The 144,179-nt window shown below is 42.9% G+C and overlaps 4 protein-coding genes across 9 annotated transcripts; 1 reads left to right on the top strand and 3 right to left on the bottom strand.

Moving 5' to 3' along the window:
* Window positions 1-18,918: 18,918 nt before the first annotated feature.
* On the bottom strand, window positions 18,919-26,850 carry LOC310856658 (ADP-ribosylation factor-like protein 3). Of its 2 annotated transcripts, XM_083762129.1 has the most exons (6): window positions 26,753-26,850; window positions 25,693-25,833; window positions 21,636-21,752; window positions 21,485-21,535; window positions 20,989-21,174; window positions 18,919-19,300 (listed from the first exon to the last, which is right to left on the bottom strand). In XM_083762129.1, the coding sequence occupies exons 1-6, from the start codon at window positions 26,768-26,770 to the stop codon at window positions 19,247-19,249; spliced, it is 567 nt and encodes a 188-aa protein (XP_083618255.1). In that variant the 5' UTR covers window positions 26,771-26,850; the 3' UTR covers window positions 18,919-19,246. The 2 variants fall into 2 exon arrangements, with proteins under 2 accessions (XP_083618255.1, XP_083618256.1); XM_083762130.1 differs by lacking the exon at window positions 21,485-21,535.
* A 2,841-nt stretch (window positions 26,851-29,691) lies between these two features.
* Window positions 29,692-56,663, bottom strand: csf1rb (colony stimulating factor 1 receptor, b). Of its 4 annotated transcripts, XM_083777748.1 has the most exons (23): window positions 56,436-56,663; window positions 48,840-49,124; window positions 46,203-46,526; window positions 45,349-45,485; window positions 44,777-44,942; window positions 43,677-43,789; window positions 43,399-43,562; window positions 42,327-42,442; window positions 41,838-41,946; window positions 40,305-40,486; window positions 39,714-39,832; window positions 39,062-39,188; window positions 38,720-38,824; window positions 38,287-38,397; window positions 37,701-37,863; window positions 36,793-36,857; window positions 36,416-36,513; window positions 35,921-36,043; window positions 33,710-33,821; window positions 33,510-33,609; window positions 32,818-32,944; window positions 31,731-31,860; window positions 29,692-30,733 (listed from the first exon to the last, which is right to left on the bottom strand). In XM_083777748.1, exons 1-23 carry the CDS (start codon window positions 56,488-56,490, stop codon window positions 30,666-30,668), a joined length of 3,099 nt encoding a protein of 1,032 aa, XP_083633874.1. In that variant the 5' UTR covers window positions 56,491-56,663; the 3' UTR covers window positions 29,692-30,665. The 4 variants fall into 4 exon arrangements, with proteins under 4 accessions (XP_083633874.1, XP_083633872.1, XP_083633873.1 ...); XM_083777746.1 differs by having other exon boundaries at window positions 43,399-43,789; XM_083777747.1 differs by having other exon boundaries at window positions 36,416-36,510; window positions 43,399-43,789.
* Window positions 56,664-59,296: 2,633 nt separating this feature from the next.
* Window positions 59,297-91,781, bottom strand: LOC310870547 (platelet-derived growth factor receptor beta-like). 2 transcript variants are annotated; one of them, XM_083781790.1, is made up of 28 exons: window positions 91,552-91,781; window positions 91,028-91,146; window positions 84,031-84,100; window positions 79,426-79,520; window positions 79,080-79,275; window positions 78,468-78,728; window positions 77,105-77,235; window positions 76,778-76,862; window positions 76,277-76,351; window positions 75,265-75,448; window positions 74,419-74,534; window positions 73,816-73,936; window positions 73,064-73,166; window positions 72,440-72,548; window positions 71,657-71,751; window positions 71,101-71,233; window positions 70,844-70,948; window positions 70,345-70,455; window positions 70,105-70,234; window positions 69,274-69,407; window positions 69,055-69,173; window positions 68,655-68,777; window positions 68,253-68,364; window positions 67,697-67,796; window positions 67,005-67,110; window positions 66,074-66,239; window positions 64,956-65,106; window positions 59,297-63,209 (listed from the first exon to the last, which is right to left on the bottom strand). In XM_083781790.1, the coding sequence occupies exons 3-28, from the start codon at window positions 84,089-84,091 to the stop codon at window positions 63,059-63,061; spliced, it is 3,273 nt and encodes a 1,090-aa protein (XP_083637916.1). In that variant the 5' UTR covers window positions 84,092-84,100; window positions 91,028-91,146; window positions 91,552-91,781; the 3' UTR covers window positions 59,297-63,058. The 2 variants fall into 2 exon arrangements, with proteins under 2 accessions (XP_083637916.1, XP_083637917.1); XM_083781791.1 differs by lacking the exon at window positions 91,552-91,781 and adding an exon at window positions 91,329-91,500.
* Window positions 91,782-98,185: 6,404 nt separating this feature from the next.
* Window positions 98,186-120,389, top strand: LOC310854880 (arf-GAP with Rho-GAP domain, ANK repeat and PH domain-containing protein 1; the record flags this gene model as incomplete). The annotated part of the gene is made up of 26 exons (XM_083759625.1): window positions 98,186-98,199; window positions 98,435-98,493; window positions 101,373-102,014; window positions 102,547-102,669; window positions 103,114-103,360; window positions 103,730-103,849; window positions 104,636-104,740; window positions 105,147-105,207; window positions 105,720-105,840; window positions 106,853-107,010; window positions 107,793-107,899; window positions 111,062-111,261; window positions 111,862-111,947; window positions 112,416-112,598; window positions 113,021-113,089; window positions 113,522-113,624; window positions 113,796-113,846; window positions 114,078-114,210; window positions 114,986-115,085; window positions 115,402-115,603; window positions 116,401-116,446; window positions 116,574-116,785; window positions 117,589-117,798; window positions 118,042-118,147; window positions 118,589-118,736; window positions 119,404-120,389. 26 exons carry the CDS (start codon window positions 98,186-98,188, stop codon window positions 119,455-119,457), a joined length of 3,660 nt encoding a protein of 1,219 aa, XP_083615751.1. The 3' UTR covers window positions 119,458-120,389.
* Between the last annotated feature and the right edge of the window lie 23,790 nt (window positions 120,390-144,179).

The following is a 144,179-nucleotide window of genomic DNA, read 5'->3' as shown; positions in this document are numbered from 1 at the left end:
TTTTTAGCTTTTCTTGTACTTTATTTGTTTTGTAAAGCAGTTTGCGTTGCATTCCTTGTCATGGAAGGTGCTCTATAAATAGTGTATTATTGTTACAATGGACTATATTCCATGTTTACTGTAGTTCCAGTCAGACAGGGCCTTCCAGTTCAGTGTCGATCAATTGTAGATTGGCTATTTTCACTACTTCTTAATTAAATATATATATTTATTTTTTATGGAATTTCTTAGAATTTGTAAAATTGTGATTGTAATTTAAAAAAAAATCTTTTGAATCTATTTATATAATATATAATATTAATATTTTTTAAATGTAGGACATTTTTTATTATTACTCGAGTCGTGACCCACAAATGGGTCCTGAGTCCCGACCCACCCTTTACTTGCATAATGAACTAAAGAAATGCAATTGAGAATAGTGAAAACTTCTAATATGCCATTATATTTATGGACACAAGGTTTGGAAAATCTTTGAAACCGTTTACCTATATGCCCCATGCCGAAAGTGGACAATTGATCATACTTACACAAACGATGCTAGCTACAAGTCCTGCACCACCTAGGCCAATAGTCATGTAAAGAATCAAGTTGTCGTCCATGCCGGCATTCAGCAAGATCGGGGAGGTGTAAAAATACAGCTGTTGAGTGTGCAAAACGAGAGTCAATATACATGTCATTATAGTGAAAAAACAATCGCCAAGTGGTCCCGAGTGCACATCCAGGACCATAGTGTGAATCTGCCCTTAAAGTAGTTAGGAGTTTTTTTTTTTTACCGCATTCATTCCACTCAAGGTCCGACAGCAGTTGAGGACAATGACGGTGATGATCTGCCAGCGGACGGCTTGGCTCCTCATGAGCGTCACCACCGACACCTTCTGGATGTTGACTTGGAGTCGTCTCTCCATCTGCAGCTCCTCCACTTCCTGGGACACGTCTTCCTTCCCGAGGTACCTCCTGAGAGCTGTAGTAGCAGATCGTAGAATATCAACCCAATCTCAGTGAAATAACATGGGATTGGCAATGGGCTATATGCACACACGCCATTTTGGAAAATAACTTGTTACCGCTGATACTAATGAAGGCTCTGTTATATTCTGGTCAAACAGAGTCAGGGTGCTGCTGTTGTGCATGCATTGGCTCACTGGCTCACGCTGCTACATCAGTCGGTCTGGAAGTGTCCTTGAGTGGGTTCCTGTATGGGTGTGTACACTGTCAGAGTTGTGGGGGTCCTTGAAATTAAAAAAAAGTTTGATAACCACTGCACACTAAATGGAACAGAGCCTTAATTAGTATCATTGGTTAACACCTGTGAGGAAGTAGGGAAGCGGCTCAGAAGTAGGAAGAGTTATTCTGTGTGCATTTAGCCCATTCCATATAGCATATACACTACTAGAAATTGGGGAAAAAAACACAAATCTGTACATATTACAGTCTATGGGGAAAATGTTTGTGTAATATGTACAGATTTCCAAAGGATTGGACTCTGCTGACTTCAAATGAGGAAGTCGTAGGGCGTTGGAAGGAACACTTTGAGGAACTCCTTAACCCAATAACATCAGACCCACCCTCCCTGACAGGAGCAGAGCCTGAGGATGATGGGGGATCGTCGTCAATCTCCTGGAAGGAAGTCACTGAGGTAGTTAAGCAACTCCACAGTGGCAAAGATCCGGGGGTTGATGAGATTCGTCCAGAAATGCTTAAGGCTCTGGGTGGTGAGGGACTTTCTTGGTTGATATGCCTTTTCAACATTGCGTGGAAGTCTGGGGCAGTGCCGAGGGAGTGGCAGACAGGGGTGGTGGTCCCACTGTTTAAAAAGGGGGATCAGAGGGGGTGTGCCAATTACAGAGGTATCACATTTGTAACGGCGAGCTTTTTTTTTTTTTTTTCCCCGATTATGGTTCGTTAAATATATACAGTATATGTACTTCTTATTTCCATATATATATATTTACGTTAGCCATTAGTTCGCTTAGCTTGTATATCAAGACTGTCAGCAGGGTTGTTTGCGCTGTGCCATTGCGGCCAGTATTGCTGCTATGATACTGTCTGTTTTCTCAAGTACAGATGAAGAGTGTCCCTTCTCGCTCGCCATCCCTCGCGAGAATCGGTTTCTTGATCCCTCCTCATTGGCCAGACCGGTCATGTGACGACTCGTTGGCCATGAGTCATCACCTATAAAAGTCTCATTAATCCTGTTCTTTGAGATGACACCGCTAACCTAAACTCTAGCTGTCTTGTTTTCATTCTGTTGGTTTAAACTTTGCTTATCCTTTTGTTTTATGTTAGTTCCCTTCAGGAAGGAACGGCAGGTTAAGTTGTAGTTTTCCATGCTATTGTTAGATTTATTATAAATTATTGCCAATACTTTAAAGTCGATTAACTTCCATCATGTAATTGAGCCATTTGAACAAACCTCTGTAAACATTTTGACTGAGAAGTACAAGTAAAGACTTTTTCAACTTTGATTGAGGTTTCCTGTCTCGTTTATATGTTCCGTTTACCCATCGACTCCTAGACATTTTGGGTCATAACAACATTACTCAGCCTCCCTGGGAAAGTGTACGCCAAGGTACTGGAAAGGAGGGTCCGGACGATAGTCGAAACTCAGATTCAGGAGGAGTGTGGATTCCGTCCTGGCCGTGGAACAACTGACCAGATCTATACTCTTGCAGGGATCCTGGAGAAGGCCTGGGAGTATGCATATCCGGTCTATTTTGGAGAAGGCATATGACCGGGTCCCCCGGGAGAATGAGGATCAGCGTCTCCAAATCTGAGGCCATGGTTCTCAGCAGGAAACCGGTGGATTGTGCAGTCCAGGTAGGGAATGAGGCATTACCCCAGGTGAAGGAGTTTAAGTATTTCGGGGTCTTGTTCATGAGTGAGGGGAGGACGGAGAAGGAGATCAGCCGGAGAATCAGGAGTGGCAGGGGCGGTATTGCAGGCGCTGTACCGCACTGTTGTGATGAAAAGAGAGTTGAGCCAAAAAGCAAAGCTCTTCGTCTACCGAGCAATCTTTGTTTCTACTCTCACCTATGGTCATGAAGTGTGGGTCATGACCGAAAGAATAAGGTTGCGAATACAAGCGGCTGAAATGAGTTTTCTCCGACGGGTGGCTGGCATCTCCCTTAGAGATAGGGTGAGAAGTTCAGTCACACAGGAGAGACTCGGAGTAGATTCTCCTTCGTCTGGAAAGGAGCCAGCTTATGTGGTTCGGGCATCTGGTTAGGATGCCTCTCGGGCGTCTCCCTAGGAAGGTCATCGATGCACGTCCCACTGGGAGGAGACCCCGGGGCAGACCAAGGTGCAGATGGAGGGATTACATCGACTCACTGGCCTTGGAACGTCTCGGGATCGCCCAGGAGGAAGTCACTAATGTTGCTCTGGAGAGGGAAGTCTGGAGCTCTCTGGTGGAGCTGTTGCCCCCGCGACCCGACTACGGATAAGCGGTCTGATGGATGTACGGATTTGGGGTTTTTCTAGTAGTGTATGTACGGATTCGGAAATGCGGATCCAATGCAAAACTTGTAAAATAAATTACATGTCAGTTGGACAAAAAGGAGTGTTTGTTATTTGAAACATGAGGTTATTTTTTTGGTCTTTTGTGGATTGTCAAGATACTGCATGCGTTGGCAACTCAAAGATACAATGTTTTTAAATCTGAAACCTCCCAAGGCACTCTACAAAAGGTTCAAAGGGTTCATTGTCAACAATGTTCTCAAGACAGACATTGGTGGCACAGTGAAAAGGTCATATCAGACACACACACACTGTACACACACACCTCAACGAGCTAACCAAATGAAAACTTGAAAAACATAATACCCCCACCACCACCCCATCCCACCCCCAAGCCCCAAAAGCCACCTAACACTGGAAGGTGGAGCCTTGGACCATATTTGGATTACCTTGCTCAGCACCAGCAACATCATTCTTATCAATCAGCAGGTAACGAGGGCTCTCAGGAACAAAGGGCAGCACACACAGCTGCAGAAGAGCAGGAATGGCCATAAACCCGAAGAGGAAGCTCCATCTGTGCTTCTACAATCAAATCTGTCGAAGAAAACAAATAAAAACAATGAGAAACATAGGTCTCAACTACAGCAAGTGGGCGTGAAAGCACAGCAGAGAGAACATTGACCAGCTGTGCTTACACAGCAGCTGGTGAAAAGGAAAGGAATTAGAAAACTAATCAAGCACAATTCCATTACACTTACAATTCATGTATTACCTCTGGTTAGTAGTTGGCAGGGCATCGGGATGTTGCCGTTTGTGTATTTCATCATGGAATGCAAATAACATGAATCAATAAACACATTATTTACATCTTTTTACTCAAATATATGATAAAGAAATAAGCTAAAAAGAATGTGAATGTGTGTTTTTTCTATGGTGAGATAGGTATGGATAGTGGATACAATTAATTAAACTAATGAACAAGCGTATCAACTTCTCTGCTTGAACAGAATGATATAATTGCATTTGTAAATGGTCCTACCTGAAGTGCTATAAGCAATAATATGTCAACAATTTTAATGACCTTTCTTTTTTTTCCCCTTTTTTGGTAGGCTATTCAGACAGCCAGCAAAGGGTAGAACGCTCCCAAAAATATTTAGTCTCTGTGACACATCTAGGGGCCGCAATCTGCATTCAAAGATTTTCCTAGAAGCTTTGTCATTGGTCGATTTGCCTGTCTGCTTCCCGATTGGTTAGTCATTGCGACCTTTTTTTCGACCAATGACAAAGCTTCTAGGAACATCTTTGAATGCAGTTTGCGGCCCCTAGATGTGTCACAGACCCATTGCCGGCTGTCTGACTACAAAAAACATATTGACATTATTTATAGCAGCTTTAAGCCACATTTCTTTTAAACTGACGTAAAATATTTGTAGAGCACTTTTTTAAACAATGTTACAAAGTGCTTGACCAATAAAAACAGTAAAACAGCAGATGTACCGTACTGACCTCTCCGAGCAGCTCTTTGAGGCCCAGTACTTGTGCCGTTATGAGCCCAACGCCGTAGAGTATGCCATTAATCTGTCCCACAGCCCCGCGGAGCTGCCTGGGAGAAATCTCAGTCAGCAGCATCACAATGGGGATTCGTCCCAGGCCTGCAGCAGGGCAGTGTTGATTTGGACAGGTTTTAGTTTTAGTCATATATAGTCTTTTGAATTGTTTTCATTTAGTTTTAGTCACATTTTAGTCACCTGGTATGTTTTAGTGTTAGTCAAGATTTTAGTCGACTTAACTCTCCAGTTGATTTAGGCGACTAAAATGTATTTTGGCGGGCCCTTGATGCCATCCTAACTGTGAGCTTGTATCGGCTATTTTCAGCATGCAAAATGACTTGTCTTTTACTTATAAAGGATCTCTTGTCCACTAATCCCTCCCGAACATTTTAGTCTAGTATTTACATGTATTTGTTATTTAGTCTTTATTGTTTTAGTCATCATAGCGTAGTTTTAATTTAGTTTGTCAGTGAAACGAAAAATCTTCGTCATAGTATTAGTCGACAAAATCAACACTAGCAGCAGGGACAGAATTTGGTAAGAATTTTAGAGGAAGGCCCCTTGAGATGCGTCATCTCATTTTAAAGGGGGTCCTATGCACAGGTAAAACATTACATACAGTGTACCCAATACACAGTGACAGTACACGATACATTGTCTGTCAGATACAGTCACAGTAGCTTGCTCAATGCTCATCCTCTCCCACCCAGGGACAGGTTTAGAACATAGTTCATTTTTACAGCAAAGTTTGATTTCCTTGTAGTGTAGTTACGGTAGTCTTTTCAATGTCATATTTAGTAATCTGAAAAGGTTTAGTTTTAGTCGACTACATGTATACCGGTATTTGATTTTGTTGACAGAAAAGGATTTTGGCAGGCCTTGAACATAGCCGATCTACAAGCTCGAGCTTGCAGATCGGCTATTTTCAGAGCGCAACCAAAGATAAAAGGACTAGTTTTTTAGTTCTACTGGATCTCTTCTCCACTAGGGCTAGGCCCTCCATAAAAGTTTTGTCTAGTTTTTATTTGTTGCAGAAATAGTTGATACATTTGATACATTTTAGTCATCATAGCTAAGATTTATGTAGTTTGTCAGTGAAAAAGGGTAGTCAACAAACATTTTTCATCATAGTTTTAGTTGACGATATCAACACTGCTACTACATACTTATCAATAGTTAATATTTCATGATTTATTATTTCTTTTCACTCACCAGAATGTATCCCACATAAGAAACGGCCAATGATCATCATTTCATAAGAGCTTGCACTCACAGCTGCAGCCATGAACAGAGCACCTCCTAGTGTGAAACCATTATTCAGCAACAACGTGCCCTTACTAAAGAGATAACAAAACAAAGACAAAGTTTAGATGAGTTTGCTATGTTGAAAAGTTATTCAAAACCAAAGAGACATTGTGAATAGAATATGACATTGTTCCTCTTCGATGTCTCCCCTTTGACTTCATTCAAACTCTAGACGGGCCTGCCCCAAAGTTATTACTTGCGTGAGCAGAACGTGAGTACCGTTTTCTGCTGCGTATGTCGGTGGTCCCCTCGGCCAATCAGGGATTGTGAATTTTTGGTGGGCTTTCGAGCCAAGGCTCTTCATCTGGTCAAAGTTTGACCAGATGAAGAGCCTTGGCTCAAAACCTAAAGTATAACTTTTGGAACAGATGAGGGTTCTTTTCTCTTTCTTTTTCTAAATTAAATTGATTAGCCCTTACCCGTTGTGAGATATTGCAACAACCCCCCCCCCCCCCCCCCCCCCCCCTTGTGGCCGTGGGGGGTACTGCGCCATGGGTGCGTTTTCACATTTTTAATTCACTAATAAATTCATTATTAATCATTGTGTGAAATCGAAAAAAGGGCTTCGTTGCGCCCTCCATAGTATTATGGTCAATGCCTGTGTGAAAAGGGGGAGTGATTGGTGCAGGCAGTGAGGAGCTACGGCAGTCACAGTGACACACAGACATTCAGACAGTCATAATTATAGTATGATGATGATTTGACATAACTTAAAGTCCATGGATTTGTCCATTTGCCAAAGAAGCTTGCAATTTACATTGGGAAAGAGAATATACATAGGCAAGACATCCTCGCACGTTGGGTGGTCTAGAATAGACCAGGGGTGTCAAACTGGTGGCAGAAGGGGCCAAATTCAGCCCACAGAATGACTACAGAGACTCACTGACAAGACTTGACACCTGTTACCAGACACAATCCGGAGGTCATCATGGTGGACTCAGAAAGGGGATACACAGAAATATTATATATCATACTATAAACGAGCGAATGTCTGTCTGTCTGTCTGTCTGTCTGTCAGAAACAAACACTTATCTCCTCATTGCCTGCACCAATCGCTCCCACTTTTCACACAGGCATTGACTATAATAATATGGAGGTCTTAACGAAGCCATTTTTCCAATAAGATTAATAATGAATTTATTAGTGAATAAAAACCCGTTTATTTGTCCGTGGTCTATCTCCGACCGAGCCACACTATTAGCACACATCTCTCCATGCCAAAATAAATCTGCACGCTCCCACAATCCAGCTAGGCTACTTTTTACCGACGCAACTGTCGTATTTACTGTACAGATATTGTTTTTACATCACCCATTTATATGAAATTATAATCCAACCCAGGGCGCAGTACCCCCCGCGGCCACCAGGGGGGTACTGAACAACTCATCTCCCCATAAATGCAATTACTACACTACTAACATGACAATGACTGTTTGAGACTTTCAGTTCTATGTATGACTATGATGTACTGTTTTTCCATTTCCAGTGAACAAGTCTATATTAAAGCAATTCTTCCTCAAAATACATATATCAATAATATGATATATTACATCACATTACCCACACTGTACATTTGGGAATACCTGTGCGACAGCCCATACTTTCTGTGCTGCATGTCAAACTGGGGTCTTTCATACTTTTCAAATGGGGGTCTGTGGGCTAATAAGTGTACATTTTACAGTCCTTGCCATGAAAACATTTCCCTACCATGCATTTATACAAATATTTTCATGTTATAGTGCTGTTTCTATTCACACAAAAAAGACACAAATATATTATACAAGTTAAAATGAAGAGCAATTAAATATATTTATGGGGGGCAATAGTCCATACAACGGGTAAGGACTATGTATATTAATACAATAAACAAGCAAAAGGGCATTGCCTGACCATGGATCACACCAAAGGACCTGCAACATGACTGAGGAACACGTTCCACTTCAAATCATATTTATCCAACTGATTATTCATCTTAAAGGATAACCTCTCCAAAGCAGCCACAATACCAAGCTATCAATGGTATACTTATGATTGTACTGCAGCATTTTCTTGCAAAAGAAACTACAGTAGCCTACTAATTAGCCTACTTTTGTGCCCAACCTAACTTCCCAAGACCATCTGTAAACAATTCCCCGTTCCCCCCTATCAGTAATGTGATCTATTACAACACATTACCCACACTGAACATCATTTGCTGTTCATATATTCACAACGGGTAAGGACTAGTAATATATAACACCTCAAGTCTCTAAAGCTTTTTGTATGGAGCTGACCTGTTCATATGTTGATCTGACCTCATCAAACCCTGTAAGCTCAAGAAATGCTCCTTATATGGCCAGTACAGAATTCATTCAATGTTTATCTGCCCCCCCTGCCCCCCCTCATGCCAAAGCGCCAGCACTCGCCCAGCAGTCTTCCGTCAACGAGGCGGATGCGTCCGCGAGGAGTCCGTGACGCATCCCAGAGGTGAGGCTTCTCCCCTCGGCCAATCAGGGATTGTGAATTTGTGATGGGCCCATAGGCGTCTTACTGGTATTGTAAGGGCCAAATGAGTACAATAATTTGTCAAGTGAATTTGTGACCATGGGGTGGTGCTGTTATAAGTGTCGGGTTCACTGACATCTGTAGGGAGAAGGTATGTCACTGTTCAAACACTGTGGAGCGAAATGTTTGGCCTATATGTAAAGTACATAAGGGCCTATGTACTTATGTTTTGCTTTCACTGACATCTGCAGGGAGAAGGTATAGATAGATAGATAGATACTTTATTTGTCCTTTCGGAAATTTGTTTTGTGCACAGCAGTCATCAGGATATACATAAAACATGCAAACAAACAGATCACACAGTACATAGACAATAAAGAAACAGTGCCAACAGAAGGCCACCAGTCATAGTTCCAAGAGGCATCACATCACACTTTATGCACGGAACTGAGATGGGGCCTGTTTGTTCATAAGCCCTATACTTATGGGAACAAACGATCTTGAGGCCCTAGCCTGCAGGGAAGGTACCATATACCGTCGCCCTGATGGTAAAAGATGGTATTGGCTGTATAACGGGTGTGTGTTGTCCCTAGTAATAGCTTTCCCCTTCCTGAGTACCCGGGTCTCATACATTGAGGTCATACTCTCAAATCGTACCCCAGCTATTTTACTGGACACGCTGATGATTTTATGGAGTTTGTTCTTATTAACCAATGATAATGAGCCATACCATGAAACAAAACAAAATGTCAATGCACTCTCCACAAAGGATCGATGAAAAAGTGCCATGATATTTTTTTCAACGTTATACTGTCTCAGTCTGCGCATAAAATGCAGCCTCTGCTGACCTTTCTTGTAGATGGAATGAGTGTTGGAATTCCATGTCAGCTTGGAATCAATCGTTGTACCCAAGTACTTATATTCGTCCACAATCACTACCCCATCCCCACCAATGACTATTTCCTGGTGTGCATGGGCACCAGTCCTAAGGTCCAATATGACCTCCTTAGTTTTTTTTATATTAAGCTGGAGGAAGTTACTCCTGCACCAACCGGCAAACTCGTCCACTGTTCTTCTATAGCTTATCTCATCATCCTCAATCAGGCCAACAATAGCTGTGTCGTCTGCGAAATTAACAATACAGGTGTTGTCTGACTCACTCCTACAGTCGCTTGTGTACAGCGTGAACAATACCGGTGAAATCACGCTCCCTTGCGGAGCCCCCGTGTTGGTCGTAATGGGGAGAGATATTGCTTTATTCACCTTGACCTGTTGTACCCGCTTAGTCAGGAATGACTCCACCCACCTGATGATATTGGTGTTAACACCCATATCAAAGAGTTTCCTCATCAAAATATGAGGTCTCATTGTGTTAAACGCAGAGGAGAAGTCTACAAAGAGTACCCGAGCATATCGTTTCTTTTGAGGTTTATCTAGATGGTAGTAGATTTTATTAAGCATAAGAAGAAGAGCATCATCAGTGCCCCTCCCCTTTCTATATGCAAATTGCAAGGGGTCCATTTCATGTTGCACATTATTAAGGAGGTTATTTAAGATAATGCGCTCCAAGCTCTTTATTAACAATGTTGTCAAGGCAACTGGCCGATAGTCGTTAAGGACTTTGGGATTAGACATTTTCTATTGAGGGTTCTACGCACCTCCTCCTCTGTAATAGTAATTGACTCACTACTGCTGAATTGTTCCCTTAACAGATTGCGTTCAGTGGAAAAATCAGAAGTATCAAATCTGCCATAAAAGGTATTTAGCTCATTGGCAAAAGACATATCATCACTAGTGTTGATGACCTCTTTCTTTTCCTTTATTCCTACCATTGTATACAACCCCTTCCAGGCTTGACGTACAATGGTATCCCTCATTTGCCTCTAAATTTTAAGTTTGTAGTTATGTTTACATTCACTAGTTATCCGTTTGATCTCTTTCTGAATTAATTTCACTTGAACTAGATCCCCTTGTTCAAAAGCAAGTTTTTTCCTATATAATGCTTCTTTCATTTCCTTATTCATCCATGGTTTATCATTTGGAAACACTTTGATCCGTTTGGATGGTATAACGCTATTTATACAAAACTGTATGTATTGCGAGTTAAGTTCATCAAGATCAGCACATGTGTCATTAAACATGTCCCATAAAGTGCAATCAAAACACCCCTTAAGACAGTCAAGTGACTCCTCACTCCACTTTAGAATGTCTTTCACTTCAGGTTTGCTTGTTTTGAGTCTCTGTTTGTAACGTGGGACCAGGTGGACCGCATTATGATCGGAGCTCCCGAGCTCCATTTTTCGGTGGCTACCGTACACGTCCTTTATATTTCACTGTCACTGTTCAAACACTGTGGAGCGAAATATCTGGCCTATATGTAAAGTACATAAGGGCCTATGTACTTGTGTTTTCCTACTTTCTTTTTTTCACAGTTTTGTTTATTCAAGATTTCAGGGTATACAGGTACATAGGTGAACACGGACATTGCTGTTCCTTGGAGTGGTTGCACCACTCAAAAACATGGTGGCATAACATGGGGATGGGATGCGACATTTCCTGGTGCACTGACATAAATGCACTGACATAAATGCATAAATACAGTAAGTGACTTGTTCAGAGTGAGGTAGAGGTAGGATAGCATGCAGTTAAGAGTATTTTACTTTACCTTCCCAAGACTTTGACCAGAGGCCCGACCGGTAGAGTCCCAAAAATGGAACCAATGCTTGCAATGGAGACCGTAATGGACCACAGTAAGGTGATACTGGTACAATCCAAGGGCTCGCCATACCGGGCCAACCATGTATGATTGTAGAACTCCTGCACATACTGAGGAGAAAAGAAAACAATGTATTACCTTCTTTATTAGAGGTCCAAACAGCGATGTTGCTGGAATGCTACTCATTGTATTTGTTACGACTGTTTCTTCTCAGCTAAACATATTCGTGCCTCAGAAAACGGCTACAGTTCCTAAGCTTGGAAGTGGCCAGATTGTGGCATTATAATGTTTTAATTGGCCAGTAAATGTTGAGCCATGTGTCAAGAAACCAAATTAACCCCCCCCCCCCCATATCGATTCTGTTGGATTTTCCTGGAGGCTTAAACATGCCATTGCTTTGACCATGTCTCGCAACCCCCTCCCCGCCCTCCCTCCCTCCCCACCCCAATACAAACTGACTGCAAAAATATCATAAATACTGAAACCAGATATAATCATTAATGAAAGTTTATGCATGTACTATGTGTACAATGTAAACTCAAAATGTCAATTTTCCAGCCATTCAGCCATCATTTGGGGACCGCCCAAAATAATGTGGTGACCCCCCGAAGGGTCGCGACCAACAGGTTGAGAACCCCTGATCTAGGATCAAAATTAAACTAAGAACCTAACGTCCATCAACTACACTATACCAGTGGTTCTTAAAGTGGGGTCCAGGGACCCCTAGGGGTACCTGAGGGAGTTCCAGGGGGTAACTAGCTCAATTAGAGATAGTTAGGAACCAAATGGACCCTTATGGGTCTAACTCAGAGAGTGTACAAATGGAACCAAATGTACCCCAACGGGTCCAAATTAACAGTGGTTTTACAATATGAATTGGGGGTCCCAGAGATAGAAATTCCATTAAATCGGGGGTCCGTAGCATAATGCGTGTGAAACTGGGGGTCCATTAAATTAATATGTTTCGGAATCACTGCTAGAGCTGTAAAAATCCTCCCTTATCGGGGTCACTGGCATAATGTTTTCAAATGGGGGGTCCGTGGCCTAATAAATGTTGATTTGGGGGTCCTTGACACGAAGAAGTTTGGGAACCACTGCATTATACATACAATGCAATGTCTATAGACAAAATGTAGGCTTTGCATACGTCTGGCACCTGCAAGGTCGTCGAGTGAGTCTATAGGGCTAAGGTGAGGTGGAGTACATAAGGACATACTGTATGTACTGTACATGTTTTGTACTTTTGACTGTTCCATCTGCATACAGTGCAATGAGTGCATACAGTATGTTCACCTTAATGGAACTATAACACTGTCAAACTTGACAAACAAAAAACTAGTTTAAATGCCTCAAGTATATAGCTATTTTGTTATTGCAATGTAAGATGGTAGCACCATCTGTGCTGATAAAATCCATTATTAAAATCCAAAACATGAGATAAATGGACCATGCCACATTTAATGCCTGCCTTAGTCAGGACTACCATAACAAGTATACTGTAGCTAACCACGACATCCCTGTGAGATTTGTCTCCCCGCTCCCTCCATTGGCTCCCACATTTAGGGCTAGGCCTATGTGATTCTAACCGGACAAGTTTGCAACACAGAAATGTGAAACGAGTGTGAAGCAAGCTTCTTCAATCTGGCGGAGTCAGGTTAATGTGATTCTGGTAATATTATTGATCACATGTTTTGCATGTCTGATGTCCGTGGCAAAACATTCAATACATGGAAATGTCCATCACAGGCTTGCATGGTGATGACCTCTGCATGCAACAAATGGTCATTATGGCCGGGTGATCGAACTGGGGACTAAAGCATTAGAGCCCATGAGGTACCATACAGCTATCGGTGCCTCGATGATGTGTAGACGTAGGGGTTTTCAACCGGTGGTCCGCGGAGGTATTGCAGGTGGTCCCTGGCCATGCATTAAAAATGCATTTAATAACTTAGGGGAGTTCTTACTGTATGGTGTGTGTGTGTGTGTGTGTGTGTGTGTGTGTGTGTGTGTGTGTGTGTGTGTGTGTGTGTGTGTGTGTGTGTGTGATGACAAGAGAGCTTACCATAATCACAGTAATCCTTAATCATATTTCATCATATTCCAACAAAATCACTGTATTTTATTAGATATTATATTGATATTATAGCTATTTTCTCCAGCTCCCTGTGGTGCATGAACCCCCCCACCACTATTGTGTGGGGTGGGTCTATGATGGACCCGCCACGCACAATAGTGGTGGTCCCCAGGTTGCTCTTAGTCAGGATGGTGGTCCCTGGGTCAAAATCAGTTGAAAACCCCTGATGTAGGTACGGACTAGGCCAACTGTACCCGAGTCCTGTCAAGCTAAATTAATTCTAATCTAAACAATAAGACTGTCTGGAAGCCTAGAAGACAACGAGTGTCGAGCATTGATATTAAAGAACTAAACATTGAATTCCCACTTCCCAGGGTATGGAGATCGAGAGCCGTGACACAATTCAGACAAACAAACTCAAGTCAATACTCCCAAGATGACAACTTGAACTGATTGGTTGCACTCACCGTAGCAGGAGAGTTGACCATAGTAATACTATAACCATGGGTAAATGATGAACCCAGAGAGCCGAACAAGGTTGCAATTACCAGGGTTGTTGTGATTGTCTGCCCCTGTGTACGCACACACACACACACACACACATTCCAGGAATATAAGCATATGGATTATTCTTTACGTATCTTGCAGAGAAGCATATTTCAAATGATCAACACACTTGTTGGAATTACTGCTGAGCTAGGACCCATGGGAGATTGGGAGTGCATACAAGTGTGACGTTGATTACATAAGTGGTTCTCCAGAAGTGGCCCAATAATGTGTGGAAGGAGTGCAATGTTGAGTCAAATGAGTTGTTCTCCATAGCATGTACACAGCATCTAGGTTGCTTGTGGCTAATGTACCTTATCTTTGGAGCTATCCGTCTTCTGGTTGGGGTCAGGGTCTATTGGATGGTCCATGTTGTTGTTGTTGCCGCCTTGTTGTTGGGTGTCCATATTGAGGTTGTTGTTGGATTCAGCTGGCATCTCCAGCTTCATTTTGTCACTTTGGTTTCTCTCATTATATGGAGGAGGCCAAAGGCATGTAGCTCCTAAAGAGATGTGGACAACACATGTCTGATGTCAACTATGTCATTTTTATCACATTTCCAACACTTAGAAGAGAGAGCTAAGTGGAGAGAGCTCTATACTTAAGAAAAATATATATAAATATTATGAATTGACCTTTTGCAAACCCAGCTGCCACCAAAATTCTGTTTCCAAACCGATGCTAGCAACATGCTGCTACTTGAAATTCCTTCATGCTTTAACAAAATGGGGAAACGGTGTGCAAGTGCATGTCTCATCTACAAGGCTGTGTTGGTGCTGCATTTAAACAAGTTTGTGGGGCTTTTATTCTTTGATTGAACCCTGTATGGCTGCTTTTGCATTCCTTGATGTGTCCCATTCTTTGTTCACATCAAAATGTATAAATATAAAAAGACTCAACATCCAAGGATGCATGGTTAGCACTCACCAACTTCAATTTCACCACTAATTTTGGCCAAAAATTGCTAGTTTCAGCCTAGTTGGTCTTCATCAGAGGAGCTAGTGTCATGTGGCTTATATAGGGTTTCATTGTGATTGAACCACCTGTGACTGGGAGGGCAGTCAATCAATGCTTTTAGGCCATCTTAAAGAGACAGTGTAGAGGTGACTCTAGGGCTTAGAGTATATATGAAGAGAGAAGGCACCCAGAGGAAACCCTGAGGCGAAATGGACATAGTGGCCGAATTTGTCATTGCAGCTCGAGCCAGCGCTGCTCCGCTGACTATCATTGCGCACGTTCATGTGATTGAGGCCATGACACGTGAACGAATGTTTCATACGTGAACGTGCACAAACGGCACAATGATAGTCAACGGCAGCACGTTCATGTGTTTGAGGCAAATCCATCCCAGAATGCACTCTGTTCCTACCAGGAAGGAGGAGTGAAATCGCCTCATGCGCTTTTGAGCAACTTAATGGATGGGATGGGAGGATAACTCGGGTGTCTTCTCTATTCATATATACTCTATGGTGTAGGGCTCCTAAAGTTCTGACAGATATAAAGGGGCCATTGTATAAATAGATACCACATGGCTATTTAAAGGTAATTATAGGGAAAATAGCAGATGTACAAGCTCACAACGCGAATGACACATATATTACTATAGGGATGCACCGATATGGACATTTTTGGCCAATACCGATACAAATGTTTAAAATAACAATTTAGCCAATAGCCGATACTGATACGGATATATGTTTACAGATAAATATCGGCTACTGCCATTGGTTAACCCAATGATTCAGGACAGGAACTCATTTTAGGGTCCTTGATATGTGTACAGTCTAGCAACATAACGTTTTTGTATTTTTATTTTATTTTATTATTATTATTATTTTTCTTCAGAAAACTTAAGTCAGGATTTAGAAGGTGTTTTTAGAATCGACCTCAGTCCTATGTCAATTTATTTATTAACCCATTTAGACCTGAGGCCGATTTTTTTTAAAGGCTTCTAAATCAGTTTTCTGAAAAACCTATGTTTCTATGTCAGTCGTTCTCAAACATTTTCAGGTCAAGGACCCCCAGAAATGTATGTAATTGGCCGCCGACCCCCATCTGAAAATATGTTGTTCCAGGGACCCCCAGAAGCAAAGACACTAGTTAAAAACACTATGAGCGTGTAGATCTGCTATTTGTGACTCGGGCAATCAATTAATACAGTTGCAACCACTATATTAATGGCAAGTATTTCATACAGCTTAAGTAAAAAAAAATCTGAACTATCCCTTTAAACACCAAAAGAGGTTAATATACCGATATCGTCTGATATGGCCGATACATCAGTGCATCCCAAAATACAATTAATAAACTCACCAATGCCATGAGTTCTTCTGCAGTCTCTGAACATACTGTAGATGTCCTCTGCGGCTTAAAGTGATGTCAATGGTTGAATTTGTCACAATTACAGTGAATAACAGCACTTCTATCTGCAGGGAGAATCATTCTCTGATTCATTCGAGGATATGGTTTAGCATACAGTGGAGGTTTGCCTCACTGGACGCCTCTCTGGATGGGAGTAGCTGGAAATAACTCACTGAACAAGATTGGTAGGTGAAAGATAATGTTGTATACACTGGCTTTAAGGCTTTATCAACAGTGAATATAACGAGTAAATGTAAATGTCAAATCTAGGGGGAATCCTGGCCCAGGCCGTAGCGTAACGGTCTGGGCACCGGACTGGTAATCCAGTCGCAGTGTGCCGCGGGTTCGACTCCCGGACCCGACACGGCCTTTACCGCATGTCATCCCCCCATCTCTCTCCCGTTTCCTGTCAGCCTACTGTCTGTCCCTTCAAAAATCAATAAAAGGCGTAAGCCGCAAAAAAAAATCTTAAAAAAAAAAAAAAAAAAAAAGATCTAGGGGGAATCCAGGACGGTGTCTGCAGCACCTGCCCTAGTCACATGACCAGCAGTAAGTATAATAGTCTATATTTCCTCCCAGTAGTGAGCCATTTGACTTTGAGCACAACCCTGTGGCTGCCCATTTTAAGAAAATGGGACACAGTATTTCTTCTTTATGATGCATGGGCAGACCCCTGTGGTGGCGACCACAATCCTCTTTTACTTCAACGAGAAGCTATTTACGGGCAGCATACTTAATTTGTAATTGAGGAATTCGATGTCAAGCCTTTCCTGGGTTATTTATTTCTTTCTTTTATTCTTTTAACTTTGTGTTGTGTTTGTGTAGCATTGTTTTGTCTTCATGCCATTGATTTTGTCCATACGTGTCCCTCTGATTTTGTATTACAGTGGCAGTACCTTAATATAATTATATATTTGTTATGGTCGCTTTGGCTTTGTTTTGATTTATATCTATATTTTTGCAATATTTAATTGTCTTTTGCAGTTAATGATAAAAATGTCTGCACCTCTGTACTACCCTACCCTCGACTTCCCTATTTTAAGTAATTTGTCTTAAAGATGGAGTGCCGTGATTGTTTTCCACCCTAACACATGATCACCATGTATTATTATTATATAAGGAAGAAGATTCTTTAAATAAAAAGTGTACAGTATTTGTTAAAATGTAATTTTTATGTGGACATGCCCACCAGTTCATTAAGTATTCCTGGTTTGCCTGGTGGGTGGTGATGGGTGGTGATCCACCTGAACTGAAGCCGCACCCACAGCTGTTGTTGTATGATAAAGGGTGAGGAGTTAGGGGAGGGGATATTGTGATGTGATGTGACGTCACTATATCACTGATTTTTCATTGGCACATTTGACTGTCAAGGTTTCAGCATCCAGAAAGAAACCCTAAAAACAAAAGGAAGACATCATTGCACATAACAACCACACCAAAGGGTCTAATGAAGTACTGTCACCTCATAAACACATGAGAAACTGGAAAAAATACAAAAATCACAGCACTGTCACCCACGCGCAGCCTTGCATGGGTGACAGTGTCAGTCTAATCTTCCTCATTGCAAAACAAAGCTTGTTCATTGTTAACTGGCCCATATGCTGTTGTATCACACGCCTACTTGGTTGTTTACTCCATACCTGACGAAGACCCCCAAGGGTTCTTTGCATTCCTTTATCAATATTTGCTCCCTAGTCCCGACCCACCAAAATTGATGCGCAACGTAAACAAGCCAATAGGCTTTTTTAATGTTCTTTGCATTCCTTTTTCAATATTTACTCCCGACCCACCAAAATGTATGCGCAACGTAAACAAGCCAATAGGCAATTGAACTTCACTGTATTTTAGCTCATTTAATGAGCTAAAATACATTTAAGAAAATGGAATGAGCAGATAATATCTAGACTGGGAGACATGGCTGCAGTTTGTTTATTCTCTATAGAAGAGAAAATGATAAAAACAAAAATAAGAGCTGCTTACTTCAGAGAAGCTTAGCCAGTGACAAAATACTGTATAATTCCATCACCTCAGTCGAAATATGACAATAGACCACACCTAAAACAGAGGCAAAGATCAAGGTATATAACATTGATTCAGATATGTAATTGAATTTATATCCATAACTAACACAACACATCAAACACACCAAATAACCAAAGTCTGCCCTGGGTACCAAGAAGAGTATTAATATTAAGGTGCCTGCCTTTCTGGCTTCTACAAACAGATGAAAATAGACACCTAGACAACAATGCTGTGGATTTGTACAGACTCTCCTCATCACAAATAATCCTTATGAACGAACAATATATTCCAAATCACAAACTTATAAAACCAGGACAAAGGACAAAATGTGATCGAGATACATAACTGAAAAAATAAGCTGTGGTAACAAGACCAATCAATCAATCAATCAATCAACAAACCAATCAATCAATCGTAGTTTTTATGCATATCACCAGTCTTGCTAATGCGTCGTCGTCCATGGTTTTTGTTTCAGAAACATTCACATTTCTCATAATGTGCAACCAGTCCTTTAGTTTTTAATTAGTATAGTGTATGTTGCCTTGTATGCTGCTCTGTCAAAGCACATTGTGGCCACAACTTGTTCTGTGTGTAAGTAAATAGGACTTGACTTGAACCTCCCCACTGGTGACTATCCTCATATACATTAGGATAAAACAATCAGACAGACACAGCAGAGTGGAGCAGCCATGCTGCTGCTGTCAAGCTGATGGAGGCAGATGGTCTTTGGTTTCACTTGTCCTCTTTGTCCTTCAAGACGTGGCTACAGATCCAGTTCATGCCGTCCTGAAAGGAAAAGGAGCACAGAGCACATGCTTTAACCACTTGAACCCTAGCATCCCTATTCTGGGGTGAAGATTCACTGAAAACAGCTGATTTAATGTGCTGTGAGCCTGTAGATCACCTATATTTGCCTTTGGTTTTCCAGCCAGTGGTGGGAAGTATAACTATCGGTAAGTAGCCTACATTTACTCACGTACTGTACTACAATTGTTAGGTATTTTTACTTTACTGGAATACTTACACATTTTAGTTCTACTCCAGTACATCTCAAACTTTCTCAAAGGCAAATATTGTACATTTTGCTCCACTGTAATTATTTGAAAACTTTAGTTACTATAGTTACTTTGTAGATTTTCATTATTATTATTAAAACAACTTCAGACCTATATACTTTGGCAATTTGCAAATAGCCGATCTACAATCTCACAACGCGTTGAATATCGGCCTATTTAAAAAATCACACCCGTGTGAAGTGAGGGGCGCTCTTATCATCGTACATACATCATACATCATCTCATTCCGGCCAATCAGAATTTGCGTCCTCACCTTTGTCTTCAATGTTTGTGTTTACACAAACCATCAAAGCTGGACATAGGAGGGGGCTAGGGCGGCGGGCCCCTCAAAAATGTGAGTAATTTTTCCATTACTGGTTGAGGGGGACCAAGTACAGGGCCGACCGAGGTCCCCGGTCACTCAGCTTTTGAAAACAAAATGCTATGCGGTCTCTGAGGCTAGTCAGCTACTAACCACTAGAGGGCTCTTAGGATGACAATGTTTATCAGTACAGTAGCAGGTTTGGTATGGTGATTCAAGTCACTTTATAGTGTTGGCCTAGTCCTGTTCTAAAGAAACTGTCATCCATTTTAAATTAATTGCATGTGGTGACATTGACTGCCCTATAATAATTAACCCACCTTTGGTAACAATAGTGGTACTGGTAGGGTTAGGTAGGGCAAACGACCCAAGGACTATCTAAAGAGGACGAGAAGCGAAGACCGTACGGTGGACGCCATGTTGCTCCATGGAAGGAAAGAAACAAAGTTGAGACCAGGAAGTTATACATACACAAATTTGGGCATGTACAACTTCCTTCGCTTCTCGTCCTCTTTAGATAGTCCTTGAAACGACCCAGGAAATGTGGCATAGTTGTGGGAGTGAATCTTGTATTTCCCTAACCAATAACAGTGCAGAGGGACATCGCTCCAAATGTGGTGAAGTCAGTGTTCTCCACTGTGTTGTGTGTTCTACCGGGGAGGGGAGGAGGAGGAGGAGGGCGGGGCCGAGGCGGGCACATAGGCCCTATAGGTTGGTGAACCAATAGGGAGCTGGCGTCCGCCCCTCTATGCCAAGAGAAGCTCAGGTACTTTCAGGCTGCAATAGTGGTGGAAGTACGCTGGGCTGGTCAGTGTCAGCAGGGTCAAGAGGTCTGGATTTGACATAACACCTGATTAAGGTCTGAACGCAGCGCTATTTATTGACTCCCTTCACTACAATCCCTTCACTATTTATACTCACAGGGCAGCCTAGTAGCTGGACACCTACCATCTAATTACTGTAACTGGCATCATACTGGCCTGGTGATCTCTGCTCCGCCTCCATCGCCCATAAGAGCACCTCTGTCGTTGTGTACTTCAATGTTTTGAAGTGGGAATGCTGGGACTTAAAATCTAGCTCTACCTCCTCCGCCATACCTGGACTCCCTCCGCAGTGGTAGCAGAGCAGGCCTGGATCTGCCATATGCGGTCCCGGTAGGTGTGGAGGTTGAGTCCCTCGGCGATGTCACTGGCTGGGGACGCCGTGGCCAGGTCCTGCTTGTTGGCGTAGATCAGAACCGGGACCCCCTTCAGTTGTTCATCCTCAATCAGCTCTGCAAGCTCCTGGCAAGGAGAAAGCATAGAATGGATGTGAGTGAGTGAGTGAGTGAGTGAGTGAGGCTGAAAGGTGCCTGAAAGAGAGAGAGAGAGAGAGAGAGAGAGACAGCCTGAGATCTCAGATGACATAAAAGTGGCGGGGTGTCAACTCGGACAACTGGTGACTAAACATCCAGCCAGACCGACAGACAAACAAACCAACAGAAATACAGAAAGACATAGACATATCGACAGACAGACAGACAGACAGACAGACAGACAGACAGACAGACAGACAGACAGACAGACAGACAGACAGACAGACAGACAGACTTACAACTCCAGTTTCTTCAAACCTCTTCTTATCAGCACTGTCAATTACATAAATCTGGAAAAGGCACACAGGGCACAATAGCTAAATGCACAAGCAGATGAGTTTGCATATATTTTAAGAGCAAATTAACATGTTTTGCAAACACTCCACCCACCAGCAGATCTGTTTTCTCCAAGTATTTGTTCCAAAAGGCTCTGATGTTCCTCTGCCCTCCAATGTCCCAGACGTTCAGCTTCATGCCATGACATGTGATGCTCTTTATGTTGAAACCCTAACAGGAACAGCACGCACAAAGTCAGAAATAATAACACATTCTGCATGGTTGTTTATAGGCTCTCTTTAGGGAATTTGATAGACTGCCTTTAGAATGAATCAGAATTAGTTATATTTATCACATCACAGGTAAGCTCCATCGTTTCGAGGTTAATTGTTTTGTAGTATTCCGTGAGAAGGGAGAGGATAGAGCGAGAACAGAGGGAAAGACCAATTAAACATACGGTACATATCAGTTAGTGTATGTGAAAGCAGTGTGGATAATATGTGGATGCCCAAAATAGATTAGCTGTTCACAGACGGACGGACGGACGGACGGACGGACGGACGGAGTGCAAAACATACTCTCTCCCCATGCCTTCGGCCTGGCGGAGACAATAAGCTCTTGTTGCAAAAGGGGTGAAGTGGCCCTTTAAGGTCCATATGGAGCACAGAACCAAAGAATTAGAAGCAAAACAGATTAGTTTGCTCTACAGAAACAAGTATTGTTCAATATGTAATAATGTCTGTCTTTGAGCATGGTAATGTGCTGTACATGCATGATTCACTGGCTATCTCGCCCATCATTGTCTCCACCAGGCCGAAGGCATGGGGGGAGAGTATGTTTTGCACTCCGTCCGTGTCCGTCCGTGTGTGTGTGTGTGTGTGTGTCCGTGTGTGTGTGTGTGTGTGTGTGTGTGTCCGTGAGCAGCTAATCTCGGCCACCGTTAACCCGGTTGATGCCAAATCTTCCACACACACTCCCTGGATGCCAACGATGAACCTCTGCCCCAAACTTTCCAGAACGGCCTGTTATAGCGCCACCAGGAGGCCGCTTTGTGCAAAACAAGTTTTTGCACAGTACACCTACAGATTTTGTCCAAACATCACGCAAATTGGTACACAGTCTCTCTAGAGCCATTCAACCAAACCGGTCTTTCAGATTTCTCAGACTCCATCCTGATTGGTTAAGATTGGCTTCCAAATTTCACAGGAGTGCTCAGTTTCAAACAAAATGCTGCAAATCATGAACACATCGCGTGATTTCCGTGAATTGTGCACCCACATTCCCACTAGGCCGAGGACGAAATGCCACATGAACAATTTCAACTCAGCCTCAAGGTGGCGCTATAACTGGCCGAAAAGTGTTTTTACCTCTAACTGCACGGATCTGTGGATAACCTGGTGGAGACCTGTGCCCAGAAGGGCACTTTTTCTAGTTGTATTCTATATTAAAAAGTGGGTTGGCCATCTCTCGCAGTTCGTAGAGAGCAATATTGTATTTTATTTATTTAAAAGGCACTTTGTGGTAAGCTTCCTTTGTACCTATCCTCGCTTTTAGATGCACAAGTCACTGCATGGACATTCAACTCGTTCAGTGACACATTAGATATTCCAATCCACGTATGAACAAGTAAACAAAATAAAGTTAATTAGTTAATTATACTCCACACAAATGGAACATACTTCAGGACTTTCTGAAACTGGTTCGATTGATCTCAATGATGCTTCTTGAGGCCACACTAGTGACTGTACCTGTTTCAAGTAATACTACTATTTATTGTCTCCACCAGGCCGAAGGCATGGGGAGAGAGTATGTTTTGCACTCCGTCCGTCCGTCCGTGTGTCCGTGTGTCCGTGTGTCCGTGTGTCCGTGTGTCCGTCCGTCCGTTAGAAGCTAATCTCGGCCACCGTTAACCCGGTCGATGCCACATTTTGCACACACACTCCCTGGATGCCAACGATGAACCTCTGCCCCAAGATTTCCAGAACGGCCTGTTATAGCGCCACCAGGAGGCCGCTTTGTGCAAAACAAGTTTTTGCACAGTACACCTACAGATTTTGTCCAAAAATCCCGCAAATCGTTACACAGTATCTCCATAGTCATGTGCTCAAGACGGATGTGTCTGATATTTCATATTCCATCCTAATTGGCTAACATTGGCTTTCAAATTTTGCAGGATTGGCCTGTTTTGAACAAAAAACCTCAAATCATGAACGCAGCGTGCAATTTCACGTGAAATCTTTCACGCACTTTCCTACTAGGCTGAGGAATATAGCCCACCCATTTCACATTGCCCTGTTATAGCGCCACCAACAGGTGGATTGTGCATGCGTGCCATCAACACGGCTCTGCACCATTTCCCATATTCCATCCTGATTGGCAAAGATTGGAACAAACAAACAAAAAACATGTTTATATTACTCCTAAATATTCCTATCCTCCTGGTGGAGACCTGTGCCCAGAAGGGCACTTTTTCTAGTTTTCCTTTGTGACATCGTACGGACATCGTAATGGATATTTCTTTCATCATTATATAATTGTGTTTTATATGCTGTGATGATCATGGCATCGTTGAAAAAGAGAACTTGTTCTCAATTGTCTTCTCTGAATAAATAAAGGAAAAATAAATAACAAACTATTTCTTTGGGCAGTGCCAGTACATACATATGTATGAGCAGCTGGTTAACATTTTTTGTAACACTCCCCTATAGAGGGCTTTGTTAATTGGGATTGGGCGTGTGCTTTATTTGTTTCCCTTTAATACCTGCTTTTATATTACGGTGCTTATAGTTTCTTGTTTTCATTTCTTATCTCGGTGTTATTAAATTATGTACGTTTCTTTCCTGTCTGTCTCTTCCGTTCCCCTTAATCCCCCATCCTCCACTCCATTTAAACCCCCCTCCCCATAGGGTTAATCTCTGATCCTGAGGATTATGGTAATAGCCCTGTTCCTATTCTAAGCAGTTTCTGCCTTTAACCACCTGTTGATGTCTTACTTAAGTGGGTCTAGGAGCCCCTAAAAGTCCACAATGTGGAATTGTGGATCCAAGATGGACGGCCAACATTGAACAGTTATAATTCTGGACTAAATCATTAATAATAACAACAGAAATCCTATCAAATATGGATCTGTGATCTAATATCTATCTTGGCAGGGTAGGTTAATGTGTTGAAGAGTAAAGGTCCTTTCAGACGGAGAGCGAGTGAAGCTGGCGTTGTCGCCTGGATCAACGGCAGGTTTGCTCCAGGTCTGCTAATGAGAGGCGTGGGAGACGTAGCGTGAAAAAAAAGCTCACCACAATCCAGGTCTAGTCGCCCGCGGGCATGTCCACGAAACAAGCGCGCACAGGACCGTGCCCGTGAAAATGTGCTTGCGTAATCGCCCCTCAACTTCTCTGCACGTCCAGAATAAACTCACGCCTCGCATTGAAAATGAATTACTAGGTCCGTCAATCGCTCCCGGTCTAAAAAGGCCTTAAGCCTGCATTCTTAACTACTTAATCCATTAAGACCTGAGGCAGATTCTACAAATGTCTTCTAAATCCTAATTGTTTTCGCTGCCGACCCCCATCTGAAGATGTTTTGTTCCAGGGACAAATATTTGCACAAATGTTCAGATCTACATAAGCTCGCAGTGTGGCACAAAGTGACGAGCTGTGAGCTTGTATATCTACTATTTTTTAATACCCAACCAATGTGCTATAATTAAACTCTCCATACTTGGCTCTACAGCTCGTCTCTTGTTTTCTTCTACACCAAATGTTTCATTGAAAATAGATGACCAAGTGTTGCGTTGCCCCATGTTATGAGCTTTAAGATCTGCTATTTTGTGTTCACCCAATTATAGGGATGCTAAGGCTCAAGAGGTTTAAATACTTGAATCGTACTAGACGTGGTGACATGGGGATACAATAACAGTTCATTATTGTGTCACTGTGGTGTGGCTTTTGACCCTCGTGACTTAAAGCCTGTGAATGAGGTCAGGTGGGACACCTTTGTAGTGTTGACAGTAACACCCGTGTAGATGTAGTGTGGCTGATTCTTACTCATGGTAAGTATGACAATATGGCATGGAAACACCATATTATGGCATATTACAGCAGCGATATGTGTGATGTTGAGGTTATAGCTGTGTAGCACCTGCATACAGTGCGTGGTCAGTTATTAAGGTTACCTGTGTGGGCGTAATGGTACTGACATCCTCGGAGGCCAGTTGCTTCAGCAGGGTGGTCTTTCCAGCGTTGTCCAATCCCAGCAGGACTATCCGTAGCTCTGCACCCTTCCCACCTAGCTTCTGGACCACTGAGAATAAACCCTGAAAATAAATCGTGAATCAACAACATGCTACTGTGGCCACTGCTTTTAGTACAACAGTAATTCTACTAATAATGATTCGTTTTCGCATTTTTTCCTTCATAGAAATCCCCAAACTTCCCTTTAACAGCAGGTTTGGTCAGTAATTATAGAATCTGCCGCAACACGTAGGAGGATATTTTTGTTTTAATTATTTTATGCATTAGCCAGACTGTTAAAGGTTTTTAAACTTGTAAAGAGTTACGTTACAAGTTACAGCAAAAAGTACTTTCTTTATGTAAAGTAACTTAATGTAAGGGCGTTAGTTCCAGTATCAGTACCAGTATCAGTACAGTATCAGTACCAGTACCAGTACCAGTACCAGTACCAGTACCAGTATCAGTATCAGTACAGTATCAGTACCAGTACCAGTACCAGTACCAGTACCAGTACCAGTATCAGTATCAGTACAGTACCAGTACCAGTACCAGTATCAGTATCAGTACAGTATCAGTACCAGTACCAGTACCAGTATCAGTACAGTACGAATACAGTACAGTACCAGTATACAGTACAGTACGAGTACAGTACAGCACCACTCAGTTCAGAAGGGTCTGATTTTTGTAAGTATATCATCTCTTTGACTGGTAAAAAAAAGTTTGTATAGTGAAAGAGTAGAATACAAGTCGAGTGGAACATTGTGGCCTGTATGCATATGATTGTATTTTGTCCCCTATTAATATTTATACAACAAATGTAAATAATGTACATTAAATAAATATAAATAAAACATAAAAGGTGCTCAAAGTCACCACAGTATGAACTAGTATGAATTCAGAGGCAACCACTGTACACAAAGTTAGAACAGAAGGTGAATAAGAGGCATTTCCTAACACCTTGTTTCACCAGATACTGTATATAGGCGAGGTACGGTAGTATACCTTTTTGACTTCGCCCATATTGAGTGTTGGCTGACGTTCAGGGAGCTGATGGGAAACGTGTGGACCAGGGGATCATTCTACGACTCCCAGGTTTCCTGTTAGACATAACACACAATGTCAGGTGTATACCTCATCCTTATTACATCAACATTGGCATAATGGACGAGCGGTCGGTCTGCGCCGATCGCCACCCCCATGACTCGGACATAACCATTATACTGTAAGGTGTTCCCAATGGAAGCTGCGCCCAAATATGGAGTGTGTTGTCTAACTTCAATGTATCGTCATGGTATCAGGCGAACAAAACAGTCAGCTGAGCTTCATATATGGGCACGAACGGGGGCATGCCCATATACCACGCTTATGGGCACATACTGATGACATCAGGGATCTCCATATATGGGCATATCGGTCGGATCGGCGGTGCGACGTACAGTAGGTGTGAGAGCCGAACACTAGATCCGTTACATTTCAGGAAATGAAAAAGAAACGTGGAAATTGGATCTAATGTAGTTATTATTTAGTCACAAGCTCTTGTTAATAATACTTTCACTTATACATAAAGAAAGACATATGGCAAAAATATCAGCTACCAGCTCACAACACTGCGAACGTGCTGTGATGTGACATGTTGTGGACTTTTGTGGCAATTTTCACAAACTTTATGCAACACTGGTGTATGATAAAGTTGTGCATTAATTTACAAAAAAAAACAAAATATAAACCTGGTCCAGGGCGTTAGTAAGTTCTCTCTAACGCCCTGCCATATATATATATTATATTATTTTCTGCCCAAAACGTATAGAGAAGGTGCAGGGGTCCTGAGAGGCTCCCCCCCCCCCCTGGAGAACCAAGGGTCTTGTGAACTTTTATCGCTGTATAATTGAAAGCGTCTTAACTGGCTGTATCACAGTGTGGTACGGCAACACGACTGCTCAGGATCGCCACAGGCTGCAGAGGACCATTAAAACAGCAGCTAAAATCACCGGCACAGCTTTACCTATAGTCTCCATAACATCTACACCACTCGCTGTACGGAAAAACCCCACAACATCATTAAAGACACCAGCCATCCCGCTATACCCTGTTCCAACTACTCCCTTCCAAAAAACGCTACCAGAGCATCAAATCTCCTACCACCCGTCTCAGTAACAGTTTCTTCTCCCAGGCAGGCAGGCTGCTGAACAGCTGACCTTGAACTGTATTGCACTTTGTCACTTTACTCTGCACTTTCTTTTGTTTTTCTGTGTTCTTTCTTTTGCACTATGGCTGTTTGTTTGTCTTTGTCCTGTTTACGCTGGTGTATATAAGACTGAGAGTGCTCGAAGCTAAATCATTTCATTGTATTTATACTCTGTATTTACATATGACAAATAAACCTGTGGTACAGAATGAGTAGTAACACTAGTTACAATATAAAAGACAGAGAGAAGTCTAAATAATGAGCTAACATCTGACCTGGCCCTCTGAGCCTGGGCTGGTCAGGTGTGCATAATGTACTGTATAAAGTACGGTAAGCCATCAGTTGACAGAAATCATCACCATCCTCAGTTTTATACTATCAGTGTAATGTTGTCCATTTCTCCAGATACCATAGGCTACAATAACTACTACAGTTTAGTAACACTTATTGGAGCAATGTAGAATTTAAGATGATGAATAGGTTATTTTTCCTGATTGGATGGAATTGGTACAGGGTTCAAAACCTATAAAGCATTAGAACTCACCTGGTTCTTGGGCGGGATCCCCAAAAATCCACAACAAGGCGGTTCTGAATGTAACGGGGGAAAAAACTTGAAGGAGCAGCTAGCAGAAGACGGGGAGGGAGGAGGGACAGATTAGAGGGCTAGAAATACCAGGCACAAGCAGACATGTAACACACACACACACACACATACATGCATATGTAGCTATACTGCCACATGTATAGGCAAATGCTCAGGCGTACGTGTGAGTTTATGCACACACACACACACACACACACACACACACACACACACACACAACAGGTGTTGGGTAGATTATCCACGTAATTATCTTATGCATTTCAGAGTGTGCGTGAGTGTGTGTGTGCGCGTGTGTGTGTGCAGAGAACCCCCTGCTGGAGAAGCTAAGGAATTCATGGAGTGTTTCCTTTTCCCTGTACTGTAGTGTTTGTACTTGTTGATGACATAATATTGTGTACATTTATGCCATGTTAGTGAATTGAATACATTGGACCACACTAGAAACAAGTGCCCAGGACCTTTTTTGTGTTATTCTTTTAGCCTTAAGGTCTTACTGTACCAAGTGCTGTTTACATTCATGGCTAATGAAGTATTCGATCAATATCCCTCTCCATCTAGTCAGGCTCTCCTTCAGTCTCTCTGGCAGGCAGAGAGCTGGAGGGAATCCAGGAATTATTGGTGAATAGAGAGGTACATGGATAGATGGAGAAGAGCTGGAGAGAGATAGAAATCACTGTTGAACCTTCAAATGCAACTTAAAGTTGATTATTTTTAGGACGGTGATGTCATTATGAAGGTACTTGTTAACTTGTGTTTCCCTCTATTGTACACTTTACGACAGTTCTATATAGTTTCCTTTACGGCAACGCACACGAGGATATATACGCATGCGCAGTGGGCGCAGGGATTCAGATGTGAATTGTGGAGGGAACAGTTTTGACATGTCCAGCCGGTGTATGGTGAATAAAGTGATCAACAGTACTCATTAAAGTACACCAATCCACCAAAGTGGTGGAGGGTCTGATGGACGGAAGGTTAGACATAAGGAATTGGGATGGTTCCGGTTAGGGTTATGGCTGGGAGGAGGTTACAGTTAGGCATAGGGGAGGGTTAAGGTTGTGGTTAGGGGTGAGGTAAGGGTTAGTCAAGTTTTTGACCTGCTTTCCTGTTATGTTTTTTAAATGCTATATAAATAAACCTGACTGACTTGACTTGGCTTTGGTCAAATGCAATTTAATCAAAACAAAGAACAACTGAACAAATATTAGTTTTTTCTGATACAAAAGAATACATGTACTACTGAATCAACAGTAATACGGAGACAACAAGGTTTAAAGCAAACCAGCAGTCCTCCCAATTTCCCAAAACACTTCCTAGAAGAAAGGCATCTGGGACGTGATCTCCTTCGGGTTTGAGAAAATGAATGGTCACGTCCCCCTCGCGACAATGATTTACTATTCTGTCCATATCGGGTCAGGCCTCGAACAGGGCTGAGTCGACTAAGCGAACTTCGCAACGTTCAACATGCATCATTGGGGTCTCTCGTGGCTCAAGTTCGCTTGAGACGCGCCCCTCTGTCGCAGTCTAAAACTGTACTTTATCCCCTACTACGAGTAGGAGGGGAGCGTGAACATTTACTCAAACCCGAAGGAGATTCCGCACTACCGCCTGTCTGGCACAGCACTTGGACATGTGTCAAAAACCTCAAGTTTATACAAAATAGCATAAAACATTTTGATAATACAAAATGAGGGTTTAAAAAAAATGATTTTGAAATAAAAAAATAGAATTTGAAATAAAAATAGATTTGACAATATAATTGTGCACTCGCTCGCACACACACACACACACGCACACACACACACACACATACATTCATTACAGTATGTGTAATTCCATGTGACATCATTTATTTTTAAATGAATGCTTCAATTGTCTGAAACTGACACTTATAGGGTCCTATTTTGGGGTAGGTTACCCTACCTACCGCCAACCCTTCTCTGGTCCGGAAAATACCAAAAGATCATCGCCACTCACTTGACTGTGCTTCACACCAGTTCGCCATTGTCTCAAAATAGGGCGCCTTCTCCCACGTATAAGCCAACTATTTAAAATCATTTAACATTAGCCAAACAACAGTTGAATATAAAAAAGGATCCGTTATAGTTTGATTCTGCCCTTGGCCATCAGCAGTGCTGGTAAACGTTGGTGACATTCTTAGTTGTCATCATTAGTGGCTCTTCCTCTCTGGCTTCTAGAGGAAAATAAAGAAAAGAAATAGGAGTCAGATGGCTACTACAGGTCATACTCTCAAGACATAAAAGAGGCACAGGAAAACATTGATAAAGCCATATAGACAGTAGACTAATAACTTTGATAACAGGGAACAATAGGGATATTTTAGCTGGCAGTTGAGTTGACCCTCTCCCTGATTGGCACGTGAGCAAGCCTTGCGTCAATAAAGCCACTTTTAGACGGAAACGGGCTCCAAAGAATTCGGCAAAGTAATGTGCATGCCAGGTGGCGGTGACGGACTGCAAAATAGACCAGGCACCATGCCAGGCACGCATGTATAAGCATAGATATATAAAAAAAGAAAGCCTCATTGGCCGTTGCAGTTCATTGGAGCAACGTGTCTCCATTTAAGGCAGGAAGTCAAGCAGAAGTGCTGAAGGCACGCTGTGTCGCTGCCCAAGTGACGTCACTCATGCGACTCCTCTACGTCTCTCACTGCCACTCAAGTGACTACAGGCCAATCACAGTGCGTCTTTTACGGGACTTATCCATTCATTCCAGGGGAGATTTATTGGCATGAGAAAACAAATGTTTACAATTTGCCTCTGATTCGCAAGGAATCTCAGGAATATATTGCCTTCAACAGAGACACGCGCCCCAGAGCCAGAAGAGGCGTCTACCTTTTTATGTCTATTTGTACAAGAATGATGTCACAAGTTTTGCGGATTCACCGTTTTGCCTGTTGACATGGAGATGGGAGGAGACAGCGTTTTCAAAGATTTACATTCTGGAAGCTGTTTTCACAATTCTCGTCTAAAGGGACCTCAGCAAATGATACTTTATTTTCAGTTTTCTATGGACACCGTGTCCGTGTAAACAGGGCCTACATCTTTGAGGAATGGATTATTAAAGACCCCACCCAAAATTGTGAAGGGATACAAGTTTTCTTTCCACATGTATATAGTAGTATGTACCTACAGTAAACAGTGCATCTAAGTGCCAAATGCCAAGTTCACCTTGCTGGACAACTTCCTTCGCTTCATCCTCCTTCTTCAGTTCCTCTCCTCCTGCTTCTCTGCACTCCTCATCCACCTCCCATCCCTCTCTGCTGGTGGACACACCTTCATGCATGTACCAGTAGTTTGGCTAAAATAAAGGGAGGAAAAGAGTGTCAGAACAATCTATCGATAGCTTACAGCACCTGGTTTTCCCTGACGGTTTCCCATCCAAGTACTAACCAGCTACTATTAACCAGATTACCCGAGGTGGGTTGGCAAAAGGGCCTTTCTGTGTGGAGAAAGGCCATGTTTCATGTTCTCCCTGTGTGCCCTAGGCCTAGGGTACAGTACATGCAGTAATCCTGGTCTATAAATTGCCTCCCCCTGGCCAGCCGGGGCGCCTGATGGAGGGGAAAGGAACTGGTTCGAATAACGTGTTCCTTCCACACGTTACGTCCAACCGGGGAAACTCCCCCCTGTCAGGTGAAAAGAAGCAGCTAGAACTCCTCATGCATGGAAGGAAGCATGAGGTCAGTCCTTTGCTCTCCCCAGGTTGACAGAGTGAGTGTAGCACCCAGGATAACACTAGACAATTGGCAATGGGTGGAAGAAAAGGGTTACAAAAATCATGGGATAAAAAATGTAAGAAAAAAAAAAAGAATGATTGATCGATCGATATATTAATGCATTAATGATGAATTAAAGAACATCCTATGCCTATCCAAAGTACTCACATTTTTTACTTAAGTAAAATGAATACCACAAGGGAAATACTTTTACAAGTAAAAGTCCGGAATTCTAAATTTACTTGGGTAAAAGTACAATGATGTTGGCATAAATTCAAAATATACTATAAAAGTACTATGTACGTTTTCAAAATGTATGGAAATAAGTATGCAGTGCTGAAGTGGTTAATGTATGTACAAGTACAATATTTGGATCTGAGATGTGTTGGAGTAGAAGTAAAAGTATTGACAATTGGAATGAATCCAGCAAAGCATAAAAAAATAAAACGTTACTTCACTGTTTTTGTCTGTCTGTCTGTCTGTCTGTCTGTCTGTCTGTCTGTCTTTCATCCACACTCTGTCCAGTGAAACGAGCTGACCTGGTCACTGTGACTTGCCGGGACATCATTGGTCATCAGCAGGAGCCTCGTTATGAGTTGTCCAATAGCGTTGAAGGTCGGCCGCTCGGTGGGCTCCAGACTCCAACAGTGAGTCATTATTTGATAGCTGTGGATGGCGGGAATGATGACATCAGAGGAAGGGACAGAGTGGGGTGGGGTGGAAACAGTGTTGATTTTGGCAGTAAATATTGATTTTAGTTTTAGTCATAGTCTCTTGAATAGCTTTCATTTAGTTTTAGTTACATTTTAGTAACCTGGAAAGTTTTATTGTTAGTCTGATTTTAGTCAAGTAAATCTACAGTTGATTTAGTCGACTAAAATGTATTTTGGGGGCATGGATGAATGCTGTTGTAATGGCTGATTTTACACGTGTATAATGACTTTTACTGGATCTCTTGTCCACTAGTACCATTTTAGTTTAGTTTTTATTTGTTGACGAAATTGTCAATATATTTAGTCTCAGTTTTAGTCATCATAGCTTAGTTTTCATTTAGTTTCAATGTAGTTTTCGTCAGTGGAAAAAGGCAGTCGACGAACACTTCGTCTTAGTTTTAGTTGACAAAAACAACACTGTGTGTAAAAGACATAATTATGTAGATTAGGGGAGATGCTTCTTGGAATTCCTGCATTCCAGTTCCAGAACCAGTTTGTTCTCTATTTGTATTACTTACAGCTCTGGGGGGGCAAAGTCTGGCCGAGACATGTGGCGGCCATCTTTAATCATCTTGTAAAAGTTGGCATCCACAGCGATATTTGGATAGGGGCTTTTACCTACAGTATAATGGACAGAGAGTAGTCAGAAAGGAAAGGTCAGCGAGTGCATAGTTCAAACTACAACATATATTTAAACTAAATGAAAGCTGTGTCCTACCCAGTGAAAAGATCTCCCACAGCAGAATACCATAGGACCAAACATCACTCTGCACTGTGTACACACACTCAAAGATACTTTCTGGAGCCATCCATTTCACTGGCAGACGAGCCTATATTTAAAACAAATACAAATGTTTAGACCAAAGTTTTCTGAAAAACTTTCAGATTTTAATTTAATAAAATAAGCACACAAATAACCTCATTAGGGGGTATGTGTGTGTATATATATATATATATATAAGACAGAGAGAGAGAGAGAGAGAGAGAGAGAGAGAGAGAGAGAGAGATTTATGTTAATGCTTGATTGGAACCAATGGTCATACAAGACCAATATATAGTTTACAATTTACAATTTACAATTTAGGCATTTAGCAGACGCTCTTAATCCAGAGCGACTTACATTTAAGCAAGAACAAAAGCATGGGAATACATCACATAAAAGCATCCATCATGAAACATGCGTAAGCTAAGAAGGTAACAGTGGAATATCTATATGATGAAACTATACATACACTATACATAATAAACTATACATATTCACTACTATGCTATACATATGTACTATGGCGTGCTATGACTATATACAATACAATTATAGTGCTGTCTACATAACATGCTGGCAAAACACCCAAGTCGTGTATAGATAGTCTAGTGAGTTGTGTATAGACCGATTCCGTAGCGGGTCTCATGGTCGCAGCCTACGTATTTCCTGTAGGCGGACTCGACGTAGCTGCGGGGGTAAAACCCTCACCAGGCGCACCTCTCCACTACAGTGAACGGCAGAGTGACTGATGTTAGTTTGCCTCAAACTTTACTCCTTTACCTGCTTTTTTACTAACACTAACATTACAAAGATGCCCAGAACATCGAGATGAACCTGTGTAGTTTATGGCTGCTCCAACAGTAGTGGCAACATAAAAATAAAATAAAAACGGAATGTCTAATATCCACCGCGGTGGCGGAGACCAGAGCCATTGAGCAATGGTTGAGACAAATCAGTGAAAGATACATAACGCCAGTCTTACCCAATACCAAATATTTCTGTTTTATTAACACAAGGCTGCTGTACTTTATACCTCATACTTTAAATGCTTAGTATGAGGTATAAAATACAGCAGCCTTGTGTTCATAAAACAGAAAGATTGGGTATTGGGTAAGACTGAAATTATGTATCTTGCAGGATTCTTCACTGCTTTGTCTCAACCATTACTCAATGGCTCTGGTCTCAGCCATCGCGGTGGATATTAGACATTCCGTTTTATTTTATTTGTTATGTTGCCACTACTGTTGGAGCAGCCATAAACTACACAGGTTCATCTCGATGTTCTGGGCATCTTTGTAATGTTAGTGTTAGTAAAAAAGCATGTAAAGGAGTAAAGTTTGCGGCAAACTAACATCAGTCACTCTGCCGTTCACTGTAGTGAAAGAGGTGCGCCTGGTGAGGGTTTTACCCCCGCAGCTACGTCGAGTCCGCCTACAGGAAATACGTAGGCTGCGACCATGAAACCGGTACGGAATCGGTCTATACATAGAGGTGTGTATAGATGGACAGTGGTGGAAAAATGACTCAAGATTTTTACTTAAGTAAAAGCATCAATGCTGCAACATAGAAACACTCAGTTATACAAGTAAAAGTGGCCAGTAATCCAATTTTACTTTCAAAAGAACAAAAGGATAGGCATCAATATATACTTCAAGTACCTAAAGTAAAAGTACTCATTATGCAGTATGTCCGGTTACACAAGTTATCATTATGTCTAAAATGTAAACAAAAAAAAGAGAGAATAAATAAATACATAATAATAATAAAATAGCTAGGGCTGAAGTGCTTTATGTTAATGTAGGTATCTAGTAACTAAAGTGTTCAAATAATTGTAGTGGAGTAACAGTAGTATGTCTCTGCATGTAGTGGAGTAGAAGTACTCTAAAAGTACAGTAAAAGTACCTGAAAACTGGACTTAAGTACAGTACTTTCCACCAGATGGATTTTCTTGTTTACACCCCAAGTTAAATTTATGGCCAGTACAGAATTCATTCCACGTTGATCTGACCCCCCATGCCAAAGCGCCAGCGCTCGCCCAGCAGTCTGCTGTCAAACGAGGCGGATGCATGCACGCGACCTCAGGCGTCTTACTGGTTTATACAAGGTCAAATATGCTGGTTGTCATGAACATGACAACAACATAGTGTCTCTTTAAGCTTAACTCACATTTCCTTTAACAATATAGTTGTCGTCATTCATGATGTCTCTTGCCAGTCCGAAGTCACATATTTTAGCCACGCGCTGATCTGTCAGCAAGACGTTCCTCGCTGCAACATCTCTGTGAATACACTGGGCACAGTGGGAGATAACTGTTTAGAGTGAGTGCTAGTGCTGCACAATTCAAGTTCTAAACTAGTCAGTCAGTCAGTTAAACAGTTTGTTTGTCTTTCTGTATACAGTACTGTCTCAATATAGTACATATATAAATATGTACTATATATAAATATGAATATACATACATGAACCTGTCAACAGCTTGGTGAAAACGCCAAAAACAAACTTTAAATCACCTGGAGGTCAGTATCAATATTAGAAGAACATGTGTGTGTGCATGGGTGTTTGCGTGTGTACAGTACAAGAAACCTATAGGCCTACCATACTGTACGTGTTTGTACTGTATGTGTGTCTGTGTGTTCCGTGCACTGCGTGCATTTCTCTTACGTTTCTGGAGGCCAGGAACTCCATTCCCTGGGCCACTTGGTAGGAGAACAGTATCAGGTCATCCATGTCCAGAGACCAGCAGTCTGACTGATTGTCTGCTGGAGAGCAACATGAAATAACAATCATCAACACTAACGTCTATTTGAATTGCACGTTTCATAATGCAACTGTGTTTAAATAATGCTCTTCACACAATAAATGATATGTGTATGAGAGAGAAATTCACAGTTTGGATGTGCCCACAAGCAAAGCATCTATAGTGGAGCTACTCTGGGGCTGTAGCGAGTACCAACAGTTGTCTAGATAGATAGTATATAGACTAATACTATAGGTGTGAATGTGTGTGTGAGTGCGTGCGAGCGTGCGTGCGTGCACACCTTGGGCTTGTGTCATTGGGAGCATCTCCTGAAATACCTCTGAACCGCAAGAGATACCACTGTCCCTGCAATACACACAGAACATGATTGAATCTCAAAGTAGAACTGTGAACAGGTCTTCCCAGAGTCTAATATGAAAAGTGGTTGGTGGTAAAAAATAATAATAATGATGACGGGGTGAGGACCAGCTGAGAAATCATTTATGATAGGTTGCTACCATAGGTTGCTACATGCTGACCATGTGTATACTCACCTAGTAATTAATTCAATATCTGACTTTGAGTCAGATATTGTCCTCTAGTTTCATATCCATGTGAAAGTTCTGGCAGAAAACATATGTTATGTAAAATATCGCCACTTTTACATGATGAAAAGCTAGACTGAAAATATAAAAACTTCCTTTGGGAACAGTCGATGTTTGGGAAGCACAAACATTATGGCGCACACAATTGACAGGTGTGTTGCGATTGGTGTTGGGTAATTGATCACACAACCTATTTTGTGTGCCCATATATTTGTGCTTCCTAAAGTTTTGATCTGTTCAGTCCTGCACTCATTCCGGGCCCCTTGCCGGAGAGAATGTCGTCCGTGTGCAGCTCGTGGAAAAGTGGAGATATTTGACTAAATACACATTTTATGCCAGAACTTTCAAATTAATATGAAACTAGTCTCCAAGTCTTAGGAATTAATTATTGGGTTGGGTGCACACTGCACAGGCAGTGCTATAAGTTCAAATGGCTGTGTATTTGGAATACATGAAATATATGTAAGATCATAGACATTCGAATCTAGGGCTATTCACTTGCAAACTTAGAATATTCACCTAATATTTAGGTGTCTATATATATTTATTTTTTTTGCATTGTGCCAGAGCTAACTGTGCCAGTCTACTATGAATGTGAACATACGTCCTGATTCGTGCCTGCGTGGCGGCCATGTTCTTGTACAACTCCCGCTCCTCCTCCAACACGAACACGCTGGAGATGGCGTCCAGGAACACCTTGGCACGTCCCCTCAGGAAGTTGAGGAGGTCACCGTGGCTACAGTACTCTGTTATCATCAGCATGGGACCTATCGGCATACATACAGGTAACCTGATGTTCAGTGGTGGGAAAACAACTCACATTTTTAAATAGTATCAATACTGCAATGTAGAAATAGTGAAAGTCCCGTGTGTAAAAGTGAAAAAGTATTGGCATCCAAATATACTTCGGATCAAAAGGTACTCATTATGCAGAATGAGTTTCATAAGTTATTCTTCTTTTCTCGCCGTCAGAGGAATGTGTCATATCCATATGAGTCAAACCGCCGTGATCATTTGTTTATTTCTGGAACACTGTTCTTATTTGACGTGATATTAATTATCAATTAACCAATTATCATGGCTTGAGTTTGAACTTGGCAAACGTAATTTTTCTTTTGGGACTTCAGCTAAACAGTTTGGGAACCACTGCTGTATACAATCGGTCCAAAGTCCCCAAAATGTCTTCCTACCTCCCAGGGTGCAGGCACCCAGCAGGTTGACAACGTAGTCATGGTAACCAAGATGGCTCAGAATCTTCAGTTCCGACATCAGGGCCTCCCGCTCTTCTGAATGGGCACTGGCTGCGCGCGCGCGCGCGCACACACACACACACACACACACACACACACACACACACACACACACACACACACACACACACACACACACACACACACACACACACACACACACACACACACACACACACACACACACACACACACACACACACACACACACACACACACACACACACCAGGGGGATAAGGAATCATAAATATAATCTGAGTCTAACAAGGAAGTTATATCCCATGCTGAGATGTACACAGAAATGCCCAAAAATACCAGCTAACTTCAAAGTAATAGGGATGGGTGGATGTGAATAAGAGGTGTGGGACTGACGTTTGAGCATCTTGACAGCCACGCGGACGGTGTTGTCTTCTTTTCCCAGACCGTAAGCGGTGGCCTCCACCACCTTACCGAACGCTCCCGCACCCAGCACAGCACCTGCGCGCACACGCACACACACATTATACTAAAACAGATGGTCTGACGTTTCACACAACAATTGGCCAAAATGTATTTGAAAACATATATTTTACATATAATCAAGGAGACATACTGAAAAAAGAAGTAAAGTACCACAAGAATAATCAATAGAAAATATGGTGAAAAATACATTTTGTGTCCATAAATTACATCTAAAATACTATACCAGAATATACGGTATATTTCCCAACCTACCCAAACGTAGCCTGTCTCGTGGGAACTCCCACTTCTGGTTGTAGGGCAGCTGGGTGGGGTCAATGAAGCTGTAGTTGTTACCCTGGCTACTCTCAATGATCTTCCAACGGACCTCATACCTGGGTTTCTGCAAGGAGAGAGAGAGAGAGAGATAGAGAGAGATAGATGTATATGTCTATGTAATCCTGTTATTTATTTATATTTCTTTTTTTTAAACAGTTTCACAGTAGCCAATTATTTTTTACTCCCAATTTAGTCATTATGCCGATTGATTCCTCCCCACAGACATTTCTGTGTCGTCACTGCTGTTGCATCGTACTGACTCAGCCCTGACCGGGGGTCCCCACCAGGAGGATGCAGGGTCTTCGTCTTACTCCTCCCGCCCAACACTCCCTAGTCCATGCTGACGGGTGCCACCCCAGCCCGTAGGAATACATGCAGTGATACACATCTCCCTCCAGGCCTGGATTCCGTCCCACAATTGTGTTATATAGGCCCGACAAAGCCAGTTCCAATGGTTTTATATTGTGGCAGTACTTTCAATTATTAGCCCAACCTCAACCGACTGAACCGAAGAGTGGGGTACAGTATACTAGCTGGCTTGTTGCAGATAAAAAGACATCAACCACAGACTAAAAGCAGACCAACATACCTTTGTGTACTTATAAACAGCAACCAACAGTAGAAGGAATAGAACAGCGGCCCAGCTGGACACTCCAATCACAGTTATGGAGACATTTCCATCAGCTTGTCTGGTGGCTGAAAGAAAATCTATATACCACCACAACATCAACAATATTACTGTTGATATACTGAAAGGACATCCGTCATCTACTGTATATACAACCACAACAACACTATTGATATTCTTTTACAAACATTTCAATAAAACTATAGCCCGACCAATGGCACATTTTTGGGGTATGATGCCAATCTTTATTTTTTTGAAAACTTTGATTTGATTTGATTAGAGTTTGTACTTGATAACATTTGACTTACAAACAAACAAATGAGTAAAAATAAGCACAAATCGTATTATCCATGAAATGTTATGTAACCAATTAGGCCCTTTCAAAAATAACAGATCTACAAGCTCACAACACCTTGCATCGCAAAACATAATAGCATAATTTCCGATTGCCGAAATCGTCAAAACAATTACAATTACAATTATTATATCGTCCGATATATCGTCTGGGGTCTAAATAAAATGTATACGTCTGTGCGTTTCTGTGATACATACGTATGTGATGGGTCCGACCAACAAAGACGTGACGTCGAGACGTATTCACATGGCTGAAGGCCACACACTCTACTGTGACGTCCTCGTTAGTCACCGGCAGAACAAGTTGGGTGTGTACCTCATCCTCTGTCTCATTGGTCAGATAAGTGGCTGGATGCTGATAGGTGGAGTTATCGCCACACCTGTTATTTGGAAAATAGGTGTTGGTGTTGAGTGATGAGTTAAGTATATAATGCACTTCACAACCGATACTACATAATATGTATATAGGCTACTGTAAAGAATACATACAGTATGTAAATAAATGTAATAGTGACTATATGGTGACCTTAGACTTAGAGACTTTATTTCTTGGTGATGGATGGGTCTGTGTTTTAATAATAAGTATTACATTGCTGCAGATAATATTACCGTTTTGTTAGTCTCTGTGTAATTCTCTTTTCTTTTTCTTTTTTTAAATTTTTATCCCACGATTTTGTAACCCAGTTTTCTTTTCACCCAGTGCCAATTATCTAATGTAATCCTGGGCGCTACACTTCCTCTGCCAACCTGGGGGGGCAGCGGACTGACCTCATGCCTCCCGTGTAATTCTCTTTTGAAGGGCACTGTATCCACAGAAAGTGTTTTTGAGCGGAGACGTGCTTTGGATATCATGTCCAGACAGCTTTTTTCCAAGTGCACATACTGTAGCGTATATTAGTGACTTTAAGCAACGACGGCTATGGCAGTCGGCTACGACAACCGGAAATGGATCAGTGCTCGATATATAAACCTGCTCTCCGTCGCAGCCCTTTCTACTACAGCAGAACCTACACTTCCACGTAGTGTCTACAACGTCATGTCATAACCATGTTTATTGAAATTATAGCTGTCATACATTTACACTGATTGCTCCATCACCTCTCTTATGCTGTGTAATGTGTTGGCATGGTCTGATCAATGAAGAAATAACACTAATATGTCATATTAACCATGTTTATTAAAACGGTTTTAGAATAACACAGATTGCTCCAGCACCTTCCTCTTTCTACTGATGATTATGTTCAGCGCATTTAAGAATTAAGAAATAGTTAGATGCGCGACGGGGTGTTTAAAAAAAAATGTTTGACACATGCTGCATAGACGCGTCGCTGACGGTTGTTTGCTTAACGAGTTTGACAGCTACGGCGATTGCGTCACAGCTGCCGTACTTCCGCCTAGCGGAGCCGCCCTGAAAGCTCATAGCGCGCCACCGAGTGGCGCACTACGGGCTTGTAGGTCTGCTATTTTTGAAAAATCGTGAAAATACAGAAAACAGAAAACTGGAGGATTTAGAAGATTCTTTTTTTTAATTTCGAGGTCAGGCCTAAATGGGTTAAAGTCCCTATTGATGCCTAGGCTGCAACGTTTGAACCTTTCTGTCGGTCGTGTCATCTGCAGACTTTTTATTACTACGTACGTACGTATGTATGTACTACATACCTACGTACGACATACTAAAAAATAAAATGAAATGAAATGAAATAAAATGGTGATTGGAGTCATTGGACATACGTTTTAGTGTCCCCAGGGCAGATGTACCAGAGGATTGTGGGTAAGGGATATCCAGAGCTGCGGCACGTCACACTGCCATTCCTATGAGTGACTTCGGCACTGGGAGGCTCTGGAATAATGACATTTATACCACAGTTAGTTCTGACGCCATGTTGTGATTGGTTGATAGTCATTCCAATGCGAATGTGATAAGAGGAATTCTAATGACAATGCGATTGGCTGAGAGGAATTCTAATGCCAATGTGATTGGCTAAGCGGTGATATTGAGGTGATAATGACCTGCTGGCCATGGGAGTATCCACACACGTTAGAGCTGTTATTTAATTTGGTGACGTGGTTATTTCATTCAGTGATGATGATGACCATGATATTGACTCTGCTGAGCTGATCTACAACTGTAATAACTGTAATATTATTAATTTACATTATTATTGTTATTATTATCTGTAATAATTATAATTATAATGTGTGGATGAAGATGTTTCCTACTGTAGACTCTCAGGTGGAGGGTGTATGAGTTGTTGTAGGATGGGGTGGAGTAATGGACGGTGTAGGTTCCTCTGTCTTCAGGTCGCACTCTCCTTAGCAGCAACCTCGCCTCATACCTACAGTACAACAATAATAATTATAATAATTATTACAGTACAACAACACACCAACAGTTTTAAATCTCCAATCCAATCCATAGAGAACAAAACATTTATATATGTATTTATTTTTTAACAATCTGTATATGGTAGACTAGTTCTGGGTAGAACATGAAACTTTCATGATGAAAGTGACAGCTTGCAGCTTTAAATAATGAATACAGCTCGCTAATATCTTGCCAGACCGCTATGCCAGAATCCGTGGCCGCCAGAGGAGAAAAAAATATCCCTTTTGTGTGCAGGAGGACGTGCTCGTTTTAAAACCAGGATCCTTTCGATGTTGTGTGACAGAGGAACCTACTTAAAGCTGCAATTCGTAAGATGTATAGGTCCTACCAGGGATTTGAACCCTGGCCATTACTGCTGACCCAAAAATGCTATGAATGACAATATAGGTGTCACATGGATGCATCAGAAATGTGTTCCTCTTTGTCTACGGGGACCTACCACGAGTTATACAGGCAAAGTCTCAGGGAGAAGGATGAGGCTGGCTACGTCAGGTACCCGGAAATAGAGGCAAGCAAACTGACAATATGGGAACCAACTACTCTGAGGAACCAACCCAGAGCAAAGCCAGGAAAGGCAAGATGCGCACCACCTACGAAGCTACAGGGTCTGTGCTCTGAAGACCCTGTGCATGTTGCGCAAGGACTGGTGGCGGCCCGCCTTAGGGTTGAGCAAGCCTTGAGTTATTACAGAACAGAGGACACTGGAGAGTGGAGATACAGGAGTCCTGAGTTGGTGTTGGCTAGACCGCTCTCTCGCATTGCATCGCCGACCTAAGACAGAATTCCTTTTTGAGCAGGGGAGTACTACACCACTTCTCTACCATAATGTATTCACCTACTGATACTACTACCAACTTCTTGCCACTACAACTAATATCGATAACTAATAATAACAGTGAATGTGACCTGTTGTTATGGCCGGAGTAGCTCTCCTTGTGTGTTGTGGTGTCGAGGTGTGACGGCGTCGTCCATCTCTGGTAGAGGAGTGGAGGATAGGTCTCCATCACCAACGTCAGGTTCACATCCTGCCCTTCCTTCACCTCCACTCTGCTAGCGCCTCCTCCATAGACCTCCATTAAACCACTGCTAACGTTAGCCTCCACTCTGCTAGCGCCTCCTCCATAGACCTCCATTAAACCACTGCTATCGTTAGCCTCCACTCTGCTAGCGCCTCCTCCATAGACCTCCATTAAACCACTGCTAACGTTAGCCTGCCAAGCCCCATTCTCGTCCATGGAGTGAGTGCTGATGTTAGCACTCCACACAGGCTGCAGGTAGAGCCTCAGGTAGGGTCCATCTGATGAAGGAGAAGAGGAGGAAAAGAAGAGAGAAAGGATATCAGTAAGACTTTTTTCCAATGGTGGAAGAAGTACTTTTTAAAGATGGAATGTCACAATTTTTGTATTTTTCTAGTTTTTCATGTGTCTATGAGGTGACAGTCGTTTTTATGTGCATTGGTGTATTAACTTTGTATTTAGGGTTTCTTCCTGGAGGCTGAACCCTTTAAACAGACTTATAGCATGTTACGTAGACAGCACTAGAATTGCATTATTATTATTAGGAATGTATCCTGATGAAAGCAGTTCAGACTCGGAGGCTTACTGTGTGCTTGTGTGTGCGTGCGCGTGAGTGTGTGTGTGCATGGTAGGTAACATGGGTGTTTCTGAGTTTGTAGTTCTACTTAGTTGCTGAAGACCTATACAACATGTTCAGAGTCGAGTTAAGGTTAATTTCTTGGACTACCGGAACTCATCTAAGAAGATCGAGTGCTGGTGTTGAGGGATTACTGTAGCCACCCACTCTTATGTGTTTACAATTAAGCAGCATTCAATGAATCAGTTAGCCCATAATGTTTTGGAAGCAACTACGTCTCTATCTTTCCTGTTGACATTTAGACTAGCAACTTGACAAACCAATGAGGGTACAAAGGAATTAACCACTTAAAGGGCTGATCTACAAGCTCACAACATGTCCCCCGATCAACCTCTGTTTCATATTTCTATGCCCTCCCCTCCTGTCTATCCCCATCTCCTCTCCGTCTCTCTCTCTCTCTCTCTCTCTCTCTCTCTCAGTGGGCGATCTTGAGGTGTTCAACTTAGCATGATGGACTATGGAAGGGGTTCTGTGTACGGTGGGGGAAGGTCTTTAGTACTAGTACTGTTTTGAGGTTAATGTCAGTTGTCAGGCACCATACTCTTTTTTTGCTGAAATGTTGCATTCTGTAGTAAGTTAACAAAGGTGTAAAATTAAAAGTCTCTCTCTCTCATTTCCCATCTGTCCTTACCCAGTACAGTCAGTGTAGTGGTGGCTGTGGCGGTCCCGGCCTCGTTAATGGCAGTACAGGTGTACACACCGCTGTGTCTGTGCTCAACAGCCGCCACAGAGACAATCTTGCTGATGTGCAGCACTGACTGCCCGGAGTAATTCTGACGCTTAGTCACGTTCAATGCCTGCACAGATAGGACAACAATCAGATATTCTGTAGCCTACATTTTGGAAGACATACTTAACTGTACGTAACGTACATAATAATATATATCTAGAAGATATATATTATGTACGTACTGTATCTACAACACAATTAGGATGCAGTAGTGGAAAAAGTAAAGTAAAGTAAAAGTAGCAATGCTGCAATGTACAAAATGTACTTAAAGTACCAAAAGTAAAAGTACAAATTATGCAGAATGTCGTTTTCAAGTTTTCCAATGTATAAAAATCCTTTGATCTGCTATATTCAAAATATTTTTCAAATGGCCGAAATGTATATTGCCGAAATGTATATTGCCATGAAGTGGTTAATCTATGCTTTGTAATGATCATAAAACAATAAATGTTTGTAATAAGGCGATCATTGACCTGCATGTGTGTGTGAGTCCATGTGACGTTGTAGAAGTGGCTGGGGTTGCTGGTGATGCAGGTGATGTCCATCTTCTCTCCTACAATACGGACCAGCTCCTCGTCAGAGACAGACACCGTGGGAGGGGACCGCAACCCTGGGGCAGAGATGTACTATACTTAGTGGGGGAAAAACTACTAAAAAGGTTCACTTATAAGTGAAAGTATCAATACTGCAATATAGAAATACTCTGTTGAAAGTAAAAGTCTGGGATTTACTTGAGTAAAAGTTCAAAAGTATCGGTATCAAAATGTCGGTATCAGCTCATTCTGCAGAATGTCCCTTGAAGTTTTCAAACGTATACAAATATTTTGAAAATATCTACTGTAGATCGGCTATTTCCAAATGGCCGAAATGTATATAGGGCTGAAGTGGTTATTTTTGTTTGTTTTGTTGCTCTAATCAGTAACCAGTAATAACTAAAGTTGTCAAATAAATAATTGTAGTGGAGTTAATGTATAATATTTGTCTCTGTGATGTAGTGGATTAGAAGTAAAATTATTGAAAACTGGAAACACCCCAGTAAAGTACAAATCCCTCAAAAGTGTACTTAAGTACAGTACTTGAGTTTGGGTTTAAGCCCAAACCACACCAAGGGTCAGGTTGGGACAAAACGTTTTTTAAGGTAAACCAATGCAACTCATTGAGTTGCAATGAGTTGCATTGGTGTGGTCAGGTCTACCTTAAAATAACATTTTGTCCCAAACTGACCCTTTGGTGTGGTTTGGGCTTTATGTTACTTTACACCACTGCAGACAGACTGATTGATTGATTGATTGATTGATTGATTGATTGATTGATTGAAAGTTCTTACATGGTATCACCAGAATGCTCACAGGATTGGAGGTGTATTCTTTTCCATTCCTGGTGGCAGTACAGACATAGTCGCCCCTGTAGCTGGGCTTCATGTCCCTGATCAGGGCACCTCTTTGGCAGTCAACGGTCACATTCATGCCACTTGGGAGACCACCGCGCCCTCTGGCTATGTCCCCCTCCATTCTGAAGCCCAATTCTGTGACATTCGGGTCGGTCAGCAGGCACTCAAACAGGAAGTCCTGTCCCTCCTTCATGATGGAAGGATTCCTGCGAGGAGTGACAAAGAGGTTGCCCCCCCCCTCTGCCAACCTGTTTTCAAGATCTGTAGGAAGGGAGAGGTGACAATGTCTGTTTTTATTTCACAAGGATATAAAATTTAATATGTTTTATGGGTTTATGGTTTGAGTAAATGGTCTCGCAACTGTCCCTACTTGCGGGACTCTGGGGGACGAGCATTTACTATTCTGTCAATATCGGGTTGCAACTTGAACGGGGTTGAGTCGGCTAAGCGAACTTTGCAATCTTCGACGAGATTTAGTGCAATCGGTGGTGCCTCTCGTGGCTCAAGTTTGCTTGAGACGGCACCCCTCTGTCGTGGCCTAAAGCCCAAACCACACCAAAAGGTCGCCATCCAACTCCTTGCAACCAAACGGTTGCATGGCGACCCATTGGTGTGGTTTGGGCCACTGAATTTAACCAGTTGAATCACTTGGGTCGACGTGCAACAGGACACATCACACCGCCGGGACGAACGTCAAACCGTCTCGTCCTTTGGTGTGGTTTGGGCTTAAATTAAACTTTTGTCCCCTACTACTACTACTGGAGGGGGGCTTGAGCATATACTCAAAACGTGAAGCAGATTCCACCACACGTGTCAAAGCCAGAAAGGAGTTTTTTGGTCCCGCATAACTGCCGTCTTCCGGGAATAATGATGATGTCACGCGCATACCCTCTATTGATGCAGCCAGCTGACAGTTAAGCATAAAGCTTAATGTGTGTGTGTGTGTGTGTGTGTGTGTGTGTGTGTGTGTGTGTGTGTGTGTGTGTGTGTGTGTGTATATATATACACACTCAGAGGACATCCAACACCTGCTGCACCCACTTAATGCTTTTCTTTGTTACACGTTCAAGTAATTCATTCATTCAATCTGCTGCAGCTGGCTGTACCCTACCTGTATGACATGTCTGTGAACAGCGAAAAGGCTCTACTCATATGATTGGTTTCAGTCTTTTCACACAGACTTCTACTGCTACTGTAGGCCTGTGCCCAGAAGGGAACTTTTTCTAGTTAATTTCTGCATCTCTTAGGGCCCATTTAACCATATAATGCATTTGGATGGCAAAAATGGCAGATCTGCAAGTTCAGTGTCTTGAATGAGATGTGCTGTGAGTTTGCATATCTGCTAGGACCGTTGCACAGTGAAGTATAAACAAGGCTTTAGGATTTATAAGTCGTTTTTAGAATCCTCCTCCTCCTCAGGAGCATATCCACGGATATGGATATCCCAAGCCGTGCATATCCACGGCTTCCCAAGCCGTGCATGCTATAGACTGTATGCTATAGACTGTATACACTATAGGCTAAGGAAGAAATGCCACTTGACAGTTTTCAAATCAGCCTCATGGTGGCGCTACAACAGGCCAAGTTGCGTCTCTCTCTCACACACACACACACACACACACACACACACACACACACACACACACACACACACACACACACACAAAATTACTCCTAAACAGGACATGAGGCATAGATGATAGATGGGCCTGCCTGGAACTCACCTATGCTTTAGCCTCGGTCCCACTCCCAGGCTTACTTATCTGCCTATGCTTTCAATGTGGCATAGGCTCCCGGCAGGATCCGCCGGGAGAAACTGTGCGCAGCTGCTGGACATGAGACTAATTAATTCATTGGAGCGACAGAGAGAGAGAGAGCGTACGCCTGTACTGTACTGCGTGTGTGCGTCAATTTAACAAAGGTGCAGACGATCAGAAATCAGCAGAGAGCTACTACCCAAATTGAAGTGGACTTTTCTTTCCTCCCTGGAAATAAAAACGTCTGGGTTTCCGATACAGGGACAGCCCAGCAGAAAAACGCAATGTTAGGCCTACGCCTACTGCATTTCAGTTCATCCATCTGTAAATGTGAAGTGGGACATAATATTTGGTTGCCACTGCCAGTTCCAGTTAGAAACATAGGCCAGCGCCAGCCTACTCACTGTATGGGTGCCATGATGGGTGGTAAGGTAACACGGAGGTTATTTTCATAGCACCTGTCGGAACTAAGATAAAAACAATGCGCTGGGTAGTCACCGGCCAAGTTGACCAATTTATTGTCCTCCAACCAAAATAATGCGAACGAAAATAAAAGCCTTGGTAGTTAATTGGTACCGAGGTTATACCCTACATACAACAAGAGGGCTGCTGTGTCTTGTTTTTACTCAAATACATGAAGTTACTATACTGCCCTCTAGTGGTCAGAAACTCTATTGCAGCTTTAACCTTTTTCTGTTCTTCTGAATGTCTGACTGGTCTTGGAAGGAGGTGTACATATAAGTTCATAAACTGAACATGTTTAAAAAGTCCATATACTAACCAACTGCTGTATACTGCCAACTTCATGGCATCTTACCCTTGACATAGATGTGAACCCATGAGTCCAGGTGTCTCAAGCTCTGGTTCAGGTACCCACAGCTGTACGTTCCGGTGTGTCTGGAATCCAACCTGCTGACAGTCAGCGAGTCCGTCGATTGGCGATTGTGGCGCAGTTTAAATGCATTGCTGTTCCAACCCACTGGGATCTCAGAGCCATTGCCATGACAGCCTAGGGTGAAGCTATCCCTGCCGGCAGTGAGAACAACCTCAGAGCCGCTTGGGAGAGAGATGGAGTTCAGAAGCATTGATGGAGGGCTCAGTTCTGGTGGGAGGGAGAGAAACAAGTTCTTATTATTATTTATTTTAACTATTTGTTTTAGGCTTTTCTGCCTTTATTGATAGTTTCAAGTGAAGATAGACAGGAAAGAGGGAGGGAGAGACGGGGAGAGACATGCAGCAAAGGTTGTCATGAACGGGACTCGAACATGCAACAGTCCAGAGCCTATCTGGCATGCATGCCTGCCCTGGACCACTAGGCCAGTGGGCGCCCCAATGTCTAGGCATTTAACTGATAGGCCTATTGATTGATTATTATAACAATCCTGTGAAATTATTTGAAACATTATTATTTTGTATTCTTTTTGGGGGGCTGGTGCTGAGAGAGGAGAGTCTCTTCTCATCCCTTCACCAGGATCTTCTAAACTGTTGACCCTTGACCATTTTAGTGACCAGCCTGCCTGCAATCACAACTCTCTGGGTAGAAGGACAAAGAAAAGGTGACAGCAACTGAAAATCATACATGTGCACGATCACTTTCAATGTGTTCCTACAAGGCAAGGGCTTGGATCAAGTAGTTTGTGTTGTGGTACAAATCAACACAAATTCCTGAGAATCTTTATAGGCTACAATTTGAAATTGAATCACTGACTTGTTGCTCAATCAGTTTACAGCCCTATGGTTTACAGGCATGAGTAGGCTACCACTCAAAAACACAAATGCCAAGTCACTGAAGATTTAATGTTATATTGTTTATGTCGAAAAGGATATTTTTAATAGGTTGTTCCATAGACATTTGGGAGGGCAAATATATCTAGATATATTATGTAGGCATAAAAAGGGCACTTTCTCCTGTGGAAGAAATATGGGGCAGGTGCTGATCGGGGCACATGGTTTTCTCCTACTTGCTGTGCATGTACAGTACGTGTACATGATCGCTCCATCCATGTTCCCACGCCACCTTAAGCCACTCACGCTACCTGCTTCCAGATCCTGTCTCTGTGGCTGAAAGTGAAACGTCCTCACAACCGTCCTGATTGGTCGGTTCAATAGAGCTCAAACTGTTTTCAAAACATGTTGCTGTGTGTTCGTTCAGTTTCATGCAGGGGATGGGAGGTAACCCAAAGTAACTAAAGTACATGCTGCATGTGACCACTGTGACAACGTTCTAGTGGCCTCGAGTGGCACAGGCCACCCCTGGAATGAGGTGCCCATTGACTTACCAGCCCATGGTGCCTCAAAATACACATGCACCACTATTTTGTGCATTTGGATATGTGCTCCAAGAACGCTACTACCAGTAAGATGCCTGAGGCCCTAATAAAGGGCGAGGTCGCGTGCACGCATCCGACAGCAAACTACTGTATGGGCGAGCGTTGGCGCTTTGGCATGGGGGGTCAGATCAACATATCCGCCTGGGTGACAGCAGACTGCTTCCATTCCATAGTTAACTGCGACCTTTGGTCTCAATAAGCAAATCCCAAGTCAGACACACAAAGTACTGTTCCCTCAGCACCACCTGATCCAATCCAAGTGCACTTGTGCCATGGTCTCTCGAGACTGAAGGCCGCTACTACTACTACCTGTTAATATTTTTCCACCGCAACATTTGTGTCAAAGTGTGATTTACCATACTTTTGTAGCAGATAAAGTCCTTATACTCTATCCCTTGGTTGCCTTTCAATAAAAACCATATTTGATAGACAAGTAATACCATACATGTTGCTGATGATAGAGAATGTTATATTATTGTAATCAGTTCTCATAAGCAATGGATTAATGATGAAACTGAACGGTGTCCAGAATCTGTTCCCACTGGAAGTAGAACAGTAAAGGTCCCTGCACAAAGAGCGCGTTTTTCGGATTTTTAGCTGTGTTTCTCCATCTGTTTTCCAAAAAACGTGTCCAGTGTGCAACCACCTTTAGAATTAGTTCATTTATAAGGACATTGCTTTAGATTATAACATTTCTACTCAGATTAGTCAGGTGCTGGATATAAAAGTATGCTGGGCTTTGCAGAATGAGAATAAGATATTCCACTAACAAATAAACGAACTAGAATACAAGATATATAGATAGATAGATAGATTAGATAGATAGATAGATAGATAGATAGATAGATAGATAGATAGATAGATAGATAGATAGATAGATAGATAGATAGATAGATAGATAGATCATGTGACTAGTGGAATGTGGCAGTTGGGAGTCATATCGAGATATCAAGACTCCGGGGTTTGGTAATCAGGACAGTTCTGTCTCTGTGGTATTTAGAGCTGTTAGGTTGGAGAAAAGGGAAATGAAAACTAGAGAGAGGGCCTCCATGGAAGTGTGTGTGTGTGTGTGTGTGTGTGTGTGTGTGTGTGTGTGTGTGTGTGTGTGTGTGTGTGTGTGTGTGTGTGTGTGTCTGTGTGTTCAGGGGGTTCAGACAAAAAAAAAACAGTGTTCTGGTCCAGGAAACACATTTTCTCTGGGAGGAGACCACACACGCACGCACGCACGCACGCACGCACATTCACGCAGAGGTCAAGTCAGTCATGACAGCTAGTGAGAATATACATTCTGTTGTAATTCTAAAGCTTTCACTTCATTACTTTCAGCCCAAATGGACTCAATGTGGTAAAGCCTCAGTGTCACAACCTATCTTCAACTATATCTTCTTATAATTGCTCCTCAATAATTCTTAATATACACTACGCACCGGCCACTTTATAACTTGCCCAACTGCACGTTAACGCAAATTTCAAATCCTCCATGGTAGCAACTCAATGCATTTAGACATGCAAACACAGAAAAAGGAGAGAAAGACTCAAGACAATCTGCTGTAGTTCAAACCGAGCTTCAGAAAGGGGAAGAAAGGTGATTTACTGGTAGCCTGGCAGGGCCTGCAGACTCACTGAAGCGTCAGTGAATCCTCGCTATGAGTCTGGCCCCGCCAGGCTAATTTACTGGTGTCTTTGAACGTGGCATGGTTGTTACTTGTTGGTGCCAAACTAGCTGGTCTGACTTCTGGGTAGCCCATTTCAGAAACTTCTGATCTACTGGGATTTTGACGCACACAACACGCAACATCTCTAGGTATTAGTGCATTACAGACTGTTGTGAAAAAGAAGACATTTCCTGTGAGCAGCATGGACCCAAGTGCAGAACCACACAGGCAGGCAAGCAGATGAAGTTCAATGATGATTTATTATCAAACTCACAATAGAGCGTCGCAGTCCCGCCCCCCTCGAGAGACCCGGAAAATAATTCCCCGTTCATTTTCCTCATAGACTTTTCAAAAAGTATTTATTTAAAGACGTTTACGCCGTGGACAAAGCCAACTCTTGTCGTGACAAATCATGACAATAAACACAATGTTTTGGGCCGAACAAATAATTAGAAAGAAGAAAAAACGGCAGGTTACAACACTTTCCTTGTTGTTTTTCTTCTTTGTAAGTATTTGTTTGGTCCAAAATATTTGTTTGTTTGTTGTCATGATGTCTATGGGAAAAATTCATTGGGAATTATTTCCTGGGCCTGGTGTCGTCATGAAAGGGGGTGGACTGCGACACTCTATACAAGCTGGCAATAAAGCAGGACATACAAGGGCAAGGACACACCATGAGAATAAAACTATAAAATACAATCTAGACAACTAGACACAGGTGAAACATAATTACAATCAACACGATTGGCTGAGACCGAACAGGACACAGGTGAAATACAATTGCAATGCAGACTGGTGAGACCATACAGGTAGCAACAATTAAAGCAGACAGGAAACACTAGGAGCATAACTACACAATCAAAGTTGAAAGTACACACTGCATGACACTGTGGGTGAAAATGCCTTGTTCATGCCAGAGTTCAGAGAAAATGGATAGACTTGTTCGAGCTGATAGAAAGCGAACAGTAACTCAAATGACCACTCCTTACAACCTGAGGTAATGACACATCAAACCTTGAGGCAGATAGGCTACAGCAGAACAAGACCCAGGCTCCCCAAAATTGGACAACAGAAGATTGGAACGTTGCATGATCGGATGAGTCTCGATTTCTGCTGCGACATGTCTACATGTCGATGAAGGAATGGAATGAATGGAATGAAGCCTTATATCAACGGTTCAAGCAACATTCAGGTCACCTTTCTTCTTGCAGTAGATCGTCTAGTGTGGAATGTGCATCCATAATTGCATTGATTTGCTGCAATGGAACTGGTTGATTAGAGATTGGCCGGTGTGTCGAAGTCGCCACCATTTCTGTTAAATGGTGCATTTATATAGCGCTTTTATCCCAAGCTCTTTACATAGATTGTGCATTACATATCCCATTCATACACACATTCATACACTGATGGCGGAGGAAACCATGCATGCAAGGCACCAACCTGCACATCGGGAGAGATAGTGGTTCAGAGTCTTGCTCAAGGACACTTCGACACTATAGGGCCTACTCCCAGACAGTCGCGTCACGAAGATGCGAGATGCAGCTAAGAGCAGGAGTCACTTCCTGGTTTTTAAACAGCTGGTGGATGGAAAATGCCGCTCACACACGGCTGCAACTTGCTTCCAATAGCACCGCCCACCGACATAATTGGTAGGCAGGTGGGTATTTTTTAATGCAACACCAATTGTATGAAGATAAGGTTGAGAATGGGTGAAGTGCTCCTTTAAGTTATGCACTTGTGACATACTTGTCACATGCACACACACACACACACACACACACACACACACACACACACACACACACACACACACACACACACACACACTCTTATATGTTGTGCATCACATGTGACCATGACACACACACACACACACGCATGTTATGGTTCTATACTGCACTCACATAAACATCTCTCCATACACAGATGCACTCGCCCACTATATGTTGGTCAGAGAGGCCTTTGTGGTGTGGCAGTAGCGGTTGTGGTGTGTGCGTGTGCATGTGCGTGTGCGTGTGTTTCTCCCACTTCCTCCTCTCAGTTGTACTTCCTCCTGCTTGCTTGGTGGTGACGGTGAAGAAGAAGAGGAGTGAAGAGTCACTGCGAAGTGAGCATGAAAGTGTATGTCTGTGAGTTTTATAAACATTGAAGTGAACCAACCCGACAGCGACAATATCATGATCATCCGTCTGTCTATTACCAATCGATCCATCCATCCATCCATCCATCCGCTGGCTAGCAGTGACATAAAAACTTGATCTGAACAGCACTGTCTCCCTGTCCAATCTCTATATTATCGATAGTAAATTATTATGTTTGCAGTTTGTCAACAACGCCACACAAAGCAATGTAGTGTTCAGTGGAAAAGCCCCACATTTTTTACTTAAGTAAAAGTACCAATACCTTAATGTAGAAATACTGTTACAAAAAGTCTGGTAAATGTATACATATTCACATTGAAATATAGTTAAAGTAAAAGTGGTCATTTTGCAAGTTTCCATAAAAATGGTTTGAAAATAGCAGATCGACAAGCATTGTGAGCTTGTAGATCGGCTATTTTCAAATAGCCTAAATATAGTGCTGAAGTGGTTAATGCATGGTGGTGTGGAACGCGTGTGTCGAATTTGAAGTCGGTGGGGTGAACGGCTTTCAAGTTACGTGATTTACAGTCGTACGTGCATTTATTGCGACCACAGGTCACATTTACTATGAAAATCTCATCTTACCCTGGATAACCATACATGGAGAAGTGATGATCCAGTGTGCACTGCACACTCCAGAGAACAAGGATGGACAAATTACTACTGCAATAGTATAAGTGATTTATTATAGCGTTGCAGTTTTTGCCGTGAGTTTCGTCAAGAAGATGTTTCATGCAACTGGCATTTAAAAGCAGAATAAATCTCCATAATATGCAGGGTTTACAATATAGAAATGTTTTTTAATGTGTCTTAAAGTAAGTAAAAATGTATCATCTTCATGAAATGATGATCCCCCCCCCCCCCCCCCCCCCTCTTCATGTTGTTTCAACAGTAGCTCCACACTGATATCGGAATGTGTCTTGGAACCAGTGATTACTTAAACTCTTCCCAGGGGCTCTATACTAGGCCCCCTCCTGTTTTCACTCACACTACTTTGCTAAAAATAGCCAATTTACAAGGACAAAATTGTGATAAATATCAGTAAGAAGTGAGAAGTGGTTGAGGAAAGGTGGACTTGGTTAGTTTGCAGCCACAGGATCACATGGTTATGGATTAGGTAGATGAAGATGTACACAGACACTATCAATGTAAGCAGTTAAATTATAGAATCACCCAAAGAATGTGTTTATTTGCTACACATGCAATTGTTTGTTCATATCTGTGTATAAGTATATTGTAAGCTTCTTTCTTTTATGTGGGGTACAGTGTGTAATTGGGACGGATTAAGACTGGGAGGCCTGTTCTATTGCTAAAGTCTTCCAAAAATATTTGAAACTCTCACATTATCTCAGTATCACTATATATTATTGATTATTAGTTTTTTTTTATTGAGTTGATCAGTTGACCCGTTATATAAATGAAATATTGAATAACCCCATGCTATTGCAAAATGCAGTTTTGCGCAAGGTTCAACTCTGTACAACATAAAACATTGTGTGGTCTTGGATGGCAATACATGATAACATATACCTTGGTGTATATATATGGCTTGATTCAGAACGCTCATTTAAATATCACATTGACCCCACAAAGTTAAGTTTGTTATGTATTGACCTACAAATTGCTTTACATGTGTCCATACGACTTACGAGACTAGCTTTGCAATGTAAATAATTCTTCAAATCATACTGTTACGGTATGTTGTCTATCAAAATGTTTCAATATAAAACCTTGTTCCACTTAACACATAATTGCTACGTTGTAAAGGGTACAGTTATACAATAATGCTAAAAGGATAACACAAAAAGCCCTGACGGCTTGTTTCCATTGTGGTCCTTTGTTTTTAATTCATCAAGAATTGTAATAGACTTAATTTGACTCTTTTCTCACCCATCACTTATTTTCAATATATGACACACTTCAATGTCCACCTCAAGACATAATGTACTGGCTTCAACATATAAATGTCATAATTTCAATTATCCTCCTTATTTACAACAATATCTAGTGCCTTTTATGATTAATTATCAAGTTAGACAGAGCTCAGCTCTATATTTGTCTGTCCCTTGTGTCAAACACAATTTGTAAACAAGTCTTTAAGCTTAAAGCCCCTTCAGACTGGAATAATTTACCTGTTGACATTAGCTGTTGCTGCTGTTCTGCTCTTGTAATTTAGTGGGAAATTGAAATGGAAACACAACCCTTGTCCCTTTGTTTCATGATTTTCTTTAGTTGTATTGTTAAATAAGAATACTATTATTATTATTATTATTAGAGGGATTCTTACCTTGGGCTGAGCAGCACAGAAGGATCAACAGGAGGAGAATATGTACAAACATCATCCTCTCTCCCTGTCTAAATATTCATAGGATTTCACTCTTCACTCTTTCTTCACCTCTATAGTCTTGTTTCTTTAAATAACCTGCACAAGTTTGACCAACCATAGAAGCTCACTCCTTCAAAAACATATCTTGCCTGTCTCTCTCTCTCTCTCACCTAGATGTCTGTCTATGTCACTCTCACTTTGTGTACTGTATATGTCTCATTCTCCTGGTTATCTCAGTCGAGGCCTGTCTGTCTGTATGTGTCTGTCTGTCTGTCTGTCTGTCTGCCTGTCTGTCTGTTTCTGTGCTACTTCCACTTCCCTCTCGGTTTCTTCTTTCTACTTCACTCTTCATAATTTACTCAGGAACATTTTCACTAAAACCCTTTCCTTCACGTGAACTTTTAAGTGGATTAGCGGTCAGTGCACGTACAGTACGCTTCAATACACACAAGCAGTGTTGCACACTCACTCACCCATGATGTCTGTACAAGAACGTTCAGCATCAACACCGCTTATGGAACTTACTATTATGATGCCGTTTTATCTGACTGGGTGGACGTACAATCGTACATACCTCTGGTCCAGTGCACCAAAACATCCACGCCGCCATATGCCAGCATTAGTTTATTTCTAAGTGTGCAACAGGTCAAACGCTCAAGGTTAAAGAGGGAGTGCCACAATTTTTGTAATTTTCCAGTTTTTCATGTGTTTATGAGGTGACAGTACTTCATGAGACACCTTGGAGTCGTTTTTATGTGCATTGGTGTATTAACTTTGTATTTAGGGTTTCTTCCTGGAGGCTGAACCCTTGACCCTTTAAATAGACTTATAGCATGTTACGTAGACAGCACTAGAATTGCATTATTACTGTATGTAGTCATAGCACTCGCTCCACACGTCCCAAACTCTTCTCCCTTCTGGCTCCAAAACTGTGGAATGCACTTCCCATTGCAGTCAGAACTGCAGCATCACTCCCAATCTTCCGCCGTAGCCTGAAAACCCACCTTTTCAGACTCCATCATGGCCCATAGCACTTACCCTAACCCCTTAGATAGCATTTCTGTTGGCTTAGATAGCATTTGACACAGACTTATAGCATGTTATGTAGACACTGTCTACAATTATAGTGCTGTCTACTAGACAGCACTATAATTGTATTGTATATAGTCATAGCACGCCATAGTACATATGTATAGCATAGTAGTGAATATGTATAGTTTATTATGTATAGTGTATGTATAGTTGCATCATATAGATATTCCACTGTTACCTTCTTAGCTTACGCATGTTTCATGATAAATGCTTTTATGTGATGTATTCCCATGCTTTTGTTCTTGCTTAAATGTAAGTCGCTCTGGATTAAGAGCGTCTGCTAAATGCCTAAATTGTAAATTGTAATTGTAGCACTTTATAGTATAGTATGTATAGTTTACATATATAGTTTCATGATATAGATACTCCACTGTTACGTTCTTAGCTTACGCATGTTTCATGATAAATACTTTGTGATGTATGCCATGCTTTTTGTAATTACTTTATGTTTTAACACTTGGTTAAACTGGACCGAGTGTTAGGCCAGTTAGACAACAGGTGGCCTGTGAGCCAAAGTTGGCCTACCAGTGATTACAACTGGCCTGCGAAAGGATATTTTAATTTGACAGTCCCACATACCACCAGAGGTCCAAAGCTAAATTGAAGTTTGGAGCTAAATAGACCCTTAAAAGGTCTGTATAACTCAGAATGTACAAATGGAACCAAATCGATCCTAAGGGTCGACTTGGTTCCATCTGTACACTCTACTATAATGTCAAAATAGATAATCTAACCTTAATAATGTTTTACCCATGCTGGGAGTGCATCACAAGTCACAATCATGCATGTGTTTCATAGCGTTTCTCTCCATATCTAAGACCTTGAGCTCCTACTCGATGAAAGAGCTTTTTTTATCTCTGTTCAAAAGGGAGTATGTCTGTGTCTCCAGGTGTTTTTTAGTTTTCTTAATTAAACATCCTCATTCAAAGATGTGGCCTTTACAAAATTATTTCCTATCTGCACCTGTGACGTGACATGACATATGATTACGCACGCACGCACGCACGCAAACACACACACACACACACACACACACACACACACACACACACACACACACACACACACACCATGATATGCCATATCACAATGGTACTTTGATGAATTGAACAATGTGGACCCTGTTGTAAACAAGTGTAATGCTTAATTGGGTCGTCCACTCACAGTTGACAGTCTTTGTATTGAGTTTGTGCTTAAAATGTACTGTAAATTCTACAAACTGTTAATAAATATTTCAATCAATCAATCAAAAAACAATATCCAAAATCACAGACAATAATATCATGGTATGGATATAATTTTGATACTAGGGATGTCCCGATCTTGTTTTCTTTTGTGCTCCCGGTCCAATTCCGATCATTTGAAAATGACTTGATCTGCCACGATTTCCGATCACGTGATCGGATCGGGACAACCCTAGTTCTGGTCCATCAAATAATGACGGAAATAAATTGGCCCAAGCCCAAATGTACTTGCTGACCCCTGTCTTAACCTATATTATCACAATGTATCAGTTACTCTATGTTTTGTAATATACATCATAAAGTAGTAGTAGTAGTGAACTGGGTAAAAATGGCAGTCAAAACAATCTCAAAGTTATACTTGAGTATAATACTAGTAAATCCACTTTCCACCTCTGACTGAATTCCAAAGCAGACTGTCAATGTAGTTGTTCTAATAGTTTGGATGAATAATGAAGGACAGAATAGAATTAAAAATACAAACTTAAATTAATTTAAAGAGTAAAAAAAATCTTTATTTCATGGACATACTAGTAACCTGTCCACATTCCCTTTAAAGTAACTGATATACAGAATATGCCAATATGCTCGCACCAACCAGCAGCCTGTACTACTGAGACGACTCACATAAACAACAGCCTTACATCTTTGCTCAGTTTGCAATGTTTCCTCTGTCATCTTACACAGTGCTTTATCATGATAAAAAAAACATTCATTTCAAATGTCAGTACTATACTGTATACTGTTATAGGGTTAAGGATACCCTAATTTACTTTTATATTATTTTATTTAAACATAATTAGCCACATCATTTGCCGTATTCATACAGACTGTCACTCCTAAATCCTAATCCAGAGGGAAGACTGGATCTGATTTAACTAAAAGTCTCAACAGAGACATTTCTTTGTTGTCCTTCGTATTGTCTTCTTATAAAGACATTACAAAAGGTACATGGTTAAAACATGGAATGAATTATTCATCCAGTACCTATATATCGCAGTCTTCTACAGAGGCAGTCACTGTACAAAATGTTACATTACTGCTCCTGTTTTCTGTTGTTGACACACATTAATGTAAACACCTCCAAGTTAAAGTCACCCAGCATTGTCACTATGATGTTTTAACCACTTACTTATTTACTTGACCGAAGTTTCCTCAGGGTTCTACTGTAGGTCTAGGTCCCCTCGTTTTTCTATTACTTGTTTTACTTATTTAGCTTCTGGATTTTTGTCTTACAGTATGTTCAGTCCCGGAATAGGGACACTATAGGTTTCAAATGTTTAACCACATGAACCCTAGGCTATAGCATCCCTATTCTGGGTATGTCATAACATGAAAACATTCGTCGAAAATAGCAAGTATTTTCGGCTAAGAGATTTGATGTAGACTGAGGGAAAAGTGGAGGGGACCAAGTATAGACCCCTGGGGGCGGCCAACAAAGTATATAGAGCAGTGGTAGGCAACAGGCGGCCTGTGGGCCAGAACTGGCCTGCCAGCGATAACTTTTAATTAATTAGGCCTTTTTCCAGTTTAATGCTTTGAAGTCTAAAGACACACATACAGGGTAGACACACAGTCATCCCACAATCCACATACAGAGAACAGAAAGTGCAGCACCATTTGCCACTCTGTGTGAATTAATTCAGTCACCGTGTCATATCAAGATATCAATGTAGCTTATAAACATCCAATCTTACTCCATACCAGAGATTTAAAGAAAATTAGATACCCCACCTGTATGCACACAGATGTGCTGGCCATCTTGATGAGTTAAATTACACAGATGATGGACAATACTACCCCATTGCAGCACTTAAGCTTTAAGCGACTGTTAATGTGGTAATAGATTGATTTGGTGATGTGGTCTGTTGACTGCAGTACTAATGCAGGACAGGACTGGGGTATTTTACTGTGTTATTATGAATACAGTACTAATGAAAAGACGACCACTCGACCAGTACTGTACATTGACTGCAAATGTAGAAAACAGCAGCTACTTTAAACAGTTTAAAGTAACATCATGTACCTTCAAACTGGAAGAGTATCCAGCTCTGTACCATCAACAAAAGTAAAAAACCACTGTCCACTGTGACTGAAAAACAAATGTGCATCAGCCACTTACCACTACCATTTTACTGGCCAAATATACAGTATGATCTTTATAATAGAAATCATGATCATGAATCATAGTTAATAAGACAAGCGGATTGTTAAACCTTCAACCTTCAAGGTGGAGGTATTCTAAAATAGGTATATTGTATACTGTATCTAACAGCAGAAATACTGAAGGAATATTCTCATAGAATTATGTTTGTACGCCATGTGTAGTTTGACTTGTCACTGTATACTACTCTGTTAATACTGTTTATGTCCCCTAACAGTTCAATAACCAATCTGATCACAGAACAATAAGGCTGATCTGATATGTCTGACTCTGTCACTATCACCTCCTTCAAAGCACACACACACACACACACACACACACACACACACACACACACACACACACACACACACACACACACACACACACACACACACACACACACACACACACACACACACACACACACACACACACACACACACACACACACACACACACACACACACACACACACACACAGCAATCCTCCCCAATAGCAATAGGGCAGTGGATTACAAGCTAATACTGACTGAGTTTGGCTTCCAGTTTTTAGTTCCAGTTATGGGCCTCGTGAAGGTTTGCCGTTCTGTTGAGCGTGTTCAAAACAACTGCATTGGTGAGGCTGTTGGTCTGACTGTGTACAGTATGTATAACTGTACTGTACTGTGTCTGCAAATTCATCCACCAGGGGATGCTGACAAACAAACACACTATCAGACAACTCAATTGAAAGGAGATGACTCAACTATACACACACCTACACTACAGGAGGTTACATTGTTTACCAAGATAAAAGCACAGATCCTAAACAGCAAGTAACTACTTGTGAACATTTTCAGGGCTAAATAATATTATGAGAGACTTGGTTGGAAAATGAGACATCTATACCATTTGTGGGAAGAGAAGTTACACCCATCACACAATTGATAACAGGAATTTAAAACCAGTTCTGAATTTACTGCCATGTTTGGCTGCCAAAAATGTGTAAGATGTTTAGTCACCCTCTGGTTTTCCCTAGTATGCCTAGATGATTATGTTTTTGGAAAGTGAGATCGTCATTTCAAATTTGATTAAAAGTGACATAGTTCTTGTGGCAACAAACCGCAGAGGCCACAAAGCTCTCTCTCTCTCTCTCTCTCTCTCTCTGGTACGCTGCAATGCCTTGGAGAAAAATAAAATGTAGATAGTACCCATATACAAAGATAGTACGAAATAATACTTTAACATTCATTCATGATGCGTAGAGCAGCTCATCATGAATGAGGCCACCAACCGTGAGTTAGTAGGAATAATACTGTGGGTAATAAAAACCCAATTAAAAACACTCATCAAGGTAAACGCACACAGTAGAATGTTGTGTTTGGCAGTGGAGGGAGGGAGGGCTGACTGGCAGGTCCCCAACAGATTGACCACTTTTTTCTAGTTTTCCACTGGTTAACCACTGGTAGAGGCAATTAACCACTGGTAGAGGCATTTTTTTAAAGGACACTGTAGCTCTGAGCAGGGATGAGGGGTCCATTTGGGACAAATCTCTGTGGACGCCTTTCCATCATTATGAACGACAAATAATTGTCGAGCGATGCCTCTACAGCTGTTAATGGATAGGCCTATATTATCACCAGAATTCGGTAAGTAAATGGCTACTCCGGAAATCTCCTTTAATGACCTATTTTATGGTTCATCGCTCTACATCAGATATCTTCGCTGACAGCCGATCGACAAGCTCACAGTCGCGACGTGTTGTGAGCTTGTGAATTTTCTGCGAAAGCTTTCCCCACAACACGGATGCTGGTTCAGTTAGGGCCTTTCCTCTTGATGGCTGCCAAGCTTGAACCAATCCTCATTGTTATGACATAACGCAACAACTCATATAATCTCATATGGTAGAGGGCACTTATGTGATAGGAATATATTACATATACATGTTTTTCTTTTACGCATTTAACTCCATTTTACGCAGACTATTACATTCCTATTATTACAGGTTGCCTTATTATTATTTATAAAAATGTGTTTGTCTAGGATGAATAGGGAATGTTCAGCCCCGTTTTGTTCACAGCTACTGTAGTCCGGTTTGACCTTTGACCCTGGAGTAAACAAAACCTTCACAAGAAACTCTCCTCTTCCTCTGTGGTGCAGGGGGGGCAAGCTGTTTGGGGTGGATTGTCAGCTTCCTGGATTGGCTGTGATGTCACTTCCTGTGATTCTGGTGCGTCATGGGTGTCATTCTCAGGGGGGACATCTGACAGCGGAGGGCTGAAGATAGAGATCAATATAAAGATAAAGATAAAGAAATTTGTATTGTCCGTTAAATTACATAACATGGAATCAGTGTTTCATCACACGTGTGTGAAACCATTCTGCCAACAACAAGTGTCAATGGCTTCTAAGGTTAACTTGGGTTAACTTGTTTTAGTTATTACTCTCTGCCCCATGTTGAGACTAACCGACCGTACTAGACGCCTGTGCCGTGAAATGCCAGGTTTAGTTTGTTTTAACCAATCTCGTCGCTTATACAAGGTCACGTCAGGGGGTTGGTGGTTGCGATTGGATGTCTCCCAAAATTACATGCAGGCTACGTCGCCAGTTGAAGACTAGGATGAAGATTCCTTGACTCTCAACGCCCCATAGTCCACAACGCTCCATTGAGGTTGTATGAGGTTGTACAATTACAGTTAAATTGAAGTGTACTCTACTAATGTGAATGTTGGTTTGCGGGAGGAGGGCAATTGTCTTCGGGAACGATTCGAGGCATCTGGCAAACACTCTACTATTTTTACCATCATCAACATAAACACAAACACGCACGCATGCACTGTTGAAAGTTGATTTATTGTTGTGTTTGTCAGTGGAGGGTCTGTTTTGGTCAGTGATTGCTGCCAAGCCTGACACAATCCTCCTTTTTATGAGATCATGTAGCGTCTCATAATAATCTCATGTGGAGGTGGACACATAATTATGTGATATTCATTAACCACTTGAACCCTAGCGTCCATATTCTGGGGAAAAACATTTTAATTTCATTATTAACTCATTTATCTTTTCGTTTCTAAGCAGACCAAAGTTATATGTGGCATACAGTCCTGTGTTTTCTCTCTAGAAAACAATGTTCACATGTCTGACACGCGTAACGGAAGAAATGTGTGAGTATTGCCCCACATGCGTGCAGGTTATTCAGTATTGCACCAGACCAGACACAGGGAGGTATTGCGCCACACTGCTAAGACAGACGAGCAGAGTTGGGTAAGATGAGTACGGTGATGTTTACTCACTTACTCTCCCTTCCTCATCCACAAAGGAAGTGCAGGGGGAGAGGAGGGTACTGACGTTAAAACAAGAAGAGATGGAGCAGATGGCTTCAGTAGAGAATGCTTAGCCAAGAAGGTTTAAGAATACCTATTTCCTCAAAAAGAACATGGATGGAGGACACACTGATCTAAACCTCCTTATACAGTAGTATGTTATGACCACTGTGTATTTATGCAGCACCACAGAGATATGAAATGCTTTCCCTTGGCAAAACAGATAAAATAATATAAATAACTGAGTTATAAAAGAAGCTCTGTCCAGTGTCCACATAAAAATGCAAAAATGGAACATTACATCGCAGCCTGCGAACACCTGACAGTATCGCAGCCCAGTGATCAGAATTGTACTCTATGCTCTTTAGATAACACAATAGAGGTACAGTATAAAGGCCGTATGCACGGTGAAAAAAAAAGCAAGCAGAACCTAAATCTCTGGAAAAACCAACTCTGAATGTGACGTGGCAGACAAAAACGCTGTTTACAAAACTAAAAAAAAATCACTCAGGAAGACGTTTTCAAAAAAGTCTGTTTCAGGGGGGAAAACATGTTTGCGTGTGGATGAAGTGCCCAAAGATATGTGTAGCCTAGAAAAGGCTATGTTTTTAAGAAATACTGGGAGACATTTTCAAGATTTCACAAATATTTTCTCCAGAAAATGCGTGTGTGCGTGTGTTGAGGGCGGGGTTGTTTGTACCTTGATAACTCTGGAGTGGCTGTGTCCTGCACCTGGCCACTGGTTTCTATGGTGATGTCAGTGATGGGGATGATGTACGTTGTGGAGGAGGGGCCTGCCTCCTCTGTCTCCGCCTCTGACTGGTGGACCCTAATCTGAGGAGTGTGGCTTCCTACAAAAAGGATTAGGTCAGATTAAAGAAAAACATAACATTTAGTTACAAAAGACATATTATATCACAATAAACAAACTGATGGCTCGTTTCGATACGTAGCTTGCAGAGTTAGTTCAGTCAGGTATACTCGAGAGGTTACAGGTTGTGCTTATGGCGCATAGGGAAGCGTCTTGCAACGGTACTACACATGACTCATACGCTGACACCATACGCTGACGTGGAAATCAGCTGACCAATTGCCAGGTTATTTAAGCTCACCTCAGTCTCTGTCATTTGTCCCTGGACTATTGGTATGCGCCTGTTTGCTCCCACCTGTTTGCTCCCACCGCCTCCGGCTTTGCTATTAATTCTGTTATTCTATATCTATCTCCCTGCTCTTAATGTTTAATGATGGTTGACTAATTGTGCCGAACAGGGAGAAAAATGTAGCAGAGCCAAACGCCAAAAGATATTTGACTGAATTAGATTTTCAGGCTGCCACGTGGCCTTCAAATCCAGTCCTATATTTCACCGAGTTATGGCCCTTTGAAATGTTAGATACTGCTGTAACACAGCTGCAGTGCCCCATATGTGTACAATTTAGTTTAGTTTTGTGTGTGACTATTGTCATGGCAGATCCCTGGCAGAACATCCCTGACGATTGGAGCAATGGTATGCCTGAGGCTGCCGGGGGCCTCTGACGTGGCCCTTGGTGTGACTATTTGCATGGCTGTTAGATTGGAGCAACACTGTGCCTGTGGCCCCAGGGAGCCCCTAACATGACCCCCTTGTGGCGGCACGTGGCCCCTGGTGTGACTATTGTCATTGCAGACGCCTGAACATTGTTTGTGTCAAGTTGTATTGGAGCAAGGTCCAAATTTGGTTCGTAGAACCTTATCTGAGACCAAGCGGTCATGGAAACAAATCCAGAATGGCATGGTTCGGTTATACTGTAGTTATTTTAGTCGGAAAGAGCCAGAATTACCATCATCATCTGCTGCCCGGTCCTCTCCCTCCACCTCCACCTCCAGCTCCGTTCCTGCCTCCACCTCGTCTGCGGTCCCAGCTGGCCGTGGAGCCGGGCTGGGTTTGGACCGGGACACGGCGGGATGCTCGCCGCTCAGAAAGTCCTCCGTCACCTGGAGGTACCGCTAGCAATACAAAGGAACAAGACTTACAGTCCATCCAACCTAGCCCCGTATGGAACCTCTCCCTCAGCTCTAGCTCCGAGATGAGGTCCCACCCTCTTACCCTTCTGCCGCGTTCCAGAACTGGCACATATGTTCCACTATACCCAATTCTTACCCTTTTCCGCACATCGTATCGAAAAAGTGAATGTCGGGGGAACTGCTCTAAGGTGTTTAGTTTTTTTAGCGGACAAGAACATTTAAGTGACGGGTTGAAAGGAGCGTTCCTCATCTCGGAGCTACAGTATAGAGGAGGGATAGGTTCCACGTAGTACTATGTCCAACCATAACCTCTGGAGATGTAACTTATAATATCTGTTCCTATAGTATATAGATAAAACTGAATTAATCTTTTAAAAGTTCTGCCAACCTTATCATCTTTTCTTGAGATATATTAATATACTAACTATTACATTTTTTCTTTATCTCGAAAATGTAATATTTTCAGCTACAAGCTATGCAGTTTTCATGCAGGTTAACGGTTGTTCCACTTAATTGAGTTGAAATTGAGTTTTCTCAAAAGCTTTTCAAATAATTTCATACTAAAACTCAAAGAACAAAGAAAGGTATTATTTGTTTATCTTTAAAGCTTTTGAGTTTGACTTAAAACAAATTAAGTGAAGACCTATTTCTTACACAGTATCCCATTTTCCAGTATGAAATTCTTAGTACCATAAAGCATCAGTTGCCATCTTTTAACCTTCTATTAGCTTCAGATTCTTGAGGTACCTTCTTGTATCCGTCGCTCAGCATGTTGCCAATGGAAACGCTCAGAGAAGAGAAGGGAGGCCTGAGGTCGTCCTTCTCCTCCCAACAGCGACTCATCACCTCATGTCTGTAACATCACAATGACGCGCCACTGTCAGCTAGCAATTCTACATGTAGAGCACATTACGCTCTACCTTGTCTCTCAACAGACTGTTGAAAAGAGGGTGCTGTTTTTCCTTTATTGTTTGCTGATGGCTTCTCAGATTGCACTCTACCTGGCACTCAAATTGCAATTTAAAATGTAGGCATTTAGAATCCAGAAGCATCCAGAGCTATTTGAAAGTGTTAAATCAGAGTAACTCTAGTCAACAAACGACAGGATAAATAGTCATAAGTAGAGTGCAAAGACGAGAACGTTGTAGTGCTTCAAAGAACCTAGTTTACCAGGTAAACAAACCTAGCATCTATCTAAACAACATGCATTCTAAAAAGAGAGTTCCTAGATTTCAAACATTACAGGCAAATGGCAAAAAGGTATTAAATAAAAAACAGGGCTTACATATGTAAACATATAATTTTTGAGTGTGCATTAATAGCTAAAACCAGTTTCTTGTGTTGACCTTTGTTGTTGCACAATGCCACCTTCTACACTCCCATTCCACTTTCTGTCATCCAAGCTGCCAGGCACGGATGAAAAAACAGTATTTATTTACATTTGTTGTGTGGCGTGGGTTGGCTTGGGCATCCGATAGCCTCTCTTCAGGGCTGCGTAGAACTGGTCATTCATGGGGATGTCAGGGTATGGACTACCACCTGGGACAAAAAGTACATTGAAACATTACTAGTAAGGAGAGGTTAAAGGGGAATTTCACTTTAAAATACTTCTGGGGTTAATTTAATCTTCTCTAGCTTTTTTTATGCACCCCAGGGTTTTAGCTGATTCACCATTTAGATATTTCAATTAATTTGATCAGACACGCCGCCTTCCCCATTTAACTTCAAACTCCATTTGAGTCTAATTGAAAACACATGTCCCTGGTTCCTTGTGACTGCTATTGTCCCTCTAATGAATAGGAATACCTTAATTTTTCAATTACATATTATATAATGTTAATATGTCCTGTACGTCCATGCATGAAATCCGTGAAGTCCATACATGAAATAACTACAAAAGAAGTAAGGTAATCCCATTCATTGTATCGACAGGATAGGCTATAAAACATAATAAAAAGTATAGAATATAAAACAGAATAGATGGAGATAGGGTACCCAGTGAGAAGATCTCCCACAGTAGAATGCCATATGACCATACATCACTCAAACTGGTGTAAACGTTCTGGAAAACACTCTCTGGAGCCATCCACTTCACTGGCAGGAATGTCTGTGGACACGCAGAAATAAAAACTCAACACGCATGCACACACACACACACACACACACACACACACACACACACACACACACACAAACACATGTTGCATGCACATGCATATTACACATCTGGATGAACATGCATGCGTGCGCTCGCGCAGTTGCGCACACACGTGGCACCCTTTTCACATTGGCCTATTATAGCGCCACCAGGAGGCCACAACCTGGTCTGGTCTGGTACCTCTGCCCCGAGGGGCACTTTTTCTAGTTTCAGATGATTGACTTATCAGAATAACTCACGTTGCCCTTAGCGATATAATTCTCATCATTCATGATGTCCCTGGCCAGGCCAAAGTCACATATCTTCACCAGCTTCCCCTCACAGACCAACACATTCCTGGCAGCCAGGTCCCGGTGTACACACTGATGGGGGAAAGACATTCAAAGCTTCTAGAATGATCTAGTAATATTTGTATTGTGTTATACATAGGTAGAGGCCTTGTATAAGCCCTTTGTGCTTTTACACTGTGCTAAATCAAATCAGGTTATTATTAGGATAAAGATAAAGATAAAGATAAAGATAAAGATAAAGATGAAGGAGAAGAGAAGAGAAGAGAAGAGAAGAGAAGAGAAGAGAAGAGAAGAGAAGAGAAGAGAAGAGAAGAGAAGAGAAGAGAAGAGAAGAGAAGAGATTTCTCACATTTTTTGAGGACAGGAAGTCCATTCCTTGAGCGACCTGGTAGGAGAAGCACAGGAGGTCATGGAGATTGAGGAGAGGAGAGTCACTGAGGGAGAGGGCTGATGTCTCCTGCTCCTGTCCTAAAGGAGACGAGGACAGCAGGAGAGAGGAGGTTGAGAGGAGACTTTATCTTACATCAGTATTGTTGTTGTTGTTGGTTTTGTTATTTAGCTATAGTACCTGGCTCTTGGTAGGGCGTCTCATAAACCGCAGGCTCGATGTCAGCATATTTGATGTTGTCTACCAGTTCCTGCATAGCGACATACTGGACAGACTCCTCCTTACTCATATCCATGTAGCCCCCGTCACTGTCACTGTCACACGCACGCACACACGCACGCACGTGCACGCGCACACGCACTCGCACACACACACACACACACACACACACACACACACACACACACACACACACACACACACACACACACACACACACTTTAATTGATTTATTTTGTACTCCTTTAATTACTTTATTTATAAAAGAATAGCCCAAATATTTTGCCACTGGCTCTTATGTCCTACTCAAACTAGCCTGAGCAAATGTGCAAAATGCGGCAGAGATTTGCGCACGTCCTGATTGGATCTCACCGATCTGTCAGTCACCCCTGGCCCCTCCTCTCCCCCCAGTGCAGCGCTACGTCACATCATTTGGAGCGACGCCCACCCGGAAGGGTTGATTCCCACTTTTAGACCAGAGCGGCCAATGTGTTCCTCCAGGCTTTCATTTTTTGCACCGAAGAAAATGAAAGCCTGGTACAGAGGCTATACTCAAACTAACTATGTGTCTTAGTGCATGGATCCAAACAAGTTTGCAAAATATCAACAGCATCCACCAACTCGTTCACAGCCATATTACTAATACCGGGAAAGTTATGGATTAAAAAAGCACCTTCTCCTCCAAATAGAGTATAATGGAGGAGATTAAGCACACGCACATACGGTTGGATACCGTATATGAATGTGCATATGTGCACATGTGCATACGTGTGTGAGTGCGTGCATGCTGACCTCTTGCCCGGCGCGGTGTTCTCTCGCTGCACGCCCTCTGCATCACTCTGTAAGTATGTGTGTTTATTACGGTGGAGGTAGTCCACCAGGTCACCATAACGACAGAACTCTGTTATCAGGTAGATTGGGCCTGAGAGAAAGAGAGAGAGAGAAATCCCATGATGACGTTTTTATTGGAAAATCCCAGTTGTCTTTTTTTCAATACAGACTTTTGGCACGCACGCACAGAGAACATCTCACCTCCCTTGGTACAGGCTCCCAGCAGGTTGACCACATTGAGGTGGGGTCCGAGGTGGCTCAGAATCTTTAACTCTGAGATTAAAGCCTGGCTCTCACTTCTCCTAGCAGTGGCTGTAACACACATGCGCACGCATAAAAAAGAAATAATAATAAAATAATAATAATAATTTAAAATAAATACAAAAAATAAATAAAAATCTATCAATTACACCCCATGAAGCCTTGAATTCATAGAGATTTATTTTTTATCACATTCCTACAAGCCAATGATCTAATGATCATCGGGTCATCGGTCAATAGGACACTCAGTATAGGAGCCTCCGGTGGATCATCAAATTATTGTTTTAGCAATCCGACAAAAACTGAATGAATTCCAGGTTTCATGGTAAGTATATGATCGAAAATAGGTCATTTGTTTGGGTGAACACAAACAAACAATTTAACACATGATTTTACTGTGTACGTAATACTACTTAAACACATACATACCCATACTTACATTTGAGCATCTTAACAGCCACCTTGGTGGTCGACTGTGAGTGCAGCATGCCGTACGCGGTGGCTTCAACCACCCTGCCGAACGCCCCGGACCCAAGAGTATGACCTGCAGCAACAAGTAACGTCACCATTCACTTCATATAATAGCCATTTATTGTTAAAATGAGAACAATAAGAAGACATGAGATGCAAGGTGTGCGTGCGTGCATGCTGTTGTCTGGAGGACCACTGGTAGGGCCTTCTGTTTGCGTCCTTTACCCAACACTAAGCTATCTCTCGGGACCTCCCACGCCGAGTGGTATGGCAGCTGGGTGGGGTCAACGTAGGTGTACTCATGTCCGTCAGAACTGACCGACTCTATCACCTTCCAGCGCACCTCATAACGAGGCTTCTGAAGCCAGGAAGATACAAGGAAAGAAAGGACATTGGAGAGGAGAGAGAGACAGGAAATATTTCAGTGTTGTGTCGTTTGAAACTATGACAACCTTTGACTTGTAGATTTACTATAACCCAACTACTACAACTATAGCTATAATAACCCACCTTTTATACTACTGTCGCTATGTAGCTGTGATGGTGAAATTAGGTTTACTGAAGCTAAAAAGCTTCAGAATCACTACTTAATTTCAGCGACATCTGCTGGTGAAATGGATATAGTGCAGTCTAATGAGGCAGACTGAAGACCAGTTACTGAATCAGGGATTCTTTGAGATGTGATGCACCAGCTGCATTACATATGATAATTTCTGTTTAACCTTAAAACTGACTGACTGACTGACTGACTGACTGTTATCACTGTTTATTTCTAACTGACCTTTCTCCAGAGGACGATGAGAATGATGAGGAAGATGACAGCGATGACGACCAGCGCCAAAACTGCTGCCAACACAGCAACCTGAGAGAAGAGAGCTAGTGACACAGAGAGAGAGAGAGAGAGAGAGAGAGAGAGAGAGAGAGACACACACACACACACACACACACACACACAGGGGGAGAGAGAAATTGAGGGATATAGAGATGGAGGGAGAGAGAGATGCATGGTGTGTTATCATCATCCTAACAGTCCAGAGTCAGTCTAATGACCAGTAAGGGTCTTCTTCTGGGCATAGACATATATAAAGGCTAGATGGCTCAAGGCGGAGTCTCCGATGTAGTTCACCGGCGGCCATCTTGCTGCAGTCCTACAGTACAGTATGGCAGCTCAAACTAAAATACTCATAACTCGCTCAAATTTTGACAGTTTGGTCTGGTTTGGTTTATTACAAACGTTATCAACGTGGCTATGATTCAGGATGCTAATCTGCTTAGTGCTTAATGTTATTTTTGATATGAACATCATATTAAAGCATATACGTATGCTGACGTCTTTGACGTTTCTAACAAACCAAACCGTTTGTTTGTTTGTTTTTGAGCAAGTTATGGTTATTTAAAAAGTACATGCCCCATAGACACAATGTTATGAGCTGGACTGGAGCAAGATGGCCTTGGCGAGCTGGACTGGAGCAAGATGGCCGCCACGTAGCGACGTCGCTCTCCATTGGCCAGCAGCGCGGCCGAGCCATCTAGCCTTTCTTATATCTATGCTTCTGGGTCTTACAGTTGGACACCAGACGTATGTCCCAGGCCCGCCGCCCTCTCTCGTTGCGAGCCTCACAGCGCACGGCGGTCACTGAGCCGATGGTCTGCAGGGTCAGCAGGCTGCGGACCTGTCAGCACACACACAGGGTCGTCACACCATACCATCATATCACATCACATCATATTATAGCACTGTATTGTATCGTAACGGTAGCTGATCCCACCGCATTACAACATCCCTGACTATGCCCTCAACAAAATACAGGTCTAGAGGTGACCGAGCTTTCTCAGTGGCCGGCCCCAAACTCTGGAACAGTCTGCCCTTGCGGATTAGGTCCGCTTTCTCCTTGGGAGCTTAAAACCCATTTCTCCATGGCTTTTGATTCTTGATTTTAATTTTAGTTTTTGCTCTATTGTACTGCAATTGTGTAGTTTGTTGTTCTCTTGCTTGCGTGGTTATACCATGCTATTTTTGTCTTGGTTTCTTTTTTTTTCTTTTTACCTGATCAGCACTTTGGTTGACCTTTGGTCTTTGTCAATGTGCTCTATAAATAAAGTTTGATTTGATTTGATCCCATATGGTGTCATATCATGTCGCATGGCATTGCATGGTGGTGTAATATGGTGTTGAGTCCACATTTACCTGGCTGACTCCTCTCTCTTCCACATCACTGACGTTTTGCTGCAGGCTGACTCCCTCCGAATCAGCTGACAGTCTCTGCCAAGCTACTGTCTTATTACCACACCTGGAGAGCACAGGAGAGGATCATTTAATGAATCTATGGCAATAATGTATACCATAAAGTGGAAATAAAGTACTAAATGCTATAATTAATTTGAACCCAAACATCTTGACTTTTATAACAGACAAGCGTACACCGTACACTACATTATTAAACAGATCATTTGATTGCAAAAATGTGATTAGACACATATCCTGTGGATACATTAATTGATTAATTAAATAATGAATGAATGAATTCAGCCCTACCTGTGTGCACTGTGACAGCTGTACCAGTGATGAATGAATGAATTCAGCCCTACCTGTGTGCACTGTGACAGCTGTACCAGTGATGAATGAATGAATGAATTCAGCCCTACCTGTGTGCACTGTGACAGCTGTACCAGTGATGAATGAATGAATGAATTCAGCCCTACCTGTGTGCACTGTGACAGATGTACCAGTGATGAATGAATGAATGAATGAAGCCCTACCTGTGTGCACTGTGACAGCTGTACCAGTGATGAATGAATGAATGAATTCAGCCCTACCTGTGTGCACTGTGGACAGATGTACCAGTGATGAATGAATGAATGAATGAATGAAGCCCTACCTGTGTGCACTGTGACAGCTGTACCAGTGATGAATGAATGAATGAATGAATTCAGCCCTACCTGTGTGCACTGTGACAGCTGTACCAGTGCACCGTGGGAGTGGGGACTCCTTCAGTGACACACAACACTGCCTGGCCCTGAGCCACGTGTTGGTCTGACAGGTCGGTGATCCTAGGGGGCGCTAAAACACACGCACACATTGCACACCCACACACCCACCCACACACACACACACACACAGGATTATGGGATGTACGGGGCGGGGTCATCTAAGCATGCATTAATTGCGGTAAAGTTTTTTAATCTAATTTCACAAATTAGCTAACTCAGTTAACTCAGTTGTTTTGACAGCCCTAATATTTAGCAGCTGTTGAAAGTAACTTATTTAAGTACTTTACTTGAGTATTTCAAATATCAAATACTTTTACTTCAATCCACTACATCTCGGATCCCAGTATTGTACTTTTACTCCACCACTTTAGTTACTAGTTACTTTGTAGATTTTTATTATTATTACAAAACATACAGTACATTCAGCCCTATATATATTTTGGCCATTTGAAAATAGACGATCTTCAAAAGAATTGTATACATCATTTGAAAACTTGAAATGTGACATTCTGAATAATGAGTACTTTTACTTTTGGTACTTTGAACTCTGACCTGTGACCTGGAGGTCGAACACCACTTCTCTGACCTCGTCGTCGTTGGCGACGGTCGCCGTGTACCTCCCCCTCTGCTCCATGCGCACGCGCACCAGCGTCAGAGTGCTCAGGTAACTGCAGGGGGAACAATCAGTACACCTGTTCAATCAATATGCCTCAATCAATCAATATGTTCAATCAATATGTATGTCTGATTAATCAACGTTATTCAACGTCAGTTCCGGGGACCACCATGGTTAAACTGTAACTCTGAGAGTGTACAAATATAATGAAATGGACACTTATTTATACCATCTCAGAGTTGATTCAATGAGCACTTCTTTTTAGGTATTAGAAATGTATAAATTGTCACTTCATCATGTAAATCAGGGATTTTCAACAGGTGGTGAAGGTATTGCATGTGGTCCCTGATGCATTTAGTATAATGTAGGATTTGTTCATTCTTTTTAATTTTTTCACTAGTTTTTCACCGTGAAGTGAATGGCCTGGTGACCTATGATGGCTGTGCATGTAGTCATTTACTGACAAGTTGGAGGTCAAGAACGTCAACAGAAAAGGGGAGTTAGAATCTCAAGAGGCGTAAGTGCACGGATTGTCTGGTTGAGTCATTATTATTAGGAAATTATCAATGGACCATGGTTGAGAAACAGTGGGACATACACATAACACATGGGATGCATAGCAAGTGTTACAAAAGCACTAATAACCACTAAAAACCCAACACAACAGTGTTGATTCTAAGCCAGGTTGATTCTAAGTCAGGGTGGTGGTCCCTCGTTCACAATCAGTTGAAAAGCCCTGATGTAAATCCGTCTGGGGGTCCCGACCACTGCGTTAAGCCCACCTCCTCTCAGCGACGGGCGTGGTGGAGGGCACCGCCGTGTCTCCGCTGATGGTGACGTTGTCTTTGGTCCAGACGACGCTGGGGGCAGGGTAGGCATCAATCTCCAGGCTCAGCTCCACTGTCTCATGGAGCAGAGCGGAGATGTTGGCAGAGTCCGCCGGCAACACGTCAATATACCCACGCTCTGCAGAGGGAGAGGAGAGGAGAGGGGAGGGGAGGAGAGGAGAGGGGAGGGGGAGGGGAGGGGAGGGGGAGGGGAGAGGGAGAGGAGAGGAGAGGAGAGGAGAGGAGAGGAGAGGAGAGGGGAGGGAGGGAGGGGAGGGGAGGGGAGGGGAGGGGAGGGGAGGGGAGGGGAGGGAGGGGGAGGGGAGGGGAGGGGAGGGGAGGGGAGAGGAGAGGAGAGGAGAGGAGAGGAGAGGAGAGGAGAGGAGAGGAGAGGAGAGGAGAGGAGAGGAGAGGAGAGGAGAGGAGAGGAGAGGAGAGGAGAGGAGAGGAGAGGAGAGGAGGAGAGGAGAGGAGAGGAGAGGAGAGGAGAGGAGAGGAGAGGAGAGGAGAGGAGAGGAGAGGAGGAGAGGAGAGGAGAGGAGAGGAGAGGAGAGGTTAAGCAGTCAGTTGGTGAAGTTAAGTAATTCTTTTGCAAATTGTTTTACTTTGATTCTCTTTGAATTCTCTTTTGATGGGTGCTATTAGCTATTAGTGTAGATTTTCATCTTACACAAATTCCCATTGACAATGAATGGAGAATTTATGTCATATGTGTCTGTCTGAGCAAATAGACATGTTACATCATGATGATGTATGATGATAAGAGCGTCCCTCACTTCACACAGGTGTGATTTTTGGATTTGGATATTTGTCTTATTATTTGTTCTGGTAAAAGTAAAACTGTTGATCATGAAAAAATAACTGTTGGTCATAAAAAGAAGACAGACAGAGAGACAGACAGACAGACAGACAGACAGACAGACAGACAGACAGACAGACAGACAGACAGACAGACAGACAGACTCACCCAGTACAGTTATAGTGACATTCTTCATCACAGTCTTCCCCTGCACCGTTTCTTGAACTGTACAAATATACACACCTATACAAAACACACAGACTCAGCATGAATACACACCAGAAAATACTCTTTTTAAACGCACGCACGCAGAGTGGATGCTAACTTGTATCACAGTCAGATGGATTAACCCCTTTAACCCTGGTGCCCCTGTCTTTAGGCATGAATTGAAAATAAATAATACATTTAAAAAAAAGAAATAGCCGATGTACAATCTCACTACACGTCACGATTTGTTGCGTTGTGAACTTGTAGATTGGCCAATTTCACTATTGGTCCAACGACAACGTATAGGGCTTGGGTTCATAGTTGTAATATTACAGTGAACCTTTCGAACGCTCCCTGATGACTGTCTCTTTCCATCTATAGATCTGTCCTTCCCTACATGGAGAGGATGCATTGAAATACCGGTAGGACTAAGGTTTTAATTCCAATGTCTTCAGAACTCACCAGAATCGTCTAGGGTTGCAGTGGAAATGTTGACGAAAGAACGGATCCGGTTGTTGGGCAGGAAATCCGTCAGCGGCTCATACTCCTGGATTAATGGGGATCGAAACAGTGACACAGACATCTATCTATACAACACCCAAAGAATGATTTGATGATGTTCTCGACCTCGGCTTTCAGTTCTTTTAAAACAGCATCAACCTTGTGAAATGTAATCTGTAATCAGACAGACAGACAGACAGACAGACAGACAGACAGACAGACAGACAGACAGACAGACAGACAGACAGACAGACAGACAGACAGACAGACAGACAGACAGACAGGTACCTGCCGCCGGGGGAAGTCCCAGGTAAAAAAGACCATCTCTGCATCTTTAACGGTACAGTTAACGGTCAGAACCTCGCCTTGTCGCAGCACACTGCTGGCCACAGTCAGCACTGCGTCCAATGTCTTAGGAACTAATGGAGACACAGATTTGGATAGGACAATGTCTTAGGATCTAATGGAGACACAGATTTGGATAGGACAATGTCTTAGGAACTAATGGAGACACAGATTTGGATAGGACAATGTCTTAGGAACTAATGGAGACACAGATTTGGATAGGACAATGTTTTAGGAACTAATGGAGACACAGATTTGGATAGGACAATGTTTTAGGAACTAATGGAGACACAGATTTGGATAGGTAAATGTCTTACTTAGGATCTAATGGAGACACAGATTTGGATAGGTAAATGTCTTACTTAGGATCTAATGGAGACACAGATTTGGATAGGACAATCTTATGTTATCTAATCTTCAGTAACTAAGTACATTTACTTAAGTACGGTACATAAGTACCATTTTGAGGTATTTGTACTTTACTTGAGTACTTCCAATTTCCAATACTTTTACTTCTACTCCACTAGCTCGGATGCAAATATTGTACTTTTTAAAGAGTTGTTTTTGGCTTTTGTGCCTTTATTGATAGTGAAGACAGACAGGAAAGAGGGAGTGAGAGACTGAGAGAGACAAGTAAATGTTGAATTCCGCACATCTCATCTCATGTAACACAATATCTCCTGTCATCTTAACTACTTAATACCCAGCATCCGTATTCAGGTAAAAACCTTTGGAGAAAATAGCAGATCTACAAGCTCTCAACACAATGTGACGTGTTGTGACATTGTAGATGTGACGTGTAGATCAGCTATTTTCAGCTAACATATTGAATGTAGCCTCGTACCAGGCTTTCATTTTTGTTGGTGCAAAAATTGAAAGCCTGGAGGAACGCATTGGCCGCTCTGGTCTAAAAGTGGGAGTCAACCCTTCCGGGTGGGCGTCACTCCAAATGATGTGACGTAGCGCTGCACTAGGGGGAGAGGAGGGGCCGGGGGTGACGGACAGATCGATGAGATCCAATCAGGGCGTGCGCAAATCTCAGCCGCCCCTCTAGACCAGAAACCTAACACGTTAGCTCAGGCTATATTGAATGTAGAGTGACAACAGACAAAACACTAAAGCCCAGAGGGACTCCGGTCAACCATGTGAGGTTTAAGTAGTTAACTCCTCTCCTGTCAACTCCTCTCCTCTCATCCCAACAGCTCCCCCCTGATGTCACCTCATCTCAACTCCATCTCATGTCATCTCAAGTTGAAACAGAGGTCATGGCTGTACACAGCATGTCCATCATCAACCTCCTGCTCACCTACAATGCTGAAGACGTAGTACACCTGTGACTCTCTCTCCAGACCCCCCGTGGAGGCCACGCAGACGTAGGAGGAGTCTTTGAGCGGGCCCGTGAAGCCCCGGCCGGGGTGGAAGGTGGTGCCGTTGACCGGCAGCCTGCCGGGGCGCTCGTACAGCGTCACGTTGAGCCGCGGGTCAGACACCACGCAGGGAATGGTGCCTTCCTCGGACTCCTTCGTCACCACCCCAGGACCCACCGACACAAACCACTCATCAGGACCTACAGAGAGAGAGAGAAATGCGGATAAGTTAGAAGGGTATGGTATAAGAAAAATAGAAAATTGAGGCAATGATTGAGACTTAAAAAAAAGAACGGGGGCATACAGTTTATTTTGTTGTTGATACAATGAACTTATTCTCTGTTCTGACTATCGTCATCTTCATTATCATCATATCATCTTAAGGCTTCAGGGTATGACCAGCTCTGGCCCATAGTAAAGGGGTTCTCCTTAACGCCATGTTACTTTTCAGCCATTGCCTGCATTGCCTCGTCTGTAGTAAAAACAAAATATACATTTTCATTGTAACTACCTATCTACAGTATCTGTATATCTTCACCACCGTTCCTTACCTTCTCCAGGTATGAAGACATCTAACTCCCTGGCCTGGTCGGAGGATGGCTCCTCACAGACGTAGCTTCCAGAGTGTCTCCAGGTGACGTTGTGAAGCTGCAGAACACTGCGGGTTCCCTGGTTGTCCAGCAGAACCCCATCCAGAGGCGGATCCTGGGGCAGCTTCCAGGACACCCTGGACCAGCCAGAACACAGCTAGAGGGAGGCAGGGAGACAGACAGAGTGACATCAACCAGCTGTCCCTATTTTGGACATTGTAGGAGAACATTTTCAACCAATCTCTCTATTCTCTGTCCATCTTACAGTGTGTTATCTTAGTCAGTGCTGTAGTTGATGTAAACCTACCACAGTGAAGGAAGCGTTGGGACTGAGGATGACCTCAGAGGTGCTGGGGTTCAGCTCCAGTGCAGCACCCCCATCTGGACACAACTGGAAAAGCACTAAAGATACCAAACAGAGAGACTTTATTTCAAGCTAGGCCTGTTGGTACGATGCCCCTTCCGATTATGCATGTTAAGCAATTAATTATAAGACTTCTGTCTGTCTGTCTGTCTGTGTCCCTTATATGCAAATATATGATAATATCCACTCATTCCAGCACTGCAAACACTACTGGCTGACTACACATTTTACATACCGTATATTACCAAATAGTAGCCCGGGCCGTTAATATGCAAAATCGATTCGGACCCCGGGCTGTTATAAGGAGCCGGGCCGTTATTTGCCATAGGCTGTTATTTATTTTTGCACCGGCCTGCACAAGGCCATTATTTGGTTTCAGTATATACATACAGTAACATACAGTAACATGTAGTGCTTGGGGGGATTGATAGCATACATATCCTAATTAATGCATAGGCCTGGAAATGGGGTAAAAATACATTTGGAAATGTTGTAGAATATGAATTGTTAAAAAAATTATTGTGGGAACTAAACTTGTGGGACTGTAGCAATCTCAATGCTATACCAATACTCATCATCCTCCTCCAATTTAGTGCATCAATATTGTACAAGACCGGCCCAGGCCGTAGCGTAACGGTCTGGGCACCGGACTGGTAATCCAGTCGCAGTGTGCCGCGGGTTCGACTCCCGGACCCGACACGGCCTTTACTGCATGTCATCCCCCCATCTCTCTCCCGTTTCCTGTCAGCCTACTGTCTGTCCCTTCAAAAATCAATAAAAGGCGTAAGCCGCAAAAAAACATCTTAAAAAAAAATATATATATATTGTACAAGACCTACAAGCTCACAACGCACCGAGGCTCGACGCATTGTGAGCTTGTAGATCAGCTATTTCTTTGCACACCGGCCATTTGCACCTGGCCATCATTTGGTTACATACAGTTCCATGCAGTCATCTTTTTTTAGTATGGTAAACAATAAACATTGCATGCAATGCATTTTGATTTAATTGTAAGAGGGAGCGTATCAACACACAGGTGTAACCACTGATTGAGCATGGGGAAGCAGCGGACAAACACATGATTTCATTATAAACTGTAGGCCTACGTACCGGTAGATTTTCACCCAATGAAAATTTACACTTTACACGGATTATAGGCCATTTGGAATTAGAACAATCGGTTGAAAATTGACCGAGAATAACACGATTTAAATATCAACTTTTTTGTTGCGTTGAGGACTTGTTGCGCCGAGGTGTTTTATAGTACTATACTTGTGAGGACCTGGCTGGCGCACGCTGCGCACCAAAAAGGGTTCATCTGCAAGCTCACAAAGCGCTGTCATGCAACACTTGGAGCTTGTAGATACTAGTGATACACGGATGACAATAAACATTACACAGAATATACACCACTTTGCATTAAAACAATTGGTTGTGCATAGGAGGCACTTGTGAAACTATAGCCTACATTTCGTTTATGGAGGACTGGTGTTGCGCTGTTATGAAATGATCGAGTGGCGTGCGGAGATTTGCAAACTCAACACGGTGAACACGCATATAATAATATAAATGAGGGCTGAGGCTGATTAAGTTTGCAAATAACGGCCCATGGGCCGTTATATAGAGGAGGGCGGTTATTTGATGGAGGCGGTTTTTACGCAAAATGGTGTCGGAACCTGGGCCGTTATTTGGTGCTGGGCGGTTATTTGAGCATGGGCTGTTATTTGGTAATATACGGTACTCACATTTTAGGCTTGTTTTGGTTTATTCGTGATACATTAATTATTTCCCTTATCATATCCAATGAGTCTGACTTTAAGCTCATGACATTTGATTTTCAATCATGTCTATCAACATAGTATGATGATGTCATGAAGCCAAAATGAAGCCAGGTCTAGACCATGGTTTATTACTTCCAAAATGGACATTTGTTATGTCAGACCAAAGCTTTTTCCAGATTTGTGATAGATAAGTGGCTGGCTAATGTTCAGACAGCTGAGAAACACATGTGTCTCCTCCATGCCGTGGACTCACAATATTAATTTTATGCTTGCTACAGGTCATAAATTGCTGATCCCTTAGAAGCCCATTATAGGCGCCCCAGGTCTTATGAGCAAAGGCCTCTTACTTGAGCCATGGCTCAAGCCTTAAAGGGGTATTGTATATCCTTCTCAGTCCGTTTCTATGTTTATTGTGAAAAACTTAAAAATGTAATGAACAGAACATTGGGGAAAAAAGCCTTAAACGGGTATGTTGCATTTCTAGAAAGTCCTTTCAGAAAGTCCTTGGACTGGAGGAAATATTAAGCTAAATCAGTGGTTCTCAAAGTGGGGTCTGGGGATCCCCATGGGGTCCTTTAACTTGGGAGGGTTCCAGAGGGTACCCAGAAAATGATATATAATTAAAATACGTATTCAATTTATGTGCATCATCGCTTCGGTAAAAAAGCCATCGTATTGCGACTTGTTTGTCTGGGAGTCCCTTACACAAAATCTTTTCAGCTGGAGGTTCAAATACATATTAATTTGGGGCTCCGCTCCCTCCACTGGCTCCCGGTCGCTGCCCGCACAGAATACAAAACTCTGATGTTGGCATTCAAAGCAACCAAAGGTATGGCTCCCCCATATCTTGCAAGTATGATTGAACCCTACAAACCCTCCCGTGCACTCAGATCAGCCAACACAGGGAAGCTTGAAGTACCCTCACTAAAAACGCCGGGACAACGCTCCACACGTCCCAAACTCTTCTCCCTTCTGGCTCCAAAACTGTGGAATGCACTTCCCATTGCAGTCAGAACTGCAGCATCACTCCCAATCTTCCGCCGTAGTCTGATGGAGTCTTTTCAGACTCCATCATGGCCCATAGCACTTACACTACCCCCTTAGATAGCATTTCTGTAGACTTAGATATATCATTTGATACAGACTTATAGCATGTTATGTAGACAGCACTATAATTGCAATGTATGTAGTCATAGCACGTCATAGTACATATGTATAGCATAGTATAGTATATATGTGTATAGTTTATATGTATAGTTTCATTATATAGATATTCCACTGTTACTTTCTTAGCTTACGCATGTTTCATGATAAATGCTTTTTATGTGATGTATTCCCATGCTTTTTTGTTCTTGCTTAATGTAAATCGCTCTGGATTAAGAGCGTCTGCTAAATGCCTAAATTGTAAATTGTAATTGTATGAAAAAGTCTAAATAAATCACAGAGACTGTTTGTTGTCATCCACTTCCCTGGAAACCAGACATTGCCCAGTAATTCTCCAAAAGAACGTGACCTCATTTAAGAGCAAGCAGTGCTGTGGTATTCAGTCAACAGGTTGCAATTTAGACATCTGCATTGGATAACAAAGGAAATTAATTCCAACTGCCAAATGTTGAACATAGCCTAAACTAACATGAAACCGTTTTACGAGCACAATGTGGCAGTAAAATGGACAGATTGCCAATAAAATAAGTTACAGACATGCTGTCGTTCATAGATTGTAAGTAAGGAGTGGCAATTACTCATTCATTTAATATTGTACTATAGGACTGCTGCTATGTGATAACAGATTTTACACACAGGGATAATAAACATAACGTCAAACAATCATTAAATAGCATTGTTATATATTTTTTTACCAGCTCAGTGGCCTTGTGGTTAGACTAGACTCTAGAGTGTCCATATTTTATTCTGGGGTATGTATTTGTTTTGTACATCATGGCTGGGGGATGTATTTGTTTTGTACATCATGGCTGGGGGATGTATTTGTTTTGTACATCATGGCTGGGGGATGTACTTTATGCCACATTGCCACCTCTGTTTTTTCCCCCAAGGGTATTATGTAAAAGTTTGAGAACAATTTCAACGGAAGATGGCTCATGTGCAGCTTTAAGCACACAACATAGAGACAAAATGATCCAAATTGTACAATCAACCATTATTTAAAAATACATTTTTAGAATTGTAAATGTTATTGTATTAGGCTCTCATCAATATGGCATCGAAACCATACATACAATATGTCACTGACAGGACATCACATATGTCATAGATGATAGTTGGACTACCTTGCATGGACAAAATAAAGCATTGTGCTGCTCTTGTTGTGGATCTATCAAAGTCCTTTGATAGATCCTATAAAAGTATAAAACTATAAACGTTTATGACTGGTTTATATATACACCCTCTGATTTCACGATGACCTCTCTGAAACTGTAACAGTAGCAGGTGAGGCTCTCTAACATGTACAGATAACAACATGTGATCCTTTAGATTCAATATTAGGCCTGGATTTAGTTTACAAAAGTTACATCCTGCTGAAATGCCTCTATATTCTGAATCTTCTCACGTGTAACTGCTATTGAAAAGACATTCATTTGTCTAATTTATCAGTGCAAAGAAAACTGATCCTAAAACATGCTATCTGCATATTATCTATTTGAATAATTCTGTGATTTCTTTTAATGTTCATGTTGAGGCCATCTTGTGGATTTCACTTGAATTTGTAGAAAAGTAAACAAACCCTTTATTGATTTGAATAGCTTACCCAAGAGTAAAACAAGAGCCAGAGACAGTATTCCTCTCTCCCCACAGCAGAACCCCATCATGAGTTTCACCTGCAGAACCAGAACACACGTAAGGTCATGACGTTAGAATGGTCCTATTTAAAAGTTATTCTTATGAATATAACATTTATTTGTCTCAATGAAACCACTATCATTGTCCATAATGAAAACGATGGATTGATAGACGGATGAGACAGACAGACAGACAGACAGACAGACAGACAGACAGACAGACAGACAGACAGACAGACAGACAGACAGACAGACAGACAGACAGACAGAGAGACAGACAGACTGACTATAGGTATTTCCTCACAAGATGTTTGTAGCTTCTGCCAAAATATGGAATCAATTAAAGATCAAAGAGGGCAGGACAAAAATGAAGATAAGGGAGGACAACAGATATGAGGAAAGGAAAGGAAAGGAAAGGAAAGGAAAGGAAAGGAAAGGAAAGGAAAGGAAAGGAAAGGAAAGGAAAGGAAAGGAAAGGAAAGGAAAGGAAAGGAAAGGAAAGGAAAGGAAAGGAAAGGAACCAAAGTTAAGTAGGGTCCAAAAGGAAAGGACCCTGCAAACCCTCCGCGTGCCAACGCAGGGAAGCTGGAAGTACATTCACTAGTAAAAACGCTGGGACAACGCTCCACACATCCCAAACACTTCTCCCTACTGGCTCCAAAACTATGGAATACACTTCCCATTGAAATCAGAACTGCAGACTCACTCCAAATCTTCCGCCGTAGTCTGAAAACCCACCTCTTCAGACTCAATCTTAGGCCATAGCACTTGCCCTAGACTCGACGACCTTACAGGCGCATGGAAAACTCAATTTATGTAAATTAGATAGCATTTTTGTAGCACTTTTCGATATATATAGATATTCCACTGTTAGTATAAGTTCTTAGCTTACGCATGATTCTTGAAGACTATTTTGATGTATTTGATGCATTACCATGTTTTGTTCTTGCTTACTGTAAATCGCTCAATTGTGAATTGAAAGGAACGGAATGGAACGGAAAGTATAGTTTGCTCTCAGAATGTCTTCTGCTACATTCTTTACCTTTAGGTATTTTTTTGTTGGACTGCAATGGTAGAGAAAGAGAGATGGCATGCAGCAAAGATATTAAGTTGGATTAAAATGAACAGAACAACATCCCAAGTAGTTTAGTCTTTAGCACAGCAAGATGTTTTGGAAAGAAAGATTGATCCAGCATTCAAAACAAAGAGGACATGAGACAAAAAACAGATGAAAGGAGGTTTAAGGACACAGAATAGAGAGGAGAGGAGGAGAGAGAGGAGAAGGGGAGGGAGGAGATGAGAAGTGTTTTTCCATTGGTAACTGCAGTAATTTTTAGGCCATAAACCCTGATGCCTCAACCAGACCAGCCAAGGAAATACATTCCATGTGAGGGAAGTGTGTGTGTGTGTGTGTGTGTGTGTGTGTGTGTGTGTGTGTGTGTGTGTGTGTGTGTGTGTGTGTGTGTGTGTGTGTGTGTGTGTGTGTGTGTGTGTGTGTGTGTGTGTGCGTGAGACTGTGTGACTATGTGAGACTGGGTGACTGTGTGTGTGTGTGTGTGTGTGTGTGTGTGTGTGTGTGTGTGTGTGTGTGTGTGTGTGTGTGCGTGCGTGTGTGTTAAAAGTGTGAATCTCAAAATGATGGGGAATGTTGGGATGGGAGGGACTTTCCAGCAGAAAAGGCCAATCGGCCAATCGCTATACGTCTGGAGGCAGAGTCAGTCAGTCAGTCAGTCACCCAGCAAAGCATACAAAAATAAATAAACAAACATCGGTTTCCAGAAAACTCACTCTCCCCACTATGAAAGAGAGTATTTTCACTATGAATGAAAGAAAGCATTAAAGAGGGAATTTAAATGCTATATTACTGCTGGAGTCTGTAAGTTTCCATTAAGTTCTTGTTTGTCTACAGTAGAACGTTACTTCACTCCCCCTGACCTTTCACTAATAGTATTAGTATCCATGTACAGCATTTGAAAGAGAGAGAGACAGAGAGAGAAAGAGATGGCGGGGGTGGGGGACGGGAGGGTTGAGAGATTATCACTCCACCGGGCAATCGCCAGGCAACAATGATTTGTTTCTTCCATACTGTACACAAAGAGAAAACAGCATTTGATCAACATTTGAATTGCTATACACCATAGATTAACATCATACTATCAAGTATCAACTAGTAACTGCCACAGTGGAGTAAATCAGTGATTCTCAACCTGTGGGCCGTGTGGATATTGTAAGTGGGCCACCAACTAATTTAACCTGACACTGCCAGATGGTGGCAGTAGTGAGTTCCTCCTCCTGCTCCCATCTGGACGATGTACTCCGATCAAATGCTATCGGAGCGATATGCGGCTGTATGCGGCCGCTTGAGGCGGGATCAACGCGAGACTGGTGACGTATTGAAGCTGTGCCCCACAGCGCAAATGTAAACACAACCTAACAGGACTACAACTCGAAATTATTATGGATGAACTTTTTTTTAGCCAAAGGACCACCAGTGGTCCTTCAGGGGGTTCCAGGTGGTCCCCAGCTAAATGATGGAGAGTAATTGGTAACCAAATGGACCCTTAAAGATCTTTAACTCTTGAGAGCGTAAAATGAAGAGAGTTACATTATTGTTGAAGATCTGCATTACTTATGTACAAGAAGTCTACACAATTAGAAGAGAAGGTAGAAGAATTGTTAGCATGGAATTGTGGACAGAATCTTATCAGAATCTTATTTAACAAAAATATTCTTTTAGTTTTGGTATGAGAGGCTAAATCTCATCAAATGGTGGTTCCGTTGGCCGAAATGCTGAAAGAATAATGGGCCTTGATATGAAAAGGGTTGAAAACCACTGGATTATAGTAGTAGTTCTTGGTGTGCAGGCCCTACCTCCTTCCATGATATATAGAGTAGGACACTGCTGGCAGACCGATATATTGGTCTTGCTCTAGTTGGTTTATACAGTACATGGATAAACTCCAGGGTCTTCTCAGCCAGGAGTTTTACCACATCCACAGCAACCATAGCCCGGCATTGCCAGACCGATCACGTGGGTTCACTCACACGTGGAGAGAAAGCGTGCCTGTGATCCCACATGATCGGTTTGGCAATGCCAGGCTACAGCAACCACGTTAGGCAGTCATATAAGGCATAAATATAAATGACAAAACCAGCCTTTATCTGCCCTGGATGGGGGGTGTGAGAGGGAGGATGACTGATTTAAGCAGTCACACCTGGCCTGAGTCAAACTAGAACTGGACTCAGAGCTGGGTGTGGCTGCGCACCTGTTGTGCATGGACTTGATCAAGTTGTGATGCTTTCAAATTGTTATGCCCTGGCTTAAGAGGAATAAAACAGCCTTCTTGAGAACAACTGCCTGTGTCATTACAGGGGGTAATAATAAGAGGGCAGGCAGCGAGGGTGATAAGCTTTTGTCAGCTGCCATATTTTTCCTGCAGGAAATATGACAGCTGGCCATTCAGCCCAAACTAACCGTATCAGCCCTACTGTAGGTAGGTATAATATGGCAGCTGACCAAATAACGCAAGCTGTTACATCACTGCTTAACGATCGATATCGATGTTGTCTAAAAAACTTTTATTTCTAAAATAGAAGATCTACAAGCTCAAAATGCATCACGATGCAATGCATGCAATAATACACATTATGCCCAAAATAGGGATGACAGATTGAAAGTGGGAAACTCCCGTCAAACAAACCATGGATAAAACTCCAAAGATTCCAAATATAGTTGCTGAGGAGACACTTCATGTGTTCATCATGGGCACAGAGGAACCACAACATATTGCTGAGGAGACACTTCATGTGTTCATCATGGGCACAGAGGAACCACAACATATTGCTGAGGAGACACTTTCATGTGTTCATCATGGGCACAGAGGAACCACAACATATTGAACACTTCATGTGTTCATCATGGGCACAGAGGAACCACAACATATTGCTGAGGAGACACTTCATGTGTTTATCATGGACACAGAGGAACCACAACATATTGCTGAGGAGACACTTTCATGTGTTCATCATGGACACAGAGGAACCACAACATATTGCTGAGGAGACACTTCATGTGTTCATCATGGGCACAGAGGAACCACAACATATTGCTGAGGAGACACTTCATGTGTTCATCATGGGCACAGAGGAACCACAACATATTGCTGAGGAGACACTTCATGTGTTTATCATGGACACAGAGGAACCACAACATATTGCTGAGGAGACACTTTCATGTGTTCATCATGGACACAGAGGAACCACAACATATTGCTGAGGAGACACTTCATGTGTTCATCATGGGCACAGAGGAACCACAACATATTGAACACTTCATGTGTTCATCATGGGCACAGAGGAACCACAACATATTGAACACTTCATGTGTTCATCATGGACACAGAGGAACCAAAACATATTGTTGCTGAGGAGACACTTCATGTGTTCAACATGGGCACAGAGGAACCACAACATATTTTATTCATGTGTTCATCATGGGCACAGAGGAACCACAACATATTGTATTCATGTGTTCATCATGGGCACAGAGGAACCACAACATATTCATGTGTTCATCATGGGCACAGAGGAACCACAACATATTGAACACTGCATGTGTTCATCATGGGCACAGAGGAACCACAACATATTGAACACTGCATGTGTTCATCATGGACACAGAGGAACCACAACATATTCATGTGTTCATCATGGACACAGAGGAACCACAACATATTGAACACTTCATGTGTTCATCATGGGCACAGAGGAACCACAACATATTGAACACTTCATGTGTTCATCATGGACACAGAGGAACCACAACATATTGAACACTTCATGTGTTCATCATGGACACAGAGGAACCACAACATATTGCGGGAAATGGTTTACAGCAGTGGTCCCGCAAACTTGTTCATGTCAAGGACCCCCAAATTGACACTAATTAGCCCGCGGACCCCCATTTGAAAATATATGCCAAGGAAAGGACCCCCATAAGAAAAGATTTATATGGCTCCGCTTTGACCTGAATTTAGGCTATGGGCTACCATTGAATGGCATTTCTATCTCTGGGACCCCCAATTTATATTGTAAAATTAATGTAAATTTAACTGTGAGAGTGTACGGGTCTATTTGGTTCCATTTGTACACTCTCTGAGTTACAGACCCATAAGGGTCCATTTGGTTACAAACTATCATTTAGCTGGGGACCCAATGGAACTCCCTCAAGGACCCCTAGGGGTCACCGGACCCCACTTTGGGAAGCACTGGCTGAGGAGACACTTCAGCCGTTCATCATGGGCACAAAGGAACCAAAACATATAGCGGAAAATGGTTTACCTAATGGCTGTATAATAGGGTTATAATAACGACGCCAGCCGCGCTTTCAGCCCACTCCCTCCCCACAACGTTGGGAAATCCAGGGCCATGCCCTGGATTGACAGCTATGTTAATCTATTTATTCCAATAAAAAAGTTGATCGAATGCCATTTTCTTATTGTCTTTGTTACGGCTATGGGTATTCGATTAAAATGAATTATCAGCCAACATTGCCTTCATTATATCCAGCCTCAACTATCTGGGTGATAAGCTATACAGTGTATATGACAATAAGCTTTTAGGCAGATGTACAGAAGGTGATTAAGGATTTTATGCATACCAGTAAGACGCCTGAGGGCGAGAAGCGACACTGGCGCTGGCACTTTAGAATGGGGGAGTCAGATCAACATATGGAATGAATTCTGTACTGGCCATATATGGAGCGTGTCTTGAGTGTACAGGGTTTGATGAGGTCAGATCAACATATGGAATGTCAGAACAGGTCAGCTCCATATATTGAGATCTAAGTGTGGCAGCGGGGGCAGTGCTTGAGTGTACAGGGTTTGATGAGGGCCCAGGTAGGGCCGGGCCTTAATTTTTGGGCCTGTTGAGAAGTTGAGAACTCTAGTTTTCGCCGGCTGCTGGGCGTGGCTGCACTAATAACTTTGGGGCAGGCCCGTCTGCTCCATATATGGAGATCTAAGGGTTTGAGGTCGGATGTAGAGTTGCTGGCCAATATTGATGACATCAGGGCACTCAGGTTCATATATGGGCTTAATATTGATGACCATCCCTGATGATCTCTCGTGATGTCACGAAGCATGACTATATATGGTCATGCCTGCGGTGACCAAACAACACATTGACGGGAAATGCACGATTCCATAGTAAATCTGTCAGAAAAACATTAGGATCCTGCAATAACTGCACATGTCGAGGTTATCCTGTTAGCACTCATATACTGTAGCATCTCAATTTACATTCATTTTGTGTAGAGTATGCTGCCAGCTAGCATTATATGGTTTATGGTTTGCAATAAAAGGAGAGAGAGGTGGGGAAAAAGTGTAATCTTCCCATCACTGCAATTACAATGTGTTTGCAATCAACTGAGAATGTGTTTTTAGCCCACAGGGTTCCCGGCAGCGCATGTACCATTCTTGCCTTGATTAAATGTCTAAATAAAGGAGAAATGACTCAAAAACACAAACATGCAAAAGTGCAAACTAGCCCAGTTCAGTGAGGCTTACAGAAAGGATAGTAAGCAGCTGTCACAGTCAGCGGTCTGGAATCTGGCAACACACTAAAGGGGCGGCAACAACCAAAGGTTAAAGACCTGATTCGTGTCAGGAAGGTCATTAGGTTGAATCTCACTCACTCTCTGTCTCTTTCTCTCCTGTGTCTGTGTCTCTGTCTCTCTTTCTCTCTCTGACACACGCGTGCACACACACACACAGAGTCACAGCTGAAAGAGCTCCATCTGTCAAGCCAGGCTCCAAGTTTAGCCACACACACACACACACACACACACACACACACACACACACACACACACACACACACACACACACACACACACACACACACACACACACACACACACACACACACACACACACACACAGTATCTGATCCACTTCCATGTCTTACCGGTCAGCTGTATCTTTTACTCCATTTCTATCTTCTTTTGAAGATTGTGTGCCGTCTCTCTGTCTTTAAATGTCCAGTTGATGTCGTTCATCAGAATAGCAGATGTCCGGTTGTTACATCTAACGTTTCAATTGGAGAAAGAACAAGTTAAAAAGAGTTGCTATTAAAGTGAGATGTCAAACTAAAATGTATTTGATGCAGCATAAAATGTTGTGTTAAAATGCAACTACAAAAGTGAAGTGAAAGTAGAGCAAATTAATGCATGCATGCATGCTCTGAACATGTGCTGCAAAAAGCTTACAATATGATGGTAGGAAATGTGCAGTCAGTCAATGTTTGTCTTGTGAAACTGGTGACGTTTAAGGTTCTGCAAAGCTAATGTCCATGCTGCGTGATGCACTATGAAGTCACTGCGAATGTGCGTTACTGACTGTAGCCTACAGTGTGTTATGTTTACACATTCTCTGCCCTGGGAATAAGCGCATAAGTAAGTCCATGCTTCTCTGAATACGGCCTCTACTGACCAAACAGTGCGTCCAGTGTCCTTCAAAAAGTGCAAGTAAACTTTTAGAGGAAGATGTACAGAGACAAATCTTGAATCTCTAATCTTGAATATGCCTGAAAAAGTCTTGAAAAAACATTATGTCCTTCTGTTTTGCTGCTCTCCTCTCTTCTCTTCTCTCCTCCAGAGACAGATAAATGAAAAGGGACAGCAAGAAAGAGGCTCAGGGAGAGAGCAAGAGAGAGAGAGAGAGAGAGAGAGAGAGAGAGAGAGAGAGAGAGAGAGAGAGAGAGAGAGGTGGTCTATAGCGTTATGGAAAGAAAAGATGTGGTCAGTCCCTTTGGCAGACAGAGAGCGGGAGAGAGAGATGGAGTCAGCAAGGGAGAGTGAGAGAGAGAGAGAGAGAGAGAGAGGGAGAGAGAGAGAGAGAGAGAGGAGAGAGAGAGAGAGAGAGAGAGAGAGAGAGTGAGGGAGAGAGTGAGAGAGAGAGAGAGAGAGAGAGAGGGAGAGAGAGAGAGAGAGAGAGGGAGAGAGTGAGAGAGAGAGAGAGAGAGAGAGAGGGAGAGAGAGAGAGAGAGAGAGAGAGAGAGAGAGAGTGAGGCCAACGTCTGTTTTCAATCTGTCTCTCTGTCGTTGGCCAGCCCCCCTCCTCTCACAGGATGTGAACGGTGTGCTTGAGAATTCAGTTCTAGTACACACACGCACGCACGCACACACGCACTCAGAGACAGACAGACAGAAAAAGAAACAGGGCTTTTTGTGGACTTTTTCCCCCCTCCCTCTCTTTTTTACTGTTGTGAGGAGGGAGGGGGAAGGAGAGGAGAGAGGAGTTAAAATAATAAAAATGAAGAAAGGCGGCTAAAACCAGCGACGGAGAGAGCCTTGAGAAAGGGGGCTAGGATAAGAGAGAGAGAGAGAGGGAGAGAGAGAGGGAGGGATGGAGGGAGGAGAGGAAAGCAGGGTCTCCTCATGTCTTTTTCATAAGCTCCTTCCCTTTGTGTGTGTGTGTGTGTGTGTGTGTGTGTGTGTGTGTGTGTGTGTGTGTGTGTGTGTGTGTGTGTGTGTGTGTGTGTGTGTGTGTGTGTGACTGTTTGTGCGTGTGTGTAAGGAGGCGGTTTCATTAGCATTCCAGTATTCGTCAGAATGCTGATTAAACAAAGAGGAGAGAGAGAGAGAGAGAGAGAGAGAGAGAGAGAGAGAGAGAGAGAGAGAGAGAGAGAGACTATAGCCATACTGGACAGTCTGAATAGCTGTAAATCAGTTGAATCAATAGATGACTAAACCTTCTGGCCACAACAGTGATACAAAGTGAGGCTTGGGGTCCTCCTGGCGTCCTGTGGGTGATCGTCGAATCCTATTCACACGTTCTCGTTCCCTAAGCCAAAATCAGGGACTGTCACTTTCTTGTATCACTATGTGGGCATGTTATTCCTATACCACAACATGGTATCCTTTATAGCGTGGGGAGAGCTAGTAAACACATACAAACATGTGCACCCCACACACACACACACACACACACATGTGCACGCACACGCGCACACACACACACACACACGCGCACGCACGCAAGCGCACACACATGCATGCACACACTCTTACATTCCTGGGGTGTATTCCAGAAATATGGCTGAAGATATCTCTAATTTAAAGTAAACTGTCTGACGTCTGACTTGATCAAGACAGATGTGGCATTTCCTGATTTCCCGGTTCCTCAACAGCTGATTTCAATTCGGCGGATAAGGATCGATCAAGCTGGGATGAACCTTTAAAAGGCATCTTTGAACAGGAAGCATTGTTTTGAATCATTATGAATTCTGAGACAATCAGAACACGTCATTTGGAGACGATCATAAACGCAGAAAAGGTCTTCCACATCTGTGAAGTTCAAGTTGTCTCTCTGTCTGTCTTTGAGTCTATCCGGACAGATTAGGCCCACATATGGACATATTGACATACCTAACATGACAGTAGGCCTACTGACAGCGCAAATCTGTTGTCACTATAGGACTTGTGGAGTGTTATCCAGGGTGTTTAGGGGATGGAGATCTGTTATTTGTAGCTTGTAGAGCTGCTATTTTCGAGATTATTCACTAATCTCTCGTTTGGGTCTCGACCTGAAAAGTTTGGGAACAACGGCACTGACTTAGGCAATGGTAGCTGTTGTGTGAGATGCCAGACTAGAGAGAGAGGCAGAGTGAGAGAGAGGTAAGAGAGGGGGATGGAGGGGAGGGGGATATACTGTTCCACTGTTTTAGCCTATTTCACCATTGCAATAACCAGGCCAATGCAGGGTGACCAAACCTGAACAAGCCGATTGATTTCCGCTTAAAGAAGCAATAGGTCAGCTGCAGCAAAGGAACTAGTAAAACAAATGATTGTGTAGATTTTTCTCTGTATTTCTGTGCTCACATAGTAATGCAGGAAAACCATGAAAATATTGTATAACAATCACCATCCCTCAAGTCTAAACAGCATCGTTCTGCGTTGCTAGCCGACGACTGAACGCGGCAACAGCTCAGCTGTTCGAGGACCCTTTTGATCAGATGAACTGAAATTAAGTGTACATTTGCTTCAGGGGTGGCCACAGCCAATCATCTGCCTCCATGTCACCCTGTCCTCTACCACCTCTTCCATACCCCTTGTTCTCAATACAGTCCAGGGGCCACCAGGGGTCAAACTCCAAATGGACTCTTGCGGGTGTGTAACTCAGAGAGTGTACAAATGGACCCTGTGGGTCCCAGAGATAACAAACTGTTTCAAATAGGGGTCTGTGGCCTATTAATGCTTATTACACGGCTTGGTTGAATGCTTGATTCTGATTGGTCAATCACTGCTTTAAGCGGCGTGTTATTCCTGGATAATGACCATGACCGCTGAGCTCAATAACAAACCGATGTCTATAATCAAAGGCTCAGAGCACCTGCTGCCGTTGCTTGATTTTGTGCCGTATCCAACATGGCAGCCATGTAAGAAACGCACAATTTCATTTACAGCTAACATTCTCTCAAGGACGTTTTTTTAAACGTTTGAAGCAAGAAATAGAGAATTGATTCTATTTGATCAACACTTCCTGTTGTTTTCCGAGGTGACCATGTTGCATTGGACGGACGGCCGCACCTGGCATAAATTAATGGAATATGTGTATTGGGAGACACGTCCTTGATCAATGTTTGAAGCCATCGATTCACTTTTATTAGATTAGCTCTTGCAACAGCTGATACATAATAATAATTAGTACCCAAAGACACTTTACATGGAGGGCATGCCGCATGAGAAAACAACAAACAACAACAAATCCTGAAATGAAACTGGTTGAGAATCACTGGTTTATACGATGACCAAATGCCACTGTTACTGTTTGGATCACTACTGTGGATCACTAATCATGCTTTCTATAGAATCAAACCCTGATATGCACATGATGGGGTAGATGTTAAATGTACTGAATACAATAAAAACATACTGTTCCTTCCGAGAAGACCGTTTTAATTTCACTGTTGTCTCATTTCCAGTAGCACGTGTTTATACATGCAGACAGTGAGAGTTTAAGTGGAGTGTGGGAGTTCAGTAAAAGTGTAATGGAACCAAATTTAATTAAACTGACAATGCATGCAGTATGTTTGCACAATGAGTGTGAGTACACCCATATGTATGCAGATCTGTGGTGCAGCCATGCATACTCAGCAGATTATGTGGAATATTGTGGAATGTTTATACTGTAACTAACTTTCTGTGTATATGTGTGCGTCTTTGTGTGCATGTGCGGGTGCATGCGTGCGTGCGTCCGGATGTGGAGCTAAACTAGGATTTCATCTTGATGCACATAGAGCTCTTTCAGATGAGGGAGAGAGGGGGGAGAGAGAGGGGGGAGAGAGAGGGAGGTTGACATGTTTGTCGGTGGTTAGAAGAAAGCAGCAAGGAGAGAGACAGAAAAAGGAAGAAAGGTGAAAGTATGGACAGAGAGACTTTTAATAAAATAAAATGACTCTGATAATACAGAAGCTGTAAGTTGTAATTGTGTATGTCTGCCACATGGGGGCAAATTTAACTGCATAGCATAATAACACTGCTGTGGAATTTATGACACTGTCCCATTGCACAACAATCCTGTTCCATGAGCTGTGAGAACACACACACACACACACACACACACACACACACACACACACACACACACACACACACACACACACACACACACACACACACACACACACACACACACACACACACACACACACACACCTTATATACAAACACTACTTGTTGCTTAACAGGTAGGGCCAGTGGAGCTATGCCTCAGTGATTTTATCAACACACTGTAAAAATAATCTAGGTCGGCATAGGCTGACAGGAAATGGGGGAGAGACATGCAGTAAGTTGCCTGGACCGCTGAGCCACGGCCCAGGCCAACAAAACCACCTTTACAATAAAAAGTGCTAACACATATGGGACTGGAGTACACTGTCTTTCTGCATTTGATGTACATGTGCTTACTGTAAGCGACTTATAAAGAGTAAAGTAAGAGGATAAAGAGTCTGCTAAATGCCTAAATTGTAAATTGGAATTAAACCAGATTTACAGTGCGCAGTTCTTTACTTAACCCATTTAGACCTGAGGCTAGTTTTCTGAAAAACGAATTAAATGGGATTGACACGTCTACACGTTTTCTCTTCTGAGAAGGAACGTATGTATGCCTGTAGCACAGACACTTGATTTACAAGCAGTACTGATAGACCTGGAAATGACAAAGCTAGATGATTAACCTCAGCCTGGAAACCACATGAATCTGCCCTAGATTAACCTGTAAAAAGTTGATTAGGTGATGTAATGGTGAAGTAAAACAAACAGTGCCAACACACGCCATTAACAATAAAGACTAAGAGACAATATGACGTAATGAGGCACATATGACGTACATTTTCCCTTCATTGTCAATGGCGTTTACAAAACAAACATTGAACTAAAGACAAACATTAAACCTGTATATAGGAGGGGCTAGCGCCCCTCAAAAATATATATAAAATGTGGGTTTGTGGCCTAATGCATATGAAACTGGGGAATCTTGATATTACGGTTGTGAATCACCAATGGCCAACACAATGTAACGCATAGGCTACAGTTTCCTATAGAATATAATAGATCCAACAAGGGGTGCAAAAACATCAGATTATTTGATTAATCAAAAAAAGTAATCGCTACGAAAATATTCATTAATCAAATGAGGCATGCACTTTCACATCTTTCACCTATGCTGAGTCACGCTTCAGCTCATGTGTATGAGGAAAGGCCAGTAGGCTACGTTTTGTTCCAACCGGAGCATTTCTTACAGTGCAGGCACTGATGACATCATCATCAGGTAAGACACAGGTCCACGTGTTTACAGCTGGCTGACTGACAGAGTCAATTACAGACAACAAAGACACAGAGAGACAAAACAAGCAAAGCAGCAAGCAGGCAGACAGACAGAAGAAGGCAGACATAAGGAAGAGTGGGGAGCTAGGATTGAAACCCTCCTAAAGTGCACTCCAAGGAAATCAGGCGTGACAGAGAAGCAGTGCATGTGGTGTTTGTGTCGAAAAGGAAAGTAAACTCGAAACATTGAGTGACAGCAGAAAAGAGAAAAAAAGTAAGTAATAGAATCTTTTCGTTATTAAGTCTATTTGAACAAGAATAAATGTTCAATAAATGCTGATACAGGTACAGGCAGCAAAATGCAATCGTGGGAAGGTCAGCAATACACTATAAGGCAACATACTGCAACAACAATGACAATAATAATAAAGATAAAGATACGTCGATACTAATGATAGCCCCCATGAGATATATGGGGGGGAGAAGGGGCGGGGCTAGGTGGAATGTAGTAAAGTCATTTGAAAATTTTGAAAACGTTGTGACCTCTCAAATATACTTGTATCAATGTGCACAAGTATGTGCATTAAATGTATACTTACAGTACAATATATTCAAAAAAGTTTCTTAAGTAAATGTAACTGATTAAATATAACTCATTGCTTCCCACCTCTGTCATACAGATTTGTATGCATTGTTCAATATCAGTTTGAGTAAGTAGGCCTATTTCTACCTGACAGCCTCTGTGCTACTATTGATATTATGAATTAATTATTAATATTTGTATTATAAAGCAAATATTGTATAACGTAAATTTTGCATTACACACTTTGGTTGTGAATAGGGTCTGTGATGTCATTAAATCCTTCTATCTATGGTGTTCTTCTTGACTTATAACAACTTCTGTGTACGAGTGAATAAGTGGTAAAATCTGTTTGTGGATTGTATAAATATTTAAAGGTATGAATATGAGCTTTTAAATTGTGACAACTAGGCTATACATTGGAGGATCCATTGGAACACTGTTTGTTTTGCCATTTCCTGAAGAGTAACAGTGATATTTGTGGTTTTAAACAGGTTTCTGGTTTAGCCATATAAACCACTAATAAATTATCTTCCCTTGGCCTCTCTCTCTCTCTTTCTCTCTCAGATGTCTTCAGATCTTCCTGTTCCTACACCTAAGCCAAGAGCTCGATATAAAAGAGACAGAATGCACAGTCAGCAGTCGGCTTCAGTAGAAAGCTTAAGGTCCAAACACTACTCATTTATATTTACAGAACAACGACTTAATAGTGAAATTTATGTCTGGTCTATAGCAATATATGTCAAGTACACACATAAGTAGCCTGTAGTACCACTGAATACATAAACACAAGTGAAAATGCGACAAAATAGCAAATTAATCAAATAGATGATTTTCAACGAAGTTTTTTTCATGTTTTTTTTTTTTCAATTTGTAAACAAGCACTGAAGCAGGTAATATTGGGCACAATTATTGATTGAATTATTGAGTCACAGAAACCTCATTATGTCCCTTGTTTATTTCACAGTGATCTGACTGGTGATCATTTGCAGCCGGCCTCATCTAATGGTGAATATAGCAGCGCAGGTACAGTATATAAAATGCAAACACAACACAGGACGCACGCAGGAGAATTTGGGCTTTTTTAAAGAAAAGGTTATTTTGTAGGCTACACCTACGGAGCCATAATGATCTTGAAGTGCAAAGAAAGGGAAAGGGTAGGTCTTCACCTACAAAAATGTATTAATAGGGATACAACGTCTGGGTCACTCAGACCTTTATCAGGCAGGCAGATGGATGCCCGATGAAGGTCTGAGTGACCCAACGTATCCCTATTAATACATTTTTGTAAGTGAGGAGTGCGGGACTGCCTTTTATGATATTTGTTGGAGATGAGATATGCTGCAGCATTACAGGGATTTAGCTGCAGCTGTCAAAAATAAATAAATAAAATATGGACTGGACTGGAGACTAAAATGTTGCACTTGCAGTCAGTTCCTTGAAATGATAGATTCCATCATTCCAAATGCTTGTTGTAAAAAACAGTCCCAAAAAGTTGTCAAGCTGGCAAGCATGATTGTTGACAGTACAGCCACTATTCCTGTTCTAGAGCTTAAAGATAATGCCATGTCATGCCAGCTAGTTGTCACGCTACAATACATCTACAATACAATACATACAGAACTCGTCACGCTACAGAGGAGCTGTAAAGTCACAAATTACGTGTCCACTACTCTAGCCTGCCAGCTTTATATGTACGTATTTTAAGTATATTCTGTTTTAGCCATACAGTAAGAGCAGTAGACCTGAAATAAATAGTTTACATTAGTAAAACTAATTACTAAAGTAATTTATGACAATATCCCATCCAGATGAGTACAGTACATGGCAGAAGTGACATACCAAACCAACCCTGCATACAGTAGCTTTCACACAATTAAGAAACCAGCTCGGCTAGTTAAACAGCTGAGAGTAATGGAACAGTATGTGACAGAGACATCGGGAAACAGACACACATTGACTGTCAGTCTAATTTTAGAGATGTCATTATTCTTACAATAAGTCCCAGCTAAGTAACCTAAAGCTCTGGAACAATGAGGGGTTCCAGCACGCGGCACCTCAAGCATGAAGAAAAAAAGTCACTGGAGAAAACCAGTTCAAAATTCTGACATCCCATAATTCTGACCATTAGGTTAGTCTGAGGATAGGGTTAGGGTTAGTTATAACGGGGCCGCAGTTGCACCAATAGTACGTCGGAATAATGACATCATGAGAACATAAAGATGTATTGACATGGAAACAATTTGCCTGCATGCTGTTATAAAAAAAAGAAAAAGCTTCAATTGTCTGAGTTTGCCCCAGTGCCTTATCTCTTATAACCAAATGCTCTCTCAACTACTACTGTATATATACTCTCAACATCAAATGCCCTTGAGCAAGGCATGTTGAAGTTGAGCCAGCTGGCCTGGTTGTTAGGTATTCGTACTTCCTCGAATGACGATTAGTGAAACTAGACGATCTTGTGAGCTCGTTACATCTGGTATTTTAACTATTTGACCATTTTTGACAACTCTCGCTTACGACATGCCAAAAATATCAACACCAGGTTGAAAGTGGTTAACTTAATAGCGATGCCTTGATGAATAAGAACTGTGCTGAACTGAATTCAATTTGACATTAATGTTTCCTTAGTAAGCTTTCCTGGTTGAATATGAACAAAACATGTAGGGTTAACTTCTGAACAATATTTTCATAAAACATTCAAACCGGTTTTGGCTAGACAAAGTTGAAAGACAGCTCGACGCAGGTGGTAATTTAGCCTCCTATTTTTCTATTTTGACTGAGGCATACCAATCTCTCTCTCTCCTTCTCTCTCTATCTGTGTGTCTCTCTCTCTCTCGCTTCACAAACATGTCTCCAGTCTCCACCAATCTGACATTTCACTAAATCTCAGCTAGATCCTTGACAATGGGGAAAACTACAGTATTGTATATTGTCTTTTCTGTGCCGTGATTTACATGGTTTAATTTGGTTGTTTTGAGCATGTTGATTTTCACAATCTAAAACTAAAAACTAAAAACGACATAAGCCCTATCGTATACTTCTATAGGATTGTATAGAAGTATAATATTTATCAAAAATAGTTAGACATAGATAGACATCACAGCACATTGCATTGTGACACATTGCGAGCTTGTAGATCTGCTACAGTAAGCCCAGAATAGGGACGCCAGTCAGGTTGAAAGTGATGAAAAATACAGATGAATAAAGTCTACACACTATTTCTCAACCTTATCTCCATGTTTTCATCAGTAGGACTAATTATCTATACATGTCGATAGGGAGGACTATTAATATTAACAGCAAGACAGGTTCATGAAGACAGGTTCAAGCTCAGGTTAAGGTTCAAGCTCTAAAGTTAACAACATTCAACTGTCAAAAATGTTGAATCCTTCCCTTTTTAACAGTTTTAACAGTTTAACAGTGTCTGTAACATTTTTAATCAGTTCTCCTTGAATGGAACACCACCCCAAGCTGAACTATGGCCTTTACTGCCTACTGTCATGTGTCTCATTAGCATAAGTCATCACGTGTCATGATAATAACTCACTGGCATGCAGATAACCAGTTTAAGAAAAACTGAGATTTAAGGAACGTAAAAACAAAACCAAATCTAAATTCGTTTTCAGCCATGAAAGTACAATTTCTGACCCAATAATTATGTTGGCTCTGCAAAATCTATTTTAGTCATGCCATCCATTAGGTGATCTACAAGATCACAAGGTATCGCAATGCGTTGTGAGGCTGTTTCCGCAGCGTGACACCATCATCCAACGAAATATAAAATAGGGCTTGAGTGGTTTTAAGTGCTTCCATTCAGTTCTGCTTGGATTGAACAGCATACCATGTGGTGTTTCTAAAGTACATTATAACTCCTGAACTTTTCCTCCATCCTTCTCTCGCAGGAAACTATAATCCTCTTCCTCCTTTCTTCAACGGGTCAGACCCAGCCAACCTCAGCTTGGCTAGCGTGACAAACATCATCTCTTTCAACATCCCCAGTCTGGCTGGGGTTGCTAATTCCATCGCCGGCATTCCTCCCAACCCTCCACCTGCTGCCGCTACACTAAGCCCAGCTCCGCCTAGCCTAGATAGCATGGCTAGCAGTGTAGCAACTCATATAACTAGCTTGGCAGGGGTTGTTAGCTCTGTCACCAGCCCTGCCACTGCTGCTAGCGCACCACCTCTTGACCCTGTTACTTCCGGCTATGTACCTAGCTTAGACAACATAGTTAGCTCTTTGGCCGCCCATATTCCAAGCTTTGCAGGGATTGTTCCCTGCCCCACAGTGGCCATGCCACCCAATGCCGTTCATCATGGCCCTAGTACCAATGCTTGGCCATACTCTGGTGCAGCTAGCTTCAATGGCTCCATACCCACCCATATGCCAGGCTTAGCAGGGGCTGTTGCTTCTGACCCGAATGTTGCCATGTTTCATCATCCTAACCTGGGTCCTATGGCAGTCACAATGCCCTCAATCACTGCTCCCACGAACCAGATGCATTGCCCTCCCTCTCACCCTACGCCTGTGGCCAACAGCCATACAGGTAAATCAAATCAATCAATCAATCAAACTGATATTACTGCAGGGGTTCACAAAGTACGGGCCAGGTACTCTCAGGGTTGCTTGAAGGGGTTCTTCAGGGATCTGTAAGGGGACCCTTACAGAACTATAACTCTGAGAGTGCACACATGGACCCAAATAGAACCAAATAGTTCAGGTTCAATTAGTATACTCTCAGAGTTATGAGGGTCTTTGTAATAAAACGGTTTGAGAACCACTGCATATTACTGGACCTATCATGTTTGTAATGGGATAGTGAACTTCACCCCCAAAATGAGTTTTCATTCTCTATTGATTAATCACCTCATGGAGCCTTGGATTCATGGACGTTTTTGTTTTGACTCCGGCAGTCTCCAGTATCTATAGGAGACTTAAAGAGTCTCCAATGAGGAGACTCGGTTATCAGAGTATTGGCTTCATGGGGTGTTTAATTGATAGATTATTTTTTTTGGGTGAACTATCCCTTTGAGATGTAAAATTATTATAATAATATTAATGATGATGACAATAAACAGTTCCAGATGTTGAGGCCTTGTCCAGGATGGTGATGGCTTCATTGGACCCCACCAAGGACCAGACTGCTCTTCTGAACTTCCCATCCACAGAGGGCCCTATCAGTCCTGGACCAATGGATAAAGGTATTGTATTGAATAATTAATTATGCACAATTACTACTCCTAGTCCTAGAAGTGTTGCTTTTGGCAGTGGTTCTCAAACCTTTTCTGACCCCCATATTAATATATATTTGGCCGCGAACCCCAGTAAGAAAATACTTAGTGCCTGGCTGGGACCTAATTTTTTCGCAAATATTCCAAATGTTTCAAAAAGAGTAAAACAAGAAAGCAGATGTGGGAGACCAGTAGCTTTGTTGTTGCAAGGAAAGCGGTAAAATGAGACTTTCGTGGTTGTTTTCGTCTCAGATTTAGTCCGACGGAGGGACACAGTAGGCCTATAACTCTATGGGGACACAAAAGCGACACAAAAGTAGGACCCGGAAGTATCTCTGGAGGGGGCGCTCATGTCACGGCTAAAATACTGAATAGCCACTCTGATCCCTACTCTTTTTTCCCTCCTGCACTTAGTTTCCAGTCCCTCCCCCATGACCATAAACGGTCATGATCCCTACATCACTGTGCTGGCCAGTTGGGGATGTGAAGAGGAACCCGACACAGAGTCGTCCAATGAGGAAGAAGATTCAGGAGCTGATAATAAGCCGAAGGCAGGAGAACTTGAAAAAGGTCCTGTCCCTGGCTGCACTGTCAACACCGATGGTCCTGTCCCTGACTGCACTGTCACCACCGATGGTCCTGTCCCTGGTTTTACCAATGGGTAAATAAAACAGATATTCCCAATCTGTGAGCAGTGGTGGAGGAAGTACTCACTCAATTTGTTACTTAAGTAAAAAGTATCAATACTGCAATGTAGGAAATACTCTGTTACAAGTAAATGTCTGGAATTCAAAATGTACTTGAGTAAAAGTACAAAAATGTACTTCAAGTACCAAAAGTAGAAAGTACTACTCAGAAAGTTTTCAAATGTATTTAAAATCCTTTGAAAATAATTTACAAGCTCACAATGTGTCGCAACTCGCATCATGATGCATTTTGATACAAAAGTTTCAAACGTATGAAAATAATTTGAAAATAGCACATCTACAACTTTAATAAAACATAATGATTAGAACCGTTTGTATTGCAGACCTCCAACCAGCCAATCGGATCGTGGGCGTCTGATCCCCTGTCGGGCACCCCCGCCCCCTCCCAACAATGCCAAGCAATTACAAGAGCAGGGCAATGCCCGCAAGCAGAAGACCCCGAGGTGCCCACACACACACACACACACACACACACACACACACACACACACACACACACACACACACACACACACACACACACACACACACACACACACACACACACACACACACACACACACACACACACACACACACACACACTTCCACTCAACACTACTTGTCCACACACAGATTTCTTTCACAGTATCTCTGACTGTGTGTCAGTATTCATTCAACACTTTCCCATCCTGTACTTTATATCCTGTATATTTTGACATTTGTTCATGTACTTTTGGCATCCAGATTCAGAGTTGACTCAGTGAACTTGATGTATAGGGTTCATATATCAGGGTAAGTTTAGGAGGTAACCACATGAAGTTCATGAACCCTGCCGTCTATATTTTGGGCATGTCATTGTAGCTCACGTAGCTCATGTAGTTTTTTTAAGTAAACACAGGGCAAAGTTACATACTATACACTACAGTTTCCACTTGGACTATGTTTAGCCAACATGGTTTGTATTTCTTTAGCGTCAACATACGCAAATACGCCAAATAGTTACGCACGCTGTCACACCTGGATGCCAAAGGTAAGTGACCAGACATCAAAACATGACTATTGGATGAGAAAGTGATGAGAATGTGATGCAGAATTCCTTTCTGTGCCATTGTCTTAATACCTGTGTGTGTGTGTGTGTGTGTGTGTGTGTGTGTGTGTGTGTGTGTGTGTGTGTGTGTGTGTGTGTGTGTGTGTGTGTGTGTGTGTGTGTGTGCGCGTGCTTGCTCGCATGCGTGTCTGGCCTTCAGGGCTGCGACCATTCGTGTGTCAAGAAAGAAGGGAGCTCTGACTCCCCAGCAGGTGAAAAACGATGTGGTCCAAACCGGCTGGCTGGATGTATGGAAAGGATTCAGGTACGATACACTATGTATACAGACAGACAGTAAGCTAGATAAGATAAGACATTACATAGTTATAGATACATATTGTTGCTGTCGGGAAGAAACATCTCATCTCCATATAATTTTTTTATTTTTATTTTATTTTTAATTTCGTGAATTAGTGCCCTATACTTGATCAGACTACAGTTTCACACAAAATAATCCAAAGAAACATATATACAAGCTCAGAAGCGAAGCGTGGCGCGAAACGTTTTGAGCTTGTGGATCTGCAACTTTTGCTGTTTTTGAAATGAATTTGAATCCTGAAAAGTAACAGTTTTGGACATATGAGGTTTCCCCGACAGAGACAGTATACTGTAGATACTTACAGTACAGCCGAGATATAATTGTTTCCATCTTCTGTTGCACGGTCCTGTAGACACAGTGTGTTATGGGCAACGCTGGATGGACAACTCATGTCTCTGTGGAAGAAACGCACAGTGAGTACAAGTCGGTCTCTGACACTCTGTCCGTCTAAAAATAAGTTTAACCATTGTGGTACCGGTACTTAACTTTACTATTTGGTGGTTTTACATTGGACCATAACTCTGTAATTGTCCACAGGTTCTGCTTTAGTGTAAACCCGAAGTGCCCACAAACTCATGAAATATTTTAGCACTTTACTTTTAAGTGCATTATTCAAGATAAATGTGTGTATATAGAGAATAGAGATCTTTCAGATTTTGTATAGTGTTTGCCTTTTTAGCGATTGTCTCATGTAGTCCAATCTGAGGACCCATCGTCAAAAAATCAAGGCAAAACAGCGCCCTCGTGTCCTTAAATTTGAGTCAACAGTCTGTCTTGAGAGACTACATGTAGACCACTATATTACCATTATCATAATTTCCAGTGACATAGAATCACAAGTCACATCTCAGGTAAGGATTTTCTATATGAGACAATATGGGTTTGGATACGTTTGCGCCAAGAGCTTTTATTTTTTGCCTTCCAGGATAAGTTCAGTGAGGTGGTGTTCCATGTCTCCAGCATCACCAACATAAAGAAGCAGGACAAGAGACGATTTTCCATCTACTTCAGGAAGAAACACTATGACTTCATGGCCCACAGTGATGGTAGGAGTCGGAGATTCTATTATATTGGGTTCTATTCTAGAGCTTCCCAGTTCTCTTTTTTTACCTTCTTGTATTAAACAAAAACAAAACAAAAACACAATTTCCATGTTTATACTGAGACAAAAACAAGATTTAGTGAATACCATAGCTAGGCCACAACAAATGAATCCATTTCAGCATATTTGTCAAGAGGTGGAGATGTCACTCCAGGAAGAGAAATCTTATATTGTATTTCCCTTAAATGACATAATCGGAGCAGCATTTTATTTTTATTTATTTTTGCTAAATTGTGAATGTCTGAAAATTGATTTGCAGTATGATCTATGGCTGAATAATGTCAATTGTTTAAATTGTTTGACAAACAATTTCCAAACCAAACCCCATTTTCCACCACAGTCTGAAAACTATCACCTCTGCAGACTCCACCTCACCAGCACTCTTAGTTCTCTCCTTGTATCACGTTGTGTGTCGCCTATTTTTGAAAGTTTCTAGTTATTGAGTTTACTATGAAAACCTGCATTTCATGTCAGTCAGTCCGTCACGCCTCGTGATACACTCCATATATGGCTGTCTCCATATACTGTATGAAGATCACAGGCCCTAACTGGGCCTTAACTGGCTGGCCCGAGGCCCCACCTGGCCTTACTAATGTAATTAGCACACATTTGACACTCTAGTACTCTACCCAGCCCGAAAACGTCAGTTACAGAAAAAACATGAAGATGTACGTTTGTTACTTGTTATTTAGTTTATACAGTACTATATAGGCTACTGTTTTCCTTGACCACAAACCCTAGGGCCCTAGGTCAATTCTGTGATATAGATGTTCTTATAAGACAGATGCTAGATTTGATGTTTACCTCATATCACTTTACTTTCCCCTGACGTTTGTTGACTAGGATCAATATAATTTCGTCGGATCTTGCAATTAGCCTCACTGGAAAAGACAAAGCGACATCTGCTAAATGCCTAAATTGTTATAGTAAATTAAAGAATAGGACATCTATTCTAGCGGTGCAAGAAGCCTGGGTATCTTCTCTCCTTGCAACTCGTGGCCAGGCTAGACCCACCCCTCCAGAACTACATCGGCCAATCACTATCAAGGATCCTCGAAGCCGAGCATATGCTGCTATCTGGGATCATGACCTCTGGGTTTACCACCATAAGGAGGTAAATACAAACTGTCTTTTAAGATAATTTTCTCTATTTTGCGTACATTCTTGAAGAGTTTGATGGGTATAGTAATCTTTTTGCAACCTTCTTAATTATTGTAACTGTCTCCTTTATTCCAGAGTTTAGAAAAGAAAATCAACATAAATGCAACTTTTTGTTTAAGTTATTTTACATCAAAATTATCAAATGTTAGAAATATTAAGAATAATCAAAGCATTAATGTCCATTTATTGGAAAAACCCAAGTTGAGCTCTTCTATGATTAAAGCACCAAACGGAAAGATAAGGAGGGACTTGGAAGCAAAAGGAATGCCCATAGCAGATGTACCCATCATAGGGATGGATGCAGTGGAATTAGGAGTCCTAATTGGCAGAAACCAATATTGGAAAATGGTCACAGGAAAAATGGAAATACTGAATGAAGGACTAGTTGCACTGGAAAGTGCATTTGGATGGCTGGCCTGGTGCAAGGAGAAGTCACCACGCTAAATATCATAACTGAAGTTGTGGACATTGAAGTGATGCACATCAGCGTCGGAGAGGAACAGGCACTGTCAGATCAGTTACGCAACTTTTAGGAAATCGAATCCCTTGGAATCCACATGAAAGAAATGCATTCCGAGAAGGAAGACATGGCAGTGTATCCCAAGCCGTGCATATCCAAGGCTACCCGGTCCCAAGCCGTGCATGCCTATTCCCATTTTTATTTTATTTATTTTTGTGGTGGGGCTACCCATTATTTATGTTTGGATAACTGATTGTGCCTTTAATGTATTCCAGGACTACCAGCTGGGTGTAGGTTCTTTCTACATTACACTGAAGGTGGCATCAGTGAAACAGACAGGAAAACACAGTTTCAACCTAATGACTCCATACAAAATATTCAAGTACGTGTAAACCAGGTGTAAACTGATCTCTGTCTATTTTTTTCTCACCTCATCTCATTCTTCTCAGCCTTCTAGTCATCTTTCTTCTGCATGTTCTCTTTCTTTGGTATTCTGTTTTCTTTTCTCCCCCTCCCTTCTTAATCATCTTATTTTCTTGTGCCATTACTAATTTTCTTTAATATTTTCATTTATTGTCTTTTCTTCTGTCGCGACTGTTCCTCCCTGTCCCTAGTCTGTATGTGTGTGCTTCGGTGTTTTTCCGGCTCTGGCCAATGCCCTCCTGTCTGATTCCCCCACGTGTGTGTTGCAGTCTGCTCCACCAGCTGTCCCCCATCACCTCGTTAGAGTCCCTCATGTATTCAACCTGTGGCTTTTGTATATGTTCTAATGTTCTACTAACCTCGCGTCACCAGGCTTTCCACCTCGGAGGAAAAATGTTCTACCGTAGAAGACATAACATACTTGATCATATAGGCTACTGTCTGTAGTCATCTTCTTAGCTGCAATTATGATATATTTAATATAGGCTATTGTAGTCTGTTGTTTACCAGCATTTTAGGACTCGACCTTGACAGACTAGTCCTTGTTCTATCTATTCTGTGTATGCTTTGGAGGTAGCTCTGGTCCATAGCCTTTACTGCTCTTGCTGCCGTTGAAGGCATTAGAGCTATGGAACAGAGCTACTTTGGAGGCAGAACTCCAATATGGAATGCAAGCTATTTAAATCATATCATACAAACCAACCTTGATAGTCGTCATGGTAAATAAATTATAAGCATAGTGATAGCCTACATCAAAACTATTATGCAAAAGTAAAATAGGTCTGCCTGCCAGCTGGCATAAAGGACAACTTTAGTTTTTTTCAACCAAGGTTCATGTTGTAGGTTGTTATTAGAGAAACTAAAAGATGAGTGTTATTTGTTTTCCATTTGCTGCTTTCTTTCATTTTAGGGATTTTAGCTGTTTTGTACAGGGGGGCGGGGGCATTCGAGCATGGTGCTAAATATGTATTTTTTTACAAAATATTATGGAGATTTATTTATTTATTATTTACTATAGCCCTAATAAACCCCAGGAAATTACATCTGGCCACAAATAAATCACAGGATCTACTGAATGTGAATGTAGCCTACTGGGGGGAAGCCACACTGTGTGTCATAGGCTCAATATGCAGTTTGACACATTCAGTAGATCTCGTGATGTTTTGTGGCCAGATGAAATTTCCAGGGGTTTATTAGGATTATTGTAAATAATTAAAAAATAAATCGCTATAAAATGTTGTAAAAAAATACATATTTAGCCCCATGCTCGAATGCCCCAGCCCCCTGTCAAAAACAGCTAAAATCCCTAAAACGAAAGAAAGCAGCAAATGGAAAAAAAATTACACTCATCTTTTAGTTTCTCTAATAACAACCTAAAACATGAACCTTGGTTGAAAAAAACTAAAGTTGTCCTTTAAACAAAATCTGTACATGTTTTGTATAGTCAAAAGTTCAAATCAAAATCACTCATCTTTCACAAATCCTGCAAATTCATTTGTCTATAGGCCTACGTCTTTACAAAATTGACAAGAATGTTTAACTTTTCCTGATTAAATATTGCGGGAGATGCTCCTACTCCTCAAAGTGGAGAGCAGGTATGAGTAAAAGTGAATATGCCACACACTATTACAGTGACATTGATATCTCTGCAGAGGCCAGCACTTTATGGTAGCTGCCTGGGCAGTGCTACCATAAAATAATGGGCTACCAGGTAGACATTTCCCCTGCTCAGAGAGTATTCAGCCTGCACACTGCCTGCTAGCGACAGAAAATAGTAGATTATCATATTCATCTAACCTCTTTTTCTTCAACTATTAGTAGGCTATATCGTTGCTGTTTGTTGGGTAGAATCTCCACATTTTAACATTTTGTGTTTATTGATATTACTTGATCATCCTACAGTGCTGCATCACACAAAACCACCAAAAGTATCAGAAACATGGCACAAAGCGACTCGTTTTTAGCTTGTCCATCTGTGCCGCAGACGTTGGTCTGACGTGCAACAGTCCGACACATCCGTGCAGAGTGAGTCCGACACTTGGTTGGTTAAGACTCACCCGTGACTCCCCACATGGGTTGCCGGTTACGACACATGCGTGGCCGGTTAAAACTCACCCGTGGCTCCCCACATGCGTTGCTGGTTACGACACATGCGTGGCCGGTTAAAACTCACCCGTGACTCCCCACATGGGTTGCCGGTTACGACACATGCTTGGCCGGTTAAAACTCACCCGTGGCTCCCCACATGCGTTGCTGGTTACGACACATGCGTGGCCGGTTAAAACTCACCCGTGGCGTCCCTGTGAGGTTAGGGTTAGGTAACGTTAGGGGTGGGGTAGAGTGTCGAACCGTGCCTGTCGCACCGTCGATCTGCTACTTTTGTATTTGAAAATTTGGATATAGGCCTATACCAGCTTTACAGTTCCACAATTTATAATTTTATAAACAATTCTTTATAAAATGTTTAAAACAAATATTACTGTATAGCTATGAGCCGGGCCACACAGACCACTTACACTCTGCCCACATAATGCATTGCATATGATGGCACTTGAGTGATCCAGTCTGGATCACTCAAGTGCCATCATATGCAATGCATCCAGATCTCAGCCAGACATGATGACATATCCAGATCTTAGCCAGATAATTTAGCCAGATCTCAGCCAGATTTGGGCCGCCACATATGTCCCATGAGTCATGAGTTGACATAGCCAGATCTCAGCCAATTGTATGGCCATAGCTGGCCCTCTTCTAGCTCTACTGTACGTTGCACAGGAAATATGATGCTGATGGTTTCACACCTCCATTTTCTGCCAGTGTAATGAGTGTATGGTTATTTTCTGCACAGTTTGTATAGCCTACTGTTGATGATGGTGCTTCTTATTGATATTTCTTACCTTTGTATTGCTGACAGTACTTTTCCTCTGTATCAGTAACTTTGTAACTCTCGACTGCTGTGCTCAGCATTGCCAGCAATCAATCTGTCTATAGGCCTGGCTGGCATCTCTGCCATGGGTCTTTCATGTTGTTAACCATTTGCTTTCTTGCTCTGATACCATTTCATTTCTTGATATTTTTCTCTGTCTCTTTTAATGATTCCCTCAATGTCTTCCTATTTCAGTTTTTCTGTTGAGTCGTCCAAGGACCTGCCTGTCTGGCTGGACCTTCTGAATTCCACCATCCGCAGTGCCCTGTCCAGCAGCCTGGTGGCACTACGTCTGTGGGAGAGCCCCTTTAACAAGGTCTGTGGTGATTGTGGTGCAGCTAACCCTGAATGGGCCTCCGTCAACCTGCTGCTGCTCCTCTGTGAGCTATGTGCTGGTAAGAGTTATTATATGATCCCCATTCTGGCTGCATGTCAATGTTAAAAATGCTATCAGTGCTTTGTTGAACTTACATAGGAAACACAACCAGACATAAATCCAGCTGAAGAAATTCAATGGAAATTGTATGAGGGAGCGTGTAGCAAAAGTATTATTATTATTATCTAATATTTATTATAACGTAGCTGTTTCCACACTTCCCTTTCAAACTGATTCCTGCATTCCAACTGAACCACAGGTTTCACTTGGAATTCTAACAAACCGGTTTGACGATGAACAGATAATACAGATAATACATAACAGATAATACAAGATCTACAAGCTCGTAGATCTGCTATTATTTCACGATAACGATCCATTTGTATTTTTAACAGTAGCCAGCTGTCAGAGGTGATCTGTAACACTCAAAGATATCTAGCTAAGAAATCCATCAGGTAAATCATTAGTCTTCCAATTAATTAATTAATTAATTAATTAATCTCTCTCTCTCTGGCACTCTCTCTCTCTCTCTCTCTCTCTCTCTCTCTCACACACACACACACACACACACACACACACACACACACACACACACACACACACACACACACACACACAGGGCATCACCGTGGAATGGGCAGTCGTGTGTCCAAAGTTCGGAGCCTCAAGTTGGATGACAAGGTCTGGACTGAACCATTGATGCAGGTGAGGGTGAGATTGATCATTGGGCTGTACCATCTGTACAGTACACAGTACACCACCAAAAGATGGCGGAGGACAAAGATATTTATTCTGATAGTAATCATTATTATAGAGTGTTTGTTAAAGGACCACTTCACCACTTTTCAACCTATCGGCTTGTATCGGCCTATCGGCCACACATTCTCACACGCACACACACACACACACACACACACACACACACACACACACACACACACACACTCACTCACTCACTCACTCACTCACTCACTCACTCTCTCTCTCTCTCTCTGCACCGCTCAGTTCACATGTTGGTGTGGTTTTACAACATAATTAAAAACATTGACAGGGAGGGAATCACAATTACTGTGACACTCCAGCTCCCCCCCCCCCCCCCCCCCCTCTCTCTCATGTCTCAACAAATTAATCACAATCTCTGTCTATTCTTCTTTGTCACGGCTCTGCCCCCAGCTGTTTGTTCGCTACGGTAACAGGGTGGCCAATCTGATCTGGTCTCCAACTATCCCAGCACCAGAACAACTGCTTCCGGACTCTTCCAATGAGCAGAGGTCAAAGTTTATCTGGGACAAATACACCAGGGGACGCTACAGACGAGCCCACCCTCTGGCTTCATCCCAAAGACTACTGAATCAGGTGTGTGTGTGTGTGTGTGTGTGTGTGTGTGTGTGTGTGTGTGTGTGTGTGTGTGTGTGTGTGTGTGTGTGTGTGTGTGTGTGTGTGTGTGTGTGTGTGTGTGTGTGTGTGTGCGTGCGTGCGCATGTGCGTGTGAGAGAGAGATGTTACTCTACAAACCATAATGTCAGTAAAGGGCGCCCTCTAGGGGAAAGATGTATGAAACAACGGTTATGTGTATTTTGTAGAGTGAATTACATAAAAGAAAAGCAATTCATTAAATAAGATAAATTACTGTATACATAAAATATTTCTGTGTGTGTGTGTGTGTGTGTGTGTGTGTGTGTGTGTGTGTGTGTGTGTGTGTGTGTGTGTGTGTGTGTGTGTGTGTGTGTGTGTGTGTGTGTGTGTGTGTGTGTGTGTTTGTGTGTGTGTGTATCCAGAGGCTGTGTGAGGTTGTATGTAGTGACGATGTAGAAGAAACCATGTTCCTAATCTGCTCTGGAGCCAAGGTTTGAACACTGATATTCTATTCTATATATTTTATAGTTACAGAAAATGTGTAGTAGGCTGTAATTAAATCAAGATACAATTTGGAGAAAATATACAGTATATTTTTCAGTAAGCACTAAGCTTAGAATATAATGTAGGCTATATACTTTAGAAACATATACAGTACATTCTTCAGCATGGGTAACACTAAGTGTAATTTTCTTTTCTAATTCTTTGATTCAAGTTGCCATTTCTACAGTGTAGTATAGTTATGTGGTACAGTGTTACTTCATACAGTATAGTTTACTACACTGTAGTAGCACTAGTCTATTGTATATGGATGGATGCAAGTAACACAATAACTACAGTGTTACTTCATTTGTAGTTTTGGTGTAGTATGTGTATGGATGAAGTAACAGTAGTAACTACAGTGTAACGTCCTGTCTGTACAGGTGTGTCAGGGGGAAGACACACGGAGTGGTTCTCTCACCTCTCTGGCTGAGAAGGCAGGCCAAACCCTGCAGACTGAGCTGCTCAGACATAATGAATACACAGGTACACACACACGCGCACACACACACACACACACACACACACACACACACACACACACACACACACACACACACACACACACACACACACACACACACACACACACACACACACACACACACACTGTTATTTCTTTATTGCTTTTTTTGACAATTGTGATTTTATTTCCAGAGGTCCCGCCCTACCTTCCTCAGTCGGACGAATGTGACTCTATCTCCTCAGGTAGGCCTATATTACTGGTTTAAACCACTGTCTATCATTCTGATTGAGAGTGTATTCAATGTCTGTATTTACATGTATTTCTGTGTGTGTGTGTGTGTGTGTGTGTGTGTGTGTGTGTGTGTGTGTGTGTGTGTGTGTGTGTGTGTGTGTGTGTGTGTGTGTGTGTGTGTGTGTGTGCGTGTGTGCGTGCGTGCGTGCGTGCGTACGTGTGTGCGCGTGTTCCAGTTCCAGGTGTCGATGAGGAGGATGAGGAGCTTCATGGAAAACTGGAAGGCGATCGTTTCCTGTTCTCGTTAGAGAATGAATCTGCGGCTTGCGACGTCCTGGACCTAAGAGAGGTCCTGTCTGTGTTCACACGACCCAGGTAAACACTGCTTTACTCAACCACTTGACCACACCACCCGGGTAAACACTGCTTTACTCAACCACTTGACCACACCACCCGGGTAAACACTGCTTTACATAACCACTTGACCACACCACCCGGGTAAACACTGCTTTACTCAACCACTTGACCACACCACCCGGGTAAACACTGCTTTACTCAACCACTTGACCACACCACCCGGGTAAACACTGCTTTACTCAACCACTTGACCACACCACCCGGGTAAACACTGCTTTACTCAACCACTTGACCACACCACCCGGGTAAACACTGCTTTACTCAACCACTTGACCACACCACCCGGGTAAACACTGCTTTACTTAACCACTTGACCACACCACCCGGGTAAACACTGCTTTACTTAAATGGATATTTCACTTTCAATACATGTTGGCCTTGGGCCATTTTATAGTCTACTCAGGCTTATGTGAACACCCCAGACAGTTATTAAGTTGCATGATTCAGTATTTAGATATCATATATTCATTTTAGCTAAGGGGGCACCCTTCCTATACAAACCCATTGTAACTCCAAACTCCATTTTAACCATGTGAGAAAGTGAGAAAAGTGAGAAATTACCCGTGGCTAAACCATGTGTGTGTGTGTGTGTGTGTGTGTGTGTGTGTGTGTGTGTGTGTGTGTGTGTGTGTGTGTGTGTGTGTGTGTGTGTGTGTGTGTGTGTGTGTGTGTGTGTGTGTGTGTGTGTGTGTGTGCGTGCGTGCGTGCGTGTGTGTGTGTGTGTGTTATCTAGACCCAGTCATGAGTTTGAGATGGTGACGCTGACAGATCGCATGATTTGTGCTGCTGACTCACAGGAGGCGCTGCTGAGTCACTTTTTCCACATTGTGAAGGTACAGAACCTTTGCTTACTGTATTAGCCTTCCTCTCTCATCATGCATTCAACTAATGTGAGTGCTCCTACAGTGATGTACAGTATCTGACAGTATCCGTACAGTGTACGGTGATAACAGTGTACACTGTATCAAATCTAAGAAACACTTTTACCATTCCAAATATTTGTTATTATTAAGTAGATTTTGATTCTGTGCACACTTAAATTCACTATTCTAAGCTCAGTTAAAACTTAAAGCCATTGTAAACAGAAGAATCAGCTACATAACCCATAAGCTCTGTCAATCCATCCATCCATCCATCCCTGTTCTACAGGTGATACTCCCAGTGGGCATGTCAGAAGCCGAGCTGGGGACGGTGCTCGCTTTGAGCAAGGTGAGCATCATGGGAGTGGGCGGAGCCCTGGAGCATCCTGAAGCGTGGGCTGTCCTCCACTTGGGCGGAGCTATAATCTACCCTGCCCCCATGTGTTCGCAAGACCCAATGAGGTTGACAATAGACACACATACACGTCACAGTGAGTACAAAGTGTGGACACACAAGCACATGCACACGCACGCACACACACACACACACACACACACACACACACACACACACACACACACACACACACACACACACACACACACACAGATTTATGTTGGATACTGTATATGTGCTGCTGCGCTGCATAAGCCACCTGCAACCACCCCAATTCTCCTATACACTCGAAATGAACCCGAACTGTACCCCATTTGTACAATCTTCAGTGTTAAATGAACAGAGAGATTGTATTGTCCAGCACAACATTGTGGATGTAATGTGTGGTTATCACCCAGATCATAGTATTTTACCTTTACAACAGAGTTTGTAGGCTATGTCCTATTCCTTTCTGGTTTTATAAATGAAAGGGGAGGAATTTGTTTGCCAGTTAGGCTGACAGTCAAACTTTCACAGTAGGAACTTGACAGAAAAAGTGAAAGTGAAAATGTGTAATAAAGATCCTTACATCAAAGGAGCCTGGGTCAGTTGTTTTGAACCAAACAACTAAACAACCAGGATTCTCAGAAGCTTAAAAACATGCAATTTTGTAAAGAATTGTGAGGGTGACCATTGAATTAAATGGTTGCTTGGCCAGTGTGTGTGTGACTGTTAGACAAACTGCAGCTCTGAATTTCCCTTGCGGTATAAAATAATAATAATAATGAATTGCATTTTTATAGCGCTTTTCCAAGTGCTCAAAGCGCTTTACAATGGTTCATTCATTCATACATTGGGTATAAATAAAGTTCTGTCTAATTGCTCATCATGGAACTTTCATCTCTCCTGCAGAAATGGATGCAACTGAACACACCATAGCTCTTGTGACTGGAGAAAGGTCTGCACTAATAATAATAATAATAATAATAATAGTAATCTACCAATAATAATAATAATAATAATAATAATTAATATTATTATAAATGATCCATTCCATGTTATGTTAATCGTCCATCCCATTTCAGGGCTGTGTCCCTATGTTTTGAGGAAGACCACAGCTGCCAGACCTGGTTCAGTCATCTCCAGTTCGTAGCCAGTCAGAACTTGGCCGCTCCCCCCAAGTCCCCCCCTCTGCTGCCCAAACAGAACTCTCTCTACCAGCTGATACCCACTGGCATCACCTGGGGCAAGGTGCCACCTGCAATTGAACGCTGCATCTCGCATATAACCCAGCATGGTGAGTGTCTGTCTGTCTGTCTGTCTGTCTGTCTGTCTGTCTGTCTGTCTGTCTGTCTGTCTGTCTGTCTGTCTGTCTGTCTGTCTGTCTGTCTGTCTGTCTGTCTGTCTGTCTGTCTGTCTGTCTGTCTGTCTGTCTGTCTGTCTGTCTGTCTGTCTGTCTGTCTGTCTGTCTGTCTTGTCTTGTCTTGTCTTGTCTTGCACATATTTGCACATATAACACACCTTCTGTCCTGTATAATCAGTAATCACATACCATTTTGTCATCAAATCTGTCATTTGCATTAATCAATCAGTCAGTCAGTGAGTCAGTCAGTCAGTGAATCAGTCAGTCAGTGAGTGAGTCAGTCAGTCAGTCAGTCAGTCAGTCAGTCAATCCGTCGGTTTGTTTTAGTCTTTAGTTTTAGTCCAGAGCACACTAGACTATGTTACACATAAATAGTAACATAGCCTATAGCCTATAGAATCACACCTGCCAAATAACACATATCATCATGTGCATAAAGGATCACATCCAAACTGTAACATCATTTGACTGCACCACATCTATTTCACCAGCAGATGTCATATATGTGCACTATATTAAATTAAGTGTCAAGTAGTGAACCCATTTTGATTGTTTCAGAAAGCCATTGCAAGGTAGGAATGACAGATACAGGTTACAAACACCTTGTTTTCTCCCTGGAGTCTGTCCTCCATACTTATGTGTTGTTGTTATTATTATTACTCAAGTCAAATGCAACGTATTGTACTTGACAAATAAGTGACAATATTTTGTCTTTTGGATTGCGATCCTTGTCTCAGGCCTTAAGGTGGAGGGCGTGTACCGCCGCTGTGGCCTCGTCACCAAAGTCTCCCAATTGGTAGAAGCCCTGATGACCTCGCCAAGCTCCGCCCCTCTGGAGAAAGACGAACAAGGCATCGTGGACGCTGCCTCTGCCCTCAAGCAATGTGTCCGCAGGCAGGATCCACTCATACCACTGGATCAAAGGAAACTGTGGGTGGAGGCTGCAGGTGAATGCCCTTAACTACTTAAGTCCTATATACTTAACCCTAAAAGTAATCTAATAGATCTCAATGCCTCACATTAAGATGTGTTATGAGCTGATCTGCAATTTTCCTTATGTTGGGCATATCATTATATGAACAAATAAATAAATCACATCAAAAAATTTCTCTTGGGTACAAAACCATGTTTTTATTAATTAATTTAATTATATGATTCTATTCTATATGTCCCTCTTTGTTATAACTCAGCCCTGACAGATGAGCAGGCCAGACTGGTGGCCTACAGGCGGTTACTACGACAACTGCCCTGTGACAACAGAGCTACGCTGAACGCACTCTGTGAACACTTCTACATGTGAGAGACACACACATTCAGAGAGAAACACGCACATCCTCTGTGATTTGGTGCTGAGCCAATCAGCCAAACTGTAAAAACAGAAAATGTAGAACAAAGCGAGGGGTCGCAACACACTTTTGAATGCTGAATGCTGAAGAAACAAACAAATAGCGTCAAAACAGCACAGGTATACGACATTTCGACCGTGAGATCTTTATCAAGTAGCCTATATGACACACACACACACACACACACACACACACTAAATCCCATTCTAACCCATGTAAATAGCCTATCTTCAAGCTCACAATGCATCGCAGTGTGACAAGTTGTGAGCTTGTATACATGTGCCATTTTCAGTGAGCGACACTGGACACCAGAACACCACTAAAATGGGTTATATGAAATGAAACATATATGTCTTAAAGTTTTCCCCCCTCCTCTCCTGTCTTCTCTCAGGGTTCAGATCTTCAGTTCTGAGAACCGTATGACATCTCATAACCTGGCCGCGGTTCTGGTTCCCACCCTGTTCGAGGAACTGGCCATGAACCCAGAGATGGTCCGCCTCACCAAAGAACTCATCATCCATCACACCTTGCTGTTCCTGGTATGTATGTATGTGTGTGTGTGTGTGTGTGTGTGTGTGTGTGTGTGTGTGTGTGTGTGTGTGTGTGTGTGTGTGTGTGTGTGTGTGTGTGTGTGTGTGTGTGTGTGTGTGTGTGTCAGTGCGTGCGTGCGTGCGTGTGTGTGTGCGTGCGTGCGTGCATGCATATGGGTTTGTGCAGGCGTACACATGTGTTTGTCTTGAACACACCTCTCTACAGACTACAAGTTCTGTAAATAAGATGCACTGTATGAAGGTTTCATGGAGACATGACACTGTGACTACAGTATGTGCATGACACATGCTGGCCATCATTCTGGCTTGTCATGTCTTCCAAATCCAGCCTGACTCTGCAGTCACACTGGATTGTTTGTTGTTTTGACACAACAACCTAATTATTTTATTTGTACTACAGACACCCATTTTTGTTTAGGTACTTGAGCCAGTATATCAGAGGTGCCCACACTTTTTTGACTTGAGAGCTACTTTCAAAATGACCGGCTCAACAAGATCTACCCATCAAAGAAATTATTATCCATTGCTGAAAATAGTTTAAAAACCTAACTGAGGGGGCATTGGAATAGGCACTGGAATGACCTGGTTAAATGAAGGATGCACATGGATAACTGGAGGAGAGCTATAATATTGACACCATATGATCTCTCCACAGAGCCCTGAGAATGACAAAGCAGAGGAGTGTGAAGAACAGATAACAGTCTTCTAAAATGCCCAGATACAACACAGGACAGGAGAGAGGAAATTAACCGAAGAAAGAGAAGAAAAAGGATGGAGGAGGAATGTCACTTTCCATGCAATGTTTGGGCAGCACATATACCTGTATACTGTATACTGTAGGCCTACCGCATATTCAATATCAGTGGAGATTAACTTTGAAGTAACAGTTTACATTTTGAGCTCTTAGCTGCCGTTCTTCAGCCAATGCTACTATAATGGAAAACACTCTATTTACCATCACTAACACAACCAAATGTAAGCGGCAGAGCACAATGGTTTCGAATTTTATTTTTAGACTGCTGTCTAAACTTAGGTAGCTGGTCTGAAACAGCAGTTTATACAAGGTATAGGAAGTTTCCTTTTGTAATGGTGGTTACCTCTCATGTTAATATCTATTCTAATACTCTAATATTCTTGTTTGTGGTGAGACATAAGGCTAGGTATTTTTTTTGTTTTGTTTTTCTGTGCTGAAACTATAGAATGTATCCTCACATTATTGTACATACTCTAGCTGGTATACTCTTGTAATAGCCTACTAAAATTGCTTAATGGTTTTAAAGCTACAAGTTGTAAGTTGCATCGATGTCCAAACTACAATAAACATAGTGCCACATCTGTCCAATCCCAATGCACCATATGCTTATTGCCATTGTACACCAGGCACCAATCAGCAGGGGGCATAGTTTTTTCCAAAGGGGGCACTTAATTTTTCAAACCCCCCTATATACCAAATAGTCAAATACTTACCTATTATTAACAAAGTGATGCGTTGAAAAAGGCTACAAGTAGGCTACAATTATGCAGCAGCACGAACAACAGACAAACAAACATATGTTGAAGTTAGTTGAACATTATAATGTCTTCTGCATTGTGACGCCCCCTGTATGTATTGTACTATATTAGGGTGTATGGTGGTATCTTGTATTAGGTGGTCTGGTGTAGCTTTATATATATTATAGTTGTAATTCACTTTGGTTAGTTTGCTTTGCTATTCCTAATTCCCTTTCTCCTTGTGTTGCAGTGGATTGGGGAGCAGAGCTGTGATGATCAATCAGCCAAGGGTTGGCACCTGGGCCCAGGTGCCGACGCCCTATATAAGCCTGCCTCCCCAGTCCCTTCCTCAGCTCTGTTGTATTCAGTTCTCCTTTGCGCCTTTCCCACCATGCACCTTTTTCAGCATTTGAGTTAATACATACAACATGCACACACATCTCACTCATGCATACGCACTACACTACTGATTTCCACACCTCATCTGTTCATCTTGTTGTCTCCACCAGGCCGAAGGCATGGGGGGAGAGTATGTTTTGCACTCCGTCCGTCCGTGTGTGTGTCCGTCCGTCCGTCCGTCCGTGTGTGTGTCCGTGAGCAGCTAATCTCGGCATGGGCGGAGCTTGGGGGGGTTCAGGGGGTGCACTGCACCCCCTTTTTTTTTTTTTTATATACTTTTTATATACTTTATATATACTTTTATATATTTTTTAATACCTTCTGGCTTCTGACTGTAGTTTGTAATCATCTCTCTTATCATGATATGATGACTCGCTGTATGGCTGTAGTGCATGTGTGTGAGCTGCTGTACTACCTAAATAACTCATTTTTAGGGGTTAGGGCATTGTAAAAACGCTAAAATAATAAAATAAAGGTTAAAAAAATCGGGTGTCGTTGGCCAAGCAGTCGCACCCCCCAGCGTCAACTTCAAGCTCCGCCTATGAATCTCGGCCACCATTAACCCGGTACAATTTCCGTGAAATTGTGCACCCACGGCCCAGGCCGTAGCGTAACGGTCTGGGCACCGGACTGGTAATCCAGTCGCAGTGTGCCGCGGGTTCGACTCCCGGACCCAACACGGCCTTTACTGCATGTCATCCCCCCATCTCTCTCCCGTTTCCTGTCAGCCTACTGTCTGTCCCTTCAAAAAACAATAAAAAATATCTTAAAAAAAAAAAAAAATTGTGCACCCACATTCCCACTAGGCCGAGGACGAAATGCCACATGAACAATTTCAACTCAGCCTCAAGGTGGCGCTATAACTGGCCGAAAAGTGTTTTTACCTCTAACTGCACGGATCTGTGGATAACTTTGTATGCCAACTCCCTAGAGGCCAAGGAAAAACCTTTGTCTGGAATTTTTCACATCTGCTCTTTATAGCGCCACCAGGAGACCGACATATGTAAAACACATTTTCTATTATGACTCCTTCAGATTTTATCCAAATTTCACGCAAATCGGTACACATGATCTCCATAGTCATGTGATCAAGACAGGTTTGTTTGATTTCTCATATTCCATCCTGATTGGCCACGATTGGCTCCTACAGTTTTCAGGAGTAGCAAATCGCCACAACTCCTCAACGCAGCGTCCGATTGCGATGAAACTGTGCATGCATATTCCCACTAGGCTGAGGAAGAATCCTGGTGGAGACCTGTGCCCAGAAGGGCACTTTTTCTAGTTTGTGTATGATTTGGTTTAATTCTTATTTTGATTACTAAATACATTTATATTTAATTTGAGTACTGTGTCTCCCCTGTATTTTTGTTGCATACTTGGTGGCTCCCCTAGGCCAGGTATCTAACAAATGGGGGCTCTGTCCAGTGAATTCTGAATAGTTTTGCAGTGAGTTTGGAGAGTCAAGTGACTCGCCCTTCTGCCTTTGTTCTCTGCTATTGTTCTCTGCCGTGGTAGTCTATGGGCAGCTTGGCCTTAATTAATGGCTTGTCTGCGCCGTGTTTTTTTTGTGAATGAAGTGACGTCATTTGGGAACCATTCCGTTCATCAGTCTGGTGAGTACTACAAACTAATAAGCGATGTTTACTTCAGCGTACACGCTTGTGCAGGTACTCAGACTTTGGTAGCCCCTCTCGGAACCCTCCATAAGCTTTTCTGAAATTTGGATGAGTTTTATGTAGGGTCCCTGCTCATAACTATATTTTCGTATGGGAATTCTGGAACGCGGACATAAATATTCTCTCTAAGATCGTATCTGCGGCGTTTGACAGCTTTTTTTAGTTTAAGTTATTCTGAATTCGTGAACTATAAGTACCTATACAAACCGCTGCGAATATCTCCTGTGGAGCGGAAGCCGTTAAGTATTTTTACTTTGTTTGACCGATTTGGTCGCTTTATTTCTTGTTTGTTTACCGTTTATTGTACCGCCTCCCGGTGTGCGGTTGGCTTGTTCGGCTACGTCCCTGCCTCTGATCTGCTCTGTCATAGCTATAGCGCCACTAGCTAGCCAGATAGGCAGTACAATGAGGTGTCAATAAACAAGGAAGGAAGAGAAGAATCAAAGCGACCAAATCGTTCAAACAAAGATTAAAAATACTTAACGGCTTCCGCGCCACAGGAGATATTCGCAGCGGCATGTATGGGTACTTATACTTCACATATTCAGAAGCCCTCACACGAAAAAATGTCGTCAAAGAGCGCAGACAGGCGTTATCCACATTGTTTATGTTTTATGTATGTCCGCGTACCAGGTGGCAGGATACAGGCTGGAACAGGACCCAATGGTCTGTGTCGTCAAAAAGTCAGAAACTTCAGTACCATTGGGTTCTGCTTGGAGGGCTAGGTCAGAGTGTAAATCTCATGAGTTGAAGAGAGCACATGGGATAAGGCATTGGGGGATTAGATTGAATTGTACACTTGCTTACCTATACTTTTATGAGAGTTGGCTCTTCTTTTGACACAGAATCGCTTCTGTTTATCTGCTCCTTCTGGAAATATTCCATGGACCATAAAGTCCATGAGCTCCTTGAGGGAATTGGGCTCCATGGTCTAACAAACCCTATAACTAAACTAAACTAAAGTAACCCTAAACTATTTCTATATATCCCTACTGACTTTATCTATCTATTTCTGACTAACTGACTCTATCTACCTCTCACTCTTTCTAGCTAACTATATATAGGCTACCACAGACAAACAAACACAACTATAGGCTATACTTACACTTACTACTTAACTATATAGGCACAGACAAACAAACACAACTATAGGCTATACTTACACTTACTACTTGCTTAACTATATAGGCACAGACAAACAAACACAACTATAGGCTATACTTATGTGGCATGTCGGTATGAATTGCTATAGCCAACTACGCCACCTGGGTAATTGACCCCAGGAAATAGTTAAAAGATCTGATTAACACCTGAGTTACTTATGACTCACAGATTCGTTGTACATTAAATTAATAAAGGCAGAAAAGGGTTTACAAAAGTACAAAGCTTTATTCAGTTACTTTAGGTAAAATATCATAAGGTTCCTTGGACATAAAGAGGGTAAAACTGTATTAAAGTACTGTATTAAAGTACAGAATTACGGATTGTGACCCACAAGGGCTGGTGCTGAGGGTTACCAGGGGGGACAGGGGACCAGCTAACCCGCCCAGGGTAGTGGCACCCCAAACCATAGAACACAACAAAAACAAACTCAAGGCACACCAAAAAGGAAGGGGGATACCACTACCACTGGGACGGGCGTGCCGGTGGAAATCTAGATGTGTTTTGGTTTATGTGATTTTCATGATTTGCTGTGTTTTATCATTTTGCATGTTGTAGAGTGGGATTATTGTCAAGTGATTTTACTTTATTGTTTTGCTTATTTGTGTTTGAGTGTTGTATGATTTTGTAAACCTTATTTTTTCCACTGACTGACACACCCTAGACTGAACTAATGACCTGCACCTGGGTTGGGTGTGGCCCACCAATCAGCAGCCCTATATAGCAGACGGTGTGTTTGGAGGACAGTTGTTGCAGAAGCGGAGAAGTGGAGAGACGGACAAGGGGCAGCCACCAAGGCTGGGAGCCAGGACGCAGCCATGTCGTCGACCAGAGAAGGGCTGTAAGCGCCACGACCACGACCCCCATGGGGGGGCCAGTGGTAGCCATGTCCTCGAAACTATAAGTACCACGACCCCCAGTGTGCGCCCTTGCCGTGGAGGGGCTGCCCAGAGACGAGATATGGAAGGCAGCAGATGGGCCGCAGCACTACCATGCCATAATCAGAAGGGCTCAGGTTAACACCTGGGCTTGTCTGTAAGTACCCGATTTGTAGTGTTGCCAACGTGTAGACCGACCTGTATACTCCATTATTAGAATAGGACATTGAGAGACGGATGAACTGTGCCCAGGCTTTTTATGTGTTTCAGTGACCAGAAGAAACGGACAAACTTATTGAACCTTTGACTGTCCCGCAGGCCGCACCTCCTCCATGCTTTGTTGCACATTGTGAAAACTAGTATTTTAAAGTTGTTTAGTTTAGTTATTTAGGACTTGATGGGGATTTTAGGCTTAGGGTGATTTTAAGTATCATTGTATTTTTCTATTGGCCATTTTAGAGTGCCCCCTGTATTGGCTCAATAAAGTTCCTATCCTTATTTTGTAACCCCCAACATCCTGTTTCTGTTTCAGTCCTTCCCTGTGTTTTTAGCTATTTTATGCTCTTTTACCTGGTTTTAATCTCGAACCTGTGTTGACCTGGAATGACAAGTGTCAGAGTTCCCTTTGCTCTTTTAATCCAAGGGTGGCGTAGTTGGCTACAGTTTTAAACAAATCTCACATCACACTGCACTTTAGTTAGTGCACTTTAATTATATGACTGTTTCTTGTGATTTGAACGGCCACCCGTCACACTTACACTTACTTACTTACTTATTCTATATGCTCTATTGCCACACAATTCTAGGCTACCGTACTTCAAAATGCTTGTCAACTCAAGATCCAAATCTCCTACTCTACACTTGAGCCCTCAGTACATTTCCTTTTTTATAAACTCACCTACACTGCATTGGCACACCTATGGCCAATCCAGTGGTGGTAACACCTGGATCAGGTGGTCAACATGGCCATGCCAATGCCACGGAGGTCTAATTGACTTGTTAGAAAACAGCATTAATCCACAACTGAACAGGTGTAACTATTGACAGCCTATTCTGCATTTTTCAGACTTAACACAAGAGTTTGTGTTTCATGGTGTGACTTTACCAGCATCATTGACTTGTCAACGATGTTGACAAGTCCATGTTTCATGTTTCATCTTTGATGAATTGAACAATGTGGACCCTGTTGTAAACAAGTGTAATGCTTAATTGGGTCGTCCACTCACAGTTAACAGTCTTTGTATTGAGTTTGTGCTTGAAATGTACTGTAAATTCTGCAAACTGTTAATAAATATTTCAATCAATGTTGACCATTTGAATACAACTGGTCACAAGTTGACATGTTGCACTGCCTGCTAGACAACAGCAGGTGGTGCTGTTTTATGCTCTGCACAGTGTACTCAGTTATTTGCTCGATTTACAAATTAAAAGATTAATACGCTATTCTGCATTTTTCAGTCTCCACAGAAGAGTTTGTGTTTCATGGTGTGACTATACCAACATCATTGACTTGTTTCTACAGCTTTTCATTGATCAGTTCAACGGAGTGCTTGTATTTGTTAAAAAACCCAGTCACAAGATGACATGGCATGCTGTGGCTCCGTCTTTTGAGCTAATTTAGAACTTCCTGTCTGAGAGCTAGCTAATTTAAGACATCCGGTTGCCTTCAGAATAAAATAAGGTTATTTAATTAATAATTATTACATTACATTATTAGTATAATTACATTACAGTTATTGTAAAGACATGATGAATTTAGCTACATAGAAATGTCTATTTGTATGTCTCTAAATGTTTGTATGTCTTTAAATGTTTTGATGAATTGAACAATGTGGACCCTGTAAACAAGTGTAATGCTTAATTGGGTCGTCCACTCACAGTTGACAGTCTTTGTATTGAGTTTGTGCTTAAAATGTACTGTAAATTCTACAAACTGTTAATAAATATTTCAATCAATCAAACACATGTTTCTGTGTAAAAATAAGTAATTAAATAACATCAAAAAGTTATCTAAATGGATAAATGCTATTCACTGGAGTGAATATTCTATTATATTCTAAAAACTACTTATAAATCCTAAAGCCTTGTTTATACTTCACTGTGCAACGGTCCTATGCTGGACAATAGCAGATATGCAAACTCACAGCACATCTCATTCAAGACACTGAACTTGCAGATCTATCATGCTGCTCTACGTGGCACTGCATTCTGTGACATTAAACCAAATGGCATTTTCCACTCTATGACACTACTGTTCTACATTTTTGTCTAATAAAATAGGCTATTAATTTAATCAATCAAACTGCATTAACTAACAGAGATACTAACCAAGCTATCCATGTCAACATGCTCTATAGGAGTCTCAATAACAGGTATAAGTAACGTTTAATGTTTAATGTAGCAGAAGAGGCCATTCATTGAACAGAGTTTTGCACAATTTTAACATCCCAGATCGATTGAAATATGAATCTACTGTGCTGTGCTACACCATGATATATTAAGAGTACAATAACATTCCATTGTGAATAAAAACCTATTAACCACAGTGTAATGCTAAAGGTTTCATCACAGGGCTGTCTGCTTCATGTAATATCATTAAAAGTGTTGTTGGTGACAGTTATATGAGTTGGAAGCATTAAGACCCATTTTAACCCTCAATGGCTTCCTTTCTGACAAATAACGTTATTGTAAAAAAAAAAAAGATTCACGCGTTCATATGTAGCTATTTTGCATTAGAAGCGGATGGGACCAAGGGACCCGGATGTAACGTAAGAGGACTACAATAGATTCGCGGTTAAATCTCGCGGGCGTGGCCTCACACCGGAAGGAAGTGCCGCCGCCCTCAAATACGGAAGAGACGCGTGGAGGTAGGTTTGGTCAGTGTTTGTTTGGAACGTGCCACGTCACCATCGCGGGTCCGTCTTCGGAGCCAGTAAGTGATTAAATGTTATTTAATACTTAACGCTGTTGTTGTTTGTGTGTTCAAACGTCTATCACTTGAAGTTACTTGTTATGATGTTTATATATGATGTTTGTACGAAACTGTAAAACAGTGTTTCAGTAGCCGAATGGTTAGTGTCGAAGGTTTATAAACAACTATGCCCGGCCTCAATGTTTACTAACCGTCGACAGTACCCACTCGACTACCGAAACACGGCTTTAAAGAGTAGTATTTACATATCTAAACACAACAAGTAACTTCAAAAGTGATAACATGTTTGAGCCACGGACCACCATTTCACATTAATAGACTCTCACAATAGTGGTCAGTGGCTCAAATGGGTCTGAGAGACTAGATGGCCTCAAATGGTGGTCCGTGGCTCAAACGCTGAATAAATAATCGACTAGAGGTGAAAATAGTATTGTTTGGTAGGTAAAAGGACAAACGTTCTGTGAAAATTGGCACGAAGCAACAAACATTCTTTGAAATTGGTGGGAAACGATCCCGGGCACTCATGTTATTATATAATCAAAGGATCAAAAGTAGCAATCTTCTACATTCTCTAATTGTGTAGTTTTTTTTGGAAATTAAGCAGATGCTTAACAACAATTGAACTATTGAGAGTGTAAAGATCTACTATTGGGGTCAATTTGGTTACCTAAATTAAATTGCTCTGTATTGTGACAGTAATCATTGCTATAGTGTGTGTTCAGTAACAGTGTTAAATAGCTCTATAGTGTGACAGTAATCATTGCTATAGTGTGTGTTCAGTAACAGTGTTAAATAGCTCTATATTGTGACAGTAATCATTGCTATAGTGTGTGTGTTCAGTAACAGTGTTAAATAGCTCTATATTGTGACAGTAATCATTGCTATAGTGTGTGTGTTCAGTAACAGTGTTAAATAGCTCTATATTGTGACAGTAATCATTGCTATAGTGTGTGTTCAGTAACGGTGTTAAATAGCTCTATAGTGTGACAGTAATCATTGCTATAGTGTGTGTTCAGTAACTTGCAACACAGCAGCCAAGTATATGCAGAACACATATACACGCATTTGACATAACACAAACAACAAGACAATTTACATACATAAAGACATGAAGAAAAGAGCAATATCCACCGCTTAGATTATCCTGTGGCTACTACAACTCCTGATTAAACCCTTTTCTATTTATTAAAGAGCTGGAGAGACAGGAATATTCCTGTTACTGAACACACACTATAGCAATTATTACTGTCACAATAACTTTGTACTTTTGCTACTGATGTTTGTGTGCAACATTTGAGCTGGTGTCAAGTCACCTTAATTCAAGTGATAGATTATATACAGGGGCATGCCATATGGTCTACCTGCACAGCCTTTGTGATTACTGGTAGATCACGATGTACCTTTTGGGCACCCCTGCAATACAGGATTCCTGTCCAGAATTGTTTTTTATTAAATATAGAGGGTTTAAGTGTAGGGTTTGTCATGTTGGTGTTCTCTATAACTTTTCGTCCTGGGCATGACGTTAAACTGTCCAGTGTAACTCCAAGTTACATGGGGTGGGTATGGTTTGAGAGTTTGTGATGCTCAGTTCTTTTTTTGCGTCTCGGTTCCTCAGGTGGAAGCTGCATAGTTGGGTTTTTGATGGGTTGGGTTTCAAGTGGCTGGTCGTTTGTTTAGATATTGAAAAGGAGGGGGGCGAGCGCGCTACCTTGTGGGAGGCCGTTCTTTTCGGCTTTCCATTTACTCCTCTGGTCATTTAACTGAACATAGAAGCGCCTGTTGTTGAGGAGGCTTTTCCTGACCATTGTGCGGTGTTGGACAGTGTCGTAGGCAGCAGAGAGATCTCTGAATGCTGCTCCAGTTATTTGTTTCCCCTCAAACCCATCCTGGGTGAGGTTGAGCTCTGTCCAGCACAGGAGCGGCTGGGACGGAAACCAGCTTGGTCTTTAGTCAGCTTGGTATCTATGAGTGGCAACAAGGCGTTGGAGTAGCAGCTTCTCATATAGCCTTGTAGGTGATGCAGAGGGAAATGGGTCGGTAGCTCTTTGTGGATAATGGGTCTATGCCAGGTTTAGGGATTGCAACCACGTTGGCCTTTTCCCAGACAGAAGGGATGGTTTTCTGTGCTATGCATGTGTTCAGCATCCCCACAAGCCAGGTCTTTGCGTTGGGTCCCAGGTGCTGTAACATTTCTGCCAGTAGGTCATCAATCCCTGCTGCTTTTCCGGGTTTCAACTTTCCCATTGCAGTTTCAAGTTCTTCTAGGTCGAAGGGTTTGGTTTGAGGGCTGGCTGATTGTGGTTGGTCTGATACCACTGTGCGATGGTATTCTCCTGTGGGTCGGTGGCGGTCTTGGTCACAACTGGTGGCCAACAGTTGTAACCAACACCGCCACCGACCCACATAGAATACCATCGCACAGTGGTATCAGACCAACCACAATCAGCCAGCCCTCAAACCAAACCCTTCGACTTAGAAGAACGTGAAACTGCAATGGGAAAGTTGAAACCCGGAAAAGCAGCAGGGATTGATGGCATACTGGCAGAAATGATACAGCACCTGGGACCTATCGCAAGGACCTGGCTTGTGGGGATGCTGAACACATGCATAGCACAGAAAAGCATCCCTTCTGTTTGGAAAAAGGCTGGAGTAGTTGCAATCCCTAAACCTGGCAAAGACCCATTATCCCCGAAGAGCTACCGACCCATTTCCCTCCTCTGCATCACCTACAAGCTCTATGAGAGGCACTACAATTTCTGAACAGACTATATTTACATTAATATGTCTGGGTCCCCACCTACTCACTCAGGGTTGACGTGTCACACCTGCAGTGATGGGAGGGGCACCAAAATGTGGTATTTTGATTGTTTAATGGGGGCACTCCCTTAGTATAAAAGTGTATGTTTTGTGTACACATGACCTGATGAAGATCAAATGGATCGAAACGCTGTCAGTATTTCAACAAAGAACGTCTTTCTTATACCTGTGGTGTGCGGGCTCCATCCAATACCTACACCAGTTGTGATGCAACAGAGTTTGCTGTGACCGTTGTGAATTATGGGTGGTGTGGTTTTTGCCAAGACGGTGGATTGTGGCCCATGCCTTCCTGCTGTTATTTGACATGTTGGTGTCCTCTATATCTTTTCGTCCTGGGCATGACGTTAAACTGTTCCGTTCGAGAGGACCAGCGACCCTCGAATGTAAACGGCCACGAAAGGAAATTATGTGTGTGTGAGGTGTTCTCTATAGGTTGGGTTTCAGGTGGTTGTATTGTAGTAGCTTGACATTTCTTGGAGGGCACTTTCAAGGACAGACTCAATCTTCTGGAAGTCTGCTTGTTGGGTCGTAATGCAGAGGTTGTCGGCGTAGATGAAACGCTGGCATTAGGCATTGGGTAGTGGCTGGTCGTTTGTGTAGATATTGAAAAGGAGGGGGGCGAGCACGCTACCTTGTTGGAGGCCGTTCTTTTGGGCTTTCCATTTACTCCTCTGGTCATTTAACTGGACATAGAAGCGCCTGTTGTTGAGGAGGCTTTTCCTGACCATTGTGCGGTGTTGGACAGTGTCGTAGGCAGCAGAGAGATCTCGGAATGCTGCTCCAGTTATTTGTTTCCCCTCAAACCCATCCTCAATGTGTTGGGTGAGGTTGAGCTCTGTCCAGCACAGGAGCGGCTGGGACGGAAACCAGCTTGGTCTTTAGTCAGCTTGGTATCTATGAGTGGCAACAAGGCGTTGGAGTAGCAGCTTCTCATATAGCCTTGTAGGTGATGCAGAGGGAAATGGGTCGGTAGCTCTTTGTGGATAATGGGTCTTTGCCAGGTTTAGGGATTGCAACCACTTTGGCCTTTTCCCAGACAGAAGGGATGGTTTTCTGTGCTATGCATGTGTTCAGCATCCCCACAAGCCAGGTCTTTGCGTTGGGTCCCAGGTGCTGTAACATTTCTGCCAGTAGGTCATCAATCCCTGCTGCTTTTCCGGGTTTCAACTTTCCCATTGCAGTTTCAAGTTCTTCTAGGTCGAAGGGTTTGGTTTGAGGGCTGGCTGATTGTGGTTGGTCTGATACCACTGTGCGATGGTATTCTCCTGTGGGTCGGTGGCGGTCTTGGTCACAACTGGTGGCCAACAGTTGTAACCAACACCGCCACCGACCCACATAGAATACCATCGCACAGTGGTATCAGACCAACCACAATCAGCCAGCCCTCAAACCAAACCCTTCGACTTAGAAGAACGTGAAACTGCAATGGGAAAGTTGAAACCCGGAAAAGCAGCAGGGATTGATGGCATACTGGCAGAAATGATACAGCACCTGGGACCTATCGCAAGGACCTGGCTTGTGGGGATGCTGAACACATGCATAGCACAGAAAACCATCCCTTCTGTTTGGAAAAAGGCTGGAGTAGTTGCAATCCCTAAACCTGGCAAAGACCCATTATCCCCGAAGAGCTACCGACCCATTTCCCTCCTCTGCATCACCTACAAGCTCTATGAGAGGCACTACAATTTCTGAACAGACTATATTTACATTAATATGTCTGGGTCCCCACCTACTCACTCAGGGTTGACGTGTCACACCTGCAGTGATGGGAGGGGCACCAAAATGTGGTATTTTGATTGTTTAATGGGGGCACTCCCTTAGTATAAAAGTGTATGTTTTGTGTACACATGACCTGATGAAGATCAAATGGATCGAAACGCTGTCAGTATTTCAACAAAGAACGTCTTTCTTATACCTGTGGTGTGCGGGCTCCATCCAATACCTACACCAGTTGTGATGCAACAGAGTTTGCTGTGACCGTTGTGAATTATGGGTGGTGTGGTTTTTGCCAAGACGGTGGATTGTGGCCCATGCCTTCCTGCTGTTATTTGACATGTTGGTGTTCTCTATATCTTTTCGTCCTGGGCATGACGTTAAACTGTTCCGTTCGAGAGGACCAGCGACCCTCGAATGTAAACGGCCACGAAAGGAAATTATGTGTGTGTGAGGTGTTCTCTATAGGTTGGGTTTCAGGTGGTTGTATTGTAGTAGCTTGACATTTCTTGGAGGGCACTTTCAAGGACAGACTCAATCTTCTGGAAGTCTGCTTGTTGGGTCGTAATGCAGAGGTTGTCGGCGTAGATGAAACGCTGGCATTAGGCATTGGGTAGTGGCTGGTCGTTTGTGTAGATATTGAAAAGGAGGGGGGCGAGCACGCTACCTTGTTGGAGGCCGTTCTTTTGGGCTTTCCATTTACTCCTCTGGTCATTTAACTGGACATAGAAGCGCCTGTTGTTGAGGAGGCTTTTCCTGACCATTGTGCGGTGTTGGACAGTGTCGTAGGCAGCAGAGAGATCTCTGAATGCTGCTCCAGTTATTTGTTTCCCCTCAAACCCATCCTCAATGTGTTGGGTGAGGTTGAGCTCTGTCCAGCACAGGAGCGGCTGGGACGGAAACCAGCTTGGTCTTTAGTCAGCTTGGTATCTATGAGTGGCAACAAGGCGTTGGAGTAGCAGCTTCTCATATAGCCTTGTAGGTGATGCAGAGGGAAATGGGTCGGTAGCTCTTTGTGGATAATGGGTCTTTGCCAGGTTTAGGGATTGCAACCACTTTGGCCTTTTCCCAGACAGAAGGGATGGTTTTCTGTGCTATGCATGTGTTCAGCATCCCCACAAGCCAGGTCTTTGCGTTGGGTCCCAGGTGCTGTAACATTTCTGCCAGTAGGTCATCAATCCCTGCTGCTTTTCCGGGTTTCAACTTTCCCATTGCAGTTTCAAGTTCTTCTAGGTCGAAGGGTTTGGTTTGAGGGCTGGCTGATTGTGGTTGGTCTGATACCACTGTGCGATGGTATTCTCCTGTGGGTCGGTGGCGGTCTTGGTCACAACTGGTGGCCAACAGTTGTAACCAACACCGCCACCGACCCACATAGAATACCATCGCACAGTGGTATCAGACCAACCACAATCAGCCAGCCCTCAAACCAAACCCTTCGACTTAGAAGAACGTGAAACTGCAATGGGAAAGTTGAAACCCGGAAAAGCAGCAGGGATTGATGGCATACTGGCAGAAATGATACAGCACCTGGGACCTATCGCAAGGACCTGGCTTGTGGGGATGCTGAACACATGCATAGCACAGAAAACCATCCCTTCTGTTTGGAAAAAGGCTGGAGTAGTTGCAATCCCTAAACCTGGCAAAGACCCATTATCCCCGAAGAGCTACCGACCCATTTCCCTCCTCTGCATCACCTACAAGCTCTATGAGAGGCACTACAATTTCTGAACAGACTATATTTACATTAATATGTCTGGGTCCCCACCTACTCACTCAGGGTTGACGTGTCACACCTGCAGTGATGGGAGGGGCACCAAAATGTGGTATTTTGATTGTTTAATGGGGGCACTCCCTTAGTATAAAAGTGTATGTTTTGTGTACACATGACCTGATGAAGATCAAATGGATCGAAACGCTGTCAGTATTTCAACAAAGAACGTCTTTCTTATACCTGTGGTGTGCGGGCTCCATCCAATACCTACACCAGTTGTGATGCAACAGAGTTTGCTGTGACCGTTGTGAATTATGGGTGGTGTGGTTTTTGCCAAGACGGTGGATTGTGGCCCATGCCTTCCTGCTGTTATTTGACATGTTGGTGTTCTCTATATCTTTTCGTCCTGGGCATGACGTTAAACTGTTCCGTTCGAGAGGACCAGCGACCCTCGAATGTAAACGGCCACGAAAGGAAATTATGTGTGTGTGAGGTGTTCTCTATAGGTTGGGTTTCAGGTGGTTGTATTGTAGTAGCTTGACATTTCTTGGAGGGCACTTTCAAGGACAGACTCAATCTTCTGGAAGTCTGCTTGTTGGGTCGTAATGCAGAGGTTGTCGGCGTAGATGAAACGCTGGCATTAGGCATTGGGTAGTGGCTGGTCGTTTGTGTAGATATTGAAAAGGAGGGGGGCGAGCACGCTACCTTGTTGGAGGCCGTTCTTTTGGGCTTTCCATTTACTCCTCTGGTCATTTAACTGGACATAGAAGCGCCTGTTGTTGAGGAGGCTTTTCCTGACCATTGTGCGGTGTTGGACAGTGTCGTAGGCAGCAGAGAGATCTCTGAATGCTGCTCCAGTTATTTGTTTCCCCTCAAACCCATCCTCAATGTGTTGGGTGAGGTTGAGCTCTGTCCAGCACAGGAGCGGCTGGGACGGAAACCAGCTTGGTCTTTAGTCAGCTTGGTATCTATGAGTGGCAACAAGGCGTTGGAGTAGCAGCTTCTCATATAGCCTTGTAGGTGATGCAGAGGGAAATGGGTCGGTAGCTCTTTGTGGATAATGGGTCTTTGCCAGGTTTAGGGATTGCAACCACTTTGGCCTTTTCCCAGACAGAAGGGATGGTTTTCTGTGCTATGCATGTGTTCAGCATCCCCACAAGCCAGGTCTTTGCGTTGGGTCCCAGGTGCTGTAACATTTCTGCCAGTAGGTCATCAATCCCTGCTGCTTTTCCGGGTTTCAACTTTCCCATTGCAGTTTCAAGTTCTTCTAGGTCGAAGGGTTTGGTTTGAGGGCTGGCTGATTGTGGTTGGTCTGATACCACTGTGCGATGGTATTCTCCTGTGGGTCGGTGGCGGTCTTGGTCACAACTGGTGGCCAACAGTTGTAACCAACACCGCCATGGGAAAGTTGAAACCCGGAAAAGCAGCAGGGATTGATGGCATACTGGCAGAAATGATACAGCACCTGGGACCTATCGCAAGGACCTGGCTTGTGGGGATGCTGAACACATGCATAGCACAGAAAACCATCCCTTCTGTTTGGAAAAAGGCTGGAGTAGTTGCAATCCCTAAACCTGGCAAAGACCCATTATCCCCGAAGAGCTACCGACCCATTTCCCTCCTCTGCATCACGTCTTTCTTATACCTGTGGTGTGCGGGCTCCATCCAATACCTACACCAGTTGTGATGCAACAGAGTTTGCTGTGACCGTTGTGAATTATGGGTGGTGTGGTCTTTGCCAAGACGGTGGATTGTGGCCCATGCCTTCCTGCTGTTATTTGTCATTATGGTGTTCTCTATATCTTTTCGTCCTGGGCATGACGTTAAACTGTTCCGTTCGAGAGGACCGGCGACCCTCGAATGTAAACGGCCACGAAAGGAAACTGTGTGTGTGAGGTGTTCTCTATCATTTCATTCCAGACTTCACTGTCTATCTCCTGTGTTTTCCATTCATCTTGAGCGTTACACAGTCGTCTGATGTGCGGGGGGAGGTGCCGGCTAGCGCATAAAGGCACGGACGGGACAGGTGTTGTCTTGACCCATCCCGTGATGATGCGACAGGTGTCATTTAGGGCTGTGTCGAACAATTTGGTGTGACGTGATCGGCTCCAGCTTGAGCAGGCATACTCTGCTGTAGAGAAAGACAGGGCCATGGCAGTTGCACGGATTGTTTGTGGGTCTGCGCCCCACTTGGGAGTTCACTAGTTTTCACAGGATGTTATTGTGGGTGTTGACCGTGGCTTTTGTGTTCTCCAGGTGTTTTTTTGAAGAAGAGTGTCCTGTCCAGTGTAACTCCAAGATACATGGGGTGGGTATGGTTGGAGAGTTTGTGACCATCCCAAGTGACGCTCAGTTTTTTTCTCGCGTCTCGGTTCCTCAGGTGGAAGCTGCATAGTTGGGTTTGTGTGTCTTTCTTTTTCTGTCTTTCTTTCTTAGGACGGAGATCAAGGTAGACGCCATAGGAAGGCTCAACACTAGCCGATGCCCCTAGAGATCCATCCCAAAGCTTCCCTCAGGGAGCACAGCAAGCCAGCTAGCCAGCAAGCCTGCCCAGTCAGCCAACGCAGCCAGTCAGCTCCGCCAGTCAGCCAGTGTAGAAAGTCAGGCTGCCAAGCCAGAGCATATCAGCCCTTGCAGTCAGCCATTGCAGCCATACCAGCCTTGCTCAGTCAGCTCAGCCAGGCCTCTCTTGAGGCCTGGCTCTCTGTCTGCCTGGCCCGGTCTGCCCTGCCCTGCCTTGCAGCAACAGAACCAGCCTTTCTGGAAAGCCAGCCAGCTCAGAATGCGAGCTGAGCAAGCCAGTGCAGCAGCAAGCCCAGACTAGGTTACCGCAGCCTTACTGTGCAGCCACAGCCACTCAGTCTAGACCAGCAGGAGCTGGCCAGGCTCCAACCCTTGCAGCGCAGCCTTAGGCCGGACAGTCCCCCTGCCTGCACTTTGTTGCCTTCCTGGCCTGTCTGCCTGCCTAGGCGCCTCGGTCTTCCTGTCTGTCTGCCTTGGCCTGCCAGTCTGAAACTGGTTTAGACTAACTGCGTGCTTGCCAGCTGCGCTGGCTTGCTGAGCTCGTATTCTGAGCTGGCTGGCTTGCCAGCAAGGCTGGTTCTGTTGCTGCAAGGCAGGGCGGGGCAGACCGGGCCAGGCAGACAGAGAGCCAGGCCTCGAGAGAGGCCTGGCTGAGCTGACTGAGCAAGGCTGGTATGGCTACAATGGTTGACTGCAAGGGCTGATGTGCGCTGGCTTGGCAGCCTGACTTTCTACACTGGCTGACTGGCGGAGCTGGCTGGCTGCGTTGGCTGACTGGGCGGGCTTGCTGGCTAGCTGGCTTGCTGGACTCCCTGAGGGAAGCTTTGGGATGGATCTCTAGGGGCATCGGCTTGTGTTGAGCCTTCCAACGGCGTCTACCTTGATCTTCGTCCTAAGAAAGAAAGACAGAAAAAGAAACACACACACAAACTCAACTATGCAGCTTCCACATGAGGAAGGCAGGCAGGCACGCAGGCAGGCACAAGCTGCCTGCGTGCTTGCTTCGCCCTCCAGTTGCTGCTCCAGTTATTTGTTTTCCCTCAAACCCATCCTCAATGTGTTGGGTGAGGTTGAGCTCTGTCCAGCACAGGACGGGACGGAAACCAGCTTGGTCTTTAGTCAGCTTGGTGTCTATGAGTGGTATGAGGCGTTGGAGTAGCAGCCTCTCTTGTAGGTGATGCAGAGGAGGGAAATGGGTCGGTAGCTCTTTGAGGATGATGGGTCTTTGCCAGGTTTGGGGATTGCAACCACTTTGGCTTTTCTCCAGACAGAAGGGATGGTTTTCTGTGCCATGCATGTGTTCAGCATCCCCACGTGCCAGGTCTTTGCGTTAGGTTCCAGGTGCTGTATAATTTCTGCCAGTATGTCATCAATCCCTGCTGCTTTTCCGGGTTTCAACTTTCCCATTGCAGTTTTGAGTTCTTCTAGGTCGAAGGGTTTGGTTTGAGGGCTGGCTGATTGTGGTTGGTCTGATACCACTGTGCGATGGTATTCTCCTGTGGGTCGTGGCGGTGTTGGTTACGACTGTTGGCCACCAGTTGTGATGCAACAGAGTTCGCTGTGACCGTTGTGAATTATGGGTGGCTCCCTGAGGTCCTTGATCGCCATTGGGTCCAACAGTGGTCATTGAAGCGTGCACACACATGCACACATGCACCTACACACACAGGGGCACATGCGTATGCACACCTGGACCTTTAAATGAACAACAACACAAAAACTAAGGCACTGGTGTCGGACTTCTGGTTTACCGGAACGGGGTTCAACTCCCTGCAGTGCCCTGCTCAATGTGTTGTATTTCATTCATTGGTCCATGGTCTCAGGTCATTGAGCGGCGCGCTATAGTGTGCGATTCTTCATCATTGTTGAGGATTTTTTAAAGGTGAAAATCAAGGAAAAGCAAAAGGCTATAGTCCATGGTCACGGACCGCATACTGGTCAAGGTCATTTATACTGGTGAAGATCATTTACTAGTCTTCTAAAGGTCATTTATACTGGTGAAGATCATTTACTAGTCTTCTAAAGGTCATTTATACTGGTCAAGGTCAATTACTAGTCTCATGAAGGTAATTTATACTGGTCACAGTCATATACTGGTCACGGTCATTTCTACTGGTGAAGGTCATTTATACTGGTCAAGGTCATTTGTACTTGTCAAGGTCATTTATACTGGTCAAGGTCATTTACTAGTCTTATTGAAGGTAATTTATACTGCTCAAGGTCATTGATATTGGTCAAGGTCATTAAGTGGCACGCTATAGTGCGCGATTCTTCATCATTGTTGAGGATTTGAAAAAAGGTTAAATTGCAGAAAAGCGAAAGGCTAAAGTCCATGGTCACGGAGGGCATACTATAGTATGTTGTTTTTCTTTTTTTTGGTGGTGTGCGGGCTCCATCCAATAACTACACCAGTTGTGATGCAATAGAGTTTGCTGTGACCGTTGTGAATTATGGGTGGTGTGGTCTTTGCCAAGACGGTGGATTGTGGCCCATGCCTTCCTGCTGTTATTTGTCATGTTGGTGTTCTCTATATCTTTTCGTCCTGGGCATGACGTTAAACTGTTCCGTTCGAGAGGACCGGCGACCCTCAAATGTAAACAGGTGTTGGGACAGGGTCAGGTGTTGTCTTGATGCATCCTATGATGATGCCACAGGTGTCATTTAGGGCTGTGTCGACCAATTTGGTGTGACGGGATAGGCTTGTAGGTGATGCAGAGGAGGGAAATGGGTCGGTAGCTCTTTGGGGATAATGGGTCTTTGCCAGGTTTAGGGATTGCAACCACTTTGGCCTTTTTCCAGACAGAAGGGATGGTTTTCTGTGCTATGCATGTGTTCAGCATCCCCACAAGCCAGGTCTTTCCGTTAGGTCCCAGGTGCTGTATCATTTCTGCTAGTAGGTCATCAATCCCTGCTGCTTTTCCGGGTTTCAACTTTCCCATTGCAGTTTCACGTTCTTCTAGGTCGAAGGGTTTGGTTTGAAGGCTGGCTGATTGTGGTTGGTCTGATACCACTGTGCGATGGTATTCTCCTGTGGGTTGGTGGCGGTCTTGGTCACAACTGGTGGCCAACAGTTGTAACCAACACCGCCACCGACCCACATAGAATACCATCGCACAGTGGTATCAGACCAACCATAATCAGCCATCACTCAAACCAAACCCTTCGACCTAGAAGAACTTGAAACTGCAATGGGAAAGTTGAAACCCGGAAAAGCAGCAGGGATTGATGACCTACTGGCAGAAATGATACAGCACCTGGGACCTAACTCAAGGCCCTGGCTTGTGGGGATGCTGAACACATGCACAGCACAGAAAACCACCCCTTCTGTCTGGAAAAAGGCCAAAGTGGTTGCAATCCCTAAACCTGGCAAAGACCCATTATCCCCGAAGAGCTACCGACCCATTTCCCTCCTCTGCATCACGTCTTTCTTATACCTGTGGTGTGCGGGCTCCATCCAATACCTACACTAGTTGTGATGCAACAGAATTTGCTGTGACCGTTGTGAATTATGGGTGGTGTGGTCTTTGCCAAGACGGTGGATTGTGGCCCATGCCTTCCTGCTGTTATTTGTCATTTGTCATTATGGTGTTCTCTATATCTTTTCGTCCTGGGCATGACGTTAAACTGTTCCGTTTGAGAGGACCGGCGACCCTCGAATGTAAACAGCCACGAAAGGAAACTGTGTGTGTGAGGTGTTCTCTATCATTTCATTCCAGACTTCACTGTCTATCTCCTGTGTTTTCCATTCATCTTGAGCGTTACACAGTCGTCTGATGTGCGGGGGGAGGTGCCGGCTAGCGCATAAAGGCACGGACGGGACAGGTGTTTTCTTGACCCATCCCGTGATGATGCGACAGGTGTCATTTAGGGCTGTGTCGACCAATTTGGTGTGACGTGATCGGCTCCAGCTTGAGCAGGAATACTCTGCTGTAGAGAAAGACAGGGCCATGGCAGTTGCACGGATTGTTTGTGGGTCTGCGCCCCACTTGGGAGTTCACTAGTTTTCACAGGATGTTATTGTGGGTGTTGACCGTGGCTTTTGTGTTCTCCAGGTGTTTTTTTGAAGAAGAGTGTCCTGTCCAGTGTAACTCCAAGATACATGGGGTGGGTATGGTTGGAGAGTTTGTGACCATCCCAAGTGACGCTCAGTTCTTTTCTCGCGTCTCGGTTCCTCAGGTGGAAGCTGCATAGTTGGGTTTGTGTGTCTTTCTTTTTCTGTCTTTCTTTCTTAGGACGGAGATCAAGGTAGACGCCATAGGAAGGCTCAACACTAGCCGATGCCCCTAGAGATCCATCCCAAAGCTTCCCTCAGGGAGCACAGCAAGCCAGCTAGCCAGCAAGCCTGCCCAGTCAGCCAACGCAGCCAGTCAGCTCCGCCAGTCAGCCAGTGTAGAAAGTCAGGCTGCCAAGCCAGAGCATATCAGCCCTTGCAGTCAGCCATTGCAGCCATACCAGCCTTGCTCAGTCAGCTCAGCCAGGCCTCTCTTGAGGCCTGGCTCTCTGTCTGCCTGGCCCGGTCTGCCCTGCCCTGCCTTGCAGCAACAGAACCAGCCTTTCTGGAAAGCCAGCCAGCTCAGAATGCGAGCTGAGCAAGCCAGTGCAGCAGCAAGCCCAGACTAGGTTACCGCAGCCTTACTGTGCAGCCACAGCCACTAAGTCTAGACCAGCAGGAGCTGGCCAGGCTCCAACCCTTGCAGCGCAGCCTTAGGCCGGACAGTCCCCCTGCCTGCACTTTGTTGCCTTCCTGGCCTGTCTGCCTGCCTAGGCGCCTCGGTCTTCCTGTCTGTCTGCCTTGGCCTGCCAGTCTGAAACTGGTTTAGACTAACTGCGTGCTTGCCAGCTGCGCTGGCTTGCTGAGCTCAGACTCAGACAGATATTTGGCTCCGTCTTATGAGCTAATTTAGAACTTCCTGTCTGAGAGCTAGCTAATTTAAGACATCCGGTTGCCTTCAGAATAAAATAAGGTTATTTAATTCGTTAATTAAATAATTGTCAATGCCCCAAGGCACAGCACTTTTTTGAGCGTTGACCTCAGTAGAAGGTCTGCTGCCGTGAATTTTACACCTCTCCCACTTAGCGGAGAGTGGGGTGTGGTACAGGACATCTCCCCGAACGCGTGGGTATACTGCATCTACAAGTAGTACAAGATAAATTGAAACCATTGACACCTACTTCGATGGTTCAGTTGTCATCTATGCCGGGGAATTTAGCAGCTCTCATTCAAGCGTTTTTTCAAAATCCAGGTCACACATTTGATTGCAAAACAATCTGTGGTGTCACTCAACAACTAGTGAATAGCATCTTACTTGGCCTTAGGAATGCACAATGACCCATTAGATTTTATACACAAACTAGTAGTTTGGTTGAGTATGTGTGGTGTCCACACAGTTGTTCAAGCAAAACATACAGACATCTGTACATTCTGTGCCTGGACAGTTGAAAGCAATTAACAGAACAATAACGGAGGACAATTTGGAAGAAGATGATGATGATGTGGTTTTATGCAATGAAAGTCTAAATGACAATATGTGTGAAGCTATACCATTACCAATTCTAACATTTCTACAACAGACATCTGCTATCAAAAAATGTCACACACGGCTTGAAGAAGCAGCAGCGCAGGACTCAACATTTAGACGGAAACTTGAGAAATTCAATCTAGCCAACACATCAGTGTCATTAGTGTCTCAGAAATGTTCTAGGACAGAAGTATGCACCATATTAAACAGCTTTGTAGAATACACACTTCGGTCTCCTTTCCTTGGAGATGACCTGCTTTGCCTGAAAAGTCTTAGTCTGTATAGTTGTACTCAATGTGGTGACAAGGCCTTACCATCTACAAAGAACATGTCACAATTCATAGTGCAGCCACTTGACGTGTCACAAAAAGGCATCTTAGACACTATTGCACAAATATTACCTGCTCAATCTGAACAATGTGAAACATGTCAGCAGGAAAAGAGCTTATCAACATATGAAGTAATTAACAGCCCACAGACCTTACTTCTCCTGTTAAGAGCTGGCACAAAAAATCCAAAAACGTTCAATTTATCCTGTCTGTACCACCAAAATGAGTATGCTTTGACCAGTATGTGTGTATTTTTCGACAGGCCACCATATGCGTCATTGTACATCCTTAAAGATCATAAATGGCATATCTGGACAAATGAATCGAATGACACAGCAGGCTATACCTTTGAGCTGATGCAAAGAACATCCGCTCGACAGCACACAAAGACAGTAGTCACAAGTAGTTTCTATGTCGTGTCATACGAGAAAATAAACAGTCGAGAAATAATCAAGTTTCGTCAGGACAAACAAATGCATAAATGCACAGACAGATGCAATCAACGCACACAAGTGACACCCATTCCAAAGCTAGAGGTAACTCCTTGACCTGACTTAGCTTGCGTAGAGAAAGTGATTTAATGTCAATGCCCCAAGGCACAGCACTTTTTTGAGCGTTGACCCCAGTAGAAGGTCTGCTGCTGTGAATTTTACACCTCTCTCGCTTAGCGGAGAGTGGGGTGTGGTAGAGGACATCTCCCCGAACACGTGGGTATGTCCAGATAGTTGCCTCGCGGAGGCCTCTTTGTCCAGTGTCCATTCTGGGTCCGGAAACGGTACTTTTTGTCAGCATTGACCCCAGTAGAAGGTCTGCTGCTGTGAATTTTACACCTCTCCCGCTTAGCGGAGAGTGTGGTGTGGTAGAGGACATCTCCCCGAACGCGTGGGTATGTCCAGATAGTTGCCTCGCGGAGGCCTCTTTGTCCAGTGTCCATTCTGGGTCCGGAAACGGTACTTTTTTCAGCGTTGACCACAGTAGAAGGTCTGCTGCTGTGAATTTTACACCTCTCCCGCTTAGCGGAGAGTGGGGTGTGGTACAGGACATCTCCCCGAACGCGTGGGTATGTCCAGATAGTTGCCTCGCGGAGCCGTCTTTTGTCCAGTGTCCATTCTGGGTCCGGAAACGGTACTTTTTGTCAGCCTTGACCCCAGTAGAAGGTCTGCTGCTGTGAATTTTACACCTCTCCCGCTTAGCGGAGAGTGGGGTGTGGTAGAGGACATCTCCCCGAACGTGTGGGTATGTCCAGATAGTTGCCTCGCGGAGGCCTCTTTGTCCAGTGTCCATTCTGGGTCCGGAAACGGTACTTTTTGTCAGCATTGACCCCAGTAGAAGGTCTGCTGCTGTGAATTTTACACCTCTCCCGCTTAGCGGAGAGTGGGGTGTGGTACAGGACATCTCCCCGAACGCGTGGGTATGTCCAGATAGTTGCCTCGCGGAGCCGTCTTTTGTCCAGTGTCCATTCTGGGTCCGGAAACGGTACTTTTTGTCAGCCTTGACCCCAGTAGAAGGTCTGCTGCTGTGAATTTTACACCTCTCCCGCTTAGCGGAGAGTGTGGTGTGGTAGAGGACATCTCCCCGAACGTGTGGGTATGTCCAGATAGTTGCCTCGCGGAGGCCTCTTTGTCCAGTGTCCATTCTGGGTCCGGAAACGGTACTTTTTGTCAGCATTGACCCCAGTAGAAGGTCTGCTGCTGTGAATTTTACACCTCTCCCGCTTAGCGGAGAGTGTGGTGTGGTAGAGGACATCTCCCCGAACGTGTGGGTATGTCCAGATAGTTGCCTCGCGGAGGCCTCTTTGTCCAGTGTCCATTCTGGGTCCGGAAACGGTACTTTTTTCAGCGTTGACCACAGTAGAAGGTCTGCTGCTGTGAATTTTACACCTCTCCCGCTTAGCGGAGAGTGGGGTGTGGTACAGGACATCTCCCCGAACGCGTGGGTATGTCCAGATAGTTGCCTCGCGGAGCCGTCTTTTGTCCAGTGTCCATTCTGGGTCCGGAAACGGTACTTTTTGTCAGCCTTGACCCCAGTAGAAGGTCTGCTACTGTGAATTTTACACCTCTCCCGCTTAGCGGAGAGTGGGGTGTGGTATAGGACATCTCCCCGAACGCGTGGGTATGTCCAGATAGTTGCCTTGCGGAGCCGTCTTTTGTCCAGTGTCCACTTTATAAAGTCCATGCACTCCAGTGAATAGCATTTATCCATTTAGATAACTTTATTATTATTATTATAAGGATTTAATTACTTATTCTTACACAGAAACATAATGTGTGTCTTATAGCATC

This window comes from Protomyctophum parallelum, assembly GCF_964188405.1.
Source record: "Protomyctophum parallelum genome assembly, chromosome: 1".
NCBI classification, from domain to species: domain Eukaryota; kingdom Metazoa; phylum Chordata; class Actinopteri; order Myctophiformes; family Myctophidae; genus Protomyctophum; species Protomyctophum parallelum.
Note: the sequence above shows the minus strand (reverse complement) of the source record. Positions and strands in the feature narration are given on the sequence as shown.

Coding starts and splice junctions, on each gene's coding strand:
- LOC310856658 (XM_083762129.1), bottom strand. Junction 21,753..25,692: donor GTACCATTACGCCCACACAG/GTAACCTTAATA, acceptor TGTTCCTGTTAG/GGTTTCAACATAAAGAGCAT. Junction 21,175..21,484: donor GGTTTGAAGAAACTGGAGTT/GTAAGTCTGTCT, acceptor TCTCCTTGCCAG/GAGCTTGCAGAGCTGATTGA.
- csf1rb (XM_083777746.1), bottom strand. CDS start 56,490: ATGATGTTTGTACATATTCTCCTCCTGTTGATCCTTCTGTGCTGCTCA. Junction 39,833..40,304: donor TGGTCGGACCCATCACATAC/GTATGTATCACA, acceptor GGTGGTATATAG/ATTTTCTTTCAGCCACCAGA. Junction 36,514..36,792: donor CCCAATGACACAAGCCCAAG/GTGTGCACGCAC, acceptor GTTGCTCTCCAG/CAGACAATCAGTCAGACTGC.
- LOC310870547 (XM_083781790.1), bottom strand. CDS start 84,091: ATGATGGGGTTCTGCTGTGGGGAGAGAGGAATACTGTCTCTGGCTCTT. Junction 74,535..75,264: donor ACGCCCGTCGCTGAGAGGAG/GTGGGCTTAACG, acceptor TTCCCCCTGCAG/TTACCTGAGCACTCTGACGC. Junction 73,167..73,815: donor AGCTGTCACAGTGCACACAG/GTAGGGCTGAAT, acceptor TGTGCTCTCCAG/GTGTGGTAATAAGACAGTAG.